This window comes from Pyrus communis, chromosome 9 (assembly GCF_041283825.1).
Source record: "Pyrus communis isolate YQ-2024b chromosome 9, ASM4128382v1, whole genome shotgun sequence".
Classification (NCBI taxonomy): Eukaryota; Viridiplantae; Streptophyta; class Magnoliopsida; order Rosales; family Rosaceae; genus Pyrus; species Pyrus communis.
Window position 1 is genome coordinate 12260709 of NC_142573.1, and position 134871 is coordinate 12395579.

Consider the following 134871-nt stretch of genomic DNA (forward strand, 5'->3'; position numbering starts at 1 on the left):
CTGAGGATCAAATGCCTGCTTCCAAACAGAAAATGTCAGAATGAACAAACACGAATAATATGTCACAATATGCAAATACTTCTTCCAAATGAAGGCCTTTTACCAGTAGATCAAAAACTAAAGGTCCAGAAAACACCATTAATCACATCCATCAACTATCAGAAACAATGGTTGGACAATGAAATTGCAAAGCTGACCCTAATCTTATACCTATACAAACAACAAAGGAGACACTAGTCTGACCAGTGTACTCACCGAAAAACCTTGTAACTCTGGTGGATCTTGCTGCTGTGAGTCAGAAGGTGCATAGGATGAACAGTTGTCTTGAACCAAACCAATATCTGCATAATTGCCCAAATTCTGAGGACTCGAAGTCTCTTTATTCTCAGGCAACTGATGTTCAGCAACTGCACCTGATGCAGGGGAATCAGATCCAGAACTTCTAACTTGGTGATCTAATAAATCCACCGGATTGATGCCAGAAGCCTCATCACTGCAAGACTCTGCAGCTGATACTGACAAACTGTACAATAGAATCATTTATAAGTCAAACATGCATAGGATGCCAACAGATGTTAACTGCAAACAAATTTCTCAAAACCTACATGGACAGGTCACGGCAAAGTTAACTCATCATTTGCTATAATTAGATAACACCTACCTTGCTGTAGCTTCCCTGTTCGACTCCTCTGAAGCTCCCACTTGATATCCATTAACTATGTTCCCTGTTGAATCAGGCTCTGTCCCCAAGCTTCCAAACGTTAACTGAAAACGATCACTGTCTGGGACCCTAATACTATGTGCTATGACAACGTTACAGTTATCATATATATTTACTAGTGCGAGCTTATCTTGCAATTTAGCCGCTTCTGACTCTGAAACCTGAGGATCACCAGAAGCAGGTGAAACAGATTTTGTTGGTGTTCCAATGACTCCAAGACTATTAGAACTTGCCTTCTGGCTTGACTTAGGTTTCCACTCCTTATTAGGCAGGGAAGCTGCACCCGGAAACATGATTAATACTCTTGCAACACGTCCATTAAGACATGACTCAAAGGCTTCAAAAGTGAAGACAAACCTTTCAAACAAAAGCACAAAGATTTTTATTTTTTTTTTTTTTTTTTTTTAAGAAATTTTATTGCACAGAGCAATAAAAATACAAGGGTGGACAAGAAGTCCAACAACAACAACAAAACTCCACAAAACCAACTAACAGCAGCATTCCAATTCCGTCTAATTTCTGATAAAGAAAAATATCTAAATGTTAAACCAAAAAAATTAAATAGATCTTGTTTAATTTATTCAATGCTGACAATAGCTACTGTTGATATTTTATGACATCTTACAGATGTTTTCCGCTTTGGCAAAGGAAAAAGTTAATATTCACACCACCAAATAAAATTTAAACCAAATATAGGTTAATGGTGAGGTTTTCTGACACGAACAAACATTTTATGCTTTAATTCTGTTATTATAGTTTTCATATGTAGACGAATTCATGTCAAGAGGAATGAATTTAAAGTCCATAATTAAAGCAAGTATTACCTTTCTGATGTCCCACAGGTGGTTGGTGTGGCCTGACATTGTGCTGATTACTTAACAACGGTCTGCTGCCCGACATGCTAGGTATCACAGATTCAGAAGTTTGGCTCACTTGATCAGTTTTAGAGATTCCAGTAAAAGGTCGAAATGACTCGGTAGAATCCTCTTTTCCCAAAAGTGAATTTGAGACAGAAGTCACAGATCTACTTGGAGCAGATGACTTGGAGTTGTCAGAAGCTTGTCTCCTAACACCAACTTCCCGTTTAATAGCACCAACAGAAGCAGCTGGTCTGGAATCAGGAGATGGCACATGAACAGGATCTGTGGAAGATGAATACACCCCAACAACAGAGTTGCTCGATATCACCATTGGAGAGTGCGGTTGGGAATTGTTTGGCTTCCCTCCTTGCCCCCGTGAAGCTACATTTGGAAGAGTAACTCGCTTCTCCACTGATGTCTCTTTTCTAACAGTACCAGTCGAATTAGCACCACTGCTTCTAATTTGAGTTTGCCCATTCAATCCATGAGACGAATTTTGTCTGCTAAATGGCCTTTGACTATTTGAACTTCCTGTTGGGCTGAAAGCCCATTAAAACCATCATCATAAGTTAATGCAGTAATAACACAGAAAATACAAATACATATTTTTTAACACTATGGACAAATAAAAGCAGGAAAATTTGTATAAATACCAAAAGTCCTAAATACAAATAACCCCTGAAACTAAGGGTCTTCAGAAACAGCAACTCAAATGTTACAAACAAAACTCAGTCTCCTCTAGGTTTATTATACAACAACTAGCCTCTTGCCACACGCGTAAAACTCAGTCTCCTCTAGGTTTATTATACAACAACTAGCCTCTTGCCACACGCATACGCGTGTGGCAATTGGCCTTTTTATATTAGATTATGTCTTTTAATTTTATTTTTTTAAATAACTATTTTATATTTTTATTAAAAATTATTCATAAAAAAAAATGAAGCAAAACCATGAAACCGCCCACTAACATGGGAGTTTTTTTTTAATTAAAGTTTTAAATTTAAATTTCATTCAAAATTAAAATGTGGTGAATTACTTTAAATTCTTATGGTTCAATTGTAATTTTAAGAATTCTTGAAGGACAATTTTTGGTATTTTGAATGTTTCGCCTTTTAATCCTTCTCACTTTATATATATAGAAGATAAATTGTGATATTCTATGGCAAGGCATTGACATATAGCCAAGAATAATATGTAGCTACACACATAAAGACACACACGATAATAAGGATAGAGAACATACCCCTTTCCAGAATTATTTGACGCTTGCTCATCGGTGGAAGTTGTACATTTTGGTGAAGCAGGCTTCATTTCTTTATTGACATTACCGTTAATTCGGTTGTCTCTCACAACACGGAATTCCCTGCTGATTTTTGTACCTAGGAAGAGTCTATCATTAGCTAGTAATTCAAAGGAATATTACAGAGGGTAAAGTATCCAGAAACACGAAAACACTGCGGCAAACTTCTTTGGAAACAGAAGTTGCAAAAGGCTATTTAAATGAAAATGACAGTACAACATGGCCATACAAAGCCATGATCAGTAGATTTAGGCCTGGGAGATTGATGGTTTTGGTCTTTTATTGGACATTTACCCACAACATTGTTACCATGTACCAAAATAATCATCTTCCATTTCTAAATTACCTTTGTTAATTTGGCAACACTTCTATCATAAAAACCACAAAACTATATAATTTACCTAACTCTCAACCACTGCTTTATTTTCAGTAGCTTTTATATTATATTACCAAAACGCTAGTTCAATGGGTTCTATTAGAAGCTATTTTCAGAATCTTTTTAATATGATAGTATATTAACAAAACAGCGGCCAGGTTGACAAAAGACATAGTCTTGCCCTTGTCATTGACTTGAAACCAAAATCAGTTTCAGATTGGCCCTCTAATTGCCTTTCAACCTCCAGGCCTAAATATCCAATTTGCACCATCACGCAAGTGCCTAAAGTAGCATTTCAAATGCTTTTCCCTGAAAGACAAACTTGCAACAACTCCTTGAGGTGCAGCAAGGATTACAAAGTTGGACTTTATAGCAATCGTTATAGCAGGTTCTTCATTATATCAATCGTTGAATAGGAGAAAGCACAATAGTTCTCCACATTTTGTTAGTTTACCTTCTTTTCCTGGTGATATCTTTGAATATGTTAGCCTGAGATTGTCATAATGTATTACATTCACCGGCCGAGGATATCATTCATTAGTTTCAAAGCTACTAAGTTTTCTGACCACTCACCACTGCTCCCAGGAAGGAACAGTACCTCTTTTACTAGTCTATTTTCAATCGTATTGTCGAATTATGACTTGAAGCTATCAAAAGGCACATGAAACTTATTTCCCTTCAATGTTATGAGATGGGTTGTTTCAAGGGAGGGATGGAAGATTTCTCACGTAGGTGGTTTGGTTGGAGGAGAGAGGTAGAAGCAGTGGAAGAAGTTTTCAGGATTAGTGTTATTTTTGGTACTTTTAATCGTATAAATTGATTACAAATTTAAAACATTTTAATTGATGTGGATGACCACCTCAACTGCCACATAAGGTGGTAATAGTATTGCGGTACAAGTAGGTGGTAAGAAGTAGCATTTCCCCCATCCCTTAACTTTGGTAAAAAAGAAGCATAAACCCAAGAGAAATATTCCCCGAGGTTCCTAAATCTAGATACTGATTTCCATGTAAAGGGCCTTTTATGTCACATTGGTTAAATCACACTGTTTCAAAGCATATACCACTCGTCTATAACGCATCCATTTTCAAAAATACTTAAATATACAATAAAAGTGATGCAGTGGTTAACAAGACAAATATCCTAATATAGCATATTAGCAAATCAAGCAACCAATACAACAAACTCCCACTACCCTCAACGACAACTTTTCTCAATCAACAATGAAGCATAAGCCTACATATATCTTTTTCAATGCAATCAGAGCAGTTAACACTAAGAAGGAATAATGTATTGATCAGAGCCAATTCAAAAACCTCTATTTCTTTTATGATTTCAACTAGGCATGTGAATAAAGAGAGCTAGTTGAAAAAAGACACTAACTAATAATCATGAGGCTTTGTTTACAGTAAATAACCAAAAATAAAATAAAATATGCCAGAAGAAGAATTAAAAAGCTTGTAATAAATCACGACATAAATGAATTACCAGTTGAACCGCCACGAGCATAACCTCCTCTTCTAACATTACGATCAGAAAATGTATTGCGAGATGAGGGACGATCAGAAAATGTATTGTGAGATGAAGGGCGATCAGAAAATGTATTGTGAGATGAAGGACGATCAGAAGTTGTATTCTGAGAAAAGGGATGATCAGAAGTTGTATTCTGAGAAGAGGGATGATCAGAGGATGTATTTGGTTTGGGTCCTTGGCCTGCACTCTCAAAATGTCTCCTTGCATCCGCAGGAACCTTGTGCCCATTACTCTAAAGCCACAAGTACAGTAAACCAGTAAAACTTTTGCTTTGCAATAGGTTCCCTTTAGGACTATTTGAATCAACATAAAAAAATAATACGATTATGGTAATTAAAAATAAAAACTTAGTGAGTCCTGCAAAACCATGACTATCTCCCAAACAACTAACCAATAAAAAATAATAATAACAGTTTCACAATGTGGTCATTTGAAAGTGGTTATAATGCCTTCAAGTTTGACATAAGTCAACTAATAAGCTTAATTAGGAGAACCACCAATTCTTGATGAAATGAAACACATGACATAGAATTATTCCGCAGTGCATTAATTGATTGCCAAAGACCTTTTATATCTCACTAGACTAAATGATAGCAGTATTCTTTTCCTTGGGAGGCATTCATTTGGCAAAAAAATAAAAACCTTGGTAACAGCATAATGTTAATTACTGCTTTTCCAGGGATCACTTCGCCAAAAAGATCATGAATTTGATTAGTCAAACGAGCCAGTAGATTAGCGGTACACTAACGTATGCCTATCACTATTAAGTATTGACTGATGAATTGTATAGTACAGGAAGCCACAACTCAACAGTATTTAACCATGTATCTTTACACCAGTTCTGAAAAGAGTTAAGATCTTCATGCAGAACGTAAATTCTGCATATCAACTACTGTTCCCGTAGTCTTACGTGTACCATGCTAAAATATATAAAGCTAAAGGTGAGAAAATGAAACCACAAGAAAAATGAAACCACAAGAAAAATGAACAGTAACTCAAAGCCAACCAAAACTTACATTAGAGGATACCTCCTTCCTTTTGTCTCTTTTTCTCTTCACAACATGAAATGGGTCTGGGTAAAACCAAACGAAAATATTCAAACTAAGAAACTGAACCAGTATATGAAAAATGCAAGATAATGGTATTACACAATCAACAATGAGAAATTGTGTTGATAGGTCTCAAGAAAATAAAGCAAATACGATTCCTCTAATACAGCTTCAAAAGTTCAACGGAAGCATGTAATAAGTACATATGTGAAAATATAGCTTAAAAAGAAACTACTAACAGAAGGAGATACACAAAAAAGAGGTCACCAAAAATCAAAACTCTCAATCTAGCGACTCCCAAAAGTTTAACTAGTTAGAGGTACTAGTACAACGAGGTAATAATCGCCGAGGCAACCGTAAATACTACTTTAATACAATCGAACTTGGTTTACCACTGACTGTCACTAAACTCACCCGAAAACAAGTTCAATCAATTAGCTCATAAATGAAGTAAAGGCAGAATTTTTACAATGGCAAAACCTCAATAACAAAAGCACAAGTGCCACATTCCACAAAACAACCCTAAAATCAATAACTAGAATAACCAAACCCAACAAGTATTACACCGAACAACGGACTCAATAAGCAGGAAAGTAACCCCAATCGAAAAACAGAATTTCATTACCCAAAACAGAAGAGCAAATAGAAAATTACTACACAGAGCAATAGTACCACAGATCTAGGCAAAACAGAGTCAAAAGCAGAGACCTTGGTTGAGCAATTTCTGGGCAGTTTCATTAGGATCCATGTCGGTTTCTTTGAGAGCCCAATAGATATCAATATCCGAGTAATTACCCACTATTTCTTTGATTGATTGAATCGTTTTTCTCACTCCTGCTGAGATTATCTGAGTCCCACCTTCGATTCGCGACCCGGCGACCATCTCTCACTCTACCTCCGTCCCGAATTCAAAATTTCAAAAAAAAAAAAACAAAGGAAAAACGGAAAACCCAAATACTGTACGACAGATATACGGTCTAGGGCAACATATATGGCGGAATCAAAACCCTAATCCGATGAGAGAAATATGCGAGAGGGTTTTGAAATCGTTTTACCACTCAAAGAGTTGTCAGGGGCAAAATCCTGAAATTCTGAGAATTGGGGGAATTATCTGCCCTTGGTGTTTGTGTTATTATGCGGGACTGCCGCTGTACGTAGAGGTGATTTGGGATTTAAACCCTAGTTTTCTTTCTAAAGTTCACCAGTGCCCCAGTGAGAACCAATTTTGAAACCTTTTTTCCACGTTGATAACTATTTGTTTTTAATTTTTATTTCGTTATCAAATTGAAATTTTGTTTCGTAATTACTTTTTATTTTATGTTTTTTTAAATAAAATTTCAATACTAATTAAAAAAATTAGAGGCATTCAATGATCATTTTGTTTTTAATTTTCAGACAAAACTCCAAAATTCAATGGCTATATTTTGAAAATTTAATCAATTTTATTTTGTTTTTTGAAAACTAAAAGTAGGACAAAATAGTATTTCAGTCTCCACTTACTTAAAAATAGAAGGTAATTACCAAATAAGAATCCAAATTTCAGTTTTCAAAAAATAAAAATTAAAAACTAAATAGTTATTAGAGACCCCTTATTCACTATTATTGCTGGGCTTTTTCCAATTAAACACCTCAAAAGGCCAACTACACCAAAAAACATTATTTTGGGCCTTACGCTAAATCCAGGTACTGCCTACAGTGATCTTTGCCCAATTCACTTTAGGGCCTTAGGCCCAGTTGATATCATTCTAAATCTGAGGCAAAAAAAAAGATACAAGAACATGTAACTTTGAGAAAACAACATTGTCTTTCAGATGAAGAAACTGAAACCAGTTTACAGTAAGAGTCTGATGAAAAGTATATGCCTTTATAGATCAAATTTCATTCCCCGTAAACATTTTTCGTCACCCCCATTTTTTGCACCCTTTCACCGAATTCCCACGAATAACCAATAACATTATCCATCCGTAAAAGAAAAAAGAAATTCCACAGTTCACATAGATATATTTAACTGAAGTCATGTAACTTGGGTCATAGTTGATAAACGAAAGCTTTGTTGATGAGATTGCGCCTATGAACATACTGCTGTTTAATAGATGAGCCACCACCTCGAAGCTGTGCTAACTTCTAAGTCATAAGTACTGCTCTTGGATCCTGGCCCTGTTCTCTTCCCACCACAATCTTGCATGCATTTCGCCAAACTTTTCTCGGCTGCATAAGAGAAGGATGCCGGAAATGAATTTATATTCAAGCCAATTTGATCATATATGTTACTGTAATAATGAATTTAAATTGTTTAACCATCCACAATATAGAAACCAAATTACCTGAATCGGACACGTCTAAGCTCCCTAGCTCCACCTGGCAATGCTCTGATAGTGATGTACACTCCCGGTTCATCCTGTTCAACCCATTCGGTCTCCATATCACTGGCGTTGCTAATTGAAAACTCTCCTGAGCGATCTGCCTCTGAACTAGTCCTTACAGAACCATCTATAGATGATGTCTCAGTTTTCACCCCACTGATGCTGGAAAGTTTAGGTGTTGAAGCTAGACCACTGGTTTCACAGTACTGACGTGATTGCATATGATGCTGGTCAAGTGAATCTGATGAAGAGTACCCCATACCTATTGGCCGGTGGAAGTTGCGGGGTAGGCGCTCTTTGCTCAATGGGGGAGTCATAGGACTGTCCCTAGCAGATTCGACCTTTGAGCTCTGCAATTGGGGGAGAGGAAGAAAAAGGTATTTCTTAACATTAGAAATGCATACCATCAACAATAGAAGGTGATTCTAGTTGCGCCCTTTATACAATTTGTAGAAACCAATGCATCCAATCATTCAATGGATAACCACAGTTGAGGTTTAAGATAGCAAGTAAATACAAGTAAACTTAGAGAGAAGCAACACGGGGAGGTAGCCAACATATTCTGAATAAAATTAGACGATCTGAAATTCAACAGAGAACAAATGAATTTGTAAATTTGTCCATATTATGACTTTGACAGGTAATGGAAAGTCTCAATCTCATACCCAGATTATGACAGATGGAGTTCTGCAGGTGACTGTTTGGTAACAATAATGAATAACTCCTAAAGGAAATTTATTTGACCCTTACTTACCTTAGGTCGCCAACAAGAAAGTATTTGCATAATGCATTGGGGGTAAGCTCACCTCGTCTTCAGATCTAGGCGGGGTTGGAAGGGGGACTGCTTGATGATTGAACCTTTGGACATTGTATAATTCCATGACCTTGTCATAATTCTCTGCCCACCACCTTTGAGCTTGCCATTTGTTAAATAACTCACGGCTGATTAAGTTTACAACACAGTCATTAGTAGATTTAGTCTCTGAATCAAGCTATCATAACATGATCGACAACAAGATAAACAAGTAACAACAAAGTTACCGCTAAACCCGGCAATAGGTTAGTGTTTCAGTGAAGAGATTACAGGATGAACAAGAATTCATTCAAGAAAACAGAACTCTGCGAAGCACCAAGTCCTGCTAATTATGACTGTGCAACAAGACTTGTAATGCTTTCAACAGGCAACTGGGACTACTCTTTTGTTGATTTATAACTCTCTTTTTTATATGTGGTGATCTATAACTCTTACTTATGGCCTAACAACCAGTTAATATAATAGCATATTGTCAAAATGTAAGTTTATCCCCCATAGCAATGGTACTGACAAATATCCTAACATCATGGCTTCAAAAATCTTCAATCAAATTCCGTAAGAGGGGATATTATTGTTTCTTCTATATTATTTTCCAGTTATATTTCTGGTTAAAAGTGAGATATCTAAGACCCGTTTAGAGTGTGTCATAGTTTCAAAGGCTAAATAATCAAGTCTTCGTCTCCTTTGACACCACATCCAACACTCAAGTTAGTAACGGAATATCTAGAGAATGGACTACTAATACGTGGGTGAAGTCACTGAATACTAGTAGGCAAGTGAAGTCACCAAAAGAAGAGAGGCGTCACTAGGTCAGTGTTGATAGGGTGGACCCGACAAGGCCATCAAGTTTCGGGAACATAGTAGAATGTTATGATCCTAATAATGAAATAATTAAATCTCTGACTGTTTGACACCTCAAGCCTGTGAAGACTAATGGTTGGTTCTTAGCATAGGACCACCTACCACACAAAAGATTGTGAGAAAATAACAGTTCACATGCTATTTAACTGCTACACCCTCCCAATCAAACTATATTGTTAAAGTCCAAACACAAAGGACAATGTCACAATACTTCAACCCCAATCAACAATCCGACCCTTAAAACAACTAATCAAACACGAATGAATCAGAAACTATATGCTTCCAGATCAAGAATAAACAGAAAAATATCAACACACAAAGTGACAAAGACACAGTTGTTCAAAAGCAATAGCATGTGATCACACATTCATCACACTCCACTGAAATTCAGATTCTGAAAGTACCTGAATCGAATACGTTTGAGATCATTTCCTCCTTGGGGCAAAGAAACAAAAGTGATGATCACACCAGGTTCCACTTGTGCCACCCATTCTTTAGGCTCATCTTCCTCCACTAACACAACGGACTCCGTCCTTCCACTCACTGATGCCGGCGTCCCTTCCCCACTCGAAAGCGCCTTTAGTCTACTGTCCATCTCCTTCCCCCATAGCCTCGGGGTCGAATTGGATCTCCCCGTCCGCCTGTACGAGCCATGGAAACTCGCCGACTCCGAGTTGGCATCGGAGTCGGCATAGTTTTGGTGACGGTTGTCAGTGCAGGACCGTGAACAGGGCTTGCAGTTTTTGTAGGCTCCCGAGGCCTTCAATGCCATATCCTTGATCTGCAAAAACACAACTGTTCCATTGAACACGCAGGAAAACAAAATCTGGGTTTTCCTTATTCCATTGATTTGTTCCCAAAACTGTGAAGTTTCAGCTGAATTAAATCTTTCACACCACCACTGTTCCATCTAACAAGACTGAGAACGGAGAACAAAACATTACCCGCTGTTTGGTTCCCGAGAAAATGAAGGGAGAATCAGAGAAAACAGGTTCTGGGTCTGTCATTTTCACAGGTACCATTCCCTCATTCCACCTAAAAGGCCAATTAGCATACACCGAACTCCTGTTTTTTCTCTCTACATTTTCTCGGGTACCAAACAGAATCTCTCAAAAAACGCATCAGTTACGAATCTTACGATTGGTTACCTGGGCAGTGAGGGCCTTGATGGCTTGCTTGGTCCTGGGAGTCCCGGCGACAGCGTCGTCGTCGTCGTCTTGGTGGTGGAGAGATCCATTGTTGAGCTGCTTGGAGCAGGGTATACACTTCAGCATCACCGATTCCCGAACGCAAAATTGAACGAGATTTCAGATCAGAGCGTCTCCGCCAGTTGTGGCGAAGCTAGTCCCCGCTTAGCAATCACAGTCACAGCCAGCCCAGTAAGCTGAAGATCTCGTTCTCAGAGAACCTCGACATGGAAAATGGTAAATGGGGTCCGGTGGGTACACTCACAGAGAGACAGACAGATAGAGAGAGGAGAGAGGGGCTCGTCAGGTCAGGTGACCGTTAATGAAGGTAAAACGCCAAGCCAACTAGCCAAGGGTCATGTTCGTAACTTTGTGGCTATTTGCAAGGGCGTCTTGGATCCGAATGACATTTAAACCTAAATCGGCTCCTTTGGAAAGTTTTTTTAAAATATTAGGAATCGTTTTTGGTGAAAATGGTTTTAAATTTTAAAATTATTTTAATTGTTTTATGAAAAAAAATAGATTAGATATATGCTTTTTGCAGGAATGTTGTTTCAAGATCTACTTAAAAAAAATTTAAAAAAAATATCTATTTGAATTTTTACTAAATATTAATTTCAAAAATATTTTTATTAAAAACACTTTCAATCATTTTAAAAACATTTTCAAACGAGCATTTACCAATTGACCTGTGCAACAAAAACCTCATTCTCATTTATATTTCTTTGGGGTTTTTCCCTAAAAACAAATAGACAATAAAATAAAACAAATCCCAGTTAAGACTAATTTATCCATTGTCACTCTCTCTCTCTCTTTGAGTTTGCTTGATGCTGGGGCCAAGGGGCTCGTGGGGGACATTGAGATTTGGGCACTTGCAAATTGCAAAAATAGTGGTGGGACACTGTGACTGGGGCATATAAAATAATTATAATTTTTTGTTTTAACAAATGATATTATTTACATTAAGAGACGAGATAACACGTGAATTTTTAAATTCACTTTCGACGAGAAATAAATCTAAAACTTCTTATTTACAAATGATAAGAAACATTATTAGATCGTAATACTATATGCTATGAAATAAATATAATTAAATGTATTTATTAACGAGAGTGAATGGATGTGGGCCACCATCTGGGAGTGTGTGGGTCAGCGTCATGCGAAGGGCACCAGGGAGGCAGCGCCACCCTAAAAAGGTGGAAACCAGAAGCTAGTGCAGTGACATTACACTGTTCTCGTATCTTGTGTGTTAGCGTGTGCGTGTGTCACTCCTTTTGGTTTTTGACATTCGTTCAACTTTTTCATTTTTTTTGTCATATAAAAGTTAGAGACGTTGTAATTAACCCTTCAAAAAAAATAATCGTAAGCGTGTAAGTAAACAATTACTCATGTAGAAGATAAAGTATGGGAGATTTTCAAGATGTTCAAAACAAGAGAGTTACATTAGGTGTTACTATATAATTAGTAAAATATTTGTGTTAAAAGAATAATAAAATAAAATTTCTCATTACTTATATAATAACAAGTGATGTATCATCTATATTCTAGGCATAATAAAAAAAATTCTCGAGAAGTAGGGTTAGGTGTGATGTGATTCGAGTCAGGTTGGAGCCTGACTTGATCTGTAATTGGTTGTACAATTGTTTGGTTAGTTGATCGTTAACAAATTCAAACTTATAGTGATTTTCACACTTGTATTTTTCCTCTATGAACGTCACTTTTCTTTTTCAACCGTTCAATTGAATAAGTTAGAAGAAAAAGAGATAAGTACAAAAAGAGAAAACTAAAGCATGAAATGACAATCAAAAGAAATAAAGAAAAAAGTTGGATCTTATAGATTTCAAGTCATAGACTCGTTCCAATAGAGAAAGGAAGGTTTAAAGAATAATATCGAATCAGTTTACTTCAAAACCTTTGTTTATAAATTTATACTCTAAATTTGCTTAAGCATTAAGACACGCATGAGAACTCCTCCCAAAATGTCACAAGGTAAGACTTGAACATGCGTATTTCCAAAAAATATTTTCGTTTGCTTGTATACGTCTTGATCATTTGTTAAATTGCACGTTTTTTTTAAACTCTAACATCTTATACATGTACTTTTCCGGTTTAATACAATTTATTTAGACATATTTTTCAAGTAATACACTTTAAATATGTATTTTTAACATATTATTGAAAAAAAATATATTAAAATGAATTTAAAAATGTCAAATTCTAGTCTTTTTAACAAAGTTGCCTAATGATATATGCATTTTTTACGTATTATACTTGTTTTGTATTTTACTAATTATGTTCTCAAATAAGAAAGTCTTAACCTCACACGTGATATTGTAGTTGTAAATTGTAATATGTGGGTTATGACTGAATCTTGGCTAAATTATTTGCAAGGATTCTCTCTGTGTTCGTCTATATAAGCGTGCTGCGTATTGACCAGCCCAAATTCAAATTTGCTTTTGTCCTTTGCAATGATCTTTGGTCGCTAGCTTCCATTTCAACGCTTTTTATTTTTTTGATGTCTATATTTTGTAGACTGCATCATGTGGTGGTTGATGGGTAAACTTCTTCTTTAAATCATTAAAAATACAATTCCAAACAACCAACACATCATGTGTTTTATAAAATATGATCTAAAAGATTGGCCTCCTTAGCAGTGACGAAGCCAGGAATTGTCGAGTGGAGGAACGGAAGTTTGTGAGTCTTGGAGTTTTGCACTTTGATTTTTCGAGTGCGAAGTACCCTTATTGGACTAAGTGGAATCCTACATGGACATTTGAACTTACTTCGTATTTGGTCTCCTTTCTTGCCATAATCTTATGGTATTCGTCACCACAAACATGTGAGTTCAAGCATAACAGAATTTAGAGTTGAAACAAAAAAACTTATGCAAAAGAATGTTAAGGAGATCGACTCACTTGACACTTGTAGTCCTTGCTTCTTACCATTAACATTGTAGTTTTGGGCACACAAGAACTTTAAAAATATAATAACTATTTGTATGTCTCGCCCTCCCTCATCCTCTCCACTACCCGAATTAGGAAGAACTCAGAAGCCAGAAAAAGAGCCTCTAAACTACCATTCACAACCTTATTTCCTTGCCCAGATGCTTTATCTTTCTTGACCATCTCTTTTTTTTTTTTTTTTTTTTTGTTAGAAATTCTACAATTAAAATGGAATTTTAATTGTTAAAACTACAAAATAGAGTCTCATCTACAAAATCTGCAGAAGTTGGTCCATCCATGGCAGCCCATTCCCCATTCAATATCTCCTTATGTGTAGCTATGTGTACACTAGGGACGAGTCGTCCCTTGCTATTTAGTTTTTTAATTTATTCTTTTCGAAACGAAACGACGTGGTTTACCCATTTTCTTTTAAATTTTTTGTTTTTTTCCTCAGCCAAAAGGATGTCGTTTGGCATGGGTTTTTTTAAAGAAAATAATAATAATAAAAAAATTATACCGCAGCAGCCTCGCTGCAGAAAAGCAACGTAGCACCTGAGCACCAAATCAACAAGACCAGAGGAGAGGGGTGGAAACTTGAGTTGTAGGAAGGATCTCCGACGAGCGAAGGGCGACCGCCGCTCCTTGCCCCTATGTGGCTTCGCTAGTGGCTCTTAGCATCTTCATTTCATCAATACACCAATTTTGAGTGCAAAGTATAAAAGATTACTACATTTTGTCTCTTAAAGGTTGGATGTTATATTAAAAATGAGCTACGAGATTTTAATTTTAAGTGTGGAGATAGAAGGAGGTATACAACTAGTTGCATGTTATAATTCACCCAACCCAATATGGGAAGGTTGGTATGGTGAAGGGGCCAGGAGTCAGGAGTCAGTGGATGGTTTCTTTCAAACACATGAGCATAAAAACGAGTTTCTCAGTTGCCACACCATCAATTTAAAAACCTGACCTAATGGGTAAACAAAATGTTTAGTAGTGAAATGAGATTTTATTCTGGAGCGTGATTGGTTTCTAAGATTGCTTCTGGCTCTAGGCTTTTTATTAGTTAGTCTCAGTAAAGCGCAATGCTAAAACACCATGGTGTAAATTGACTAAATTAAACCTTGTGCTGGTTTTTTTTTTTTTTAAACACCCTCGAACCTTGAGTGCAAAATATAATTTATCAACAATCACGTTGTATTATTTATAAAGTTTAATCTAAAAAATTAGTCTCTCTAATATTGCCATGTACATAACACACAAATCATTGGCGGTATTGATTAAGTGTCACATCCCGGGCGAGTGACGAAGCCAACACAGCTTGATTCGGAGTCCTAATAGACATTCTGAATCAAAATGTGTCATTAAACCACCACGCTATATTATTTTTAAAATTTCATCTAAATAAATAGTCTCTCTAACATTACCATATATACAACACACAAATAATTGACGGTATTGATTAGGCCACATGTAGGATGAACAAAAATCGTGGGAATCGGGAAAGCTTAGCTATGATATTGTTTGTAGCCTTGGACTGGGAGAACGACACGACTGCTTTGCTCACAATATTCTATATGCAGGTGGTTAACTCAAGATTCACAGTTAAAATATCATGCATACTATAGGAATAGAGAAGTATGATTGTTAAACGTGGACAACTATGTGTATTTGCATTAAAGGAATAGAGAAGTATGATTGTTCAACTTGGAGAATTTTTTTTTAAGAATCGTGAAGAAGTTGAGATTGCATCCTCAAATTAACTGGCAATTTGAAAGTAATTTAACGACTTATAAGCATAACAAGGTACTTTTATTTTTCCGATGTGAAATTCATATAAACTCTTAACACATTATTTACGCTCGATAAATTTTCAAGTCTAACTTCCAACAATCAGAGAGATGGGCTGAAGATCCACTTCCAACAATATCGATATCGTCCCCAACTTGGTAATTACCGCATGCACAATCGTCAGATGTGAGGTTTTATCATAAAAGGCATCAATATTAGTTGAAGTGGAGTTATGATATTTAAACTCTTCTTTATTTATTTCTCTAGCCGATGTGGGATTACAACAGGAACATCTACGGCCATCACACACGAAATAACTTATTACGATACTATGAAAAAGTTAACAAATTGGCAATATAAAAAGTACTCCGACATTCATCTCACATGCAAAAAAAATTCATAACCGGCAAACATTTGTGGAGTAGATGCATAGAGACCTATCAAAGTCTATGGCACTTAGTGCAGATAAAGCTCCATGATTTGTGTTACGCTTTTCTTTAGGGTGACAACAAACCAAACCAAATGTGCTTCCTTTTTAGATTCTCATTTTCTTAGAGTATAATGTGTAGTTTTCCAACTAAGTCTATGGTTAGAGCACCTTTCTGCCTCCTTGCATACTAAGTTTTGGATTTTGTTCGAATGGGAGAGATAATTATATCGTGCAGGGGCCTATAACTTTTCCTTTTCGTGTTTGTGCTTTGTGGTGGGTAGCACTTTTTTGCACATTTAAATTATGAAACTTTCATATGCTTTGCTTGCATTGCGTGAGATGAGATCATAGTGTACATAAAAGGCTGCCCTTATGTCGTGCATAGAATGACATACCGAGTTTCTCACTCATCATGCCTGTCACCGTGTGTAATCTCTTTGTGCAGCAATGTCGGACAATGAGTTCGGCCGTGAATTTCATGAATCCGTGTTCACAACAAATATGTCGAAATTCTTCTTAATTATGTCATTCAAATTGTCAAATGAGCATGACATCTTACTTAAGGCCTCGACATTGTCGCAGCCTAATCCTTAGAGCACAGAAATGTTGCTCTTTTATGACCGAAATGTCACAGGTTCAAATTGTGGAAACACCATTTTTACAAAAATAAGGTAAGACTTTGTATGATAGATGTTCCCTCCTTTGCCCGACCCTTGCAAAGCGGAGAGCCTTGTTGAGTTAAGTTCGCTTTTTTTTACCAATACCAATGACCCCTTACAAATCAAACGTGGGGTTCCAAACACCCTGCCTTAGTGGTAATACAAAACCTAGTCCTAAAAAGCAAAAGAACAAGTGCTTTTAGCTTTTGCATTCACAAACTCTAATTTACCATAAAGAAGCCCAGCAGAGGGCTTTCTAGTTTGTAGCATTCGTTTCTTTTTCGCGCCACTTCCAAATTACTACTGTAACCAATAAAAAACTTCATCATCCAACACAATTTTTAATATATCCGAAACACAAATCAACACATTGCGTATCATAATACAAGTAGAGAAATAATATATAATTTTAGTGTCTCTCCACTTGTATTGTAACATGTGGTGCACTGGCTTTTGTTCCAGGTAGAAAATCTCTCTCTCTATTCTAATACAAGTAACAATGTTTGTTTTGCATGATTTAATTTATAAGTGTGGGTCAAGCAACAGAAAGTCTCTAATGCTGGATTAATCTTGTGGAATAGATGCGAGATATGAGTGATCGGCTGACAAACTGTATTTTCTCTGGCGCGTAAAAAACCCGGGCAAAACATACTTTTTAAGCTATATCAATGAAGCATGTGCCACAACATAGAACCAAATTCGAGATTCACAATGGTTGAATGGAGGTCCAGCTATAGTGGTATATACTAGTTAGTGGTATGAATTTTACGCAAAATCTAATTTTTGTAAAGATTCATTATGTTGTCATGTGCAAGATCTAACCGTTGACTTTTTGGACCGCTTAAGGGTAAGTACGATAGAAGAAAAATTAAATAGCATGATACTCTTGAATCTGGATGGCCAATATTTGATCAATTCCTCAACCAATGTGAAGGTAATCCAGTGTCTTCAGAAAATGATGATTGGGCCAATCCACTAAAGAGCCCAGAGTGTGAAAGTGGATTAGATATAGTGTCCAATCTATGGTGATCACGGCCCATCCATTGAAAGCCCAAAGTAAGTTCAGTTTCTTACTTCGCAATAAAATGTGTTTTGCATTCATCATCGGAAAGAGATCCTCTCCAGATATCTTCCTCCTAATCCATCAAGTTCAGGATCCGGGTCTTTAAAATTTGATCCAACAGCTAAGGTTATTATAACTTTTAAAGTGGGCTCCTGTTTGTAGCCGTTGGATTAAATTGTAACGGCCTGGATCCCCTAACTTGGTAGATTAGGAGGAAGGGATCCGAAGAGAATCCATTTTAAAAGGAGGACAACTAGTGGCAAGCTACGATTATTCACTCATTCTTGGCCGGGAGCGGTTATGGGGATTTCATTCTACCAGTGGCCACAGTAAAGCAAACTCACCAGCTCGGAGCATCGAACTCGAGACCTTCCACATTTTTTGTTTATTGAGGAGCCACAGTCCGCGCCCTTACCACTAGATCATTTGATGTGGTTCATTTATGTTATTTCACTCTTTAATTTTGAAAAAGTAGCTTATAAGGAAGTTGTGGAATTACTAGTTGCTACAAATGGTGGGTAAAAGAGCTACTCTAATTTTTGGAGTAAAACTCAAATTTTAGGTTCTAAACTTATCTTAACTTGCTCAAACCTTTAGAGCAAATATGAGTTAAAACTTAAAACTCATTTATGGGGTAAATTTAGCCAAGAATTCCCCCTGGGTTAGTGGGACTGACCCACCATATATGTATATTTTTTTTAGTTTTATATTTATAAATTCATTGAATCCAACGGTTAAGATTAATTTGATCAAATCCAACGGTTAAAAAAAATCTAATGGTCCAAATTTAAATTCAACGGCTAAAGTAATTAAAAAAAAAATGATTTTATGTGTTTCATATTCTTTCGTAGTGTTCCACGAGTTTCATGGTGTCGGTTTAGTGATTTTTCAATAGTAAATATTTTTAGGTTAAAATGTTCATAAAATTAAATTGGGATAGTCTACATAATTTTTTATTTTTTAAAAAGTTACTTTAAGAAAAAATTATTCTAAATTCATTATTTAATAATCTTAGACTAAAAATTTAACCCATAAGGGTTGGAGAAGAAAAACTGTTTTTAGGTTAAAACTTAAATTTTCTGAGTTAAAAATTTTAAGTTTTAAACCAAGAATTGAAAATGGTCTAAACAAGAATAAACAACGATTCCAATTTTGCGTCATTTTCAAAAAGTGTCACATTCATGTGAGTTTGAAGGAATGGACTTTCAGGTAAGACTACTAGTTGTTTGATTAAAAACCATGTAAAAAATTATGGAACACATGTTCATATATGCAAATTAATGCCTACATTTTATCACCGCATTGTTCATCCCTAACTCATTATTTTTTATTTTTTCAATGCTAATGAATAACGATATTGGTGGAGGGAGAAATTGAACGACGAGAGCAGCAAGCTTTAACTACAAGATAATTGCTTTAGACCATCTCCGCCCAAAAGTTGTAGACGACTTTTAAATCGAAAGTGTGGAGAGTTTGTCTCTAAAAAGAGATTATATCCTAGTTAGTAAATAGGGTTGGCTACTTGTAACCCTCGAAATGGCCACATTTAGCTCTCCAACAAAGCTTTTATTGGAGTCCATGTAGGCTTGTATCTATTTTTTCTCAATCTTTCTTTCTCTAAAGGGAAGTGTTTTTGACACTTCAAAAATCTCATTCTACACTCCTCACAGGTGTATTTTTCTTTCTAAATATAGAAAGTTTGGAGTGTAGATTGAGAATTTTGGAATGTCAATAACAATTCCCTCTCTAAATACAATAAACTATTATGGCATAGTCATGTACTACTAGAGACAAAAATTTATAACCGAAACTACACATTAAAAAAAAAAAAAAAATGACAACGAATATATAGTCTACCACGCTCTTTAAACCCTCTCCAACCAAAGGTGGCCTTAACTACATGAGCTACAAGACTCTCACTAACTCTGGGTACCTTTGCAAAAAGGTCAAGATGCAAAGCAGTACTTCTTTGGGTTGATATTTTGGGATTTGGATCCTCTCCTGAGCTAATGGAGATGATCCTCTATTGGATTTTCATCCAATGGCTACAAACAGGGAAGTCCCTTTAAAGTTATAATAATTGTAGCCGTTAAATAAAAATCCTACGGTCCACAATGATGGGTTAGGAAGATCCTCTCCATTAGCTCACGAAAGGATCCAAATCCGATATTTTGATCTTTTATTACTTGGCATTTTTGTTTCAAGGGCTCACACATTATCCACGCGGGATGAGGATGTCAGACTTTCTTAGTGTAGGACTAATTTGGTATGAACAATGTGGCGAGTTCTTGCTGCTCATGTCCCTGCAGGGGACACTTGGTGAGAGGCTGTGAAAATTGGATGTTGGATATCATCACACCAGCCTTTTGTCACCATTTTTTTTGTTACAATTTGTAAATCGAGATACTATTCGATGTGGCCAATTCTCTGTCGCAGTTGCATACAATTTTTTTTTCTTCTATTAATTCATGACTGTTGTATATGAGATTTGAATTTAGGATCTCTTCCAACAAAGTGAAATTTATGTGCCACTAAATTAAGCAGTTGTTGCCGAATTGCATATAGAACTTCTCTTAAAACACTTTAATAGCGTGTTCACGTATCTGGAATGGAGGTAGAAAAAAGGGAATCAAATTCTTGCGTGGGTGATTTTGGCGTTTACCAAATTTTGGGAATGCAAAATATTAGTGGGCTCCACCCAAAATCAAGAATCAAACCCTTGATATTCTTGGAATTGAATTACCGACTTAGACGAGGTATTTGAATTCCGAAAGAAATTTTTGACCAAAACTACCTTTTCAGATTCAACCCCTTTCCATCTGCCTCCCGCGATTCAACACCCAAAGTGCACCCATCCCCACCCATGAACCAACACATACCACCACATCACCTCCCAAACTGCCAATACCCATCACCAACCCACCCCAAAAATTCTACCCAACAAACCCAATCCAAACCTGAGAGAGAGAGAGAGAGAGAGAGAGAGAGAGAGAGAGAGAGAGAGAGAGAGATGCTAAGGGAGGTTGATGCGTTGGGAGTAGCAAGAGTTGGCGTTTGGGGATGGTCGGAGAAACAAATTGAGGAGGATGTAGAGGGAGAGTATAGAGGGTTCTGATGGAGCCATGGAGGTTCCAGAAACTCACCTTGTTTTTTATTTTCTGTTGAGTTTTTACTCTTTAAAAAATAAAAAGAATTCAAGTTCTATTAAAAATAAACATATGAGGGTTAAAATTTTAAGTAAATTAAAACATATATACTAGTGTAAAATTGTTTTAAAAAATTTAAAATTTGCCTACTATAAATTAAGGATATTTTAGTAAACATACAAATTTTTATTCTGATTCAAGTGAATTAGTAAACAGTTTATATCATTCCAACTCCGATTCCAGAACATTATAGTAAACAATTTTGATAGGAATTCGATTATGACATCTTCTCATTTCCATTCCTCTTCAATTCAATTCATTTCGTTCTGATTATGGATTAGTAAACGAGCCATAAAACCAACAATCTTAAGCTGGGTTAGAAAGAAAATGCGTGCAAGAGCGGATTTAGTCACCAAACTATTAATTTGTCTCTTGGGTTATGAAATGCCTCAAAAACCTTACATCTTGCTTGAGAAAATTCTGGTAACATAAGGGCCGCGACAGATGTCTTTCACGTTTACACCAAATTTTTGAGCCAAATCTTGATTAAAAATTTAAAATAAATACTAGGGATGGAAGTAAAGATATAAGTTTAATTGGTATATCTATTTATTTTCTAGCAGCATGCTTCACTTTTATGCCTTCCTTTCCTTGGTATTTTTGAAACTGCAATGTATCACGAAAGTAAAAATGAAGAATTTAGAGATTGACAAACTCTGTTTCCTTACTTTTTTTTTTTTTTATCAAGAGTTACATCATTACTTTCTCCGACGCATGTAAATTTCTAGGCTTCTAACATTAGTGGTAAAATACTTATTTTCTCAACACTCGTTAATTTTTTGAAAAATGCTGAAGAGACTCTTTTAAAAGTGGAATTCTTAATAGACTCTCTGTTATCTTAAGTTTTTTGCATAATATTTTATGATATTGACACGGGAATTAACGTTACACTGTGAGGTGGTAGAGAGTCCATGAAGAGTCTCACTTTGAGAGAGTTTCCTTAACAGTTTTCTAATTTTTGTACTACCACCGTTTCACCTAAAAAAGATTTGTCTCTTTATCTCTATTAATTAATGAAACTCTCTTTGTCAACCAAAAGAGGGTGAAAAGACAACTTAGTCTTCTATCACAGAAAAAAAAATGATGGGTAATAATGTAATTTCATAAGTCCAAATTTTACTGTTTTTTATTAAAACCTGCCTACAAATGATGTTAAAATATCTCTAATATTTAAAATTAGAAAATTAAAAAAATAAAAAATAAAAAACAAAAACCTCTCTCTCTCTCATTTTCTAAAAAAATGTGATCATACACATAAGGGATTTTTTTTTTCCGTATTTTTCATTACACTCATGTCCAATTCTCTTCTCTAGAACTCGAATTGTTTGTAATAATTTATTGGGTTAGTTTTGGGTAATCTAAACCCCTTACGTCAAAAGGTTGCCAAGTTGTCAGAAAGTTATGGACTAGGAGCGATGAAGTCCATTTATTTATCATAGACCCGACCACAGGGGAAAACTAACACTTTCCTACGCACGCATTGTACAGCGGTATTTTCGTTTCTATTTCATCACACCACCTTCAAAATATCGAGCTCTTGTATTTCTTCTTCCTCCTCTCGCTTGCGATCACGCCGAGACCGACCGACCGACCGACCCACCCACCCACCCACCATCTCTCTCTCTCCCTCCGCCGCTCTTTCTCTCTCTAAGCAGGCTCGTGATTCGGGCTCCGGTACCATCTTCGCGCTTTCGAAACCCTAAGGGAGCCCTAATTTGAACAAACCCTAACGCACTGGGTTCGGCGCCTCCCAGCATCTTCTCCTCCAGCTTGGAAGCAGCCTCGGAGTAATTATAGGCTTGATTAAGTTTATTAAGGTAAGGATCGTATTTTCTAATTTCGCATCCCAAATAGCATTTTTGTTGTATTTTATATTGCGTTTGGTTGTCGAGAAACCGGAGGAATATGGAAGAAGATGAGAGAAAATTTCTTGTATTGCGACTTAATTATGTTTAGTTACAGTAAATTTTGGGTTTTTGCTCGATGAAAATTCCAAGATTAGAGCTTGTTGTATTGCCTGTCATGTTCTTACCGTCTCTACACTCAATGACATAGCTAATGAATCAAATTATTGATGTGTTGCGTTGCGTCAAATCGGTTCCTTTGTGGTGCCAAAAAATTCGAAAACATAGAAAGACTTTTATTCCTATTTGCGCTCCGTCAGATTAGTAATTTGCACACTTCCCCGCCTTGTTGGAAGCTTAAATATGAAAAGGATTAAATATGGAAGCTTAAATGTTGGTGTTGTTGGAACATAGTTTTGCCTGGAAATTTAGAGATTGTTGCCGGTAGTTTGCGGGTAGAGATTTGTTTATTAAAGCGTGCACAAGTTGAGAATTTTCTGAGACGTATCAGTAATGGTAATTTGTTCAATTTAATGCTGCATCCTTGGTGTGCGTTAGTTTAAAGAAAAATAAATGTGTGTATTTTAGTTTATTTGGTTGTTGGTTTTATGTTGCATGCCGGTGATTGTTTGTGCATGCAGATGTCTGTATTTGAGTGTGTGCATGCTGATCTGATTGTCGCCGTATGCGCTTGAGTAATAACATTTCTTTTCATTTTCCACGAAGAGCAATGCACATGGGACTGTCTGTATATATGTGCGCTAATCTTCATATAGCATCCTTGCTTCTTGCTTCCTGTATTTAAATATCTACATTCCCTTTAGCACCGTGTTTACTTTTTGGAAGATATACCACTCATCTGATATCCTTTATAATAACAATATGATTTAATCATCTTTCGATTTCTTTTTAATAGATCAGAGGCTGCTACTGAGGATGAATGCACAACAAGCTCCCCATCATAAATCTTCTGCTAATGGTTTTGGCCGTCGAAGAGGTGAGAGAGAAGGGGGGCCTAAAGTCGAGAATAAGTCAAAGTCTGGAGCAGAAAACCACAGCAGATTAACAAGTACTGGTGAAATTTATATATAAAATTTTTTCTTGATATTATGTTGACTTGCCCATTAACTTTATATGTGCTGAAACAGGCAGCAAATCTGGGAACTCTAAGAGTCCTTCACGTGATCGATTAGTATATATGACCACATGTCTTATTGGGCATAATGTGGAAGTCCAGGTGAAAAATGGATCTGTATACTATGGAATATTTCATGCAACAAACGCTGAAAAAGACTTTGGTATGCTCATTTGCTTTTGGTTTTTATTTACAGTTTTTGTTTGTCTTCCTGTTTGTATTGATTGCGGTTGTCTTATGAGACTATCATTTACATTAGCATCTGTTTTGGATCATTTGGATATCATGAATTTGTCACTAGTGCTCTAAATCGGTGTTTGGCCTTTTTAATTTTTTCTGTGCAATTAAGTGCACCCATCAACATTCATTGACGGTCACTTTGCGCTATTTCTTTTACACTAACATAAGTTTTATTTTGGTGAGAGGTAATGTATTCATCACCAGTGTTATAATCAGATTTTGTATAACATCAATAGTGTTGCCAAATGCCATTAGTTTTGCACAGCTCCATGCAGTTTTATATGTGGTTGTTTGCATTTGCCAACATTATTTTACCTGTCACTTTCAGGAATCATCTTGAAAATGGCACGAATGATAAAGGATGGTTTAGTATGCGGACAAAAGTCTATGACAGAGTCAGTAAGCATGGCTCCGTCAAAGACTTTAATTATACCTGCCAAAGAACTTGTACAAGTTATCGCAAAGGTTCTGCTTCATTTCTTATTGCTATTCGCTGACCCAAGTAAATTATTCTTAATAGCTTTAAGAATCTCAGATTACCATCATTTGTTCTGCCGAGTTTTCAAGGGGTTGAAATTTTCTTTTCTTTTTGTGGTTTTGGGAGGAGTAGAAGGAAAAAAAAAAAGGGGGGGGTTTATGGGGGCGGACGGGCAGGTATATGATGGCCGTCTTTTTCTTCTTAATTTGATTCACTTGCTCAGGCACGTAGTTATTGTCTATAAAAGTAATAACAAGCAGTAAGATGTTGACATAGAATAAGCAGCTATTTCTATATTTTGTTTCTCTGGTCTCCCTTGATCTAATTGTATTTTTAAATGAATGATGACAGGATGTCTCAATAACAAGGGATGGATTGTTAAATGAGGTTCAGCATGAAAAACATCAGGAACTTATGATAGATTCCTTTATATCACAATCCCGCCGCGGTGAGTTGGAGAGAGAGCTGGAACCGTGGGTGCCTGATGAAGATGATCCACAACGTCCTGAATTGGAAAATATATTTGATGGACAATGGAATAGGTTGTTATAGTAATTTTCTTTCCCTAAATATCTGGGTAACTGTTCTACTGGTCAGATGGCCTCTACTTGAATATGTGCCATCTGGAACACTATTAAATATACTAGGGACCTGACTTTTATTTTCTAAACATTACTATTTCAGGTTTCATGTTAAACTGTCATGTTCTGCTTTAACTATCTAAGATTATAATTCTATAATCCTATCTGGTTTATTCTTGTTAAGTTTTCTTGTCAAGGTGCTTTGAGTAACATTGTGGTCTCTTGAGTTGTCATTTCTTTGGAGTTATTACCAGCAAATGAACCTTAAAATGTTATTAACTTAATTTAAAGGCAGGTGCTCTTGTTGATTGATTAAAATATCTGGTGGTGGAATCCAGTCATTGGAGATAACAATCTCTGTGAGGGATAGCATTATTTGTAATGTAGGCCTTTCATTTTACATGTTTTGAAGAGATGATGCTTTCTCTGCCTGCATGATGTTGAACTTCTTTGACAGGGTCGGTCCTTAAGGGGCCATATCCCTCTGCTTTTGTATGTTGCCGAAATTCTTCATACGATGTAGTTTACTGAAAAAGGGGATGACGTCGGAGAAAGGTGGACCAAGATTCCAATCAATTCACTAGTTACAGTTAGCTGTATGGTTCTAATACATGCCTTAATGGTATCAAAATATTGCTTGAGGCGATGCAAGTTAGACATGGATTTAGGGAATGTAATGGCCTTAGAGTAATATGGGATTAGAGGATTTTTTTAAGCCAAATTTCAGTGGTTGCCTTTTGGCTTATTGGTTGTTTCTGGAATTTAATTGACCTGTGCTCAACTCTCTAAGAATTCATGTTAATTAATGTTTGCTTGTATTTTCTCTTATAAAGAAATATTATGTTGATCAACATTTTCCTTATATTCTTTTCCTTTCAGGAAATGGGATCAATTTGAAACAAATGAAACATTATTTGGGGTAAAAAGCACATTTGACGCGGACCTTTACACAACTAAACTTGCGAAAGGCCCTCAAACAAAAGAGTTGGAAAGGGAAGCTTTAAGAATAGCAAGAGAAATTGAGGGTGAGGATACACCTGATCTGCATATGGCAGAGGTGAGGCTTTGTTGGATAATTTTGTACTTTTGAAAATTCATTTGATGTCGAGGTCCCTTATGTTTTGCATGTTGATTTGTTGATACAGGAAAGAGGCATTCACCTCCATGTGGATATTGATGAGGAGACAAGATTCTCCTCTGTTTATCGGGGGGAAGTAGTTGATGATAGTGGATATGATGAAGATGAGGACATTTTGTTGGATACACATAATACCGAAACCTTTGGAGATTCTACTGGTTCTTTAAGGAAGAGTTCAATGGACTGGACCACTGGAAAAAGCAACAATAGGGCGCCATCAAGCTCTTCATTTGTGGTAGTTCCCTCACTAATCTTATGCATAATATAGTCAGCATATTTAGCTCTGGGGGCATTAGTTTCTGACCTATTTACGGATTATTTTGTTGAACTTGATGTGCCATCCAGTTGGAATTTTTCACATGCGCTGTAAATAAAGTGTTTTGTTACAGTAGGGGGTCTACTCATGTTCTCTTTCATTCCGTTTTTCTTTACTTCCAATTGTCATGAGAAAGTAGGTATATTCTTATCTTTTCCTGTTCATAAATGGAGACCAAATATTTTTCACCCTCTAGTTCTTCCTGGTTATTGTAAATCTGAACAAATTCATTATTTTGAGCATTCTTAGTTGTTCCATTTGTTTGTAAGCAACTGAGAATCTATTTTGACAAGCATGAGTAAGCTCTCCCTGATTATAATCCCCTCATAGTTTACTTTTAACTCATTAGTTTGGTCCAAAGTTTGATACGACTTTGGGGATTGTGAGTTGATTTTCTCTTTTGTGCTTATTTGTGAGTTTTATGACGTGCTTTGATAACAAGTTCCTGATTAAATGCTGACAATATATGTTTTAATTTTTATGCAGGATTACTCACAATCTTCTGAGTCAAATGTTGCCCCAGATTTATGTCGCTCTGGATCCTATGACCATGCTAGACATCTGGCGTCAGAAACACTTTTCAAGAGCTTCCCCAGTACAGATGGTGAAAGCAGGTCTTTTATTTCTTTTCCAACTCTAAATAATAATTGCAAATAAGTTTTATTGTGATTACACAAATTTTTTTTTTCATTAAACAATGTGCTATATTATTCAGTGAACATGGCGAGGTGGATAGTGCTGCTGGGTCTGTTGTAAAGGTGAAGGTGAGTGAGAGTTCCTTATTTGTGATGTTCACAATCTTGTATAATTATTTGTGATTCACTGCCATTGGCCTCTAAAGTTATTGCTTATGTTCTATGTTATTGTCAATGCAGCTAGCTGAAGACAATCAAACATCAAAACCAGACGGTGAGTGCCATATTTTATCTTTCTGTTTACTTTACCCTACATTATTTGTTTCTTGGTTTCTTGGACTTAATAGGGTAGTTACTATTAGATGTGGGTTTAGTAGTAACGGCAAAGCTTGTCCTATCTTGTTCCCTCTCTTCCCATATGAATGAGAAGCTTGTTTTATTGCCATTTTAGCATTATTTTAATATTTGTCTTTACAGTAGTTGTGAAGTTATATTGTTGATTATGGGATGTAGATTCACAGCCATCATTGAATGGGAAGGAAGATGCGTTTGAGAAAGGTGGTTTATCCTCCAGTGCCACCTCTTATGCTCCTGGTCAGGCTTCATCAAAAGGTCATGAGAAGACGGGTTATAGTGACCCAGTGACTGGCAAATCACATGTTCAAACACAGACAGTAAATTCTCATGGACGACCTGGTAGTTCTGCATCTTCCAATTCGGAATTCCCAGCTGCTGCCTCAGTTTCTGGTGGACCTGGTTTATCACCAAGCTCATCTCTGGGTTCGTTGTCCTCTGAAAAGTCAACATTGAATCCCCATGCGAAGGTGTTGACTGATATACTTTTATGTTTTCCGTGAACACACGTTTAACACAAACTCAGACATAAATGCAATCTTATCTTTGAATATGCCTGAAGTTCCAACAATTATCACTATCATAGATATGCTTCCATGCTACTAGGTACTTTTGTCTAGTGGATAGCTGATGCATCCAGCTCTTCTTTTTGCTTTCTCCTCTCTTACCTTAAATATTGTTATCAGGAATTCAAACTCAATCCGCATGCAAAGAGTTTTGTTCCATCTCAAGCGCCTGTTAGGCCTCCATCCCCAGCGTCTGATGGCTCCTTCTATTTTCCAACTAATGCACCTGCTGTACCACATATGCCAGGCATGCCTGTTGGCATTGGAGTAAGCACTAAAACATATTCTTTTGCCTTTTCTCCCCGACTTTTAGGTTCTCACGTAGATGTTGGCCCATAAGAGGCAACTGTCAATTCAACTGTTTATTTTTCATTTTTCCAGATAATAAATGTTTGTTGTGATACCGCTGTAGACCGAAATATTGGTTTATCATGACTGAAGACACTGTTGCTCACATAAGCCTTTATATGGAATGCAAATACCATCTACCATCAGCTCAAAAATTAGACCGCATTTTCTAATGTAATGATTCAAATTATTTGGAAGTTATAGTTAGTTCCCAATGTTCTTGAGTTCTTATTGTTTTTTTATTTTTCAAACTTGTGCTCTTTTTTAAAGAGATTACATGAATATATGGATTACAATTTATTGTTTTGTTGCATTGGAGGGAAATGAACCGTGGACTTATCTTAATCGTAATCCATTACCCCACGCTCCCTCATCACTTGCTGTATAGATCATGATGAAAGCGCACCTCTTTTATCCAGCACTTTTAGGATGATTTTGCGACTTTGAATTCACTTTATGTTTTTTTGTTTTGTTTAGTAAATGATTTCAGCTCATTTTTCATTAATGCCCTTGATATTTGTAGGTTGGGCCCTCTTTCGGACACCAACCCGTTATGTTTAATCCACAGCAAGGACCCCAACCCTATTTTCATCCAAATGGGCCCCAGGTGTGATTCTTTTAATTTATTTTTCGGGGTTGTGAAATTTCGTTTACATTACATTAATAACAGCACAATGCTAATTCATGCTATTAATTACATATATTCATTTAATTGCAGTATGGGCAACAGATGCTTCTTGGCCATCCTAGGCTAGTATACATGCCAAACTACCAACCTGTAAGCAATTTCATGATGTTCTGAAATTACGTATCTTGATCGATCTAGAATTTCTCTTTAATTATCATTTCAGTCACTCCAATATAATGAACAAAGGGAAAGAAATTATAACTTTAGTTGCATGCGTGAAAGTTCTTCCTATAACTTCTCTTTGGAGTCCATTGGAGGATATATAGTCGATGAGATTTTCATTTATTTCTTTTTGCGTCAAACTGGGTATGAAGATGTTCATGTATTCTGTTTTGGATTTGTCATACAGGAAATGCCGTACAAAGGACGAGATTATTAGCCATTGGTTGGGCGAACTCATTGTGGTTGTTTTGGTCTGCCGCACCTAAAGAATAACTCCTTGGAGACTTGTTGGAACAATTTTTTGAAGGAGCAGAGTCCTCCAGTCCAAAAAGGTCCTATACAGTTCTTGAATCTTGTGTGTGCAAGGGAAAGTTTATTCGTTCCCGATATACCATCGTGTCCTGCGCTTTAACCCGTACAATTTGATTCTGGATTTTCTCAAACTTCGTACAGCACATCCTTGTTGTCACTTGTTTTTCTTTTAATTTATGCAAACATTTATATTTTGTGGAGCTTCTAGTCTGTGTTAATGTCTCAAATGTTGGACTGGGTGGGTCGTTTATTTGGTTGATGCGTTATTTGATGCACAAATGTCGTGTTTTATACACAAAAGGGTCGGAATAATTGGAGCAATCAGATTGGTTTCAAATAAACCAATCTGATCGCGATGAATTAGTGAACAACTTACGTGAAATTTGTATCTTGAGAAGCCAGAATCAGTGGATCCCCTTCGTTTTCCTTGTGTGCTTTGATTTGAAGATTGAATGAGTGGTCCTCGTGTTCTTGAACAATGCTGAAATGAGCTTTTTGTTTTTATACAATAAGTTGGTGAGTTAGACTAAGTTATACAATGTGCTAGCAATAATTGGTAGCAAATTATTCATTCAGAAAAGTCGAACTTAAGACTTTTCTATTACAAGTGGAGAGAAAAAAATAGTAAGACCGTAATATAGTGGCCGAGAAACTAGCTCTTTAACAACTCGAATTAATGTTTGTGAATTTGAAGGGTGCGGATTTAGTTCTTGCGAGTGTTATCTTTCTTGTTTGTTGAACGTGGGTCTCTTGTGATTGAGGAACTGTATTAGTTTTTATGATGAGTTTATAATTATGAAATTGTGGTGTTTTTTTTTGTTGGCATGTGTTACTTTAGGTTATGTTTGACATGTATGTCATATTCTATATTCGTCATCATTATTTCTTAATATTTTGTTTATCACCGAAATAGAGTTTATCTACTAAAAACCTAACAAGGTGAACGAAAATAAAATGATATATTGGCCGACATTATGGCTAGACCTGTCAATGAAAATAATCATGTTTGTCGTGTTCGTGTTAAATCGTTATTTTAACAATTAATCTGATAACGATTCAACCGTTAAGCTTTTACTCAAAACGTGTTATTTTTATATCAAGTTAATGAGTTGAGGAAAAATCGTGAGACGTGACTATGACCGCTGATATTGTCGTAGTCATACGATGTATTCAACCTAGAACGGTTCGAAATTATATGGCACAGACAGAACAACAGTATCCCTTTTTTTTTTTTTTTTTTTTTATTAAGGCTTGACTTTCTAACATCTTATTCAATAGTGAAATCCGAATAATTGAGGTTTTACTAAATTCAGGTTGAGAAAGATCCAACAGGATGCTCATTGGATTCTCTTTGTGAAAATTTTTGTGATGTGTGAATCTTATCTATTCATCGTGCATCGTGCGGTTATAAATTATTTTAAATATTTTTATTTAAAAATAAACATAAACAGTACCTGAGAAAAACTGACCGCACGATGTATGATGAACGAACACGATTCATGAATTTCCAGAATTCTCACCAAAAGAATCCGGAAATGATCCGGACTCGAGAAAGATAAACATGCGACGGTGATGATTAGTTGTCTAAATGACAGATGGCCCGATAACCCTTAAATATTAAAACGAATTTGTTTGACAAATATTTCTCTTTTGTTTATTATTTTGGTTTACAATATTTTATCTTGTTTGTTTTATGCAGATTCCCTAGCATTTTTTATTAAATTAATGTTCTATTGTTCATCACTAAGTATTATAGTTAGGGAAATTCTTTTACCCTTATAAGCGAAAACATCTTAAATTTAAATTTTGTAAATAATGATTTAATATCAATTTATTCCCTTACCTTTCATTTAGCGTAATTGTATCGTTGTATAAAGAAATGTGTTTCTATCATTCAAAATTTTGTTCTCGTCTCTTTTGTATTTTGTATGTAGAGAGCAATGTTTGGACAAGTTATGTAATGAAATTGTCAGGCTAAGTAAGTACTAAATCGAGTTAAGAGGTTTGTAGCTCAAGTTGACAAAGATCTTTCTCCCTTACACTTTTCGAGTTTGAATCACTCCTCAAATATCTCTTGTATCAAACCATGTTCACTTTATATATAGTATAATTAATTCTCCTACAACGAAGGAGGAAAAGGTAAACTAATTAATAAATAACAAAATGACAATCATGGCCTTGGTAATTGACTTTTGACAAAACGATAATAATTTATGCTAAATTTATCTAAACAATGAAAAAGGAGGGAGTCCGAATCCAGAGCGTAGTGGGTTGAAGATAAAAGTTATGTCCATATTACACATTAGATGGGAATTTCAATCACTAAAAAAGGATATATAACAAAAAATTAAAATACATATGGCGATTTTTGCCATTTCCTCCTTTTTCTTCCCAATTCTCATAATAAAACTAGATTAAATTTATTTAATATAAGGGTCTAATTGTAAAAGACTCACTTTAAATGGTTAAGAGCATTTTGTCTTGCACTTAAAGTCTGTAGTTGGAACCACCCATTGCAATTTAAAATGAACATATGGATATATGTTCCATGAAAGGGGATAGGCTCTAATATACATGCACATTGTGAGGCATGTAGTTCCTCTAATATTCTTTATTTTTATGAAATTAGTTTTGCACTCTAGTCTTTTGCATTTCATTAAGTGCTAATTAAAGTGTAGTGTGACTAGATAACAATTCAAATGTTAGATTTAGATATTTTTGAAGAGGCAAGAGAAGTAGAATTCAGAGATATGTTGTCAATCTCTTCTTGTAATTAGATGAAAATACTCGTAAATGTCACTCGTGCAAATCTTTTTTAATGACTAGATAAAAATTCAAGGAATAAAAAAACAAAAAAATTATTTAAATGCTCAATTTTTTCATGAAAAAATTATTATTAGTATTAAACCGTTGATGAAATAGTTTAGATTGAATCATATACACCAGAGTATATTAGAAAATCCAGTTGAACCATGCCCTCGGATAACCAAAAAATTACAAGCCAAAAAAAGTTAAAAACAATCATGAGATGTATGTAATGAAGTTAATTAGTGAAACACTTGGAGCTTTTGGAAAGCTATATGAGTTGTTTTATCAAGGATAATATTCCTTAATTACAAAATTAAACTAAGACTTGACATCGATTAAACTTGGTTTAATAATGGAAGCCTTGGTAGATGACAATATGTGTTTTGTTTTGCGATCATGTGAAATGCAGCCACTTTATCCTTATCTTTTGGTTAAGTGCTTTAGCTTTTAATCACTTTTCTTTAAAGGTGATGGAAAAAAATAACTCAAAAATTGCTCAACTCTCTTTCCAAGCGCGTATCAATGTCTTTGTGAAATTTTTGTGTAAGCAAGTTTAGGAGTTGGAAGTCTCGCATCTTCATAGATGAAAATGAACTATTAACCTTTATTCAGTTTCTATAATTCTATGAAACTTCATGATTTAACGAAATCATGATCACTTATCGTTTGATTTTAATTTAGGCTTAAATATTAAAATAGTTTATGTGTTTTAGGGCCCGTTTGGATGTGTTTTTGAAATGACTGAAAATGTTTTTGGTGAAAATGTTTTTAAAACCAATCATTAATAAAGATGCAAGGAAATCCTTGAAAAAACACTTAAAGTGATTCTCGTAGAAATCACTTAAAGTGCTTTTAAAACTCAAAAATATTTTATCTAAAAACACTTTCAGTCTTTTTAAAAGCACATTCAAACGATCCCTTAGTCATTGGGTCAATTTAGTACCTATGTTTTCAATTTGGCTGATTTGATCCTTATGTTTATCTCCGTTAGCCAATTAAGGACATTTCCATCTAATTTCTGTAAAAAAATTTGTACTTTTATAAATAAGAATTTATAGAAGTATAAATTTATTTTAAATCAAAATATTTAAAAGGAAATCAAAAGAAAAATTATTCTCCTCCAACTCTTTGACCTCCTCCTTAACATTACCCCCTCTCCTTTTTATGTCACAACCTTAATCGTTTTTCAGATTGGAAGTTATATTTCTTAAATATGTTATTTCTCATTAATTTGTATTTTTTTTGTAAAGAGAAAGGGTAATTATTTCTCATATGATTTTTCTTATGAATCTTTTAAAAGAGATTGAATGAAATGTCCTTAATTGGTTAACAGAGACAAACACAAGGACTAAATTAGCCAAATTGAAAACATGGAGACTAAATTGGCCATATGATTAGAACACATGGACCATTTTGACATTTAACCCTTTAATTTAATTATGAAACGAGCCTCGAGTTTTGTATTATTGAGTTCAGAGTATGAGGCTCGGAGTTTCAAGTCTTGAATTGATTGAAACGAGCTTCGATATCTGGATTACGAAGATCTAATTTAAGAATGCCATAGAACTAGAACTATTTTTAAAATGATTTTCAAGAAAATATCACGTGCTAATAAAGGTTTTTCCCTAGAGAAAAAATATACTTACGATTTTGCCCCTCATATGATGATTCATTACCACCATTCTCACGTCCTAAGATTATTGAGAAAATGTTCCCAATTCCGTAACACAGGACATGGTAGATTTAGCCTAGGAAACATGTCATACAAAGACGGCAATGGATTTCTGACAATATGAGGAAGATATGACCGTTGGATGGTGTGGACAACAAACGGCTCCTTGATAGCCGGAGCACTCGGACAGTCGGACAGCCGAAGAAAATCCAGCCGTTGACCAGGAATCTGGTCTACATTTTACGCGCACCAGCAGCGCGTGCGAAAAGCAGCTGCAGATCCAACCAAGGGTGGCTAGTCGCTGCCTGGCCACGTGGTGAATGTCTACGTTTTGATGTATTATGTTTTTATTTATTTATTTAGAACAATTGAGTAGGTCGATAATTATTTTTATATCACCCCGGTGTATTTAGACATTTAATTTTCAACGTAGCTTAAATATGTTGTCCCAAACCTTTCACAACCTGTAGTTTTGAGCTCGATTCGTAGACACTCGACTCACATTGTAGACATATAAATTTGAGTTCTACATTTACAAGTCTAATTGCGAGTATCGTCTTGATTCTTTTAAGTATAATTCCTTTGTCTATCTCTAATCCAAAACGAAAATGTCAAAAAGTATAAAGTCATATTTAACTCTAAATGTGCTGCTATAAGTTATATTATCTCCAATTCATGTAGAGTTAATTTGATTTTTAACTTTTATGCATCACAATGTGATTAAGTAATTTTATAGTTAAATATAACTTTTGTAGCTTCTACAATTAAGGGTCCTACTTTTAACTATAGATTTATCCAAAGTTAAATATGATTTTGTATATAGTGACATATATGACTCCTACTTTTCTTACGCATTGGAGAGGTATTAAGTCAATTTAGGGTTAAATATAACTTTTAGCTACAAAACTAATAGCCTTACACCACTATAAAAACGATTTCTATGTATATCTAAAGAGAATTATTATTGGCACTTTAAAAATTTAATCGTGTTTTCCAAACTTATTATGATTAAAATGAAAAATAATCTTACAAGAGGTGGACAATTAAATTTTGACATGGAACCAAATGTACGAGAGGGTTTTCAGTGTACTTAAGCATAGGGCAAAATACACATGTCATTATACAATTAGACAAAATGAATCTGGTCTACATTTCACGAGCACCAACGGTGCGTGGGAAAAGCAAATGCAGATCCAACCAAGGGTGGCTACTAGCTAATCATCTGCATGGCCAAGTAGTTAATGTCTACGTATTCATGTATTTTTTTATTTTTTTTAATTGATTTATTTTGAGCATTTGAGTAGGTCGATAATTATTTTCTTATCACCCGGGTTTATTTAGATATTTACTTTTCAACATAGCCTAAACATGTTATCCCAAACCTTTCACAATCCCGAAATTTTGAGCTCGATTCCTAGACACTCAACTCACATACTACGGTTGAAAAATATGAGTTCCACATTTACAAGTCTAATAGTTGATTTTAATATACGAATTTCGTGTTGATTCTTCTAAGTATTGGCATACCCTAATCTGGAATATCCAATAGGATTCCGAATCGAGCTGTGTTGGGCGACACTTGAAAGGTGACGAAACCATAAAGTATGGTGATGTGGAAAATATGGTTAAATTTAAACCTAAAAGTGCCTAAGGGCCAGAGTGCACTGTGATCGGGAACGAGCCCGTTTCACACTCAACGTCAGAGCATAAGTAAAGTACAATAGTGTGGGTAAGGATCATACCCTCAGAGGTAACCACCTATACTGAGATTCGTCACAAATCCTCGTCGATACGAACATCCAACAGCTAAAACCTGGAAGGGCATAAAAACAAGGGTGAGTGGGCTTTTCGATTTTCTATATATACGTATATATGTTTCCCATTTTTCCGAGAAATGGTTTTAAGTGGAATTTCATCTAAAATGCCATGTCATGGTTACTTTACATTTTAGCCTATGCATTAATATAGCTTTGCATAATGTTGCATGATGCTACGGAGCCCAGGTAAGCTACATGTGAGTACATTATGATGTTAGTGGTTGTGATGTATATGGATATGCCTGGATGCAATTGGTACTCATTATCCTGCATCCCAGTGTTAGTGCTCCGCCCGAGGTCAGGGCTAGCCTTCACGTGATCGTTCACCTTCCGCACTCGTGTGAGTTCCTAGAAACAAAGCTGTGAGAGCGTGGTCGAGGCCTAAAGCGGACAATATCGTGCTACGGTAGAATCGAGCCCGGTATATGGTGAGGGCCCGGGCTGGGATGTGACAAGTATAGTTCTTTTGGCTTTCTCTAATCCAAAACGGAAAAATCAGAAAGTTATATAATCATATTTGACTCTAAATGCGGTGGTGTAACTTATAATATCTCCAATGCAGGTAGAGTTAATTTTATTTTTTTTAACTTTTATGCATCACAAAATGATTAAGTAATTTTATAGTTAAATATAGCTTTTTTGTATCTTCTAAAGTTAAAGGGTCCTACTTTTAACTGTAGATTTATCTAAAGTCCGACATGATTTTGTATACACAGCGTCACATATGACTCCTACTTTTTTGACGCATTGGAGAGGTATTAAGTCAGTTTAGAGTTAATTGTAACTTTTAACTACAAAACTAATAGCCTTACACTTGTATAAAAACGATCCTATATATATAGAGAGAGTTATTATTGACTTTTAAAAATTTAATTGTCCAATCCAAATTAATATAATTAAAAAGAAAAATAATCTTACAAGAAGTAGACAATTAAATTTTGAAGGATAACCATATGTACGAGAAAATTTTCAGTGTTATTGGACACAGGGCGGAATATATATGTCATTATACAATTGGACGAAATGATGCCTACTATTCATTCAAATGGCATATGAACTATGTGGTCTGTTGGTTGGAAATGTCAGCATTGTTCGGACACTTGAAAAAAATCATTTCCGCAAATTGTATAATAACATGTGGTATTCGTCCTGTGCTTAGTCGTACAAAAAAAATCTTTCTGCATGTAGAATGACTTATCGTCAACTTAGAACATTTCCAAATGAGATGTCAAATCCTAGGTGGAGATACTGTGCATATTTGACATAGAAAATCATTTTAACTGAAGTGTTGTTTGCTGACTGGATTTGAAGCATTTGTGAATAGAGTCAAATTTGACATTAACGTTAAATTCATTTATAATAATTTTAATGGTAGATCCCTTACTCTACTAACATTTCAACCAATAAAAATTTTGTTTTAATAATTAATTTTTTTGAAATAAATACAATCATTTAAAGCTCTATATTAATTAGCAAAATAACATTTGACAATTCGATTGAAGAAGTATAAAATTTGACGTAAAACTTCAAAATGCTACTTCAATCAATTGTAATTTGAAAGTTATAATTTAACGTTTTATTTGGAGAGGGTCTTAGGTCAACACCCCATTCACCTATTTCCAACTCGAATTTGATAGTACCAATTTCCAACTCGAATTTGATAGTACCAATTTCCAACATACCAATATTATTGATTAGCTGAACACTAATTTAAAAAAAAAAAAATTTTGAAATGTCATTTTCAAAACAAGAAAAACACTAGCACCAGCAGAAGACGACAAAAAGCAGCGACCTGCTAAGGAAACAGACGAAGTACCAAACCACAAAAAATATATTATCCAAACAATAAAGAAACCTTTAAGGCAATAAATTATTATTACAAGTTTAATTAATTAATGGACACGTGGAACAATTTTACTTTATTTCAGAGGAGAAGTGGGGGAGGGATGGGGGGAGAGAGAGAGAGGAGAGAGAGAGGGAGAGGGAGAGAGCAGGGAAGTGAGGATGGTGGGAAGGTGGTGTGAAAGAAGAGAGAGATTGAATTTGTGAGTGCGTTTAATGCAAGGAAATTTGTCGTTTAAGGCGACGAAGAAAGATGGAGCCTTTGCACCAAATAAGCCGATCCAATTGAGAGTAAGTTTTTGAGTAGAGAGAGAGAGAGAGAGAGGGAGGGAGAGAGAGTTCTGTGGGTTAAAGGAAGGAAAAGAAGAAGAAGGCATGCAGAATTCAAAGCTTACAGCAAAACCCATTTATTAGTTTCCAATCACCTTCACCATACTTAATCTCAAAGGTGTTTCCTTTTCACTCACTCTTTCACTCTTTCTGCTGTAAATTTCATGCCTTTTGTAGTTTCTTGAAATGGGTTTGTTTTATTTTCCTTTATTTTGTCTGAACTTCTTTTTACAATTTATTATGTTTCTGTTTTTTTTTTTTTTTTTTTTTTTTTTTCATAACAAAATAAAAGGGAATTCCAATGGTAAATTTTACTGTATGGTAGTAAGTCTCTGGTTTGGTTGCATGTGGAGATTAAGATGGTGAGGTTGATCTTGTAGTGGTTTTATTGGGTTGAGGTGATTGATTTCTTATTTGGGTAACACTTATCTTTTAAATCTTTTTTCTTTTGATAATTATTTTGGGCAATAATTTTAGTCATGTTTTGCTGATTTTAGACTTATTCCTGTTCTTGGATATATAAAAAAAAAGGTTTAAACAATTCCTGTTCTGGGTTTAATTGTTTCCAATTTGAGGATGGGATGTTCAAAAAATCATGGAACTCAACATTTTCGGCCCGGCCTTTTCCATCTTTGTGGTGCTTTTCATTTCATAGTTAATGGAATTGTGTGATTGGATTATTTAATTTATAGAATCAACAGAAGTCTGATTAAGTAGTGATTTGATTGCCGCATGTATTTTGAGTTTCTGTGTTGATCCGAATTAGTACTGTGGTTTAGAAATATTCATACACCGCAGAATCAGTAGGCGTGATAACTATTTGGCCCTTGTAGCGAGTTCTAATTGATGAACTGAGGTTTTCCTAGCTGATATGCAATGCTGAGGATCAGTTGGTTTGAAACTAGATGATGAATGTGACTACAGTGGTCCAGGGCGTTGCCTTTCCCTATACGTTTATATCGTCCCCTAGATAATTTTCCTCTATTTCCATTCATGATTCTTACTGGAGTTTTATATCCGGCACTTAGGATCGTGGACACTTTTAGTTGGTGCATTCTGTGTAATAATATGTGCTGCATCAATTCTTGTCGGTGTGCCCCTTTTGGTACAGTGAAAGTGATATGTCTTTAGTTATGCATATGCTTACTATCAGTACCTTTGTTCACTCAAGTAGTTTTATGTTGTCCTTCGTTCCTCTTGAATTGATTTCATTATAGTTTGTTCAGTGCGTATGAAGTAAAATAGTTACTAAAGTTTGGTGCTGTTCTTTTTTATTTGGGCAGCATTTCGACTGGTTGCACTTCTTGGTTGCTGATGAGTCGGTGATTTAAGTGAACCTTCAGGTTTTTCTATTGAACATATTTGAAGATCTATAAAGTTTCAACGCCATATTTTTGTAGACGAGCCTGAATAGTTGTTTTAGAAAATGCAGAATTTGGATAAGAAAAACTCTGGTTTTGGTTCTGCCCAACAAACATTTCCATTCGTTGTTGGATCTTCATCATGGGAGAATTCTACTGAGACACATGTCCAACACTCATCTTCCTCCAATAGCTTAATCTTGAACATGGGTGTGCCACTACATAATTATCATAACAGCAAGCAATCTCGAATTAACTTTCAAGATCAGGATTCATCCTCAACTCTGTCGACAGGTCAATCTCTCTCTGAAGTTGATAGTATGAAAGAAGGCAACCCCTGTGGGCAAGGCATAGTTTCAGCACAATCAGGTTGATGTATTCGTTTGTCGCCCCATATTTTCGTTCCCTTGTTTCTTTCACCTTCAATTGATGTTTCAACGGACCTTTTTGCTTCTTAATTCTGCATGTTGGCGTTATTCTATCAATGTTTGTTTTTATTCTCTAATAAGAAACAAAATATCTGTAAAAGGAAAAATTGATTTTAAGTTACCACTTGGAGTAATGTTCGTCAATTATGATTTGGACGGTTGGACAACACTAGTAGGCCTTCGCTACGGTCAGGAATTGCACATGCCTCTTACCCATGATTGGTCGTTGCACTCCTCGTTATAAGTTAATATTATGCTCCTTATCAATTTGCCAAAACTTGTATACATCTCCCTTTGCATACCACAATACCACTAGGAGAACTTCCCCTATTAAGTATTTGGTTCTTCACATTGATTTCTTTGTTACCAGGCCAGATCCGTATATCTAATTTGGGTTTACCCTTGTTCTTGGTACAGGATATAATGAAACACAAGGGAAGCCTGTTGGGGCCCACATGAAATCACTATCACCAATGGAAAATCAGAGCTTTATCTTCCCTTCACAAATTGATTTTAACCGTTCAATTGTAAGTTTTACCCGCCTGTGTTTTTTCTGGTCACAATGGATGTGGGAATCTTATAATTTTCTGGTTACTAATTCAGGGTCATATTCCTTTCCACTATGCTGAGCCATACTTTGGAAGCTTACTGGCTACTACTTGTGGGCCACAAGCTACGGTAAGTGCTTCAAAGTAAATACCAATAGGTCCTCTTTTCTCAGGTGTTTTTGTTTTGCCAACTTAATTATAGCAGTAGAGCCCCTTGAGGTTGGTTGGTTTGTAGAACCTGCTAATCCTGTGAGTAGTGACATAAGGCTTGTTTATTTCTTTCAATGTGATTGCACAATATGATGAACACTAAATGGTGCTTTTAGCATTGTACTATTTATTTAAGGTAACTAATAGAAGTAATCACAAGGGGCGTGCCTTTAACCGGAAAGCACATATAATAGATTACTTCAATTTTTCAAGAGCTTTCCAATTATGCTGCAGATGCTATAACTGTAGGTTCTGTTAACCAACTTTGAGGATAAATTAATAATTAACTCTTCTTTCACTATGACCAATGCAACCTCAATACTGCCAAAATGAACACAAAAGACACTTTGGAATGTTATGTTCGACAATGTTCGTGCACATTGCACTTCAAACTCTTGTTTCTCTTTTCACAGTGAGTTGGCTATATATGTCTTTTTTTGGGTAGGAGAACTGATCCATATAAACTCATCAGAAATGTTATTGAGGGTTGGACCTATACAATCTTTTTAGGCTTTAGCCATGTAGCATCTTGTCGTGCAAATTGTTTAAAGCCAACGTAACAGCTAGTTTGATATTCTTAAGGTGGGGTTCCAATGTATCTTATAAATTTCGGGATTCTGTGTTTCTCTTTATCTCCTTTGCTCTTATTCTTTATTCTGATCTCTTTATCAAAGTTTCCTCTTGCTTACCTGTTAACCCTAGAATACATCTTTATGAAGTTGAACCTTCAAGGCATAGATGCAAAAAATAAGTGGGGTTAATCTTGAAGATATATTCTTGTGAGGGTCAAAATACAAAAGTTATAAGATATAATATACAATTTAGTGGTTTTGATATAGATTCTGATTCTTTTTTTTCTTTAGTGTCAAACCATGACTTGAAGTTCTATAAAATACACCACTTGTGGCTGTTTTTGCATAAGAATGTTCCTCTTTTGTTGCGATATTATGAGGTATTTACCATTTCAATGTCTCCAGATTCATCATCCTCAGGTGGTGGGGATAACTCCTGGTAGGGTTCCCTTGCCTCTTGATCTTACAGAAGATGAACCTATTTATGTAAACGCGAAACAGTACCGTGCAATTCTCCGGAGGAGGCAATTTCGTTCTAAGCTTGAAGCTCAGAACAAACTCGTCAAAGTTCGTAAGGTGTGGGAAGGTTTGAAATTGATTTGTAAATGCCCGTCTCTGATTTTTGCCATGGAGTTTTGTACTTTTTTTTTCACAGGTTTTGCTAAGGAAGACCTTTCTGAAATATGTGCAGCCGTATCTTCATGAATCTCGGCATGTTCATGCATTGAAGAGGGCTAGAGGAACTGGTGGGCGCTTTCTTAACGTGAAGAAGGTCCAAGATTCCAAGCCAAATACTACACACCTCAGAGTGAATGCTTCAGGCACTGCTCAGCTACATTTGATCGGAAATATGTCAGAATCTGAAGTTCACGAACCTGACAACTATAGAGATGGTGCTTCCACTACCTCTTGCTATGAAGTCACAAGCACTTCCAACAGTGATGACGTATTTCCGCGGCAAGATTTGAGGCTCTCTTCCTACCCCTCTCACATTGGTGGGACCATGCAAGTTCCTTTTGTTGATGTGCGTGGCGGTGGGAACCAGCACCATCATTCCATCCTCCGGTGAACAATCATCATAGCAGTCTGTGTTCAGGGTTCTGTTGGAGAACACAGCTGCTACCGTTCCCTCGGGAAGTCATCCTTGGCTCAGTTGAAGTTTCCTTTCGAATTCCTTCGGCATTGTTAAAGTTACCTTTCTAATTCCTTTTGGAAGTCATTCTCGGCTTTAATTCCTTTGGGAAGTCATCCTCGGCTCAGTTTCCTTTCCTGGTGTTCCTCTATCGTCATTGTTAACCCTTACATCCTGCAGTTAACCTTAATCCGTCTATTTCCCATTTAGTTTTCGGGCAAATACAAAGCATGCGGGATGAAGTATGATTAAATTGGTACACATGGTTGGCGAAAAGAACATAATTCTCTTGTGTGTGATGAATAATCTGCGTATTTGTGCAGACAGCTGACCTTTGGCTTTGAAGGTCTTCTGCATTTTATGAAAAATAAAGTGTGTGTGCATTGACCTGTTGGTTTTAGAAGTTCTGTTGAAAGAGCATACAAGTTTGTAAATTTGTGTTCTCTTTTCTATCCATCTTTTGGCCAAAACCAAGGGTTTTCTATTAAATTACCAATACAAATAGTAAAAGCACACCCAGTTTTACTTTCTTGATCACTACTATAGATCTCTTGCCCTTCCGTGTACTGGTTGCGGCCGCCGTTATGGTCAACCAGAAACACAATACCAAGTTAAGGGAACTTGTAGTTCAAGTAGTTAAAAGCGTTTATGGAAAACCAAGTTATGATCTTGCCGTGGTCAAATTTGGTCATGGAAAGTAAATATTGTGGACTCATTGCACTATCATGACTTTTTGAAAATGCAAGTGCAATGAATTTGGGACCAAAAGAAAAAACAACCTAAGCTACACTGACAAAATTGTTCTATGTATAAGTTCAGGCTTTTATTTTCTTTAGTGCTTTTTTTTTTTTTTTGAACAAACGATAGTTTAGATTTTAACCCAGAAACAATTTTTGTGCTCAAACCCTTCTGACCTAAAATTTTAGGCCCAGATTATTAAAGAATGAATTTAGGCTTTTTTTTTTCCTTTTCTTTTAAAAAAAATATGTAGACTATCCTAAATTAATTTTATGAACATTTTAACCTAAAAATATTTAAATTCCGATAAATATTGAAAAATCACTAAATCGACACATGAAACACTATGGAAGAATATGAAACACATGATAGAGATGTATAAACACAAGGTACATGAAACACACAAGACACAAAACACATATAAGGCACATACAAAACACATGATAAAGATGTATAACACACCAAACATGTGAAACGCATGACACACACAAAACACATACCAAATACATACAAAACACATGAAACGCATGAAACACAAACCTACACACATGAAACGCAAACCTTCAATCATCCTCTATATAAACATAGGTTGAATATCTAACCATCACACAACATATTCACCAATCATCCAACTTTCATAGTGTTTTTGTTTCCTCAACATCACACAACATATTCACCAATCACAACTTATGTGGAGCTCCTTCCACTAGCCATAGTGTTTTTGAGTTAAATAATTTTTTTTAATTATTTTAGCCGTTGGATTTAAATTTGGGCCGTTAGATATATATATATATATATATATATATATATATTACCGTTAGATTTGATTATATTCGATCTCAGCTATTAGATTCAATAAATATATAAATATATAAATATAAAAATAAAAAATAAAAAATTGAATGTAGGTCGTTGGATCAACCAACGGCCCAGTTGATTTAAGCCGTTGGATCATAAAACTAGCCATTACGGCTCATTAATATCGGACACAAGTGGCCGACATGCCCAAGTGGGTGGGGCCATGCCGTTGGCTGAGCTTGGCGCGTCGCTCGCGTGGGCGCATCTGTTAGAGGTGTTTGCCTTTCATGTGCCCACTTCCACTCTCATTGGTGGGCCCCACATGTTTCTTTGGCCTATTTCTTGGCCGGAATTTGGCCTTCTTTTCGGTTTTAGCACTTAACTTCAAATTAGAACTAGGATTGGAATGGAATTTTTTTTGGGGGGGGGGGGGGGGTGGGGTGGGGGCGGGGAGGGAATAGAAAGAAAATTATAGGACTTACTCCAAGGGTTGGAGTTGGTCTAAGGGGAAGGGGTGAGCATAGTCTCACAATGGACTAGTAATAATGTGGTTTTCTTAAAGATTTAAATTCTTTGTTTTGCATATTCGTCCCTACATTTTGAAGTTGGTGTATTGAATTTTTATTTTATTTATTTATTTATTTAATTTTTTTTAAGTATGGGTTATTTCGAAAACTTAACATTTCAGCAATAGGTTGATGAAAACTTCATTTTTGACAGAGGTCAATGGAAATAATTTTCATCTTCAATTAAGGTGGCTTATAGCTCCACTTAGGCCATCTTCAACCGAGGGCTGGCTACATAGCTCGTTTTAGCCATTTGGGCCTCCAAGATATTAATATTTTAATAAACAGTACATGACCATATTTGCCTCCATCTCCAACTGAGGGCCAAATGGCCATATGACTCGTTTTAGCCCTGTTACAAAAAGCCATCTCCAACCAAGGACCATAGAGCCAAACCTAATTTATTATTTAAATTTAATGTTATTTAATGTTGTTTCATGTTACTTAATTTAATTTAATGTTGTATAATGGCTTAGGAAGTTATAGGAAAAAAATAAAATTTAAAAAAAATATGAAACAAGTTTTGTAAAATAGAAGTTATAGGAAGTAATGGAAAAAAATAGAATTTAAAAATAGAAGTTATATGAAAAAAATTTTCTAAATAAAAAAAAAATTATAAAAAAAAAAATTACAAAATAACTGCTAGCTGATGTCAGCTAGCCGTTGCATTTGAAATTTTGGCCTAGCATTCCTGTATATTCCTGTCGGTTATATCCGACAAGAATGCTCACATTTCGGGCCAACCCTTTGGCACTTTTAGATTTTGTGAGACCCACGAGCCATCTGGCCTAGCCCTCGGTTGGAGACGATTTTCGAGCGTTTTTCAACCCTCTCACTTTCTGGACCCTTTGGTTGGAGATGGTCTTACTTAAGAGCATTCAGCCTTGTACTTGAGATCTAGAATTCGATTCCCTCTCTCTCGAATATCACTTGAGATTGATAAATTTTCTCTTCGCTGATTGAGCTCTCATTGAAGCAGAAAATAATATTTTGACCGCAATCACAATATTCTTTTGTATATACATAGACAAATAAGTAAATGATCATTTGGACTAACTAGTCGTAACTTTATAATTTGCTGGTGTAGATCCTAAGTACAAATTTAGAGCCAACATCATTTGACCCGCCCATTATAGTAGATCATCATGGTCGGTCACCACTCACTGTTTTCATATCTAAGTTGTGATTCCATTTCATTTCTCGCATTTGTATCAATTTAGTGTCATATCATATGCCAATTTCATTACTTGTTTGGTATTAGTATCCAGATTTGTACGAGTTTTATCATCGGTTCATGTTCCAAATCTAATTTTTGTTCAAGATAATATTTTGGGTAAATTACATTTTACTTTTTTAGATTTCGATGCAATTACAACCTTATACAACATTTTAAAAACATTTCAATCTCATACATTAAGTATTATTATTATTTTTTTAATTTCATACCACCATTAAAAGATCTATTAAGTTAACTGTTAAGTGATGACGTGACAAATATGAGATCTCCATTTGTACTAACGTGGATGCCATATTTGTGCTGCGTACCCAAAATCCCCTTCATCTTCCCCACCCGAGCCCACCCCCTTCTCCCATCCACCATCACCCAACCTTTCCCCCATTAATCACTCCGTAGCGCCAAAAATCTGGTGTACTTCTGCGACCTTGGCAATCCCCTACCCCCAAAATTCTTGAAATTGCTAACTTTCCCCGATATCTTGTCCATTCCGGACATGAGCATATGAGTCGAATTCCCAATCTCAGCCCTCAAACTGTCCCTCTCCTTCACCGCCTCCTCGAATTGGTTCGCAATCTCCTCCCATGCTGTAAGACGAAGGGGAATTTGGGTATTTTAATTTATTTTTTTATGTTTTTTATCTTTTACTTTTCTTTAATTCATTATTTTAATATTTTAAATTTTTTATTAAATGTTTAGCGACGTGGCATAAATGTAGCAATCACGTCAGTACAAATGAGAATCCTATATTTGCCAACGTCATCACTTAACGGTTAACTTAACAAATTTTTTAACGGTTGTATAAAATTGAAAAAAAATAATAATACTAAATGTATGATATTGAAATGTTTTAAAGATGTTGTATGAGGTTATAATTACACCGAAACCTGAGGGGGTAAAATATAATTTACCCTACTATTTTGGTTCTGATTCAAGTTTCTCTTTTAGCATCAATTGCAACTACATCTTAATTTAGTGATACTGTCTTCCAAACTTTAAAATAAGTTCGAGGTTGAAATCTTATTCATTAAAGCAAGTTCAAATTTCAAATTTGAAAACACAAAGACCAAATTGTAAATAATAGTGACACAAACGAGTGAAAATGAAGTTTTTAACCCTAAAGGATGTAACTGCAAATATCAAGCACTAAAGTTGAAATTAACACAAACTCTAGGCCCAAAATTGCAATTCCTCTCGCGTTAACACTATTGGCAAACTCTCCCTCTCTCTCATAAGTTTTTGACTTGGTTTTTCTGAGAGAGAGAGAAAAAGAGAGGGAGAGAGAGAGAGAGAGAGAGCAATGAAGGGAGCTGATGCCGCGCTCTACAACCCTCGAACGGTCGAGGAGGTTTTCAGAGATTTCAAGGGCCGTAGAACTGGAATGATCAAGGCTCTCACTTCAGGTAATTTCGTCTTTGTCTTTAACTTTGCTTCGAATCTTTCATTTTTTTTTTTTTTTTGAACTTTTTAAGTTACTAATTGAAGTTGTATTGGTTTTGGAGGAAACCCAGAAGGGAAATTGGTGTTTTTTTCACTGATTAGTGAGATTATTTGATTTGGGATTTGGAAATTAGTCTTCTGTTTCGTCGTCTCCTTGTTTTTTTCTGTTGACTTGACCAGTGGGTTTAAAAAATGGATATTTTTCTACTGTGTTTAGCTTCTGTGTTTGGTTTGAGAATAAATCCAGAAAACTAAATGGAAGTAAATTTTGAATATTTACATTTAATGTAGTTTTGGGTTTGGATTAATTTGTTTTGTTTCAAATTAGAATTTGAGTGATAGGGAATTCTCACTTCCCCCCTTCTGAATAGGGTTTAGCTCATTTCTCAAATTCTGTTCAGTTTCCAAGAAAATCGAGGAAATGAAAGGATAGAAGATTGATGAATTCACTGAATTGAGTGCTTTAAGTTCATTTATGGTTGAAGTTATTCCCTTTGCTTTCATTTCTGCTATGTGCTTTTAGGTTTCAAGCTCATTGAGGATGGTAAAATCAATTATTTTGATTTTGGAATTCTACTTTGTTTTTCGGCTTTAGTGCTTGAGAGAAGCTAAAATGTGATTTCATGTATGCTTTTAGTTCGTATTTTACGTTTTCTCCTCTTAACACATTTGTCTCTACAGTGTATTTAGTGTTTTTTGTATTGGGAGTGAAGAGAGGGATACTGGAAGAATATGTTTCTGAATTTGACGTTTTACTTTGCCTTGTAAAGGGGAAAAATGTTTAGCTTCTGTGAGAAAGCAGATAACGGATTAGAAACTAAGGTTTGAAAAAACGGGTGATATTGCACAATATATCTCTTGTTGCGGAGTGGTTTTTGTGATGTAGCGCAAATATATAACGAGATTTCTCTTTTGCCTGCACCAACCCCGAATTCTGTGGACTATATATTTCAAAACAGCCAGATATGGCCAGTATTTTCGATTCTGAACCGAGATCTACTATTGGCCGACGCCATTTATGGCAATTCTTCAAGAACCAGAGTTGTGGTGGGGTCACAGTCAAGGGTTATGGTTGGTGGTAGGTGTGGGGTTGTGGGGTGGAGGTGGAAGGCTGGTCGTGTAGACGCAGGTTGGGGTGGGGGTGGAAGATAGCCAGGTAGTTGCGATTGGTGGGAGGAGTTGCTGGGATGTGTGGGAAGGAGGAGTTGCTGGGATGTGTGGGAAGGAGAAGTTGCGGGAAATGGTTCTAGGAAAAGAAGATGAGATTATTTTATGAAGTTTTTAAATTGATTAATAATGGATTTGGATATTTTATAATGATTATTCTGACTTTTTACATTGTTAAATATTTAAACCTGTTCTATTGGATAGTTTAAATTTGATAAAAAAATGAGTTGAGATTGTATTTGCACCAAACTTGAGGGTGCAAATTGTAACTTATCTTAAATTATATATATTTTTTGGTGCAAGTTTATTATATGTTTATTCAATACTAATTTGCGCTATGCAAGTCTTGAATAGCTTACACGAAACCACTACATAGCGTGAGATTGCATAGGGAAACCTCCCACACTACGCTTTACGCTGGAAGCTTTCTTAACTGGAGCATTTATTTGTTCCTTAATTTGTTGGAGGATGACTTCGCCTTTAAGGGCTTCAATAAAGAACTCATGAACCAAAGTGAATGAATATTTTTTGTTTGTTTTTATTTATAGAAATGAACCTCTATTTGGAAGTGAAGAAACATAGGGATACAAAAACCAAAATGTGAGAAACTAGATTTGAGTACTATCGTATCAGATGAACATCTTGTGATTTGTTGAATGGAGAGCCATGACAAAAGAAAATCCTGTTTTGCATGAGTTTTGTTTGTTTTGAATTATGTAATTTTTTTTCATCGTAATGGACCATTACAGTTTTATGTTTTAAAGGATTTTGAAAATTTTGTTGGACCTGTAGTAGTTTGCATTAAGAACTTTGTTTTTTTTTGTTTGACTGTAGATTGATTTATATGATTTCGATTCCTTGTTGCAGATGTTGAAAAATTCTTTCAGATGTGTGATCCTGGTAAGTTTTCTATGCTTTATAAATTTATAGCATAAATGTGGCATCTATTTAACATGTGAGCTATGTATGAACTGTTCCTTTGTTTCTTGGAGTTGTAAATGGATATCTGTAACAAATTTGGAACTTAACTAGGTTGTCATTACATCTTTCCCGTTACTCTCAGGAATCTATTGTATTGGTCATCTAATTAGCTGTTTGCAACAAAGCTCTACATGGAAACCTTTGTTCAAACAAGTTAATGGAGTTGCTCAATGCTCAGGCTGTTACTCATTGGAAAAAGTTCAACTGAGTTTAGCATATTGCAGGAACATTTTTGGTCAATAATTTGAATTTTGGAATATACGATTGATTCATGTTGTTCCATTCTAATAGGTAAATAATGTCTAAAGGGAAACAGCTAATTAAAGATTTTAGAGAGAATTAGGAAGAAACTCCTTTCTTTTCTTTGTGTGCACGTATATATACAATGTACATGCTGTGCTTTGTCCAAGGGATCGATTCAATTGAAATTTGTGACAAGCATGCTTGTGTTGTGTTATGAGTTATATTTAATTTTCTTAAGAGCTGTAGTCCAAGGAGAATTAACTGCCGTTTACAGTGTTTTAAATATGTTGCATCCTGGACAAGGCTTTTGTGATATAGAGATGGCAGTGATGATTATTTTTGTTATGATATAGCGTTCCTGTAATTTTTGTCGGTCTCTGTGCATTATTGTTTTAATGGTTTTGTATGGTTTCCATGAATCACTGGTATTTCGTTGCCTTGCACTGTTGTACCTTCAGATATGTTCAAGGCCTTGTGAAATTTGGTCTGTGATACTTTATGTTCAGATTTTTTTTGGAAATTAAAGCCGTATTTAATTGGGTTTCCTCATCAATTATCATTTTTGGTTGTTACTTCCTATTTGTGGCTATGTTTATGCTGTCTGTTTCAACCATCTTTATGAAATATTTTCTACTTACAGAGAAGGAGAATCTTTCCTTATATGGATATCCTAGTGAGCAGTGGGAAGTCAACCTACCTGCTGAAGAAGTGCCTCCAGAGCTGCCAGAGCCTGCACTGGGTATCAACTTTGCACGAGATGGTATGGCAGAAAAAGACTGGCTATCTTTGGTTGCTGTTCATAGTGATGCCTGGCTAGTTTCTGTTGCGTTCTACTTTGGTGCCAGATTTGGGTTCGATAAGGCTGACAGGTAAGTTGCAACCACTCTGTATACAATTTCTCTTGATCAGACGCTGCATGATTGTGAATAAAGTTCATTTTTTGTTTGTTAATGTTTTTTTCTGGTAGAAGTATTGATAGATAAACATCGGTGTATCTTTTTTAGTGCATTGAACGCTAAATTGGTAGTTTTCAGTTAAATTTATTTATTTATTATTTTTTTGTTTGGTTGACGGTGGCTGCTTATAACTAATAAGTATTAGTCATGTGATAAATAATAATCTAGGTACACAACCAAACTCCTTATGTTTGCTTTAACTTTTTGTTTTTGTTTTTTGTTTTTTTGTCAAAGTTGATTCTTTTCAATGCTTTTTTGTGGTTCTGAGCTTCTATTCAATGTATTGTATCTTGGTTTTCGCTGCAGGAAGCGACTTTTTAATATGATTAATGAACTGCCAACTATATTTGAAGTTGTGACTGGTACAGCCAAAAAACAAGTAAAGGAGAGGTCATCTTCAAATCATGGCAGCAACAAATCCAAGTCAAGCTCCAAAGCGGTAAAAAGTTACATTCCATGTGTACTTCTGTTTCAAGAAAATTACATATAATGGGTGCTATATTTACGTGGAGTTTAGATTTATGGCTACTGTCTATATGTTGGCGTGCCCCTTAGGGTAGGTCACGTTAACTGTGTGATCAGTGGCGTGATCAGTCACCGTGGTTTTCATATGAGATGATGATGTAGTTTATGTAATTGGCCTTTTTTTTAGATTCTCCGTTGTCACACTTTAAGCATAGTTAACGGACATGAAACAATTATATTATTTATTTTTGTGGCAAACAAGCAGCGAGGATCAGAATTGCATGGAAGACATTCAGAAGTAGTGCAGCCAAAGGACGAAGATGAGGGCTTGGACGAAGAGGAGGAAGATGAACGTGAAGAGACATGTGGGGCATGTGGTGGAGGAGGACCGTCCTCACTGGACGAACCCTGGATTTTCTGTGATTTTTGTGAGACGTGGTTCCACATGAAGTGCGTGAAGATGACCCCCGCAAGGGCAAAACAGATTAAGCAGTACAAATGCCCTTCATGCAGCAACAAGAGAGCCCGGCCTGATTAATTTTAAACGCTCCCGATGGTTTTATTCTCGAAAATCCGATCTGTTTTAAGACTATTTGTTGTAACGCTGCTGTCATAGTTTGCTGCTACTGGCTCCCTTCCTAAACGTGCTTTCCATTCCAGGCTACTACTTTAGCGATAGATTTTTGATTTGTTTGTTGCTATGAAACATTTGTCACTCTTTTCATATATTTATCCAAGTAATTTTAGTGTTTTGAATACTTTATTTACATCACTTACTGCATTACGTTACGTCGCAAGTGTGTTATTAATCCACATGTAGTACGGAATCGAGGGGAGCATCACGTCCTGATGTGATTCTCAGCAAGTCCGGTGTATGGAGGATTTTCATGGCAAAGATACACAGATCCTTTGCCAATGATCGACACTTCTAAGTTTTTCCTTGTATGACGTTATACTATTGACATGAGGCGTTATGGAGGCGTTATGATGTCAATGTACCCGTACTTGCTCTTGTAGTGTATGGCCTTGGATGTGGTTATAGTGTGAGAAGAGACTATGAATGCTTCAATATGGTAATACATTACTTCAGAAAAATTGTTGGCTGGAATGGAGTGTTAAAAGCAATCATAATTTCTTCACTGTTAATCTTTTGGTAAGATACAATAATACACCGACACACAAACAATGGACTAATGTTAAAGACATCTTTCGTTACCTTAAGAGTAAGACAGATCTGTGCATGTTCTATCCCTACGGATCCTCAAGTGATGCAGCAACTCCTTTGGTTCTTGAGTTGATTCTTGCCTTGTTGGTTATGCCAACGCAGGTTACTTATCTGACCCGCACAAAGTGTGCTCACAAACGGATTACGTCTTTATCGTTGGAGGCACTGTAATATCTTGGAGGTCAACCAAAAATACCTTAGTTGCCGCTTCGTCTAACTGAAATACTCGTTTTACATGAAATTACTCGGGAATGCTTCTGGCTAAGAGCAGTTGTGGGCCATATTCAAAGCTCTTGCAATCTTTACCCCGTCGTTGATATCCTCACGACGATCTATGAAGATAACGCAACATACATCAAACAGCTCAAGAACTGTCACATCAAAGGAAACAACACCAAGAACATTATGCTGAAGTTCTTGTCACATCTACAAAATGAGCATTAGAAGATTGAAGTCACGCAAATTCGTTCATAAGACAACCTGGCAGACCTTTTCACCAAATCACTACCGAATGCGATGTTTCAGAAGCTTGTTCAAGTAATAGGTATTCGTAAACTTTCTAAGTTGTAACATTGTTAGTTCTCTTTGGAATTATGTCAAACTTAGGGGGAGTATCCTGAAGTATACTTGCTTGATCTTAATATCTTCTTTTTTCCTACGATTAGGAGCATTTTTTTTTCCTTTGGGTTTTTGCTACCTAACAAGGTTTTGACGAGACACCCACCTTGGGTTGATCATATCTCTGATGATGTCCCATAGACGTTTTATTTGACTTTGTATTTCTCATGTACTTTTCCTTAGATTATGGGTTTTGTCCCTACTTGGGTTTTACCATAGCCATTGGGTTGTTTGTGAGACTTAGTTCCATATGCAAGTTCCTTCTTTGTTGAGACTAGCGTGTTTCCAGAATCAGTGCCGACAAGTCAACTTCCTCAACTCTACATGATGTTGAATCTACTTGAGTATTTACACACTAAAAGGGGAGTGTTATAAATATTGTATTAAAGTGGGGTTATGTAAATCTTAGATTAGATTTTATACTAGTTATTCTTCCATACTAGGACTTGTATTTATTGGTGACTATAAATAAATACACTGCGTAAGAGGAATAACACATGCTGCGCCTCCCCTCTCTCTCTTGTCAAATTAAATAAGCCATAACAAGAAGTCTATTACTTAATAGAGGTGTCGTTACAAACATTTTAATGCCTAAAATATGCTAATAAGCTGTAAACATGGTTGAGAAGTTACAAACATTTTAGGTTTAAGAACACAATGTCATGTTGATGATTATTATGTACCCACATGCTCAAAGACATAATATCAACTTCAAAGAATAAATCAATAATGATTTATTTTGTCTTAAATTTTAGAGAAATGTTTTATTTTGTCTTCAATTTTTATTTGTGACATTGCATAATTTTGAATTTATTGACAATTATTATTGTATGGAGACAAATTTCTTAAGACGAGAACTAGAAAAATTATAACTAATTACAATGTGATATTTATTCCTCTATATAATTGGCCCAAGTTGGGATTGAAATTTTTTATGACTAGATGAAATATTTTGAAAGCAGACCAAAAGAAGGTTATTCCTATATAGATATCATTATAGAGATATTTTATTGTAATATCAAAGAAAGTTTGACAATACTTTCACAAAGAAAAACAACAATCAATGAGCAGAGTTTGACATGGCTTATACGAACTCCATAAATATAAGTATTCAAAATCAAGCAAAGGGTCCCAGTATTCTAAAAATCAGCCTAGGCCGCGTCTAGACACTGAGCGGCGTGGTGATTTTAGGCAAAACGATCACTAAATGCAGGAAGGGGTTAAGGCAATCTAGGTGACCTAGATGGTTCAATTTTTTTTTAATTAAGTAAGTAAGTAAAATTGGGTAACGCGTTGCCTACCCTAAGGAATTTGTTAAATTAAATCAGTTGTTAATATTGTTTTTATATTTGTAATTTGTTAATTTTTCTTACTGAGTTTATTGGCTTTTATTGCATTTTATCTTTATTTTATTCTCAATACAAGTATATACGTAATTTGTAAATATGCATTTATTTATATGATTTAATAATAAAATATATTTATTTAAATCCCGCTTAGACCCCAGCTCATTGCCCAACAAGCATCTAACGTCTTTAAAATCTTGGTCTCAAACCAACGAATCAATCATATTACTCATACTCTACGCATTTTATCAAATCATGTTATATATAGTTACTAGATTCAGGCTACTTCATCCTATATATAGCTCACTCAAACTACCAATAGAATTCTTTACGTAGCATGCAAAACAGATTATGAACATTGTACAAGGATGATGCTATCCACTCCCCTTATGTTAATTTATGTCATTTAATTATTTTCAATTTATCCTATTTGATGACATAAAATTGAAAAAAAAAATGTAAAAAATAAAAAAAGATATGTAATAGCACCCCCTTACATCAAGGCGTCCCAGCCATAATGATGTTTGATTTGTGATATATATAAAACTACCACTTGCCAAAAGCATAAATCTCCAAATGAAATCATAAACCTCAATAACTAGGAAATCCAGCAGCCACGTGGGTCCGCATAACCATTCGAATCCGGATGTTGATTTAAAATTAGGTTACAGGTTAAACCAAGTTGGTCCACGTTTGAAAAGATTCGTCCAAATCCGAATGTTGATATAAACAAGGCTAAAACCAAGTTGGCCGTCTCACTTTCTTTGTGCTCATGTCAAAATCTCTTTCTACTTAGTAATAATAATACGTTTACATTTTACAATGTAAGGAGTCATTTCTTTTTATATTCACGTGATATTACTTCAACATATAATTATTATAATTAGAATTGTTTATTTTCTTTAATTTTGTTCATATTTAATTCTCCAGAAAGAAAAAATTGTTAATTCAAAGAAGCTGCTTAACAATTCATATTGCCGAACAAATAGACAGTTATAATAAGAGTGCAAGGAGTTATTGAGGTTAATGATTAGTCGTCAAATCGTTTGACTCATATAAAAAACTAAGCAATCTCAAAATTCAAGGAGATTTTTTAAAAGTGAACATTAGATGATGATGAAGAGAATGAATGTTTGAATTTTGACGTTTGTTCAGCAAAATAATATCACATCGTTACGTAAAGAGGAATTGCTTGTTAAAAGTAAGAAGTTAAGTAGTGTCTCAAATCAATAAATGTAAAAGTTATGATGAGTCGATAATAATTGTTTAAATTTCACTCTTAATGTATATGTATCGTTGTGCTTAAGTAAAAAGGGATTATAGATACAAGGGTCCACAGATTAGTTAAAACCTTGAATTGTACTCCCCCATGATCCCACATCAATTCAAAAGTTAGGTGTGTAGCCCCATCATTTTATATATTTAGCCTTTATCCAAAACTAAACACATCCAAAATTCCAAAATTAGTGTCTCTACTTTCCTCCACTAACTAGCATGTGCTTTTAATTATTTACAAATATTAAGAAAAGAAAACAGAGATCGCTAGGGGGATATGGTCGAGACATAACATCAATCGAACAATTATTAACATAAGGGTGCGGATTCTGTCCAGAGATCTTCTTCGGATCTTACTATTCAGAATCTAAAGATTAGCAATACAAACCAATCAAATTAAATCCGACGATTCTCATTAACTCATTTCGTTAACCCATCTCACACAAATCAAGGGTTCTGATCTCTCTTAGACAAAACAAAAGCTCGAGTTTCATGGCCGTTAAGCTTCGGAGGATCCAAATTCGCGGATTGGCTCCTACTTTACCTAATCTTCTAATCTCAACCGGAAATAATAACTTCTACTCAATTTTTGAATCCAAGCAATCTTGAAAACACCATACGTATAATTTTTTTTTTTTTAATTTTTTTTATAAGAACGAAGAGATTCAAACTTAGATACGGAGACAAGGGTACTAACCAGCTTAGCCCTAACCAACTTGACTAAGCGTTGAATCTCATAGCATAAATTAAGAGATCAATAAGGCACATTAGCATCCATATTTTCGCTGGTGAACGACACACTATTGATTGAAATAAGATATTTAACGTATACAGGAAAGCCTGCATTGTATTACATTTGATCAACCAAGTGTGCAGGTTAATAATATAAAGGAAAAACAGAAACAACTTAAGATAAAATTAAATAGAATTAGACCTATGATCGATCAAACATCTGTTTCTCTGCTGATTTTATCATGTCAATACCTCTTGATTCTTCGTGGAGAACCGTTTCAGAAACTCGTAGGTAGTGATCATTGTTGTTGCAGAGATTGACATTGAAGCCCAACGCGGCCCCAATCCTCTGTAACAAGCCGTCCACCCACCCTCCTTAACCAGATTCCGAATAGTCTGTCCAATTGTTGGTCCACGGCGCCCGTTTTCCTCCCCATCCAAAACTTGCAGCCTTGTCTTAACCGTATCGAAGGGCATTGTGATCAGGGCTGACATGCCACCCGCCATGGCTGCACTGACTCCCTGAACTGCCATGACTGTTTTCGAACCTGGTGTATATGTGTTGACTCCATTCTCATTGCTCAAATCACCTTTTTTACAAAGGTAATACCCAACTCCATCCCAAACTGTTCTTTGAGCAACAGAGTAAGATGCCCACCAAATTGCACTTGACGGTGCATATGTCACAATCGATAGCCCAAACCCTCTATACAGTCCTCTTGGCCCATCCGTCTTCATGATTTTCCTAAATGCATCGATCCCGTTAACATATTTACAATCAGATGCACTAGGAACTTTGGGATTTGACTTCACACCACCTTGCACCATCAATCTCTGACTCACAACATCAATTGGAGTCCACACAAGCTGTGAAGCCATTGATGCACTCAACCCTGCAGTGGCATTGGCAATGGTGGCAGCAGCGGACTCCGAGAACCCTAACCTAATTGTGGCAGTTCCGACTTTACTCTTAGTGACCTCAAGCGCCGCCATGTAAAGCGCCCGGGCAGGTATTGTACCCATCAAAGATGTCCCAAATCCTCTATACAACGCCCTAATTCCATCATGCCTAACAATCGAAAGAGCGGTCTTGATGCACGGGACTTGGGATTGAGCTACTTGTTGCCGGGTTTTCAACACCACAACAGGGTAAAGAGACGCTGAAACGCCGGAAAACAGCGCGGCGCCAAGGACGAAGAACTTGGATTTATCAAGCATCTGCCAATCAATTTCTGCAGGAATACGAACTTCATGCGCCGATTCTTCCTCGGCGGAGCTCAAATTCATCTTAGCCACCTTCTCTACGACTCAAATTCCCCAAAATTGATCAAACCCAGACCCCAATCACCTCCAAATTTCACCACTCAAATCCCTAATCTCCTCCAATCTCGCACGAAGTTCCTCAGTTTCAACTACAAACCCTGTATGTACACAAATTTACAAATCGAAACCCAAAAAACTAATTTTGCGAGCTTTACAAAGACGAAGCCTTCAAATATGATACAGATTTGATAAATTTCATGACGAAAAAGAGGATCGAATTTCAACGGATCAGGGTTTTTTTCCTCCTGTGAAACCAGGTCTTGGATCGGACAAGAACCGCTCCGAATGCATCCAACATTTTCAGATAAAAAAAGAGCGAAGCTTATCGGAGAACCTTACCGGAAGAGAGATCATCGGTAGCCGGAGAAGCTCGCCGGAGCAAGCTAGGGTTCCGATGGGCACCAAACAGAAGAGGAGAGGCAGTCAGTGAGAGAAAACAGAGAGAAAGAGAAATGGAGAAATAGAGAATTGGTGACCGGTAATATGGCGGGTTTTATTTTAGGCGGAGGGTTAAGAACCGGTAATTTGTGCGATCCTATCCGTTTCAGAAAATGAAAAGAAAAAAAGAAGAAAAACCTATTTTATGAGCGTTGGTGGGTCCCCCTCCCACACTCCCCTAATATTTATTAGCTTAAATTAAAGTTTGGCGGTTAGCTTTTTCTTGAACCTAGATGCTCTCCGAATCTAAAAAATCTAAGTTTAAGAATCAAATAATCTGAATCGTTAAAATTTGATCTAATGACTACAATTATTATAACTTTTAGAATGATCTTTTGTTTGTAGCTGTTGAATCAAATTTCAACGGTCTAGATTATTTGTGAATGAAGTCAGATCCATCACATCACTTTTTCTACCCAACTTTTGACACAAATTTTTATAAAACTTATTTCGTAATATATTTTAACGATCTGAAAGATGAATATTTGCTAATTTATGAATTTATCCAACTAGAAAATGACAATCCATGACCTCATACAGACATACCAAGCAAGGCCTGCGGCTCATAAGGATGATAATGCTCGTCTATCTCATGTCTCTTTATGTAAAAATAGTAGGCGGGATTACAAAACTCTAGTAAGATATGGTCCATGTGTAAGTGTTTTCTTTGGTTAAAAAAAAATGCTAGCCGACAATTTATTTACCACTTGTAGAAGTGTTTTCTTAGGTAAAAAATGCTAGTTGGAGAAGTTTAGCCGTGCTACCACTATGATAGTCTCAGAGTAGGCTATTTACATGTTAGGCTATTCACGTGTTCATCCCAAGGGGCAAAGGCCAAGTATGAGAAGGGCAGCCTAGCTTACTGAATTCGACGCTTCCGTTGTCGAGGAGTTCATCTTATCAGTCGGGGCCATTTTGACAAGGGGACACCCCCACATAATTTTCAATAATACTTTCATATTACACGCTCTCACCATACACCTTATAATTTCTAATTACATTCCGCATTTTTTACATACTTTCTCATAATACCTTCATACAACACACTCTCACCGTACACCTTACATTTTCTAATACACACCACATTTTCTATAAGCACTTCACACTCTTCACACTTATGTGTGCAAATACATAAAGTCATCCAAGGCACCTTCGGTGCAGAATTTTTCTAATTTCTCTATTGGAGTGATTCTAATACAACTTTGGTCTGATGGATGCGAAAGGCCGGAGTGAGTCTGGATCTCTTCTATTCCTCTATCCTTGCATATTGTCCTAAATGCTACCGTCCTACATCACTCAATATCTGGACGATGTGATGCCAACAATTGTTTGTTCCTATTTGCATGTGTTTATCCCATCATATTTCTCCATCACATTATATTTCTCCATCCCTTCAATTGTTTGATCCTATTTGTTCCATGGAAAGAGATGGAACGCTGTGAGTATTCGGCGTCAGTAGATGAGGAATATGATTTTTTCTCAGAAGAGGATGATGCTGGGTTTTGAATTATTAGATCAACCGAAAGGAACTACAATCCGATATTACAGACACCGATCAACATGAATGCCATGCTTGTTGAAGAGTTCAATAAGGCTTTCTCAAGCACCTGCGAAGCACTTCTAACCATGCAATATAAGTGTTTTATGCACAGTGTGTGGATGAGCATTTGAAAGTGAAGCAGGGAGCAGCCCAGAATCATTCTCCTGTTGCTAAAGCATTAGCACTCAACCGCATCTTCGTGGGAGGACTTCCTCCTTCAGTGGACTCTGGTTAATCTCACCACTCTAAGAAACTTTCATACAAAAGGATTTAAGTTGTATGAATTATGAATACTCAAGAATTTACAACGATTTGTTTACATATATGTTTAACTCTATTTCTCTAGATGACGTAATTTTCATATGTTACTTTGTGAAGCATATTCGTTGGGCAAGTTTTTCGAAAAAGAATTTAGGCCGGTGAAAGATGCCATAGTCATTTTAGCTCAAATGGAGAACAAGATACATTATCAAGGCTTTGGATTTCTCACTTTTAAAGAAGAGAAATCTGTTTCTCTTCTTTAAATAAATATGCCAAGGGTTTAGTACGTGTGTGATCCTCATCATCAACCATATTTTTTAAGAGATATCACTTATAATGCATCTATAAGCATGCCAATATCGTTGAAATCACTAAAACAATGAAAAATATGAACTCTTACCTCATGTTAACATGGGCTTAGTTATATGGGGACAAGGAAGGATGGCCACCCCTTCAGTCGTAAAAAATCGTCACTGAGAGTGAGGATTTCGCCTCTATGGTCCTTTAAACTGTCGTCGAATTCTGCTGCTTCTGTGTTTTATGCTTCACTACTTCTTCTATGTTTTATTCTTAAAATAACTAGACCGAAACGACATTGTTTTGGTCCTAGGATAAAAAAACATAGAACATAGTCGTTAAGGAGGGCTACGGTAAGGCTGTCATTGTTCAAGAGTCTATTAGGTTATTTGACAATATTAACTAATTGGGTGTGCAGAGAAGTTTCAAGTTTTAGAGGCTCTATATAAGGTCATTATGCGTCATAGCCAGTATACGATTACTAAGAGGTATTTTAATGTAATGTTGAGTGAGGAATAGAGATCAATAGGCACACTTATAAATCATATGAGTCACTCAGTCATACCTACAAGGTGTTTGACGAAACACCTCACTTAACTGTCTCTCTCTCTCAAATGACACGCTTTGTAGCTATTGTAGAGATAATCGATGGGAAGATACCTTGTATAACATGTTATCTAAGTCAAGAGGCAATAATGAAAAGTCTTATAATTTCACCATTCCTATTACCTTGAAGGTGTGTGCGAGGTTAAGGCACTCACATTATGTGGGGTGCTAGTAAAAAAAGCCCTTTTAAAAAAAAAAAAATTCTTCAAGATTTATAATTGGTGCATTAATTGGACCCACCCAATAAAATAATTGATAGCACCTATGAAATACTATTGTTGAATTTCACTGTTCAATTTTTGGTACTTCGTATTTTCGGGAAATTGTTATTATTTTTCGTAATTTTAGAATCTTAGTTGACTAGTTACAAAGTTTGATTTCATGTAATTAGTCATTAAGGGTCGGTAGACCTTTTGGAATCACACCAAGTATGTTTAGATAGAGCTCGACATCACGAACATGTAGGCAAAAGTCGGTTGAGAAATGGAGTTGTAACAAGCGTTTTACGAGGCACTAAACTTAAGGGCAAAATGGTCATTTAATCCTCTTTTAATGGATGGTCCTGCCTGGTTAATTTGCATCGGGGGACAATACTATTATATAGGTGCATGCTTATGGCTTTGCCTGGTTAATCCCGATTGTGGACTATATGCATTTTAGGGGTGACTCTGCCTGGTTAATCCTTGGGGATTATATGCATTTTAGGGGTGACTTTGCCTGGTTAATCCACATTGGGGGTCACTACCTCTCTAGTTGGTTACATTATTTTCATAGATAGTTTCGCCTAATTAATCCTCATTGGGGAACCACACTATTGGAGGCATGCCTACCAATACACATTCTAGGACTACGCCTGGTTAATCCGCATTGGGGATCACTACCTACTCAGTTACTTACTTCCATAGGTGGTTATGTCTGGTTAATCTGCATTGGGGGACCATACACATTCTAGGGTGACTCTGCCTAGTTAATCTACATTGGCGGGTCACTGCCTACTTGGTCAAATTATGTTATACGTGGTCCTGCCTGGTTAATCAGCATTCTAGAGATGGATTCTGTTGAGTGGTCTGAAACCTTAACTTTGTTAGATTCCGTTGAGTGGTCTGAACCTTATCTTCGTCAGATTCCGTTGAGTGGTCCGAAATTCCTTTCCTATTTCAGTTTCGTTAAGAGATCCAGAACCATAGATTATTGTGCATAGAAGTTGCTTAAGTTTATGTTTGTGTTTGTAACTTAGGGTTACAATGTTATTGCTTTGGATTTCAGATAAGGAAATATGACAAACTTTATGGAGGTTGTCTTTCTTAAAATTAGTGAAGTGATAATTGATCTTGTCAGTTAATTAATGTAGTTAAATGTTAATATGATGCATCTTTGATTCATGGAATCGATTACTTGTTGTGAATGTGAAACTGTGGTTGGAAAACATTGTGAGATGTGAAAAACAAAATGACAGTCTTAGTTATTATATGGTTCGTTAAGTAGTATAAAATCTAGTGAGTCTTGCTCGTAAAGTCCATTGAGTGATTTTGGAACCTTTGTTTTTCGGCTGTAAGTTTATGAGAAATGTCGGAGTTTAACAAAAAGGTGAACTATGGATGGTTTGATTTTGTGATAGGATACATAGACAGTCTAACACAAAGATTAGATGCAGCCATAAAGTAAACGAAAAGATACTATGCTATTGGACTATAGGTTGTTACTGCTACTTCACTTTGTGAGACTACTGAATTGGTTTACAAGTGCTTATATATGTATATTATTGAAGTACGGAATCTAATTGATTGTTGGTACTTGTCTGCTACGTCTCGACATCATGTGTTGATTCTGGATGTATCTCAAGGTCGGAGCATGATAACATCTTTTCTCATATGTCAAATTTGACAGCAAAAAGTTCATGTCTATCCACGTAGAATTGAGACATCGATTGAAGTTTCTCCATCTTTGAAATTGCATGACATTCTACTTGAGATTTGACTTGGGAGGAGCTTTTTAGAAAGAAAAAAGTTATTTAAATCATACTTTCTTTTTGGGTGAAATTCAAATTATATTTTCTAATTTAAGGAGTATGATAAACATTGCCATGAAATTCAAATCATAAGGAGTATGATAACATTTGTATTAATTTCTGCAAAATGTAGTTAGATTTTTTTTCTTTCTTTTAAACCTTCCCCATTTAAAACGATAATCTCCCGAGTCCCGAGTCCCGAGTCCCGAGTCCTGACCCAGTTATATAAAACAAACCAACCAGCCATCGAAGCCCCCACTCCCATTTCCACACATACTCTCTCTCACATTCTTCAACAATGGCATCTTCCTCTCTCTTCCAATCTCCCCCTCTCTCCCTCAAACCCCAAAACCCCGCTTCCCGCCACCCTCCAACCAAACCCCATTTCGCCACCACCATCAAATGCGTCTCCACCTCCACCCCTCCTCCCTCCTCCTCCTCCGAGCACCCTCACCACAACATTCGCGACGAGGCTCGCCGCCACAACACCACCCACTCCCACCACTTCTCCGCCCGTTACGTTCCCTTCAACGCCGACCCATCTTCCGCCGCCGCCGCCGAGTCCTACTCCCTCGACGAGATCGTCTACCGATCCAACTCCGGCGGCCTCCTTGACGTCCAGCACGACATGGCCGCCCTCAAAAACTACGACGGCAAGTACTGGCGCGACCTCTTCGACTCCCGTGTCGGCAAGACCACCTGGCCCTACGGCTCCGGCGTTTGGAGCAAGAAGGAGTGGGTCCTACCCGAGATCGACAGCGACGACATTGTCTCCGCTTTTGAAGGTAACTCCAATCTCTTCTGGGCTGAGCGTTATGGCAAACAGATTCTGGCCATGAACGATTTGTGGGTCAAACACTGTGGAAACAGCCACACTGGAAGTTTTAAGGACTTGGGTATGACTGTTTTGGTCAGCCAAGTGAACCGGCTGAGGAAAATGAACCGCCCAGTGGTCGGCGTGGGCTGTGCCTCCACTGGAGACACATCCGCCGCCTTATCAGCCTACTGCGCCGCAGCTGGGATACCATCGATTGTGTTTCTACCAGCGAATCGGATATCTCTGGCTCAGCTGGTTCAGCCCATTGCCAATGGGGCCTTTGTGCTGAGCATTGATACTGATTTCGATGGGTGTATGCAGTTGATTCGAGAAGTCACAGCGGAGCTGCCGATTTATTTGGCTAATTCTTTGAACAGTTTGAGATTAGAGGGTCAGAAAACCGCTGCAATTGAGATTTTACAGCAGTTTGATTGGGAAGTGCCGGATTGGGTCATAGTTCCGGGGGGAAATTTGGGTAACATATATGCTTTCTACAAGGGATTTCATATGTGCAAAGAGTTGGGACTAGTCGATAGGATTCCTAGGCTCGTTTGTGCCCAAGCTGCAAATGCGAACCCGCTGTACTTGCATTACAAGTCAGGGTGGGATCAAGAGTTCAAGCCCGTGAAAGCGAACACCACGTTTGCATCCGCAATTCAAATAGGCGATCCTGTTTCGATAGACAGAGCCGTGTATGCGCTGAAGAAGTCGAATGGGATTGTGGAGGAAGCCACTGAGCAGGAGTTGATGGATGCCATGGCTCAAGCAGACTCCACTGGCATGTTCATATGCCCTCACACTGGTGTGGCATTGGCTGCATTGATTAAGCTTCGGAACCAAGGGATCATAGGCACTAACGACCGGACTGTGGTGGTGAGCACGGCTCACGGGCTGAAATTCACGCAGTCGAAGATTGATTATCATTCAAATGATATCAAGGATTTGGCTTGCAAGTATGCTAACCCGCCGGTGCAAGTGAAGGCGGATTTTGGGTCTGTGATGGATGTTTTGAAGAAGTACTTGTTGAGCAAGGCGCCGAAGAATTAGTTGCTGAGTGTGATCTGCTCAAGTAATCATGTAGTCTTATGTTATTGTTATTTGGTTAATAGGAATTGGTTGAGTCTTTGTGTTCACTTTTTTTGTTCGGTTCCTCAACGGTTTTAGGTTGAGCAACTATTTTGGTGTGTTTGGTTGGCCCCCGTTTTGCTTTGTGTATTTGTTTTGGGCCTTGGTTGTAAGTTTTTGTTGTTGCAATAAATGTTTGACCATGTTTTGGCATGGTGTTTTTCAAAAAAAAGAAAAAAAAAAAAGAAAAAAAACAAGAAGAAGAGAGAGTCTCAGAGAGTTGATTTTAAACGAAGGGTGAACGAAATCTAATGGTTAATAATTCCATTAATAAATAAATAAATAAACATTTTTTTGCTGTGTCTCAATGGTTGTAAGTCAGTTGGGGAGATAAATAAATAAATATATATCTATATATTATGTTATATATAAATGTTATATGGATTATTTAGAGAGATGCTAGACCCACCTCGTTATCTTATTTCTCCACCCACTATTATTCCTAAAATAACACACACACATATACATATACATACTAGCTGATGAGCATACACTCTGTGTGTGTGTGAACAATTTCATTTTATTTATTTATTAAGGAGTGTGATTAGTTTTTAAAATTTTAAAAAGAGTATGAAAAAAATATTGTGGGACAATTTATCTTAATAAATGCATATTTTATCTTAATATTACATAATTACTGTTTTGTCCTCCTTATGTAAATATTGTGTATAAAAAATGAGGGCAAAATAGGGAAAAGGGGCAAAAGATACAAAATTACTATTTTGCCCTCTTTATGTAAGTATTGTGTATCAAAAGTGAGGGCAAAATTGGAAAAAAAGTGGCAAAATTTTGACAAGGAGGGTACTCTTAATAATTGTATATATATATATATAATTATAACTTATCTCTTAAAAAAAGAATATAAACAAATAATATTACTCTCTTCTAAAAGCCAGCAGAAATAAAAAACCGGAGTCTTCCAATCTTCAGCCTGATGTACACCTGTTGTTCACCATGGGAAGGGAAAAATCGGAGTCTTCCATTTGCTTCCAAAACTCTGGAGCTCTCTCTCGAACCCGAACCCTTGGCCTCCGCAAATGTGGCCTACCTATGTTCTGGTGGTGTGTAATCTGATCAACCTTGAGCTGCCAACCACTTGGAAAATGCTAAATTTAGATTGAGCCGTTTATAAGATGGTTTACCTATTATCTTGTAATTTCTTAGACCCCTTGTAGGTTGTAAGCAATCCAATAAAAACAGGTTTGGTCAGGATTGAAAATCGAGCTTACTCAAGAAAACCATATCTAAGAATACGCATATGAAACGTGAAACAAATTGCACCCTACCCTATTACTAATCAGAATAATGTACGCAAAAGTTAAATATAAAATCATAGCAATAAAGGTATGAAAATTCAAATAAAAAACCACAGAGCTATGCAAATTCAATTGTACGATGGCGACAAATTAAAATTACTCACACATAAAATTATTCTTCTACATCTTTGATGGAAACATAATCCTCTACTTCTACCATAGAAACGTCATCTTCTAAGGTCATTCTTTTTGTTTTCTCTGAATGAAAGGAGATGAGAATGAGAAGTTAGGGTTTAAAAGAGACAAATCGTCTAAATAGAACGTGAGAGTTATCTAACCCAAACTTTTCTTTTTTCACAAAAAAAAAAAAAAAAACACAAAACAGGATAACTAAGATCCTTATTAGTCATTTTACAAATAGATAAATTTGTAATTAAAAAATTCATTAAAAAGTGAATGGAAAGATAAATTAAGGTGGGAATAACAACTCTTATTATTTAAATAATGGCTTTTTTCCTTAGACTATCATATTATATACAAGAAGACAATAATGTCCGTCACTTTAGCCCATTCATGACAAGGAGTTGGCTGAAAGGGAAAATGATTTTCTCTGGATCCTAGATCCGGAAGATCAATCAATTATGTTCGTTTATTGTATATTATACTATCAATTTTCTTTTGGTACTATTTATATTTAATTTTAAATTTTGAATGATTTCTGATCATACATCTACGATGAAGGAATATTATTAATTGATTATTCGGATTCCACAAAGAGGATCAGCACAGCAAGTACCTGTCATTATCGGCCGGATTCAAGACAAATGCAAGGAAACGTGTACTGAACGTTTTTCTCCGATCACCACTCGAAGTATATCTCCAACTCCTCCCTTGGTAAACACTTCACTTCACTACGCACTGAGATGGAGCAGAAGCAAAGCATTCAAGGATTCAAGGGCCACGCAAGGTTGCCAAACTTTGCAATTCCGAAACGCTACGACCTTCATCTCAAGCTTGATCTCTCGTCAGCATGCGCCTTCTCCGGCGTTGTGGAGATTCACGTTAGCATAGTCGAGGAGACCAAGTTTCTTCTCTTGAACGCTCTTGAACTTGATGTTCATGAAGTTCTGTTCACCAGCTCTCATGGCCAAGTAACTAATTCTTGATCGACAATGATCTGATTTTATTGGATTTTCGTTTTGTTGGGTTTTTTAGTATCTTCATTTGCAGCTTTACCGCCCGTGTGATGTTGTTTTGGACGGTGATGATGAATCTCTTGTTCTGGTGTTTGATCAAGCACTTGGTGTTGGTGAAGGAGTTTTGGGGATTGAGTTTTCTGCAGTCCTTAACGCGCACTTGAAAGGGTTCTATAAATGGTAAGAAAATTTAAATCAGTTGTAGATAACTTATAAGAACTTTTCATTGTCACCAAACAAGGATTTTAATGAAGAATCTGACACTTTTCCCAGCACTTATATGGATGGAGGAGAGAAGAAGAATATGGCCGTTACTCAATTCGAACCTGTGGATGCACGGCGGTGCTTTCCTTGTTGGGACGAACCTGCCCTCAAGGTACGCATAAATTCCCTGATAAAACAGTCACATATATATTTTGCTTAAACCCGAAAACTCTTCTTTGTTGTTTTGAGTCAGGCCACCTTCAAGATAGCAGTAGATGTACCGCCGGAGCTGACAGCTTTGTCCAATATGCCAATTATCAATGAGAAGCTTGATGCAAATGTTAAGACTGTTTATTTTGAGGAATCTCCTATCATGTCAACTTATTTAGTGGCTGTTGTTGTTGGCGTATTCGATTATATTGAAGACACAACATCCGATGGTATGCAAAGGCGAAGACATTGTTCGATTATGCAACAGAATTCGTTTTAGAGATTACTAAAATTTCGTCTGCAGGGGTACTGGTTCGTGCATATTGCCCTGTTGGGAAGAGTGACAAAGGAGAGTTTGCTCTAAATGTTGCTGTTAAGACGCTCGATCTTTTCTCCAAGTAAGTTTTGTATTATTTTTTTTTCTGTTTTTCTGTTGTGCTAATTTTATTTAACCTTGTGATCGTTACATCTAGATACTTTTCAACGCCGTACCCTCTCCCCAAACTCGATATGGTTGCAGTTCCTGAATTTTCTGGTGGGGCAATGGAGAATTATGGTTTGATCACGTACCGTGAAAATGAACTGCTTTACGATCCTTTGCATTCCACAACAGCAAGGAAGCAGACAGTAAGTCTAATTTCTAGTTCTGCTTTAAGCTTTGTCTCACTTTTGCAGTTGTAAAATGCTCCTCTGAAAAGTCTGATGAAATATCTGTAACCCTTTTCTTATTCTGTTAGATGGCAATTGTTGTAGCGCACGAAGTAGCACATCAGTGGTTTGGCAACCTGGTGACAATGGAATGGTGGTCCGATTTGTGGCTTAATGAGGGTTTTGCGACATGGGTAATTTCCGGCCATTCAGCTCTCTATACCTTTCCAACATGATGGCATTACACCAGAGATAATTATCTGATTTTTGTGTGCCTGTTTGTTCTTATATTTCCAGGTAAGTTATATGGCCACAGATATTTTATTTCCCGAGTGGAAAATATGGGCTCAATTTCTTCAACAAACTACTGGCGGCCTAGTTAAGGATGCACTGGAGCAGTCACATCCAATTCAGGTAAACATCATTTGATACTATTGCTCAGGTGAAAACTGCTTAATCAGAGATATGGCGGTCGTTACAAAAGTATAAACAATAATGTGGTTAGAGTTTGTGAAAAATGCACTGGACTCCGTCAAGTGAAGTTCAAACATGTGTGTCAATGTATATGGAGCAGGAGGAACCAAGGAAGTCAATGAGCAATGATATCAGCTACAGAACATGCTCGCTCAAGGACCAAAATCAATATACATTTTAACAATTCAGATTTTTGTGTTGGGGGGGGGGGGTGGTTGTGGGGGGTGGAGCTATCACGTAAACTGCTCTATGCAGCATATTTATCTGCTGGTTGGCATAATTTCAGGTGGAGATAGGACATGCTCGCTCAATTCTTGAAGTCTTTGATGATATCAGCTATAAAAAGGGATCTGCTGTTATCCGAATGCTGCAGGTTTATCTCGGGGATGACATATTCCAGGTACGAAATTGATGTCCCCCCAGTGAGATTACCTTTCATACTGTACCCCAAGTTTTCACAGTGAATACCATATGCAGAAGTACTCTTCTTAATCTTATCACCAAATGCACCGCTTGAAATTAAGCCTTGCAATCCTAGATGGTTTTCTGCAATTCCATGCGCAATCCAAATCCCAGTACCAAAGAATTTTGTTCTCTCAAGATAAAAATAAACATATGAAAACTACAATATATAGTGTTTTGAACAAGAAGGACTGAAGGGCAAAGACAAGAAATGGAATAGTTCTTGTTATGAAGACATTCTAGTTTGCAGTTCATTGTCAATTTACTCTCTGCAATCAGCGAATTTGTTAACATATTTCAGTTTGTTTATGTACTGTGGCGCTTCATTATCCAATCAGAAATCATTAAGTTCCTACATGAAAAGATATTCTGGCAAAAATGCGAAGACAGAAGATTTATGGAGTGTTCTTTCGGAGGAATCTGGTGTCAAAGTCAGTGAAATGATGGATGGTTGGACAAAGAAAAAAGGATATCCTGTTATCTCAGTAAAATCCAAAGAGAATATTTTGGAATTTGAGCAGGTACTACTAATACTCAACGCCAAAATCATGTTATCTGCAGAAATCTAATGAAGTTTTTGTTTTGCAGACACAGTTCCTGTCATCCGGTTTGCATGGTGGTGGGAAATGGATCGTTCCAATAACTTTTTCTGTTGGTTCGTATGAGAGGCGCGAGAATTTCCTTTTGGAAACAAAGTCCAGAGAATTGAACATATCAGATCTTGTCGATTCCTCTGATAATGATTTAAAGAATAAAGAGAAATATGATGAACAACTGTGGATCAAGGTTAACATCGAGCAGAGCGGTTTCTATAGGATCAATTATGAAGATAAGCTTGCAGCTCGGCTTAGGAAGGCTATTAAGCATAAGAGCTTAGAAGCAACAGACAAATTCGGTGTGTTCCATTTATCACTTTCAGATTGTTTTTATTATGTGGCTTCGTTTTTCAGATTGTTTACTTGATTTTGGGCCATTATAAACCACTCATAATTCAACGATATATAACTCCAAGTCTCATATTTCAGGCATTCTGGACGATGCATATGCTCTTTGTGAAGCTTGTGAACAATCACTTTCATCTTTGCTTTCCTTGATGGATGCATACAGAAAAGAAGAAGAGTATATTGTCGTAACAAAATTGATAGATGTAAGCACATAAACTTTTGTCTTGGTGAATATCAGTAGCACCACCAACTATTTATCGTGGCACTACCTTTTGCGTTGTATATGCAACTGCAGGTTTGTTATAATGTCGTTAATATTTCAAGTGAGGCCATCCCAGATTCGGCAAATGAGTTGAAAAAGTTTTTCGTTAGTCTCCTCCTGTTTCCAGCAGAGTAAGAACACTCATTATTAGTATGGGAATACATTTTTTTCCTTTTACCTTATTGAATGAGTTGTACTTTGGCCTGCGATTGTGATTCCGATACCAATAAAATTGGTTTCTCTCTCTTTTTTCCTTTCCTAAAAGGAACATTGTATGTTGTGATGTTTTGCAGTCTCCTCGCGATCATGCAGTAATACTTTACTTAGGATTGCAAAGAAGAGTTTAACGCTAACATAATATATTTGAATGTATTCATACAGAAAACTTGGTTGGGATTCAGTACCAGGAGAGAGTCACTTCAGTGCACGTCTGAGAGCAGAAATCTTGCAAGCTTTGGTTACGTTTGGCCATGACAAAACTCAAAAAGAAGCATTAGACCGATTTCAGACATTATTGAACGATAGAAACACTCCACTTCTTTCAGCTGATACGAGAGGGGTAATAAATCTTACCATGTGTATCGCTTCCTCATCCTTATTAAGTTTCAAAGCTTACAGGCAGAAGTGTGAACACTGTCCTGCAGGCTGCTTACATTGCCGTGATGAGGAATGCTAGCAGCTCCAATAGAGAAGGTTTTGAGTCCCTGCTAAATGTTTACAGAGAAGCAAATACAGTGCAAGAGAAGGAAAGGATTCTACGTAAGATTGAAATGCGTTTCATTTTCTGGCATTCTCCTATTTTCCGTCTATTGTCTAAGCGAAAGTAACTTGGAATCTTTCCTTTACAATTTAACCCTGTACAGGTTTTTTTGCATCTTCTCCAGACCCAGATACGGTTGTGGAGGTTCTGAACTTTTTTTTATCCGAAGAGGTATTTATTCGCAGTACTAAATTGTGGTCTACAGCAGCTGCACTTCCATTGCCAGTTTACACCTACTTCATCTCAAATTTTATTTTCAGGTTCGAGATCAAGACATTATATATGGACTTTTTGGTATAAGTTTAGAATCCTGCAAAACAGCGTGGAAGTGGTTAAAGGTACGGGTTCCATTAATTCTCGGAAACACGATTTAGGTGAACATGGAATCGGTATAATTGGCATTGTGAAAGTCACATGGAATTGGAGAGTTGAACTTTTTTTGGTTATGAATGCAGGAGAATTGGGACCTGATCCTGACCAAATATGGCGCTGGGATGTTGCTCACCCATTTCGTAAGAGACATTGTGACACCGGTAAGTAGAATGATTTCTGTCCTTAAAACTGGTAGGCAATTATGCCTTGTAGAACACGGTACACTTGCTGCTTTTAACGACCGCTTTGTGTTACTTATCAAATCTTCGTTGACAGCTTTGCAGCAACGAAAAGGCTGATGAGGTCGAAGAATTTTTCGCTAGCAGGGCGCATCCTGCAATTTCCTTGACTTTGGAGCAAAGCATTGCGCAAGTCCGAATCAAGGCGAGGTGGGTTGAACACACGAGGCAGGAGCAATCCCTTGAAGGGCAAGTCAGAGAACTAGCAGGCGAGAAATGATTGTTTGTCACTTGTGTAATTTGTATCTTAAATATGTCAAATTGGAAACATTTCTTTTGATCAGATATTGGTACAACTTGTTTAACAATAATATGCACTGCTTGAGAATTTAATTGCCTTTAAAGTTGCTAACTCGTTAGCAACCACTGTTCTAAAATTCGCGCCTAGCACTGCTTAGGCTCTAGGCGGCCGACCATCGCCATGATTAAACTCCAAGCGTTCGAAAATTAAGAAAGAGTGCATAAACCTACCTAGGTGCCTACCTACCTGCTTAGGCATGTGTCTAGGTCGTAACTTTTACTTAGAAACAATAACTTTCATTTTAAATTTTATTTTTTTAATGAATTATAAAAGACTGGAATACTTAGATAAACACTCATTAATCATTATATGTTTGTTCCTCATGTTTTCAATATGCTCTAATACTTTATAATCTATGTGTCATTCTGTTTTCCAATTTATCTATCACAATACAACTATGTATTTGTTTTAGGGAATTATTAGTGGCATTTCAAAAATCTCATTTTTGCACTCTAAACTTTCTATAATTAGAAAGAAAAATACATTTAAGGAGTGTATGAGATTTGTGGAGTGCTAATAACAGTTCCTTTGTTTTATAAGCTGACATTTATTTATGTGTTTATATAATAAATCAAATTAGAATTTAAAAAACCGCCTAGGCCCCGCTTAGATGTGTAGGCACTAGGCTCGACTTCTTAGACGCCTAGGCGCTAGGCCCTTACTTGCAGCTCGACTAGCTCCTTGCACCTTTTACAACCTTGTTAGCAACTAGCACAATGGAAGATGCATTGAGGGGCAGGGGGGTCAGCTGACCCTTCGAACTTCGGTGAATGTCTATAGATACCTTGGGTGCTACCCTTTTGAAGATTAGAATTGGCTTCATACATGCCCTCTAACTATTTGATAAAATGTTTGAAAGAAGAGTGAATGAAATGTTGATCTCAATGAATAACAAAGCATCATCATTCTTGGACAAACATATTAATGGGATGCAATGATATCAAACATTGTAAGTGTTTAAGATAAGAGTGTTTCTTTGTTAAGCATTCATATGGAAGCAACCTTGGAATATGTTAGTAGTCTTCGCAAATGAGGCATTAACAAGTGTGCAGTATGCCTTTCCAAATGACTTCAGGCCTACCAAGACTCGATGAAATGGTGATATGGATGCTATTTCTCCCCCCCCCCCCTAATATTATTTCCTAGATCTGTCACTGACTAGCACTATAGTCTAGTGATATTTTTTTCTACTTGTAAGTGTGAAGTCTTGAATCCGACTCTCAAGAATGATTAATTCAATACCAAATTATAGTAACCCATTTTGTGGTTAACCCAAATCCTCACCTCCAATATCGTTGTATAAAAAAAAAAAATGTCAACTTGGTATGTAATACCTTGAACAGGTTCCTCTTTTTTGGGTCAAGACTAAGATATTGCAATCAAACCAAAAAACAAAAGATTTTGTTGTTGAATTTCTAAGTTTCTTTCACTTGTAGCTTACTACTTTTATATAATTATATATACATATAAAAATAATATACATACGTATGTACATATAGGTGCAACTTGCTATGCATGCATTTGTTGACCAATGTTCTCTAGAACAAAATATGTGTCTAATTTCGGTGGTAATTTTTCTTGCTTTAAAAACCACAATTTGCATTGTTTCTTTTTTAAAAAGCAAGAAAATTATACTGAAAACTTGGAAATAGATGACTTATAGCCGCCCTCCCTACAAACCACCTCTGCAAGTTACCATCTTCGTCATTGACATCAAATCTGTACATCAATAGCATATTCATAGTGCATATGCTTGAACATTTCTTACATCAAATCGGTACATCAATAGCATATTCATAGTGCATATGCTTGAACATTTCTTAGTGTACTTAATTTTATATTTAAAACCCGCAAAATTGTTGTAGAATGCGGTATCACGTGGTATAACCAGTGTTACAGTATGAATTTGATATTTTTTTATTATATAAATTTGTCGTCTGTTATGTATAACACGTAAACTGGTTATCGTATTCAATAATGTATACTATTTTTTTCCTAAACTACGCCTCAAATCATGGGAGCGTTAGTCCTCATTCAGAAAGCATCCACAATTAGTTTTGTCATCCAGCTGGAATCCATATGAAGTTTGTTGGTTTCCAATTTCCAAATTCCAAATTCCATTAGTTCTACGAGTTTAAACTATTACGAAGTATAGTAGATCGAGCACAATATGTCGAATTCAACTTAGAGAAAATACGTGGCCCGATTTGAATTCGACATATTGTGCCCCCGAGCAATTGCCCGATTTACCTGCATGGACGGATGCAGCATATGCCTACTCGGGGCAATTGCTCCCAATCAACTTCTTTTGCGATGAAAAATGGCTCCAACTAAAAATATAAATTATCCTTTTATGTTCTATACTTTTTCTACTCTTTCACCCTTTCTAGTCATGTAACCTTTTTCATTAACATTCTAAACACCAGTATGCAAAACATGTACATAGTTAGATAATAAGTTCATAACATTGAATCGAATTTCAATTTTTAATTTCATCATTTAAAATTGCCCCCACAAAAAAACGTTTTTGGCTCCATCCATGCACACCTGCATCCACCAATAAACAGATGGATTTGGATCTCATCTGGATTTAATTTGTGAAGATCCTAGCGATCCTCACATTTTATCCGTTCATTGTATATCGTGCGACTAGAAATCATTTGAATTTTTTTATAAATTAAACACAAATAGTACCTAACGAAAACTGACCTGACGATATACAGTGAACAGACAGGATGTGAGGATTCTCACAAAGAGGATCCGAAAAAGATCCTCATCCAAAAAGACGTAATTAGCTCTTAATTACTTGATCTATGCGGCACATAAACTTAATAGTTTTTAAGATCAACAATACCCTATTGTATGCAAGTTTTTCTCAAAATTAAGAATCAATATTTGTATCTAATTAGATGAGGTTGGCAACTTCGGAGTTACAAACTTACAGGCATGCACGTACACGACAAAACCACACAAATTGAAATTGTATGGGAAACAGCGAATTAATTCAGAAAAAAAAAATAGTATAAAAATTGGTATCAAATCTTGAATCCCATTAAAATTCTGGCAATTACATGGAATCCAAATTCCAATACTCACACACACACCCTGATCTGATGAACAACGCACTCCACTTAGTCCCCTACTATGTATTAATTAAGAAAATTAAATAAAAGAAAATTTCTAACCACCAACCATTAAAAATAAATAAATAAATCCTATACACCTCTGTATAATTCCTCAATGTATATGTCAGAAAAAAAAACTCATAAACAACTCAAATCAACATTTCTATCTCTACAATCCTCAACCACAACGTCTTCGGCCAATTTCACATTGTTTTGTATTTTAACTTTCTCACACGTTCGTAAGTAACGTCTATAGATGATTGGTTTAGATTACTGCTACACCACAGTATACTTAACCAATTCCAACTTGTATGTATTTTAACTTTTCCGCATGACTATAGATAATTAGTTTAGGTTATCGGCATACCACATCACCGTGACATCCCAATTGCATGCAATCAGTTTTAGTAACTTGGGCCTTCTTCTCCTTCACTTGAATGTGGGCCTAGATTGGACCTTGCCCTCACAGAATTCATCTTCTCCAACTTCAAACCAGCTCTGAACCTTGCAATGAAGGTATCAGCTTTGGTGTTTACGTCCGGGCTCGGACAGAACATAGCTTTCGTCGGCGACTCTCCGCTCTCCAGTGGAGTTCTACTAGCAGCTTCCGTGGTCGGTGATGGAACTGAATCCTGATCACTATCGTCCAAATCCGGCGAGCCGCTGCGTGAACTGCCGTTGCTTTTGATCATAATAAAGTCCCCGTGCACCTTGTATTTCGTAACCGGCATTCTAAATGGCGGTAGCGGCGGCGGCGGTGGTATTCCAATCAATGGCGACTCCCCACCACTGTTACCATTTTCATCATCCGCATTGCTGAACCTACTAACCTTGACTGGCTGTGGTGATTTTTGGGTCGTCGTCGTGGGCCAAACTTGGGCTTTGGTTTTCGATAAACGCGCGGTGGAAGTGATCCGCTGCAGCGGCGGTGGCGATGGCGGTTGTGGAATTGAGTGAATAATTTTCTTGGGTTTGTTGGATTTCTTTGAAGAAAACAAGTTGTGAAAAACAGAAGGCGGCGGTAGCGGTGGCGGAGGAGGAGGCGGTGAGGGCGCCGGAAGTAAGGACAAAGGAGCCAAAGAAGCAGAAGCGAGGAGAGTCTCAAAATTTTCGACGCTCTTTTGTCTCTGCTTCTTCTTATTCCTCCTTAATGACGTGATCAAGAATTCTTTAGTGGTAGCAACTCCCTTCTTCTTCGAATATTTCCCGGCTGACGTTTTCTTGTTCTCAACCTCCTTCGACATCCACAGCGGTGGTGATGGTGGAGGTAACGGCGGAGCAGGCGGTGGGGGCAAATTTTTCTTCACTTCCAAATTGTCACTAGCATTCGATTTTTCTCTCTCTCCAATAGCCTGGTACGTCCTCTTTGTCTTGCGCGGCAGCAGAGGAGGGGGCGGAGATTGTGTCCGCGGTGGAGATGGCGGCTGAGGATCGGATTGATTAGCCGGAATTTGTGCGTGTGAAGAACTAACTTGCTCTGTACGGATCACAAAAGTGTCCACTGGTATGTTCTTGGTCCGTGGTACACGTCCTACTTGTTCTTGTGCTAGAAACTGTGCCGGTTCTTCATGCCACGACCGGTGACGGCGGTGGGCCTGATGCTGCTGATCTGAATCCGAAATCCGATAACCGGCCACATGGGTATCGTCGTAGGATCGCCACCGTTCATCCCTAACCACATTCCACGAAGATTCCTGTTGGCGTAGATCCGGGTACGAGCTGCTGGTCCTCACTCGTCTGTTCATCGTACTAGCACCAGTGGTTTCACTATAGGCCATCCGATCGGAATACTGATCGTACCACTGACGTGGGGTTGATGGGTTTAACTTCTCAAATTTTTGTGAAGAAGAAGCATCGTACGACATGGGACTGCTAACGTTGTTGTCGTTGCCGATGCCTCTGCTCAGAAATCCGCAAACAATTGCGAAGAGTACGAGGACGAGATTGAGAGAATCCCAACTTTTTTTCACCAAATGCGGTCTGAAAATTTGAGAAGTGAAGGACAAAATTGATGGGATTATGAAGAAAATAAACACAACAGCTACAGCAAGCAAGGCGAAAATGAAAGCGCCGGAGCTGAAGAAGACAGACGAGGAGGAGCGGCCGAGACGGCGGCGATGGTTAGATTGCCGGAAAGAGTCGGCGGCTTGGAGCCAAAAGGGCGGCGACACGTTTTCCTCTTCATCCATTGTGTTTAGGGGTGGGAAACTTTTGCTTTTGTTTTGGCTTTTGGTTTTTGCTTGTGCTTTTGCTTATATAAGGGGTAGAACCAGAAGGAAAGCACATTGATATAGAGTGTCGTGTTGCACTGTTGGCTGTCATTTGACAGCTAAATGAGTGTTAGATGATGATTAAAAATTTGAGAGTAAACCATGTGCTTTTAGGCATTTTTCTTTCAAATTGGTCATGGTCATACTCATACAATCCGCGTATGACAATCATATTCACATATATAATTCTATTTTAATGAAACCTACACAAAAAAACAGGCGTGTACTAATTTGTACGCTTTAGTTGTTGAAGCTGAGAAGTTTTCAGTCTAGCGTTTACGCGATGGTATTACTAATCAATTGATATTCTAAATTATAAGATGTGTATCTATATATAAATAGTATCCATCATGTTTATAAAGTATCGATCATGTTGTTCATTTATGTTTTAACACGTTAGTTAGTAACATCGCGTAGCTAAGGTCAGATGAACCCTCCCCCCCCCCCTTCATAAAAAAAAAAAAAAAAAGGAGTTTTAACGAAACATTTCTGGTACTGTTAACTTTTAACAAAAAAAATCACATTTTTACCTTTCCCTGGACTATTCACTACACCTTTATTTGTTATTTTTCATTAAAACCAAAGTTTTTTTGGACGTAACTACCGTCCTCATCCATTTGCATGCGTTGCTACGGCCATTTGTCAATAGACTCACTCTTCATATGTCGGCATATGTTGACATGCCTTTCAAAATCTATTGACATCAATCGACATACTTGCTTGGAAATTGTTAACATTTGCTAACAGCGTTTGTAATATTTCTTGGAAAAATGACCTCATGCCCACCAAGCGCTTTATTAAATAGCTCATTGGAAAATTTGCATGCTATTTTGTCCATTATTTTGAGCGATGCGTGCTATTTTAATAGCTCATTGGAAAAAAGGAGTTTTAACGAAACATTTCTGGTACTGTTAATTTTTAACAAAAAAAACCACATTTTTACCTTTCCCTGGACTATTCACTGCACCTTTATTTGTTATTTTTCATTAAAACTAAAGTTTTTTTGGACGTAACTACCATCCTCATCCATTTGCATGCGTTGCTACGGCCATTTGTCAATAGACTCACTCTTCATATGTCGGCATATGTTGACATGCCTTTCAAAATCTATTGACATCAATCGACATACTTGCTTGGAAACTGTTAACATTTGCTAACAGCGTTCGCAATATTTCTTAGAAAAATGACCTCATGCCCACCAAGCGCTTTATAAAATGGCTCATTGAAAAATTTGCATGCTATTTTGTCCATAATATTTTGTGCGATGCATGCTATTTTACTGAGCCCCCTCCCCCTCCAAATCCCCAAAAATAATTTTTCCTAAATTTGCCACTGGTGTAAACCGTCACACAAAAGAATGTCATTGGTGCCATTTGCTTCATCTTTCTTTTTTCTTTTCTAAAAACATAAAAACGTTCAAAAAAAATCCTCGCCGAATCTTTAAATCATACATATTAAAATTGACTCCAGGTATGACTTCTTTAAAAACAATTACAAAATCAAGAGTGAAGTGCCGATTTAGTCTCTAAACTATCACCTTAGTGAAAATTAGGTCCTTGAATTATTTTTTCGGTAAAATAAGTCCCTAAATTCATTAAAAATTGCTAATTTCATCCCTACTAATATTCAAAGCTATTTTATCTAATTTTTTGTCCACTTAAGTCACTTGACACATTTTAGGATGTAATATCGTTCTTTTCTCGTCTATAAGCCCTTAACATTTTATATAGGTTGTGAATCTAACGTCTAATTTACCCCTCCAAAGTTAACTCCATACACTATTTCTTTAAGTAAAATTACCAATCTACCCTTCAGTGTGTATCACATACAAATAACATGACTTAAATTGACGAAAAATTGAATATAGTAGCTTCAAATATAATATTAGGGATGTAATTGGCATATTTTTATAATTTAATGACTGCTTTTTTTGAAAAATTAGTTTGGGGATTTAATTTTCACTCAGGTGATAATTCAAAAACTAAATTGACAATTCACCCCAAAATCAAATACAAGATGATAATACTTATGTCATAAGTTTGCGAAAGTGTCTATTGTCATGTTTGCTTCCTTAAAAGTACGTCGAAACCAAATATTAGAGTTTTGTCTCAATAAATACCATATATTTTGAATAATGAACGCTCACCATTTTACATGTGCTTATTGCAATTTAGTATAGGAGGTATCCCACCACATAATAATGGCAAACTAATCCCTTTTTATGCAGTCAGGTGTCACATGAGGCGTCAACGTATTTTTTGGCTCAAAGTTAAATAATATGTCAAAACATAGCCAGTGACATCAAAAAATACATGTGTGAGAGTACGAGCTCGAATTAACCGTTCCAAACATTTATTTGCTTCTCACTAGACCGACCCGTTGGGGTTAAAATTAAAATTTCCATATATTTTGTTTAGTCTCTTAAAGGGTATAAATAGTCTATCACGGTTTGGGTGCCACAAAAGGCGAACAAAATTACATGAAATGAAATCCTAGTATTCTTTCAGGCCAAAGTCATTCATATAATTTGGAATGTTTTTGTGTCGTTAAATTCAATTATTTGTTAGGGTTTTTATTTTTGTTTTTGGGAAATTACTTTTGTTGGAATAATTTGAATCCTATAAATAAAAAGGAGGTGTCCCTCCCATGGGCCCACCCCAATCCAGTTTGCAAGAAATACAGCTTGTGCACGTTGTAAGCTTGTGCTTTCAAACGCTGTCAGGAATCCGGATGGCATTCAACGCTCCTATACCGCGGACATAAATAAAGGTCCTATTTGGTTAGATACATTCGCGTCCACCATTTCAGAGTACTACCTAGGTACAATTTTTACTTCTCGAACATCTTTTTCAATTTTTAGCTTCAGATTGAATGAATGAAAAATTTTTAGCTTCAGATTGTTGCTTATGCATAACAAATTTCAATTAATCACTCAAGTTCGACTCCCTCGCTTTGATAAAAAAATATATATATAAGAAAAGAGAAACTTTGGAAATTTATTTGCAAGGATTTTATTTGAAACCCCGAAGTATGATATACTCCAAGGCACTTTAGAATTTTTGTTGTTTGCAAAGGAAGGAAAGAACAAATTGGGGTCCCTCCAAAGAAAGGCCTATTGTGTCAGCTTAGTAACTTTGGTTGCAACTTGCTAAATGGTCCATCTTCAATTGGTGCTCCATTTTTGTTAAATTGTGTTTTAGATAATTCATTTTTTAATAAATGTTTTTTTAGTCAAAATTGTCCTTGAAATTTGCATAACTCATCACTTTAATCCTTGAAGTTTGAAATTAATAGAAGTGGTTCATAAGTTTGTTCATCATCAATCATTTTGGTCATTCCATGAAAAATTATATTAAATAAATACCAAAATGACAAAAATATCCTCAATTTAATTAACAATGGGCCAAATGATTTGACAAAAATTGAGGGTATTTTTGTCATGTTTATTTAATGGAGATTTTTCATGGAATGACCAAAATAATTGATAGTAGACAAACTCAGAGATTACTTCTATTGATTTCAAATCTCAGGGTTCAAAGTGAGGAGTTGTACAAATCTCAGAAATCATTTTAGCTAAAAAACCTTCAATAAATCAAAGTTGTCCCTAAAATATAACTGGATTTTATATAACTTCTGATACATGAAATTCTCAAATGGAGATTGTTGGTTCTGACTTAATTATCTCTCTTAAGTATGCAGATTGTTTTGTTTTGTGCGTATATTCTTACCTAGTTGGTTGGATAGAAGAAAAATGTTTATCACTATTTTGAGCAACACCGGTGGCAATGGCAATTTATTTAATAAGCTTTGGGGACAGTTGCCAACCAGTGCCGCGTGGGTGACTCCAAGCCATTGATGCAATCAGACTCACAATTATTTTTAATGGCCAACTTGCTTCTATGGCTCGGAGTCACCTATGCATACGTAGATGCAAGCAACTTTCCTAAGCATTTTCATTTATTTATAGCATTGGTAAAAGATCGGCAATCCACGTGGCAGAGAGTCCGTTCCCCTCCACTTGTATTATGAGACATGAAGTACTGGCTTGTGTACCGAGTACTTGAATTTTTTTTTTATTTTTATCCCGTGATGGCAAACTAGGCAGATTGTTTGCCCTCTTGTTACCGTGCCCTTCCCATCCCCTTCTATTTGTGCAGTCACGGTTATACCACGTCAACATTTTATATTCTTATTATTTTTTGTCTTATTATCTCTATTAAAAAATCAATATAAAATGTTGACGTGATTTAACCGTGAACGCATAAATAGTAATGGAAAGGGCACGGTAACAGGAGGGCAGACAATCTGGCTCCGATGGCAAAGGACTTAAAAGTGGTCTTGATATTTGCCCATCCAAGAAAGAAAAAGGTGTTAAATCGACCAAGAATCATATTAAATGTATGAATGGGGTACAAGTGAAGTTAGTGGTTTAGGAAAAGGGGTTAGGTATAATGACAAATTAGGGAAAGATGCTAGAGAGGTACAAGGAAAGCCTACACTGAGCCCAACAAGCAACAAAGCAGTGAAATGGATAAGGAGAAAGACACTAGAACCGGGTTCAAGTGTCACCCCAACGCCTGCCACCAAAGATCAAGGGGGGCAATGTAAGCCATCTTTATTGAGTACATGAACCAACGAAGATGGAGGTCTACTAACCCAGCACATCTCCGTACTACTTCGTGACGCCGAAATATCCACTGCCATATTGGTTGATCTTGGAACCCAAAACCAGTGACAGTCCTGAAAGGACTCCCCTAACCTTTTAACAACCGTTAAGGTAAGCATCAAAGAAGTTGCTACTACTTTGATGAGATTTTACTTTACCATTTAATAGTATGAATAATTTGGAAAGAAAAACCACTGATATAGTGCAAACCCTATCAAAGAGGAGTACACCTCTAAGTGCATTAGAATCAACCGAAATCTTGACCTAACCTAATGTTCCACCATCCATCGTCACACGGACGATAGGGCGAACAAAAGAAGCATCATTTCCGCAGCAGATCTCGTCCTAAATGACGGTATAAGAATGCTCCAACACACAGAAGGATATCATATTAATAGCGCGTACCAAGAGGCAGACCGCCCCTTCTCTATATATACTGATATACAAGTCTCGTCTGCCCTTGTAATATTTCATAAGCCCCTAGAATAGAGTGTGCTTCTAACTAGCTAGTTCTTAAACATGGATCAAACCTGATTGCATCCTCTAGCACTTGATCTTGAGTTGATTCACTGATGCATGCAAGATGATAATTTGCGTGTAATTTGTAAACGTGCTACCTTTCTACAATGTTTTCTGTACACAGATTTCCTGCTATATACACAGTATCTATTTTGCACACTGTTACAGAGAAATCTCAAACTGTTTCAGGTATCAGTAGGCGAACATACCGTGGTGCCAACATTTTCCTTTCTTGTGTCTGATGTGATTACAGGAACAACGCTTGAGCTAACCATCACCGACATAGGGATTTTTCTATGAAGCCTGCATAAGCTAGTGAAACAAAGCCTTGATAACAAAGACAGCAATCGTTATTAGCACTGCCACTGTACATATCAAAGCCTGCAAAAAGCACAACATTTCTGATCAATGAAAGATGATAAAGGCCACAAATCCATCATCACAACTAACTGAAATTATGTACAAACACAAATCTATACTTTATTCAATATTTTCCTAAAGTTAACAACTACAACATGGTTACTACCCAAAAAAGAAGAAAATGTTCGGTTCCTAAGGCATGCTTCTCATAGAATGTGGTGCTGTTAAATGGAGGATTCTCATAAGATCTCCCAATGTGTCCTAGTGTTCTGACTAGTAAGTGGTAAGTAGTGGAGGACGTGAATAACCAAAAGAGCTGCTTTATCACACTGAAATCAAAACTAACCAAAACATTGTAACAGAAGCTTTTAATTAGCAAGAAATAACAGAGGTTCAAGAATGCAAGGTCTAATAACTGAAATCCATACACAACTAAATCAGAATTAACCCATTTTACCTGCACCCGTTTCTATTTGTAGCGTTATTTTTACTCATTACAACCCATTCCCAAAACAAAATCAGAATTAACCCATTTTACCCGCACCCGTTTCTAAAGTTTTTACCTGTTAAAATTTATGAAATAGTTGAGAGAAGAAGAAAATAAATAGGGTTAGAGAGGAGAATGGAATTAAATTTCTTATATAAATAAGGCTAAAATGATCACTGAGCTGTTTAATTTTTTAGCATAAAACTTACTGCTACTGCCGATGCTTCAAGTCCAATTCGTTCCCTTGGGTCTTTCTGATAATGCTTCGCAAAGTAAAGAAATGCAGCATAGTACCACATCACTGGAAATACAAATCCAAGCAGAAGGCTGATAGAAAAAAGTGCATCCATTAGTGTATGTGTAGGGGTGGGAGGTGGACTGTAGAGGGAGAGAGAATAGCCAAGAATACTCACGAAAACCATCCAATTCCACAGCCAAAGCAAGGAAGGCGTTTGTCAAACATTCCCAATTTCGGGTCCTCTTGATCACCGATGAGAGCATAGTCACCATTTCTATGGTTCACTACATCTGTTGAGATCCCTGTGCTCACCCAACCACTTTCATAAGGTAATCCAATAACATATTATGAAAAAATTTAACAAAAAGGAGATAATTAATAAATTAAACGCACAGCTTGTATAAGCTTAACCACCAATGATAAAAGTGGGAAAATGACTTCTGCATTGGCATAACAGATTTCAAATGTGCCCCAGATGTTAAGGACTTTTACTAGTCCTTCAGAAATCAATTTTACTCAGTGGCATGTGATGTGTAAAGCAGACTTGTCAGTTACAAAGGACTAACAATAGGTATGGAGGTCTCACTAGACTAAACATGTTCTGGATCATTGATTTAATAAAAAACTACTCATTAAGTAGCATCCCACATGTGCATGAAAAACGAAGTAAGAGCAAGTACTAATTCTTATCATAAAACCATAAGAAATTACAGTAACAATAATAAATGAGGTTGGTCATTGCATGTGCAAACATAATTTTTTGGCATATAATGCAGCATTGTGCAACCCCGCATTTTTCTGCTACAGACATTCATAGGGTCCCATTTTATATGGAAAAATAATTAAAAATACAATGCAGAAGAAATTGCATACTCTGATCCATGTGCCTGAAAGACAGTCACCTTCAGTTCTGCTCTCTGTCTTGAAAGTAACTGTATTTTTATATAAGAAAATAAGCTGTTATGCAAAAAATTTATTCTGTTAAACAACTGACGATAGGTTAAACCTTGACGAATGAAGATGTGCAAGTGAGAAAAATAAAATCAAAAACCATTTTCCTGTGCACAGCATTGGTTAAGTAATTAAGTTAATAAGATATAAACTGCATGAGACACTCAAATGAATATGAAAAGGGAACAAAACCTAACATACCAGCGAATGGATAGTCCCACAAAGAGAATATAGTTATTTAACAGGTCAAGACTTGAAAGACTTATTCGCCACACCACCATATGATTGCACTAGTTTGATAATTCACCTCATGTGAAACATATCATTTCATTACTAGATAATCTTAACTACTCAAGAGTGGCCGCAATACTCGATACAGAAACCATAGACATCTATCAATTATGCAGTATTTTCTCCTAAGAGTGTTACCGGTTCCAGTTCATACCGAAACCTGAAAACACTATAAAAAATTCACCAGGAAGGAAAATGCCCTCCGTATGAAAGACACAAATAAATGGCCTTCCCAGATTCTCAGTAGTGCATCCTAAAAGGATAATATCAAGAACAATCACTCTGGATGCCTAACTAACTAGATAATAGTGGCAGAAGGGAAATTATCATCCTGCACATATTTTGCATCATTTGATTTCAAGGCCTACTAGCCATATTGCAGTGGTGGAGTAAATTCATCGCCATCTTTGACTTAACAAAGAATTTGTAAATTTCCATCATATTGCCACTCTAATATGAACCCGGTCACATTTGACCAACCAGCATTCATGCAACCCTACATTCTTAATGACATTTGCATTTCCCAGAGGTAAAAGACGTTTCGGACAAACAGAACCCTAGTAATAATATGGTAGATGCTTACAAATAGACTTTTTCATGCAAACTCTTCTACTTTTGTTTGAATCTACATGCAATATGCCAAAATGAAATTCAAAAGCGAGTTGAATTTAATCGTGTCTTCTCCAGAAGTGCCAGAGAAATGGTGATTTAAGATGGAAACTAGCAAACCTCGTGAAAGATGTTGTCGTTTTCCTTCGTTTAATTTGCTCCAAGTAAAAGACATGAAAATATCAATCAAAAGGAAGGGGGAATTGTTGTTGTATAGAACAACCCAAGCAAAGATAATAACTTTCGAATCAATCCAAGTATATTAGCAAGGCGTATGTACTCAATAGAAGGAAACTAATTGAAAGCAAACCCGCAGTTCTTCTAACTTTATTCTTTGGCCTAAACATAATTTGTGGGCAACCACCCCACAAAACCCTTCCTTAATCAAAATTTGGCCTAAACATAATTTGAATGGCACTGCAAATCCCAATATATGATAACCAAAATAACAGTTAGCAACTTCGGTGAGGCGTTTTATGAAAATTAAGACCAAAATCAATCAAGAATTCCGAAACCCAACAAAACCCATGTTAGAGCAGAGGATTTTAATGTGGAATAATTACTCTAAACACATAAATTTTTGCCAAGACTATCAAAAAACTGAAACAATCCAACCATAAAGTGATAGAAATCAACCCAACTCGAAAACTCCAATTCTCACCAAGAAAAAAGAGCCAAACAAATACAGTGGATTTTAGAGAGAGAGAGAGAAAGTGAGGAAATCTTTACCTCTGAAGAAACAGTAACGGAGAGCTGAAATCAGCAGAAAGCAGCTTCCGTGGAGAATAAATGGGTTTTGCAAAAGCAGCGGCTGATGAAATGGATAAATGGGTTTTTTTTCTTACAAGAATTTGCCTTAATTGCTCTCTCTCTCTCTCTCTTTTCAAAGGTGAGGACGTTTCTCCATTAACGAAGAAATCAACAGGAAGATAGAGAAAGAAAGCCTCACATCGACTCCCTGTTTCTTTACGTTTTTACAATTTTTTAAGCAAAGAAAATAAAAGATAAGGAATTTTATTATTTGATTTAGAGGAAATTGCATTGGTTTCAACTTTAATTTAATTGGAACAAATGTCTTTCAACTAAAAATTTTTCATATTGATTTTTTAACTCATCAAAACGTGTAACTATGATATTTTTCATTAACTTCATTAAATTTCTGTCAGAATGAGTCACGTGCCACACACGTGAGACTGAATCAAGAGGTAAGTATGAAAACCGAAATGAGAAAAATTGTAGTAATGATCCCTCAATTTTAACCCAATTAGAGACATTCTCCATCAACTTTGATCTAATTGGAGCAATGATTCTTCAACTTTAATTCAATTGTAACAATGGTCATTCCAACATAAGTTTTTTTTACGGAATTCTGATGAAGTAGAAAAAAACGACCATAATTTTAACCCAAGTTTCTATATCAATTTGGGAACCATTAGATAAATTGAGTTAAAATTAAAGGATCATTGTTATAATTTTCTTTTTGATTAATCAGAGGTGAGCTGCTGAACGGCATGTCGTGTTATTATCGGTATAGTATCATATTAACGGAAAAGAAATGAAGGGCAACAAAGTTGATATGGCCGAGTTGGTCTAAGGCGCCAGATTAAGGTTCTGGTCCGAAAGGGCGTGGGTTCAAATCCCACTGTCAACAAATTTTTTTTTATTTTCTCGTTTACTTTTGTCAAATCAACAAATAATTCTTTACTTTATATTGACTCTAAAGTTTGTAATCATTATAGTAATCTAATTTCTTAGGTTTAGAATTATTATTTCATATTGGCTTTGAACTATACCACTTTAACAAGAATATTATATTGAAAAAATTACGTAAAACTATTTCAATTATTAGGTCGGTCACAATTTCATATTTCATCTTTAAAAAATTTTAATATCATACTTCATTTACGAATTTTTTACAATTTCATAGCTTATATCAGTTTTTTGTCAACTTAAATAGTGATGTGGTTTGAGATAGAGCCTACTTCCTATTAAAAAATTAATAACATATTAAAAAACCAAAAAAAGAAGTTTTTTTTTTTTTTTTGCATGGGGGACCCACCCCCAAACACAAAACTAACCAGATCCCACCCATCTTGTCTTCTCTGAGCCAATCACCACCGCCACTCTCCCTTCGACCTCCCCTGCTGCTTCTCCGGCTTTGCTAACCACCTTCAGCTGTCACTCACCCACCTCACCCGCACCACGCCATCGCTCTACTCCCTCCCTCCCTCCTTCCTCATATCGTTTGACGATCTGAAACCGTCGTCGTCCCAACTATCCTACCCCCCATTATTCCCAGAACCACCTCCCTTGCCGTTTCCATCGCCGCCGCCTTGGGCCAAATGCGGCTTCTTTTTCCCAAACCCTAGGGCCTCCTTCACGACGGGTGGGTCCCTCCTTAGGAACGCCATAGCTGGCGAGGAAGGCGTTGAGCTGCTCATTGCCGGAGCACTCTAAGCACATGAAGACGCCGTACGAAACGGAAGCCCACTAAGGGTTCTTTTGGGAGCAATCCACGCAGGTCTTGTTCCCTGACTGCAATTGCAGGTCCTGGAGCCGTTGAGATGCTGCCATTTTTTCCTCTAAGTCTGATCCGAGTCCGATCTGAATCGGATTGTACGAAAATCCGGATCAAAATTTGTCAAATTTAAAATCGAAAAAAAAATAAATAAATAATTGGGGAATGAATTGAGGTTGGGAGGTGGGAGGAATGAATTGTGCAGGCGGTAACGCACTATTGGGACCCGGATGTGCTGGCGGAGGTGAGCTGCAGGTTGGGGGAGGCGATGGTGGGGTTGAATTTGAAGGATGAGAAGGTGGAGAGGTTTGTGAATCAGTCTGAGTGATGGAGTTAAGGGACTGTTTGGGTGGATTGGTGGGTTTAAGGGACTATTTGGATGGGTTGTAGGCGTGGAAATGGAGGAAGAACGGGCGGCAATGGGGTGGTGAAGGATGGGAGCGGGGAAGAAGGGGTGGGTGGGATCTGGGTTTGGGTTTGGGGAAGACGGAAGGGGGAAGAATGGGTGAGGGGATAAGGGGTGGGTACCCTATGCAAAAAAAAAAAAAAAAAAAAAATCATTTTTTTATTTTTTAATATTTTATTAATTTTTTAATAGAGAATGAATTCCGTCTCAAACCACGTCACTATTAACAGAAAAATTGACAGAATGTATGAAATTGTAAAAAATTCGTAGATGAGGTATGACATTGAAATTTTTTAAAGATAAGGTATGAAGCTGTGATTGATTCAATAGTTAAGTTAGTTTTATGTAATTTACCCAAGAATATTTATACAAGCTATTATTGTCTAAAAATCTTTGTGAGGATCCTAGAGATCTTTAAATCATGTCCGTTTATCATATATCGTGTGCCAGTTTTTGTTAAGTACTATTTATATTTAATTTTAAATAAAAGTATTTAAAATAATTTCTGACTATACAATGTACGATGAACGAACACGATTTGAAGATTTCCGGAATCTTCACAAAGAAGATTCGGAGAGTATCCTCATTCATTGTCTAAAGCTTTCTATGTATATTTTATCTCGTACAGTTTTATAAAGAATAAGTGCAAGATGATAGTTTTGTGTATGTTTGCTTTTGCTAAATTGGATGAGTCATCAATGCAGGTTGCGCCTCTGATAATCTCTTACCTTGTTGTTCAAGACGTGTTAATAATAAAAATACTATTATATTTTCTTTTGCACCACAATATTAAGTAAACATGTCAGTTAACTCCAAACTCCTTTTCTCCCCCATAAGCCAACTAAATGAACCATTATATTACTATGAAATGATATGATGTAAACAATAATTTATCCTTATATAATGACGTGTCATTTTTTCACCGTAGTTATAATTAAAAATGTTCATTTTTTTTTATCATCATTGTCTAAAAGTCAACTCTAAAAATTTGAATAAATTGCATATTTTCCCTCAAGTTTTGGTACATTTACAACATCATGCAACATCTTTAAACATTTCAATACCATATATTTAGTTATTATTTCATTTCAATGTCATACAACTGTTAGAAAATTTGTTAAGTTAGCCGTTAAGTGATAACATGGTAACAATGGTTCCACATTTGTGTTGACGTGTTTGCTAACTTTTGCCATAAATCTGTCTCAAATTCTATTAGATTCTTCGTTATCTACCTATTTGAACGTCACGAGCCCCACAATGAGAGAGAGAGAGGTGCAATGACGATGGGGAAGGGGGTGCCTGCGGGCCTGTAGGTGATGAAGATATAGTTTTAGATTTTTTTTATTTACGTAGTATTTCAATCTGCAAGCCAGACAATTAAACAAATTTCGGAATTCGTTGAAATTTTTGCAGGTGGGTGAGAACTTCAAACAGATGATATCTCAAATATAGCAATAACCCGTCAATGCACCAACCGGCCATCTGAAAATCAGATCTGACAAACCACCGCACTCCGCCATGGTGAACAAGGGTAGGTGTGAGATTTGACTAAAGTCGTGGCTCGCTCTCCTTTTTCTCTTAACGGATTTGTCCATTCTTTCATCCTATTTACCATTTGAGGGAGAAGACAAGTCTATTGAGAGAAGGAGGAGGGTGAGCTGCGAGTTTGGTGAAATCTCATACTTGCCATGGCGAATTGCGGTGGTTTGTCAGATCTGATTTTCAAATGGCCGGTTGGTACAACGATGGGTTACTGCTAGATCTGACATTGCATCTGTGTGAAGGAGTCCAACTATTAAGCGAGATATTTTTGGTTTGTAATTTTGTTTAAGGAGCATTTTTGTTCATTATCTTAAACTTTGGTGTATGCTCATCATACATCAAAATCCAATAAGCTATCACGTGTCATTTCAGTTAATTTTAGTTAATTTTTATTCAAAATTGAAAAAAGTAATATTTAATGTAAAAATTAACTAGAGTTAAGTAAAATAACACATAACAAATAATTAGGTGCATTGTAAGCATACACCATAGTTATAATGGTGAGCAAAAATGCTGTGTATAATTTAAGTAGATGGTTTTTCTAACATCATATGTTAATATATTGGCTTTTCTAATATCATATGTTAATATATGAAGTACGAATTTGTTACCTGAACTAAAGTTGAGGTAGTAACTAATTACTGAAAAAAATTACCCAAACTATTGACAGTATGGACAGTACAGTATGGACAGTGACAGTATGGACAGTACAGTATGGACAGTATGGAAGGGAATATTGCACGTGAAAAGGAATGTTGTATATTCCTTGACAGCTAGACACCACATGGTTTGCTGCTTATTTTTCTCTAGTTGCTGCATCATGGACAGCAAGCACAACACCCTGTATTGCATTTGTTTATTGCATGCGTATGTGTGCATGAGTGTATGTAAAATGTGTATAAACCATGCTGCCGTTGCAGCAGTTTAATAAGAAAACAACAACAAGTTGAAACCAAAACTTCAAGATGGTATCAGAGCAGGAACCATAGGGTCCTGCCTCTGTTGTTTATCCTTCTAGCTTGTTCTTCTTCCTCTGTTCATCATTTGTTGTGATGGCAGAAGATATCTCATTTAGTTCTGAGGTTACAAGTTCCTCAACCCTAACACCAGCCAACATGATACACGGGGAGAGCAACCCACGACTGTGCTCCGTGTTGTTGAATGAGTTCAACTACTTGCCATGGTCACGAGCTATATCTCTTGCTCTAGGAGGAAGATCGAAACTAGGGTACGTAAATGGAACCATCAAGCCTCCAGATTCTTCCTCAGCTACCTTTGATGCATGGCACTCAAATGACCAGCTTGTTATGTCCTGGATACTTAACTCGATGGAGCCCAAGTTGTCCGAGATCTTCAGCTACTCAGATTCTTCACACATCTTATGGGAATCGATCAAGGAAATGTACGGCAGTCAACACAATGCTGCCCGTGTGTTTGAACTGAAGAAAAGCCTCGCTGGACTTAAGCAAGGTAATCAAACTTTCATTCAGCATCTTGGAAGCATGAAATCTATGTGGAATGAACTTGATCTATACCGTCCACACACCACTGAATCCGTTGCACTCTTGAAAAGGGCTGATGAAGATAAAGTGTTCCAACTATTGGCAAGCTTGGGAGTTGAGTATGAAGACTTGCGTAGCCACTTACTAATGACTCCTGAGCTACCATCGTTCGTCAACGTGTGTCATGCAGTCCAAAGAGAGGAAACTCGAAGGAAAGTAATGCATGTTGAGCCCCGGTCTAGCCCAGAAGCTAGGGCTTTCACCAGTAACCACAACTTCACTAGTGAAAGGCTTTTTAATGGAAAGAAAGCTGACTGGAAATGCACATACTGCAACACCAAGGGGCACGTACGGGAAAAATGCTGGATTTTACACCCTGAGTTAAAACCTAAGTTTAACAAGGAAGGAAAAATGATCAGGGATGGGAAAGGGTTTGCGCCTAAAGCCTTCCAATCTTTGAGCTGTCCATCTAAAGAGATGTCAAACTTCACCTCAAGCCCTATCTCCCTGATCAATGAGTTTGCCGCCTTTCTTCAAAAGAAGAGTGATATCGCTGAGGGTAACAATGTCACCACGGAAAATTCCACAGAAATGCTTGGAAAATTTGCTGGTTTTTTTGGCAAATTCAAACACCACTACATTCGGCAATATCCCAGGTATCATTTGTGCACTTTCCACGGCTCTCAATCTCACACATGATTTTTGGATTGTAGACTCAGGTGCCACTGACCATATAACCAACAACCAAGCTTGTCTACATGAGTTTCAAAAATTACTTAATCCTACTCATGTGTCTGTAGCGAATGGGAAAGGGGAACCAGTCCTAGGAAAAGGAAAAATTAAATTGATGGGGAGTGATGTAGAGTCTACGGCACTATATGTACCCTCATTTCCATTTCAGCTTCTGTCTATAGGAAACATCACACATACTTTGAACTGTCTTGCTATTTTTTCTCCTCACACAGTTGTGTTTCAGGATCGAGTCACTCAGAAGAAGATTGGTGAGGGTTTTTTCTTAAATGGTCTGTACTACATCTCAAAGGAGTTCAATCAAATTAAGGAACCCATTGCCACCCTAAGCCATGTCCAGAAGCATCAACTTTGGCACCAACGCCTCGCTCATCCCTCCGAACCAGTAATGTCTAAATTATTTCCAAATTATTGTACCAACACACATGAGTGTGAGATCTGTCAAATGTCAAAAGCCACTAGGCTACCTTTTGTACCCTCTAAATCTAGAACCAGTAAACTCTTTGAAGTTGTACACTCAGATATTTGGGGACCTTCCCGTGTTGAGTCATTTGATGGGTACAAGTATTTTGTTACATTCATAGATGACTATTCTAGGGTTACCTGGTTATATCTCTTAAAGTCTAAAAGTGAATTTTTTACAGCTTTTCAAGACTTTCATAAGCTAATAACCAACCAATTCTCCTCAAAAATATATACCTTACGGTCAGATAATGGCACCGAGTATACCTCCAATAATCTGTCAAACTACTTGAGCAGTCATGGTATCTTGCATCAAACTAGTTGTGTGGGTACACCACAACAAAATGGTGTTGCCGAATGCAAGAATAGGGATTTATTGGAGAAAACTAGGTCTCTTATGTTTCAGATGCAAGTTCCCAAGAGATTCTGGTCCCAAGCACTCCTCACTGCAGCCTATATCATTAACAGACTTCCCACTCGTGTCCTGAATTCCAAATCACCTTTTGAAGTTATGAAGGGAAGAACTGTTGATTTAACTCATTTCAGGATTTTTGGATGCACTTGTTATGTTCACGTTCAAGCAAATCATCGTGATAAACTCGAACCTCGAGCTATCAAGTGTGTGTTTATGGGGTACTCGAGTTCTCAAAAGGGATACAAATGTTATAACCCACACACTGGGAAGCTGGTTGTCTCTAGGGATGTACGGTTTGATGAACTCGTTCCTTTCTTCAACAATCACTCCCCGAATAGTTCTCAGGGGGAGAGTCTAATGGATATTTTTCCACTACCAACTCTTGCTGAAATCCATACAGACACCCCCCATACCACCCTATAAGTGATTCCCCAGTTGATGAGATGGTCAGTGAAGATATACCTCGTGCCCCAGCACCAGTTGTTGCCACACAACCAATTGTAGCAGCACCAAAAAGGAACCCAACTCGCGATCGCAATCCTGCTCTACGGCTACAAGAGTACATCACTTACAGTGCAAGGCATCCCATTTCTGAAGCTCTTACTTATCACAAACTGTCAGCATCTCATGCATCCTTCCTAAGTCAGGTGACAAATAATGTTGAGCCTAAAAACTTTCAAGAAGCAGTATGTATACCCGTGTGGAGAGAAGCCATGCATAATGAGCTCAAAGCACTGAACGAAAATCAAACCTGGAGTGTGGTAGACCTTCCCAAAGGGAAGAAAGCCGTAGGGAGTAGATGGATTTACAAGACCAAATTCAATTCCAATGGTACCATTGAAAGACACAAGGCACGATTGGTTGCACGGGGGTTCACTCAAACCTACGGTATTGATTACAAGGAGACTTTTGCTCCCGTCGCCAAAATGAACACAGTAAGGGTGTTGTTATCAGTAGCAGTCAACCACGACTGGCCCTTGTTTCAAATGGATGTTAAAAACGCATTTCTTCACAGTGAGCTTCAAGAAGAGGTGTACATGAAGCTACCTCCAGGACACCCTCAAGAACAAGAACCTACCAAAGTCTGCAAGCTTCATAAAGCTATATATGGACTTAAACAGTCTCCTCGAGTTTGGTACGCCAAACTGAGCTCCGTTCTTGAAGTGGCAGGGTTCAAAAGGAGTCATGCTGACTCCTCTCTCTTTGTTCGAAGTGGTGTCCAAAGGAAGCTCATAGTTCTTATATATGTTGACGACCTTATCATCACGGGGGACAACATGGATGAACTCGAGGCTCTTAAAAGGTCGCTTCACCAACAGTTTGCCATTAAAGACTTGGGAACCTTGAAATATTTTCTGGGAATTGAGATGGCTACCTCTTCCAAGGGTTTATTCTTGAATCAAAGGAGGTATGTTCTTGACCTTCTTAAAGAAGCACATATGGTCAACTGCAAACCTGCTCGCACCCCACTTGCTAGCAAACTTCAATTGGATGCTCCAGGTAAACCCCTATCAAATCCTAATGTGTATCAACGCATGGTTGGGAAACTCATTTACCTCACTATCACAAGGCCTGATATTGCTTACTCCGTTAGCCTTATCAGTCAGTTTATGCATTCTCCTACATTGGTTCATTGGGAAAATGTCAAGAGAATACTCCGATATCTCAAGGGTTCGATCGGTAGAGGCATACTCATGCAGAAAAATGAGTCTAATAACATTCTGGCCTATACCGATGCTGACTGGGCTGGTAATTCCCTTGATCGAAAATCCACCACAGGTTTTTGTACCTTTGTAGGTGGAAACCTTGTCACCTGGAAAAGTAAAAAACAAACAGTGGTTGCATGGTCCAGTGCTGAAGCTGAATATCGGGCCATGGCAGCAACAGCTTCTGAACTCATCTGGTTGAAGAGTCTCCTTCTTGATCTTGGCTTCACCAGCAAGGAACCCATGTCCTTATTCTGTGACAACCAGGCTGCAATGCATATTGCATCCAATCCTGTCTTCCATGAACGGACTAAACACATTGAAGTTGACTGCCACTTCATCCGCACTCAAGTTCAATCCAAAGTCATCGAAACTGTGTACACTAGAAGTCATGATCAACTTGCGGACCTTTTCACGAAAGCTCTCGATTTTACACAGTTCAACGGTTATTGTTCAAGCTTGGATCAATCAACCCCCTTGATCCAGCTTGAGGGGGAGTATTGACAGTATGGACAGTGACAGTATGGACAGTACAGTATGGACAGTATGGAAGGGAATATTGCACTTGAAAAGAAATGTTGTATATTCCTTGACAGCTAGACACCACATGGTTTGCTGCTTATTTTTCTCTAGTTGCTGCATCATGGACAGCAAGCACAACACCCTGTATTGCATTTGTTTATTGCATGCGTATGTGTGCATGCGTGTATGTAAAATGTGTATAAACCATGCTGCCGTTGCAGCAGTTTAATAAGAAAACAACAACAAGTTGAAACCAAAACTTCAAGACAAACCCTCTCTTATAAACCCGTAAAACTGTCCAAACCACGACTTGCCCTCCCCCCAACTCTTCCGTCTCAGAACAGTGTCCAAGTCTGCAATTAACCTCAGCCACCCAGCAGCCACCTCCAAAGCTAACGGAGCTCCCCCTCTCTGAACCGATGGAATCCGACGCAGAAGACACCAAGTCTCAATTGACCCAAAACCAAGACCCATCGACACCAAAGCACAAACACAAGAAGAGGAAGACGAAGAAAACCGCCGTCCCAACCATTCCAACATTCCAAGCCGCCGTCCAAGTTTTCCCGGAACACCCAGAAAAAACCCCACCTATAGTGGCCCATTTCTCATCTGGGTTCGACCCCACCAAGAACCCAGACCCTAATTCGATCAAAATCGGACTCTTTCGGAACGCCAACCGAACCAAACGAGTGGAGCTTGTGGTGCACCCGGATGGGACCAATGTCGATTTTGTTGGAACTAGCTATACTGGTGCGGCCACCAGTGACCAGTACTGCAATTATGCACTTGGTGTTCTAGATAAGGCCACCCGGACTTTGAAGATTACGCCCCTTGTTTCTAACAAGGTAATTGCTTTGGGACTGTTCGTTTTTGTGGGGTTTATTTCCGGCAGCTAGTCAATTTTAATAGTTTGTTTCGTCATTGTTTTCGTTTCATTTGTTTGATTTGGGTGATGTATTGGTGTAATGATGTATTGCTTTAAAAGCATTGGCACGAAGTTTACATTTGTATTGTGTTTGTTTCTCCGGTGTTGCTTTTGTTTTTGCTGTGGGTTGGATTTGGTGAAGTAAGTTGCTGACTTTATTATTGTTTTGAGTAGAACATGCATGCTTATTGGATTTTATACTGGATGCTCTTTTAAATTTAAACTGTGGTTATCAAAATTGAAAAGAGTTGATTTGAAATCTCGGGTACAGTTCATACTTGTTATATATGTTTATATGAAATCTCATATTTACGCTCTGGTCCAATGGAATAAGGTGAGCGCGTGTGCGTATGTTTATCATTGCTTCTGCTTTCCAAGGAATGCTGATAAGCTTACTTGGGATGTGAATTTTCAGATATTTAGATTAGAACCAAAAGTTAGAGGGTATAACTACTCTGATAAGGAACCTGCAAGTTCAGCAATTGGAGAACTTACTGCACAAGAGAAGGCAGAGAAGCAGATGCAGCTACATAATCTATATGGAACAAAGAAGTCTATTAGGGAGGTAAGACGCTATTCGTTATTCATTTGTTTATTTATTTTTGAGCTTATATGTAAGGCATCATCACTAACATTTTCTGCAGTCATATGTCTTGTCTGAGCGTGTCTGTTAAAATTTGAAATTTAGGCAGGTAAAAGGGAAGTGTGGGGTGTGGGGTGTGCGGTGTGTGTGTTTTTGGATGTGTGGTGGAATCCTTGAATATAGTAAGAAAACATTAGAACTTGTCCTTGAATCTTGTAAGAATACATTTGAGTTTGTGCACATGTACATAACTAACATATAAGTCGCTTAATGATTCTAATAGTTCATCAAATTCATTTCGGCTTTATTCTTCAAAAAATTTGTTTTCAAAAGTTAATGCATTATGCGGTAACCAATCTGCTTGTTTTGAAAAAACATATAGAACAACAATAAAAAAAGCCTTGTCTCACTAAGTGGGGTCGGCTGTATGGATCCTAGAATGCTACTGTACTCGGTTTTGTGCCAAGTCTTTAGCTCCAAGTACTCCATGACTTTTCTTAAAATCTCTTTCCAAATCTTCCTAGGTATTCTTCTATTCCTTTCCTTTTCCCTTGAACCTCTATCTTACAATTGCTTTTTCTAATCGGTGCATCTGTAGATCTTCGTTTCATATTTCCAAACCACCTTAACCGATTATCATCTTATCTTCAATTGTGGCCACTCATACTTTACCTCAGGTCCTCGTTCTTAATCCTGTTCTTTCTTGTGTGCTCACTCATCTAGCGAAGCATTCTCATCTCTGCTACATTTATTTTTTGCATGTATTGATACCTGATAGCCCAACATTCCGTGCTGTAAGGCATTGATGGCCTATTGCCTTCCTATAATGTTTTCCCATGAGATTTAGTGGCATACGACGGTCGCACAACACACCCAATACACTCTTCCACTTCATCCATACAACTTATATTCTATGGTTGAGATCTTCAAATCTATAAAAATCATGTGAACATCCTTTTCCATATCTCTATATCATTCCATCGTTGCCTCCGTAGTCGAGCGCCCTGGCATGAACGAAGACCCATTTCTCTTGCCTGAGTTTCTGCTCAATTACTCTCTCCCAAAGCTTCATTGTATGACTCGTTAACTCAATACCCCTATGAATCAATTAACATGAAATATTTAAATAACTACTGTTTGAGAAAACATATGAAATATTAGAATAACTACGGCTTTTGCTGCATATGTATGAGCAATGTTTTTATATGTGTTAAGTTCCCACATTACTGAGTGTTTTCACTGCCTTGTGATTTTTTTATATTTCAATAAGGGATAGCTTCCTTGCGATGTTAAAGGCCACTAGCCAGTATTGAGGTTTATACATAAAAGATCAAGGGTTGAAGAGGAATGAAAAAGAATTCTATATAACGACTAGAAACAACCATTGGGTAGCTATAATGTTGGCGAGGGTGTGCCTCTCTCATTCATTTAATTCATTCCTTTTATCAAAAGTAGAAAATGTTGATGCTTAAGTTCAGCAAAGCATGGTAGAGGTAGTAGCTTGGGCTATGTATGGCTCGAGATACTTGCAAGTTGCAAGTTGCAACTGAGAGTGTCTGGGAATTTCCAACACTATTATCAAGTTGAATATAATATCTTTTTCAAAAGCATAGCATGTTAATTGAATTTTCTATGATATTGCAGAGTAAGAAAATGCAGTCCTTGAAGCAAGCAGACGGTCCTGATTCTCTAAAGGATTTGGATGCCAAAATGAAACAGATTGTGGTAAACAAGGAGGCTCTTGAAAGCGCTGAAACCCAAAGCTCTCGCCATATCCCACCATTTAATGAATCTGCCACCACTCCACAGGAGGCTTATCCACTAGACAAGATCATCATCACAGGAGAGTGGGATGATGTCCAAGATATTTATAATAAACTGCAAGGTGGAAATGATGTTAAATGGGATGCTTACCCAAATTTTGTGCTCAATAGAATCCAGAAATTGAAGGATATTCGGGTAAGAATGCAAAAATTATGTTGTTCCTTCTTTTCTCACTTCATTTCATGGTGAGAAAACGGAATAATAATCTTCATTGACGCGTTTTCTATGCTTGTAGGTTGAGGAGGAGAAGTTTAAGCTTGCTTGCATATGCACATACATTACACATCTTATAAAGTTCAAAGATCAGTATACCATGGATGGTGTTTCCTCCGCGAAGGGCCACAGAATCCCAAGCAATCTACGCAACAAATTCCTTAACATGTTTGATCCGGCGGCAGGTTCAAGAAGGCAAACCCTATCAAGAGAGAAGACGAATCTCCTCATTAGTTATGTCTTGGTGCTCACTCTTCATGTGGACGAGTTCCAGACAGAGTTGACAGATATAGCAAAGGATCTGAGAATGGGTGAAGCAAATGTGAAGGACCATTACGAGAACTTGGGTTGCAAGTTAACTAAAAAAAAGGGAAAACCAGTCGCGACCCTTCCTGTCCCTCTAAAATTTCCACAAGAGCAGCGGAGGCGGAAGAAGGGCAAGAGATGATTTTCTTCGTTGTATCTGTGTTCTTTCGTTTCTACTGCACACTTTGATTTCACTGTGCTTGTCTGGCAGCAATTTTACAAAGTTTGGCCTTTTGTTTTTATGGCAAGACATTAATTATTGAATCCTATTGCAGTGTGCTCCTTTAGGCGTGATAGTTAAATGGAGCAATGGTCTTGAACTAAATCTCAAATTATCAGAGTATTATCCAGAATTTTATTACAACGTGGAGCAATGGTTTTTTTGTTTCCATCCATTATCATGTGCATCAATGGTCTTTTTGGTTGTGTCCATTTCTTGTCACTTTGAACCCTTTATTTTGTATCCAATTTCTGACGGTTGTACTCAAAAGGAAAAGACCATTACTCATGAGTAATGGTCTTGAACTAAAATCTCAAATTATTTGTGAGTATTATCCTGAATGTATTAGAATGTGCAGCATGGTTTTTTAGGTTTCCATCCAAAGTACAATAATGGTCTTTTTGGTTTCCGTCCATTTCTTGTCACTTTAAACCCTTTATTTTGTATCCAATTTGTGACGGTTGTACTCAAAGGGAACTCCATGTTGTGACAAATTCATAAACTAATAATAGTGGTATTTTTTATTTTTTATTTTTACTTGTAAGTGAGATGTCTTAGGTTCGATTTTTGGCAAAGGTGAATTTGAACCACATTATTGCTAGCTCATTGTGAGGCTTAGCTCACTCTCTCACCTCTTTATTGGAGATAATATCATTTGTTAAAAAAAAAAAAAAAATTCAGAAACTATTAAACTTTTATTTCAAAGACCAGAGCTCCAATGACCAAATTCTAGGGACTAATGCATATTGTCTTTGATGTAACCAGGAGTCAAATGATTGGATTGGCATAGACTAGTAAGACAACTCACTTCATTGTGGATTCATAACTCATTCAGGTCAGTCCTGTCTGTCTCACTCAAGTCCATTTTAATTGATCACCGCTTATCTCAGGCAGCCCACCAAATGGAGCCTAAGTGACGAGGGAGAGTTAATAATTTAAAATTAAGATAGGTCCATGGAGGCAATCTATCTCTTACGAAGATCGATGGAAATATATAGAGATACGAAAAAAGGATTTGCACATGGTCTTTATAGATTTGGAAAAAGCGTATGATAGGGTCCCAAGAGACATTCATTGAATGATTTTAGAAAAGAGAAGAGTACGAGTAGCATATATTTAAGCTTAAAGGATATGTATGATGGAGTAAGAACTGCCATAAGAACGCATGAAGGACAAGCCGAAAGCTTCCCCATAATTGTAGGGTTACATCAAGGCTCATCTTTAAGTCCTTACCTTTTTGCATTGGTAATGGATGAGTTAACGAGACATATTTAAAATGATATTCTTTGGTGTATGCTTTTCACAGACGATATAGTGTTGATATATGAAACTCAGGAAGGAGTAAATGCGAAACTTAACCTTTGGAGAGAAGTGTTGGAATCTAAAGGTCTTCGCCTAAGTCGGTCAAAGACAAAGTATATGGAGTGCAAGTTCAGTGTGAACGGAGATACTCAAATGAGTTAGGGGTAATGATTGGAGATTAGGAAGTACCAAAGAGTGACCGCTTTCGTTACCTAGGATCTATCTTGCAAAAGAACAAAGAGTTGGATGGAGACCTCAATTATAGAATACAAGCTGGATAGATGAAGTGGAAGAGTGCATCAGGCGTGTTATATGACCACTGTATGCCACTAAAGCTCAAGGGAAATTTTTATGGGACAGCAATAAGGACAACAATACTTTATGGCATGAAATGTTGGGCGGTGAAGCATCAACACTTACATAAAATGGATGTAGCGAAGATGAGAATGCTTTGTTGGATGTGTGGACACACGAGAAAGGAATGAGGATATCTGAGGTAAAGCAGGAGTAGCCGAAATTGAAGAAAAGATGAGAGAAAATCGATTACAGTGGTTTAGACTTGTAAAATGAAGGCCTATTGTCACTCCAATTACAAGATACGATTACGGGACATGGTTCAGGGCCGAAAGGGGTAGAGAAAGACCTAGGAAGACTTTAAAAGAGACTCTAAGAAAAGACTTAGAGTACTTGGATCTAGCAGAAGACATGACACAGAACCCAGCGCAATGACGTTCTAGAATTCATACAACCGATCCCACGTTGTGGGAAAAGACTTTGTTGTTGTATAGATCCATAATTTGTTATATAAAAAAAATATAGGTCCAAAATTGGATTACCCTAAAAGAAAGGGCAGAGGCCACAGAACAGAGAAATCCGAAAACGTACACAAAATACAAACGAGTTACGAGTGGCTCTCCATCTAAAGCCGAAGTAACCTCATTTTCATACAATCGGTATCTAGAACTTCGGCACAAACAAGAAAAAACACATAGCATTGCATTACAGTTTCTGCAGTACATAGTAAACACAGATTTTTATGCTTGTACACACATTGAGCCGACGAGAAAACGAACGAACCACGCTCTTTAAATATTTTTCAGATAGTAAGGAGACAGCCAAAACCATCCGATGCGGGTGAATAGTTCCCCTCCAAATTTTAGGATTTGCTCTTGAACTTCCTTTGAGCTTTCAAGTCCACCACCACCACAGAGATGTTGTCCTTGCTTCCCTTCTGGAGGGCAAGGGTTGAAAGGTAGGCAGCAGCTTCCCCAGCTGCAGGATCAACTCCTGTTCCCCTTTCCGCAAGAGGTGTAGCCCCGTTCTTTCTGTGCCATAGCAGAATGCGTTTTCGAGCCACATCACAAGCTTCCTCATTCGTCATAACATCCCATAGACCATCACTAGCTAAGATAAGGCATTCGTCATCTCTAGCTCGAGGGACAACCATGACTTCTGGTTCTGGAATTATCCACGGTTTCAAATATCTATCCCCTGTAGATTGATAAGAAGAGTAAAACGATGTTAAGCTCCTTATTGAGTTTAACATATAGATGGGAAATGCTAATAAAAAACTGTAATCCATTTGTTCTGACAAGACTAGACAAGCAACTGAATGTTCATACATACTGCGAACACTCATGGTAAATCGTTACATTATTTTAAGAGTCACTTGTTTCCAAGGATGGGGGCGCAAGGAAAAAGTGGTCAAACTGCTTTGTCATGGTCTCATAGCCAAACACTCGAACTGCTCGCTAAATGCGCATTAAAAGCTCTTGAGCTAGTGGGAGGAAATGTTCATAGTTAGTCGTACGGGCAGGTTGCCCCACTGCTGCGTTCTGTTAGCAGACAACTAACACAAACCTCCTCAACAAATCTCATAACAGAAGTAATTAAAAGAGTGGAAACGTGAAAGAACTTTGTATTTTATCTTTTCGAGTGGACAAATATGAGAAAAGTCAACAGTATCAAGGTAAGTATAGACGTACCAATGGACCTTGACATTGCAAGAACTCCAAAAACACGGTGCCCATTCCACTGTATTACCTTGCCACCAGATGCCTCAATCCTTTCATATTCGTCTTCTCTGTTTGGCTGGGAACGATAATGAAAATGAAAATGTATAAAAATAATAGGAGATTGGTTTCTACAAAGAGAGAAAGTTTCAGTACTAAACATGTAATTGTGTACACCATAAACACATGCTTACTTTATGATCGACTGATAATGGTATCGCTTGTTTGCCACGACATAGAACTGCTCTTGAATCACCACAATTTGCAACTATAATATGGGATGACGAAACTAATGCAACCACAGCTGTAGACCCAACAGTTTCCGGGGCAATAGGCTCAAAACTAACTTCAGAAGCATCTGCATTGCTTTCAATGATGCCTCTGCTTACTTTTCCTCCAATCTCATCATCAACCCTTTGAAAACAATTAGTGAATGCTTTCTCCCAATGCAACTGCTGAGTTTCTTCCGTAATCCCATCACCAGAGTCATCCTTAATGACTCCAAGCTCTTCGGCCAAAGCCAAATGGAGCCGCTCACTACAAAAGTTAGCAACCTGCATGAGGAGACAGAACTCAAATCATTTTCCACCAAGGAAACAAGCCATATTCTTGTACTCTGTTGCGGATATGCAAGAAAACATTCATGAAATAATCTGAACACTGGAAAAAGATCAAACAAATAGACGTAAAGAATCATGTGGTGCCACCACAATGCTATTTAATTTAGCTTACAGTTACAGTTTGTTAATTACCAATATTTCAGCACAAAACAATGTGAAATTGTTCAATGGTACAATATAAAATCAGAATAAAATATTTCCTAAAACAGCATGTTGCATCAGAATATACCTTAACTTGAATGAATTAAATAAATATACAGAGAAGGCATGTACCTGAGAGCCGCCGTGGCCATCATAAATGCCAAAAAAGTGACTGGTTAGGTGGGTCAAACTTTGGCTCATTCCATTATACACTTGATTACCGACAAGCATTTTGATTGGAATATTGATACAACAAGGAACAGCAGCAAATGCATCTTCCATTTCTGGTCGTCTTCCACAAATTGATACAGAACCCCAGAGGGGAATACAGTTGAGCTCAAAAACACTCCGGTTGCCTGCTTTACTGACAATCTTCTCACTATTTGCGTGGATAAGTACCATAGAGGTTGATAATTCAGATTTATCTGATAACTCAGAAGCAGGGCTTACTGCTGCAACAACCCCAGAAGCCATATTCCCAACAGCCGATTCTACCAAGACAATAGCTTTTGCAACAATCTTCCCTTCACTAATTTTTCCAATCTCCACATCATCTGGCAAGCTTATCGCAGACCCCATCTCTAACTTCAGCAATTCCTCACTAACAATTCCATTAGTATCATATCTAGAGGCTAAGATTTGCACTTCCTCACTTTCTTGAACCATGACATTATTAGCAACAGAAGTGTTTCCACCATCATCGTCTCGTGATGGCACGGGAACCACACTAACTTTGCTTTCAATATCATCGGAACTTCCTTTACTGCAAGCGACTGACTCTAAAGGAACCACCTTAGAGGAATCTGAAGACAAGTTTCCCGAGTCTGTTACAAGCTTTAGCCATGTGAACTCCACATTGGCTCCAATTCCGGCACTATCACATATAGCATTACCTAAACTAAGAGTCACTGCAACTGCTGGAGACATGTCTTCCATCAATCTCCTTATCTTTGTAACATTTGACATTTACCTTCAATCAACCGGGGTAAATTTCTAGCAACGAACCAGAGGTAAGTTCTTAATTCGGTCAATATCCCCACTTCCGCAAATTATACTACTGATCCACCCACCAATTCTCTCAAATGAGCAGAATACAATGGGGTAATCAGATCTCGTGGGAAACAATGGATCTATAACCTCTACAAGTGACTAAAACTTTATGATTTAACTGGTGAATCGAGTTTCTTATATAGGGTTCTTAGCTCACCAAACTCTTCCTTCTGGCAGAAAATCAGCCACATAAAAGCAAAACCCTATCCTAACCACCAACCTTTAGATATACACATAAGCACATGAAAACCACTGCAATCTCACCTTTTTCTATAAATCCAACAAGAGAAAGCAAAAGGGTTCATGAGAAACAACCTAGGAAAAAGAAAACTAACCCTACAAGATCACATGAAAACCAGACAAAGGTGAAACCTTTTTTTACACGTAACTTGGGCATTCCTGGATCTCAGACAGCTCAGCCTTATCTAAAAATTTTGAGGTTGTCTGCTTTACATTTCTTCTTCTCCTCCTCCTCCTCCTTCTTCCAGGACACACAGGCAACCCCAAATCATCAAGAACCATCACAACAGATTCTACAGAGACATAACATTATCTGGGTTTGCTAATAATACATGATCTTAATCGGTTCCTAACCAAAATTAACAAAAAATCGAAAAAAAAAATACTGGGTTCTTACCAGCTGAAGCTGATGAGACTTCAAATAATTCAGAGAAAGATGGTCAGTGACTGAGGATTGAAGAACCGTGTTCTTTCCCTCAGCTAAATTTGTTCTTTCTCTCTGGTTCTTGGGGCATCGGAGGGCTGACTCGGAAAGGATCCAATTCCGTTGTGGAAAATGCTTTTTGCTTTTTACCAACGCACTCCAAATGGTGACACGTATAATGTTACATCAAACAGGGCGATGACGATTGCTGAGAGGTGAGGACACTGCTGACGCGATGACAACTGCCCACATTGGACTTTTCGTTCTGTACTTCGGTGAACGACACGTGTCCGTGGACATGAAAACGACAGTTTGATTAGGGGAATTCAGATCCCCTCGCGATCTTGCACTCTGAATCCAACGGATCGAAATGCCCGGACTGTTCGTACGAGGGAAGGAGATATCCGGATTCTTAATTTGTGCGAAGTGAGTCAAGGGTGACACTAGGATTTAAATGAGCGTTTCAAATTTCTTGATCTGACTTTGAATTGTAAGATTCAGAAAGGATCTTCATTCATATTATGGGGCCAATAATGTCTGTCTACCTCAATCATTCATGTTACATTTGGTCGGAAGATTTTTTCAAGCACCCGATATTCAAGTGACACTAAATATTTTGATATATAAAAAATAACATATTTTTTCGTGTCCATCTACTTAATTTTTTTATGCTTGAATTTTTTCTTCACTTGGTCGTTGTTGGTAGCTAAATAAAATTTGCTGCAAGGTTAAAGCCATCTCTAATTTTGAAATTAACTACTATTAGAAAAAAAAAAATGATAGCAACTTTGTCATTTAAACTTTGTTTTGCTATTTTTTTCAATTATTTTTTAAATTTAGAAATGTTTTTTAATGATCATTTTTTTTTGTATTTTTGTATTTACATAAAAGAAAAACAACTGATGGCAAGTCATGGTCAGTGACGGATCCATAATTTTAAACTCGGAGGGTCCCATTAATAAAGGTCAAAAAATTTATAGACAAAAACAATATTGAAAAGTTAAATATAATACATTTTATTCAAAAATCATAGCAAAACAACATTACAAGCTATAAAATCCTAATTTAAATGTCCACGACGAGATTTCATAGTCTGAAAATGTTCCATGACAGCTTTATTACCAATATATGAAAAAACATCTTTCTCCATGTAAACAACTAAGTTGTCACTCAACCATTGATCTCCCATTTTATTGTGAAGTTGACCCTTAATGATATTTATAGCAGAAAATGCCCTCTTCACTGAAGCGATTCCAACCGGTAAAACCAAAGCCAACTGAACATGCAAATATACATATGCAAATGTTTGATGCAACCCTTTCTCCACCATTTTCTTAGCAAGATCTCTCAAGATTATTAAAATCAATGTCACATTCATATTTTCTTGAGCTCGAACAACCTGAACAAATAGATAGTGCTATTGGCTTTGGCTTGAAAAATCTCTCCATATTTCTTATTTCTAAACTACACATTTAACAAAAAAAAACACAAAACATATACCAATTAACCATATCAATAATAGACTAAAAAATCTCCATCAATACCTATTATAATTTATTTGAGATTAGATTAGAATACCAAAAAACTTACTTGAATTTTGAACAAATAGTGGTGGCTTGGAGATTTGAAATAAGTGGAGGTATGATATTGGAGTAATAAAAATTATAATATGTGATTAGGTGGGATTTAGAATTTTAGGATTTTGAAATCCAGGGGATTGGGGATTGAAATTTGGGTGAATATGTCAAAGCTGGACGTTGGGGGAAGCAGATGAGTGGGAAATGATGGGATCGTGGGGACGGATGTGGGTTGGGATTTGAAACAATGTGGACAAATGACAGCATTTTGTCCATTGTTAAAATTTTTTTTTTATTAAAAAGAATTAAAACAATTAGCCAAAACACTATCGTTTTCGGCCAATTGTTAAAAAGGGTCATATTTTCTTTCTTTTTCGAGAAGAAGACGCCACTGCAACTTGCAACCTGCACAACACAGACCTCGTGTTCGAGTACGAGGGGTCCCTAGAAAATTTCTAGCAGCTGTGTAGGGTCGCTGAGGGGTCCTCGAACCTTCTCAGGTCCCTCTGTAGATTTACTACTGGTCACGGTTATCCACCTCTTTCGAGCTCGGAAAAACTATAAGAAATGTTTTTTGATGATCTGAGTGGTCACTTTTTTAGGTCACAATTTAAACATAAAAAAAAAAAAAAAAAATTCCAAACATAATCTATTAACGGTTCGATTAATGTTGCCCTAAATTCAATTTTTAACTAAATAATATGGTTCATCTATTTATTAGATAATCGAAGATCGATTAATGACTAAACGATTTTGGATTGATGATTAAACAATTTTGGATGTAGTCATCCTTAATGACTTTCTATTTATTTATTTATTTTTTAAATAGATGGTTTAGATCATTGTGCAAACAAATAGGTTGCTAGCATTTCCATTAGAAAAAATGCAAAATCGAAAATATGCGATTGAGATTTGAGATATGAATTTGTTAAACCCCAAAAATTATTATCGAAGAAGACAAATGTTTGGAAAAATATGTTGTGTTTATTTATCGAAAAGGTTTTCATATGAAGGTAGTGGGCGTCATTACGAGTCATTACAACTTGTAGAATGTTTCAGATTATTTTTCAAAACTCAAAGAATTTTTAGGATTTGGATCCTCTTCTGAGCCTAAGGAGAAGATTTTCCTGACCAAGACACATGGGCCGTTGGATAAATCCAACGGCTACAAATAAGAGGATTCCTTTAAAGTTATAATAATTATAGTCGTTGGATAAAAATCCAACAACCCACGTATTTTGGTAAGAAGAATCCTCTTCTTGAGCTCAGGAGAGGATCCAAATCCGAAATTTTAGGTTAATTTTCATGCAGGGTGACAGCCAAGGTGGGGTTGACTGGCCACGTGACAGCAGGTGGGACAACCAGCGAGTAGGTGTTAATGGTAGTGTCATTCTACCATGTCAACACATGCAGTGGTATAAATGGGATCAAAGAAAAGGTGAAGGAGAGAAATTAGAATTCTTTTTATCGCTTGACACATGGCAAGCTGCCATTGGACCTTAAATCAAAAGGGAATTGAAACGGGGGACGGCATGGAGATAGGATCCTCGCCGGATCATCTTTGTGAGGATCCAGGCGAGGATTTAGAGATCTTTTAATTCTGTCCGTACATAATGCGGTCAGTTTTCGTCAGATACTATTTGGACATTAAAAGACATTTGTATGGAAGATATGAGTTGTACCACTTATGAATTTTGATGAATTGTATCTTGGCTTGAAAGTTGGATTTAATTTTCTGGAAAAACAGGTCTTTATACTGGAGGTGGATTGTCTGCCCTCCCATTTCCATACTCTCCCCATGCTCTCCTATGATGTGTGGTTACGGTTAAACCACGTCAACATTTTATATTAATTTTTTATAGAAATAATAAAACGAAAAGTAATGGGAATGTAAAATGTAGACGTGACTTAACCATGACCATACAAATAGGAAGGCATGGGGAGAGTATGGAAATGGGAGAGCAACAATCCACCGCCCCTTATACCAGTGACCTAAATGGAAAAAAAAAAAAAGTTTCTGTTCATGGGTCATTTTGTAATTATCAGAAAGTTAAGGGACCAAAGTGTAAATGCACAAAAGTTCAGGGGTATTTTGTAAACTCGGAAACTGTTTAGGACAAGAGTATAGGTACCAATTAGTGGACACCAAATTTGGATTACGAGAAAAGTATTGGACCCTAATTATAATAAGGAATATAACCGAGTTACTATATGAGGATTATATAGTAACCGTTTGTATTGTTATTGAACTAGGAACTCCAGTCACTCAACAAAAGGACATTGAGACACTGTGACGGTGACGTGGATCCTTATATATGTATATTATTTGGCTTCATACACATTGTTATGTGGTCTATGTTAATTGGTGCAATTGTATGACTATTTGATAACATGATTCAAATGCTTAAGTGTTTGGCTTTGGTTAATATTTCTGGAAGAATATTATTTGTTTGAAATGTCATTTGAATATTGTTTCATAATTATCATGAACGATAACTGTGAGTCTGTAACATGCATTGTGGACTCGTTGAGAAAGTATTAGTGGAATTGAATAACTATGATCATTACATGATCATTTGTTGGAGTCCCAATTTGAGAAAGTATGAGATTTATGGAAATATGAAACTAAAAGTAGTTGAGTCCGCTCTCAGGGCACCAAAATCTATGTCTAGCCTAAAGTGCACGAAATAAAGGAGTGAAACCCTTTCGGTTAGAGTCTGATAAAACAATCTATCCGGGTTTCGGATTTGGGACTGAGAGTTTGACAATATGACTAATGAAAGGAAATGGGATTATCTGTTAACTAGATTAACAAAATAGAATGAAGAGGAAACATTACATTCATGCATCATCATTGCTTTCTCAGTGCTAAATGCATTGTGGTTATTGCCCTAATGAGCTACTAGTTCACCCCTCATGAATTATTTGACAAGTGTTGAATTAGAAATTTGAAAAAGTAGTCGACTTTCATGGGGAGTATAGAGGACTTTTGGAATGTAAGTTAGAGTGCGACTGTATTGTTCTGTAACGTTCTAATGTAAATATAAGAAATAATTAATTTTTTTCTTATTATTTTCACTTTTATTCGTGCACCGAGCGCATAATTATTTATTCCACCGATCTCGAATCTGGGGCGTGACAGAATAGGCAGTCAAAAGTGACAACTAAGATTGGAGCTAATTAGTTGCTAATTAAGAACATCAAAGGGCCACAACATATGGTGCCTTGGTTCAAATGAAACAGATTCTGCTTTAGTTCTTCGGTTTTGAAATGTTACCGAAACACCTTTGGAGTTAGAATTGGGCAAAAACTACTTGAAAACAACCCCACCCACAAGGCCACAACCTTTTCAATGGCGGTCAGGCCGCGAAGTTATCCTTGCACCTAAGGTCACGTATATGTTTGAGTTTTCACGTTGCGAACGTGATGCAAATGTGGCGGTCATACTGTTACATTATTTATTATAGCGAACGATAGAGTGAATTGGTAACGTCATCCGAAAAAATTACTCTAACAATGTCTAATCAAATTCAAATATTCAAAATTTCTAAAAAAATAAAGGAAACAATTTGTAGTCAATACCAAACTCTAATTATTTTTACGAATTCAAATTTGCAGTCGCTAGATTTCAGTTGTACCTATATATTCTAGAAGTGGTGATCTGTGAGAACAAACAACCTAGGCTGGCTACTGCAACTTCTAACTGATTGCTTGAATGCTAGAAAGAGAGGAGGAAATTGTTTGAGTCTGTTAATCAAGGTTGGTTTTCCCATGTCATGTATTTAATCATCAAAATTTAGTACAACACATACAACCACACACCACTTTTTTCATTTTTCTTTCTTCTCCGTGGTAGCGGCGGTGGTGCTCGGCTTTTGATGGCACTTTTCAGACAATCATCAGTGGCCGGGGACCCCGGCTCCACCGTGGTCGCCATTGACAGAGACAAGAACAGCCAATTGGCAGTCAAATGGGCAGTTGATTATCTTTTGAGCAATAGGACCTCTCATTGCATCCTCATTCACGTTCGAAACCGCAGCTTGCATCCTCGTAGGTATCCGTCTCTTCATCACCATCATCATAACCATAAACACTAATAATTATCACCACCATAATTAACAATTATTGATGTGATCACCATCAAAAACATTATATGATGATCAATTGGGATGTCAATCATGGTTGCATCCATATTTTTATGTTTTTCTTTGACAAAAACAATATTCTATTTTAAACCTTTCTAATCTATGGAGAAGGGGATTCTAACTCTCATGCAAGGGGACTGGTACGCTGCTTTGGTTAACTAACCTAACATATATCTGCACCCTTTTTTTTTTTTTTTGGTTCAAATAGAAGATTATGTCTTCTGACTCTTGCAAAGTACGGGTAAGGCTGCGCACTATAGTTGTTCCCCTTGATTCTCATAAAGTGAAGAGTCTTGGTGGCTTGGGATCGTCCTTTTAGAAGATTATGTCTTAACCCCATTAGCACAAATAATTAACCTTGTGTTAGAAATTTTTGTCATTGATTAATTTGTTGTTAACATGTATTGGCGGTATTAATAAATCATTATTTACCTAGTCATGTCATGGAATATGTAACCTTCACATTGTGTATGTGTTTGAGATATGTGTTCTTGGTTTTGCAGAGGATGTTGGTTTAGTTTCCAAAGATGGTCGCCCGCCAACTGAAGACGAGCTGCAACAGTTCTTTCTTCCCTACCGAGGATTCTGCGCACGAAAAGGGGTTAGTGATTAATATCATTTGATTTCCATAAGCTAAAAATCCTCTAAAATCTAATTCACTTGAGTAATGTTGCATGTAGCTCACCAGGAACACTTAACCTGAATTTGTTCTTTAACTAGTCTTTACTCCTTATGCGTGCCCTGGTTTTTCAATTTCTCTTATGAGCCTAATACAGTGGCGTCGGTGTGCCCAAAATTCGTAAACTGGGTCTGTGCATATATGAATGGCTAAATAACTACAACTTGCCAAATATTCACTTGGATTATTGGATATTATGTCATAGATTAAGATCAGTTTACTTGGTTGTCAGTTATTGATGGCAATGAGTTTTTCAGATTGTAGCCAAGGAAGTGATCCTCCATGACATCGATGTTCCAAGTGCGCTCATTCATTATATTGTCAGCAACTCCATATGCAATATTGTTGTTGGCGCTTCCAGTCGCAATGCTATAACAAGGTGATCTCTCTCTCTTTGAGGCCTTTGTAGTTGAGATGTTATGTATTTTTTTTTCTAACTAGAGTGGTATGTCTTTCATGTAGAAAATTTAAGAATTTAGATGTGCCTACTTGCTTACTCAAATCTGTACCAGAAACCTGTGTGGTATATGTCATATCGAAAGGAAGAATTCAGACTTCACGGTCAGCAAGCAGACCTCAAACACCGAGGAGTAGTGCAGTTACACCGAGAAGTAGTGCAGTTACTCCCAAGAAAAGTTCTCTACAGTTACAGCTTTTCAACCATACTCATGGCGTGTCAGACTTCGAAGATGTCATCAGGTATATAATCTCGATTTTGCAGCTGCATTCTTTTCTTGCTGGATAAGTAAAATAATTGGGTCTTTACTGTATAATGATCCTTGCTAAAATTTATCAATGAAACAAGAAATAAGTTTTTCCTACATTGCAGAAAACATTTTAGTGACGGGAGCTCAAACAGTGCTAGCTCTGACAGAGTATCTTTGGATAAGAGCACCGAGTTTAAGCAGTTAATGCCACCAACGGCGTATAGGCCTGGCAGCACAACAAATTCACCAACACAGTCAGTTGCAAGCTTCACGTCAGAAACTTCGTCTCATCGGAATTCTGCATCAGGTTGCAGTGATCTCTCAGGGCCGTTTAGTTTCCAATCAAATGGTTCAGATAATGAAGGTTCTGGTAACTCTTCCAACTCGCAAACCCCAGTAAGTTCAACGTATAAAGAACAGATAAAAGTGAATACTGACAATTACTTGCATCACAATCCATGTCCATTTCTATGGTTTGAACTTATATAGATAACTGAAACTCATGTTGCATAACTTACAGTCTGGCTTGGATGCCGAAATGAGGAGATTAAGGGTCGAACTGAAGCAAACCATGGACATGTATACTTCAGCTTGCAAAGAAGCTACTACAGCTAAACAGAAGGTAAGACATTGAAAGATAGTTATATTTTCCAATGATCTGGAAAGCAGTTTATTCCATTTCAAACCCGAAATTTTGTATTTTTTTGTCCAGGCGTGGGAGATGCAAAAATGGAGGACGTCAGAAGAGCGCAAGTTGGAGGAAGCCAAGCTAGCGGAAGAGGCTGCGCTGGCAATGGCAGATATGGAAAGGCAGAAGAGCAAAGCTGCAACGGAAGCAGCACGGATGGCACAAAGGCTAGCAGATCTGGAAACACAGAAGAGAAAAATTGCAGAAAGGAAAGCGAAGCAGGAAGCTGAAGAGAGCAGGACAGCTATAGATGCTTTGGTGAACAATCAAGTTCGGTACAGAAGATACACCATTGAAGAGATTGAAATTGCAACAGATTACTTTAACAATTCAAACAAAATTGGAGAAGGTGGATATGGACCAGTTTATAGAGCGATTCTTGATCACACTCCTGTTGCCATCAAGGTCTTGAGGCCGGACATATCACAGGGGCAGAGGCAATTCCAACAAGAGGTAAAACTATCTTCTTTGTTCAATTTTCTAACTTAAAGCATGAAAATAAGTTTATACTTTGATTTGAGTGAGTAGAAGATTGCGAAATGGAAAAGCTCTCATGTATCATTTGTCCAAAACTTCATTTTCAATATCTATTTTTTAATGTAGGTTGAGGTTTTGAGCCGTATTAGGCATCCACACATGGTTATCCTAGTAGGCGCCTGCCCCGAGTATGGATGCCTTGTTTACGAGTACATGGAAAATGGAAGCTTAGAAGACCGCCTCTTCTGCAAGAACAACACTCCTCCAATCTCATGGGCAATTCGTTTCAAAATATCTGCTGAAATTGCCACTGCCCTCCTTTTCCTTCACCAAACAAAACCCGAGCCTCTGGTGCATCGTGACCTCAAGCCAGGAAACATTCTCGTAAACCGAAACTACGTAAGCAAGATTGCGGATGTAGGCTTGGCTAGGCTAGTTCCACCATCTATAGCTGATAGCGTCACTCAATACCGGATGACAGCAGCAGCTGGTACATTTTGTTACATTGACCCGGAGTATCAACAAACAGGAATGTTGGGTGTGAAATCGGACATATATTCTTTAGGAGTAATGCTATTGCAGATCATTACCGCAAGGCCTGCAATGGGTTTATCCCACCAAGTTGAGAAGGCTATCGAGAAAGGTACATTTTCTCAGATGCTTGATCCTGCAGTGACAAATTGGCCAGTTGAAGAGGCTTTATCATTTGCAAAACTAGCTTTGAAGTGTTGTGAGCTGAGGAAGAAAGATAGACCAGATCTCAGTACAGTCATCTTGCCTGAGCTGAACCGGCTGAGAGATCTCGGGATGAAGAATGAAGCGACTGAAGTTTCTTGTGGACATTATTCATACACGGGGTCACTTCCACCGATGGTATCAACATCAACTCAGAGTCAGGTTAGTCATAGCTAGTTTTAGTTATTCAGCTTCTTATAGTGGAAATAATAAATTCAAAACTTCCTTCAAATTAAGGATACTTAGATACATTTCTAAAATATAATACACTTCAGTTGTAATTTTTATTATGTATAATATCAGGATGGAATGAGAGAAAATGCTAATGTCGAAATGGAAATTCAACGTAGATCAATGTAAAGAAGAGGTGGCTGCTGCTGCGGTTGGAGTCTATGACGAAAGTGTGGAGCTTCAAGAATAGTTTTCGAAAAGGCAGTTGTTCTTCATCATCATCAATGGGAAGACATGTCGGAAAGTTAAGCAAGAAGCAAGTGGAGGGTTGTTGGACGTTTGTAAGTAATTGCTCTTCTGTGACTCCTACTCCTTTGAGGAGGTCCAACTCATTTTCACAGTGATAATTTTGGATTCTTCATTCTTCTTCATGCCCTTGTCGAAGACATTTCACACGTTCACAGTTGTACGTGTTCATCAATTTAGCTTATATGCACAAGTGATTTTTACTTATTGTCGGATCCATTGGTCATATCGTTGGGAAGTTGGTTTTTATAATGGAGAAAAAACACTCGAAAGAAAAAGTCGTATATGTAAACATAATTTGAAACTTGGAGATCATTGATCTATATGTAGAAAACGAGAAACGCAATACACAATACTGAAGCTCTTATGATAATTTGATTAGCCCAACCGACGTGAGAGGCTAGGACAAGGAAGGATTAGGATAGGTCCACGGTTCGATTCCTTCAACATAATCTGAAGAAAAAATTAATGCAGTTTTCGTGCATGGTATAAACCACCACAACAATAACGAGAACTGGAGCTGTGCTCCTCCACTGTCCTTCAAAAACTCGATCTTGATCTTCTCGAGCGTGACTGCAGCATCTTGGATATTAATCCCTTTATTTTCTTCTGGGGATTCTGCACCACAAGCTAGAGCTTAACTCAAAATGGAGGATAAAACAATTCCTCTTCGTCAAGAAATCATGAACTTCTTTTGTCCCGAGTAACCTGCAATCCACAATATCGACAATTGCATCCGGAAATAACGAACTTGCAACCCATTACTTTGAATTCAGTTCCCCAACAAAAATCTCATCAGTTGACTTCCTATTTGTGAATGCCTCCATCTGTACAATGCCGAAACTATACACATCCCATCTCGTCGAAACAATACCTTCCATTCTAAACTCTGCAAGTTATACCTGTGAGTTTTGGCTATCACGACAAGGAAACTATAACTTTGCCTTTTTTCATAACTAAGGACAACATATATAAATTTTTTTTTTTTTTACACTAGCAAGAGTACATTACCTGGAGCCATATACCTAATTGTGGCTAGGGGTCATAGTTCAGGTCATAGAATCGCATTTGCCCCAAAAGTTTTGCAATGCTGTAATGAGCAACATTTGCCACAATATTATTGTCTAGGATTATGTTGCTCGGCTTCACATCACATTGGACAATAGGTATGGAGTAACCATGATGAAGGTATTCCAACACCGATGCAACATCTATCATTATATTCAACCTCTCTAGGATGCTCAAAGAATGCTTCTGAGAATGCAGCCGCTTCTCAAGGCTCCCATTGGGCATGCATTGCAGTACCAAGACATTAAAATCAACTTCGCTGCAACAACTGACGGTCTTGATAAGATTTCGATGACGAATATTGTGTAGCATTTTACATTCACAATCAAAACTCTTGAAAGCCCCTTCAATCTGTAAATTGAAGACTTTCACAGCAACATATGTTCCATCTGAACGTGTTCCTGTAGGAGTTTGAGATCATTTTGTCCCACATTGGGCAACAATATTTTTTCACTAGCCTTTATATAGGCTTATTCCTTCTTCTTAGTAATTAGAACTTGGACCATTTAGAAATGGATTGAAGACTTGGGCCTTATGGTTGTGTGGATTAGGCTTGAATATAATATAGCCTAAATACAATTAATATTAATTAATTAAGACAAGGGCCCTTGGAATTTAAAATTAATCAGATTCATTAATTTTAATTTTTGGATTAAGTTTTTTAATTAATTTATTAATTAAAAAACGTTCTGATTAAAAGACACAACTATTAGAAAGATTTGTGTACTTTCAAATACACTGAACATGTATTTGAAAGGGTGTGAAACAACCTATATATTTACAATCACAGTATCCAAGTGAGATTATCTTTTTTTCCTCTTTTTCTTCCGTACGAAATTTCTAGAGAGTAAGCACACAAAGCAAATTCGCTACAATTCTAGAATCCAGTGCGGGTTGTAGAATTAGGTAGTTGAATCCTGGTCGAGCAGACGTTGTAGAACCACAAGCACAAGAGTGGGACGAAAATATTGTTTGAAGGACATAGCTTTTACGCTAGCCTCTACTATTGTATTTCATTCTTATATTAGTTTCTGTATTTATTGTATAATTTCATTCTACACTTCAAGTATTTTTGGTTAATAAAATATTAGAATTTCAAGTTCTGTTTATTTCTGTTATTTTTTGTTTATTTTTAAATTGTTCTCCAACAGTTCCTTTATATACGGAGCCAAAGCCCCCACTGCCAAGTAAGTTGCTTTCATCGAATCTGTTTTTCGCCCTAACAAGTTCCAAATATGAAACTCTTTGCCCTTGTAGTTGAGGAAATAACATGGCAGTCTCTATCGCAATTTCCACGTTCCTTTTACAGTATAAAAATCAACGTAGTATTGCTGATATGATCCTTATTATAATATATATAGCTTTCCTTGAATTTGGTTTACTACTTTTGTATGGCGGAACATGGAGTCGAGCTGCAGCACATAGTCCACCATTTGAAACAAAATGATTCAGCAGAGAAGGTTTCGGAACGTCCATCGTTTGGAATTTCTCCTTGGTTTGTTGAATGACAAATCCAAATACCTGAGATGCAAGATATCTTCTAAAGATTTGGAATTAGTCCAGATAAATTGGATCGAGGTAAATTCAAGACTTGCAAGCTTGGCAATTTGCTAAATGAACTAGAAATAAGGCTTTGTAGTTTATTATCTGCCAAGAGGAGCAACCAGATCTTGAAGATCCGCAATTGTGGTCGGTATAATACCCAGATAAATGATTGTTTGATAAAAATTTGACGGCTTTTTAGCCAAAAAGGTCTCTGACATTTGCGTAACTCATCATTTTGGTTTCTGAGATTTGAAATCAATAGAAGTGATCCTTAAGATTATCAACCATCAATCATTTTGGTTATTCTGTGAAACATTATATTAAATAATGATCAAAATAACAAAAATACCCTCAGTTCAATGAACAATAGGCCAAAATGAGTTGACAAAAATTGAGGGTATTTTTGTCATTTTATTATCATTTAATGGACATTTTTCATGGAATGACCAAAATGACTGATGATGGACAATCCCAAGGATCAATTCTATCACGAACCAAAATAAGGAGTTATGGAAATCTCAATGACCATTATGGTTAAAAAGCCAAATTTGACCATGAAAAAAGGAAATGGATCCTCTCCGAATCCATTTCCACCTAGTCCGGGATCCAGGCAATTCAAATTTGATCCAACGGCTACAATTATTATCACTTTTAAATGGGCCCCTGTTTGTAGCCATTAGATCAAATTTGAATGGTTCAGGTCCCGAACTAGATGGATTAGATAAAAATGGGTCTGAAGAGCATCTATTTCCTTGAAAAAAAAACTAGTTTTTACTATGTATATATAAGTGACATGACCCAAATAATATGATTTGCATATTGTTTTTTACCTTGTCTCAATATTGGTAGTTACAGTGGTTCGTAAAGCAATTTGCCAATCTAGAATCCTAGTTTCCTTCTCTTTTGTACACAACTTCCAGCCTTCTTTATGTCTTATACGTGTAGTGAGAAGGTGTTGGTGTGAAAAGAATCAATCTTAACATAGTAGAAATCGTTGTCCGTTTGAACAAAAGAAAATCAACTTTTGTAACTAGCGTTACCATTGCTGCTTGACACAGTTTTAAACTCTACAGTGGCAGAGTTAGAAACCGAAACTAAGAGGGGCTTCTTATCCATATGAAATAAATTGAACAAAAATAATATAACTAATGGGAGAAAAAAGGTTTAATTTTTTTTTTTTTTTGTAGTGGAATGAAAAATTTAATCAAAAGAGAGTAATGAAGTTACAAATTTTTATTTTTATTTTTTTATAGATAATTATATCATAAGCATTGAACTTCTTTTTAAGTTACTACATTGAGGTTGCACAAAAATTAATAATCATGACTCAAAACTGCAGCTATGAAAGCTGTCTTTCAAGATAAATTCTTCCTCTATTCCATATATGTGTGATTCTGTTGTAAAACAATACTCTATCATGCAAAATAGTGAACTAAATAAAGAAGGCTAGTTGATATAAGACTTTGGTTTCATAATAATACTATTGTACGGTAAAAAACATTTTTTTTGTCAATTAGAGAAACACAATAAATCTTTTGAGCAAAAGCACATAAATCGAAGATGCAGTGTATACAACCAAAAACACACAAACAAAAACTCCGCCACTAAAACTTTATTATGCAAATGGTGATGTTATTGGAATCTAAAAATCTCATTGTGTGTCACTCAATATTACGGTCTAGTGGTATTTCTCTTTAAGTGAGAGGTCTTAGGTTCGATTCTCGTCAAATGCGAATTTGAATAACATTCTTCTAATCTATTGGGAGGCTAAACATGCCTCTTCCTCTTAATGTCTATAATATTGTTTGTACCAAAAAAAAAAAAATTATTCTCATGTGCAGAATTATATATTTAGAAAGAAACTCCATTTATGAGGAAGCAATGCAAAAAGAAAGAAAAAAAAAAATTGAGGACCAAAGTGGAACAACGACTAAAATAATGGGAAAATGTGTAATAAACTCTATTTATGCGAAACAAATAAAGAGGTTTTAACTCCCCAATAATTAGGTCCCTGATAAAAACGAATTTTGTTGTAAAATTAGTGGGATGAATGCCCACTGGCATTTGGGATAAGATGAGAAGACTTTAGAATAGTAAATTAATAGTGGAGGTGTGATATTGTCAAAAGGAGCAATGATTGTCCTTATTTGCATATCACGGATGTGGCTCTATAAATAGATTACTCTGTGTGTTATCAAAATACACATTGCGTAAGAAAGAACTAAAGAAATAATATTAGTATCTCTCCCTCCCTCTCTTTATCTTTTGTGTAATAGTTACTAAAGTTATAATGTGATATTTTGCACCTAATTCGTTTATGTCCCTAGCAAATGTTATTTATCTAACTTTTACCTATTTATAACAAATTTAAGAATATCGTTGATATTTTTCAAGAATCTTCTTCTTTTTTCTCGCATTCCAATTTCCACCATGACGCCACCACATCACTGACCTCGTCGATTCTCTCTCTCTTGGTGTCGTCATGTAACATCTACAACTCTTGGCATTGACACTTAACAGAGTCACCCCAACTTAACCAATCTTTTCACTGACTTGCAAAATCTCTTTCTAGATCGATTTAATTTCTAGAGGTATGTATTATTGTTGTCCGATGCCATTGCAAATCTACAAAATTGAACATGACACATGACTTTTGAATAGTAGTATTCATCTTCTTTTTAAGGTTACTAAATCAATTAAAACAGCTGAATCCACATAATAAAATCGGTCTCTATAGAATTTACATTAAGAATAGAGAAAATAATATTTAATAAACAACTAATTGAATCACATTATTGCTAACCCATCATGTGACTAAGCCCACCATCTCTTAGTATAGATAATATTGTTTGTTTAAAAAAAAAAACAATCATTTGACAACTAATTTAATCACATTATTATCCACGTGTGAATAACTTTTTTTAACTGGCATTACACACCTCTTAAGATGTTTTGAACATGTTTACAAATAGAGAAAATAATATTTAATGAACAATTGGTTGAATCACATTATTGCTAGCCTATTGTGATGTACTAATTTAAAAAAAAAAAATTATTAAAAAAACACCGTTAAAATGATGAAAATATCCTTACCTCATTTGATGCATTATTTTGAGTTGCTTTTGAAGTTTTTTGTTTGAGGGGCATTTTTGTCTAAATCTTTTTGTTGAAGCTTGTGACACCAAAAACCCCACACCTAATCCCGGTTTTTTTTTTTCAAAAAATGGAGATCCCTTTGCATAAAAGGCCTAAATATAGTATATGTTTTGCATCAACTTATATGCATCTTCAATAATAATTGTTAAAATGATTGAACATTGTAAATGCTATGAGAATGGCAGATTGAATATTTCGTATCTCTCATTGTTGTACAATATATACACCACAAGTCAACTAATATACCCTACATTAAAAGTTAGGAAACAATGACCCATATTTAGTGGGATTTGACTCAAACCTATTCAGGTAATTATAATACAAGATATTTACATATAATACCGTATAATATTTCCTAATATTCCCCTTCAAGTTGGAGAGTGAATATTATGAAGTCCTAACTTGTCACGTAGTGTCACAAAGTGATCTTTCCCCAAGGCCTTAGTAAATAAATCTGCTAACTGGAAACATGTAGGTATATGTGAAGGACTAATCATTTCAGCTGCAGTTTTTCTCGAACAATTTGACAATCAATTTCAACATGTTTCGTTCGCTCATGAAAAACGGGATTAGCTGCAATATATAGGGCGGCTTGATTGTCGCAAAATAATCGTGTGGGAGTCTTGTGCAGAACTTTCAAATCTTGCAATATATAGTGCAACCAAGTCAATTCTAAGTATGTGTTTGCCATAGCTCGATATTCGGCTTCTGTAGATGATCGAGAAACATTGTCTTGTTTCTTGGATTTCCATGAGATGAGAGAATTTCCAAGAAAAACACAATACCATGTAACTGACCTTCTAGTGGCACGACAACCTCCCTAATTGGAGTCACAAAAGGCCTTTAACTCAAGATTATTCGAGGCAGGGAATAACAAGCCTTGACCAGGAGTGCCTTTGATGTACTTGAGAATTCGTAAAGTTGCATTCCCAATGAGGTTTGCAAGGCTCAAGCATAAATTGACTCAATGTGCGAACTGAAAAGACTATGTCAGGCCTTGTGACAATAAGATAAATCAATCGTCTGACTAGTCTTCTATACTTGGTGGGATCATCTAAAAATGCTCCGTCAGTGGGAGTGAGTTTCAAATTTTGTTCCATTGGAAACTTGTCTGGACGTGCCCCCGTAAGTCCAGAATCCTGCAAAATATCTTGTGCATATTTTATTTGAGATATGAAAATGCCTTTCTTAGAACGAGAGAATTCAATACCCAAAAGTATTTTAAATCACTAAGGTGTGGAAGTGTGTGAGAATAAATGTTTTGAGTTGTTTCATTTCTTGAAGATCATTTCCTGTAAGAAGTATGTCATCTACATAGATAAGGACAACAGTGAATGAAGTACCTTGAGCCTTTGTAAAAAGAGAATAATCAGCTTTTGATTGTTCATAGACAGCTTTCTGAACGGTATCTGAAAAAGTGGAAAACCAATTTCTAGAAGCCTAATTGAGTCTATAGAGAGATTTGTTGAGCTGACACACAATGTTCTCCATCTGTCGGCGAAGACCAGGAGGAGGTTCCATTAATACAACCTCATGCAAATCACCATGTAAAAAGGCATTTTGAATCTGTAATTGATGGATGAACCAATGACAGGCAGCAGCGACCGTAAGGAGACAGCGAAGAGTGGTGAGTTTGGCTGTAGGAGAAAAAGTTTCCTGGTAGTCGATGCCCTCAACTTGATTATATCCTTTTGCAACAAGACGAGCCTTGTATCGTTCAATGGTACCATCAGACTTCTATTTGATTTATAAACCCATTTCATCTAATGGGTTTGTGACCAGCAGGCAGGGGAACCATGTTTCAGGTATTATTGTGTTATAAAGCCTCAATTCAGCATGCATAGCCTATCACCAATTAGGATCAAGGATAACTTAAACATATGAAGTGGGTTTGGTGGGACCTATAATGTCATCTAGAAAAGCACAGTGGGTAGTAGAAAGGCGTGACTATGAAAGAAAATTATAAAGAGGATACCGAGTACCTGAGGAAGGACGAGTTTGCGAAGGAGAATGACTGAGTTGGTTAGTCACGTGATAGTCTTTATGCCAAATTGGAGGTTTCTTAAGACGATGAGACTGTCGTGGGGGTGGAAAGGATGATGTGGCGACATGAGGAGAATTGTCTGATGGGATGGAAACTGAAGGGTAGGTAGGTTCGGTGTGGGTAGGGAGATAGTCTGATGAGAGGGTAGAAAAGTGATGTAGGGGTGAATGATGACTAATGGAGGGTGAGGTCTAGTGGAAAATGGGATGGCTAGAGGTGGCAGACTTGAGAAACTTGACAGGAGATGGGCATCCGTAGCAACAACGACATGTAATAAAGTCCGTCACGTTGCTTACCCGATTCAATCATCTTCCCTGTAGCCAAGTCCTGCAAGACACAACAGGTGAGAAACAAAATGGCACAATAGTTTAGATAATTAGTGACTTGGCTAGCAGACATGAGATTTAAGTGAAAAGAATGGACACACAAAACAATATCTAATGTGATATCAGGAATTGAAAAGTATGGTGCCGGAGGAAGTGATTGTGGCCGAAGAGCCAGTGGGTAATTTAACAGTAGATATTGGTGAAGGTTCGATTTTATTGAAAAGTGAGGAGTCTGAGGTGATGTGATTGGTGGCACTGCTATCCAAAATCCAAGGCTTTGTAAATATGGAATTAACAGAAGCAATATTAAAAAGGGACAGACCTGTAGCATTTGCATAAGCATTGTTATTACCAGGAGCATGGTTTAAATTTATCATGGATATACAACTTGGGTTAACTGTTGAAGCTGTTCTGCTGAAAGTCTTTGCAAAGCATTTGATTGAGACATGTGTGGTTGAAAGGGGGCAACCGATGTATTGGTAACAAGATTAGAGCTATGTGTTGCGTTGGCTGCAAGAGGGGAGGACGTAGCAGCTGCATTTGCATTAGGAAAGGCAGCACGTGAATTGCTGCTATGGGACCCATAGGAGTGTGACTTGTTGATGTGTTTCTTGTCTTGGTTTCCCCCATAACCAGAGCCTTTGGTCCCATTTTTTATTTGACATCTGTCTTCAGTGTGGCCTCTTTTGTCACAAAACTTGCAATACTATTTTTGAGTCCTATAATTTTCAATTGTGTGCCCATCTTTATCACAATATTCGCAGTGAAGATTTTTGAAACTGTCAGAGGACTGGTTTGATCGACTTTGAACTGCAGCAGAAATTGAGAAATTTTCGGTTGATCCCGATGTCATTTGTTGTTATGTTTCATCTTGAATGACAAGTGAATGCGCTTGACGAACTTTAGGCAATGGTGTCATCATAAGGATATTACTGCGAACTCCATTATAGACATCGTTGAGACCCATAGGAATTTGCATCATCCAATCTTCTTCTATTTTCTTATTATGTGCCTTTGTCTAATCACAGATAAGAAGAGGCCGATGTGTCTCTAATTCTTCCCAAAGGCCTTTAAGTTTTGTAAAATAAGCCGAGACCGTCATGGAGCATTGTGAGAAAGATGCGATTGACTTCTAAATTTGATAGATTGTTGGTGCATTCTTCTGTGAAAATTGATCTTTGAAATCTTCCCACACCTTTTGGGCGCTTTTGGCATGAACAACTTCTTAGATAAAGGGAGACTTTGGATGCGATCCCTAGCTATGAATATTCTTTGACTGAAACCTTGTTGGTTTTCAATTTTTGATCGAAGTCCCTGAAATTAATGTGATAATTATTTCTATGTATGTTACTATATTTTTTAAATTAAAATTTTAAATTTATAGTTGTTTATATTAATGAGATTTTAAATAAAAAATCATAATTTGTGGGATTAAAAATATTAAAATATAAATATACTATTGTGTGTGTGTGTGTGTGTGTGTGTGTGTGTGTGTGTGTGTGTGTGTGTGTAAACATGGGTACATTCATCAATATTAACCAAAAAATTATTGTACCAAAACATGGGTACATTCTTCAAAATCACCAAAAAAGAAAGAAAAGATATTAGGCTTAATAATATTAGTAAATTTCTTTAATTAAACTTGACATGGATACATTCTCAAATCAAAGAAAAAAGAATGTACCCATATAAGTTTAAAAATAGATTAGAAAAAAAATTGAATAGATTTTATATAAAAAAAAATGGTGTGTATATATATATATATATTTTTTGTTTTTGTTTGAAAGACTGGAAAATGCATTACCAGGGCCGAAGCCAAAGAAACAGGAAGCCCACAGAGAAGGGGCAACATAGGGAAAAACAAACATAAAGCAGAAGATGAGGGTATAGAAACATCAGATGTTGCACCAATAATAAGGCGTCGCCCCCTCCACTACAGAGAGAACAGAAAAATTATGGAGGGCAAGGAAGCCCATCTTTGTTCAGTACATGAACCTACGAAGATGCAAGAGTATTAAAACAAGTTAACCCGCACATCTCCGTATTGCTTCTCGATGCCAAAAAGTGCGCCGTCATATTGGCCGATCTCGGAACCCAAGACCAGGGGCAAACTTGGAAGGATTCCACAGTCTGCAAAATCTTTGCCTGGATGGGAAAATCCTCCCAACTTCCAAGAGAAGAAGCTTTCTCCAAATTTGATATATGTTCCTTAGAATTAGACTCCACAATTACCTTGTCCAACCCCAACAAAACAGCCACCTCACAGCCCATAAGAATCGCATAAGCCTCAACTGCATCAATGTTCGCTGCCATAATCTCCGTTCTCTTAGTAGCCACGAATCGGTCCTCATGGTTTCTTATAACAACTCCAGCATATCCCCTTTTAGAGACTTAAGCCCAACTCGCATCCACATTCAATTTCGAGAAATGGGTACTCGGAAGAGACCAACGAGCCAAAGGGGAAACAATCGGCTAAGCTGTCTGGACAAAACCTAACGTCTCACGAGAGGCCTCCAAAAAAGTTCCAACTGAGTTTCAAATAGACAAAATGAGTTGCTGTGGTGATAGAGTCCATTGATTGAAAATATAGTCACACCTAGCCTTCCAAATATGCCAGCAAGTAAAAGCCGCAAATTACAAAAGGTGATTAATGACGTCCTTGGACCCCAGCTGAGCCTCGATAATGGAAGAAAGCCAAGCAGCCAAAGATGTAGTGTTGGCCTGGTTCACTCTGTAGCTTAAAAGACCTCCAAACCAAATAGGTTTAACCCACAGGCACAATAGGAGCAAATGTTCCATAGATTCATTATGATCATGGCAAATAGGGCATAAGGGTGAGAGGGAGCAGTGACGTTTGAACAACACATCCATAGTGGCAAGGGCACGATGTAAAACCCTCCACATAAAATTTTGAATCTTCGGAGGGGTCACCAACTTCCAAATAGCCTTCCAAACATGAGTAGGGGTTGAAGATGACGAGGAAGTTGCACGTCCAGCAGAAGGCGTCGAGTAGGCTTTCTTTCAGTGGTAGCTAGACCGAACCTTATAAGTCTCATTTCTATTGCACAGCCAGACAAGCCGATCCGCTAGTAAATGATCACCGATATAAGTATTCAGGATAACATTATAATCCTGAGGTGAAATGAAAGGCTTTAGGAAATCAATGTCCCAAGTTCCCGATGTATCACTAATAAGAGTACCCACTCGCATATTCCTTGACATCGGTGCATCAGAAATCTGCGTAGGATGTTCCCCAGGAATAGATGGGATACACTTGTCCTGCCACAATCTAACATTTCTGCCATTCATTATTTGCCAATGCGCTCCCTGCAAAAGAACAGCTCGACCAACAAGAAGACTCGACCAGCCCCAGAAAGCTTGACCCCCGCGTCTGGGTTCAAGGAAAGAAAATGTGGGAAATATCGAGCCTTGAAGACTTGCGCCCATAACAAATTTGGATCCTGGATAATTTGCCAGCATTGTTTAGCAAGCAAGGCATCATTGAAATCTCGCAAGCATCTAAACCCCATTCCCCCAGCCTGCTTTGGGAGCCCCAACAAATCCTGAGAAACCCAAGGGATATGCTTCTCCCCACCTTTCTGACCCCACCAAAAGTCAGCAATTAATGAGTCAATTTCCAAACATAAAGTAGATAGAAATTTAAAGACATTTATAGGGTAAGCAGGAATGGCTTGAAGCACATCCTTTATTGATAGGAGCATATTTATGCGCCTTAGTTTGCTTGTTTTCTTGCATTTATGTTGCTAGTACTTAGTAATTTTAGTACTTTAAGCTATTTTCGTATGTTTGTAGGTCCAAAGGGCTAAAGGAGCAATAAAGTGCATTTTGGAGTAGTTTGGGGCATTAATTGGATTGCATATGCTTAAAGCCAAGTAGATGGACCAAATTGAAGACCAAAGGAGGCTAGGAATAAATAAAGGGATGAAGAAATGAAAATGAAGAACAAAGAGTTCACACCCATCACCTAACACTCCCCTTTGCTGTGCACATGCACCACTAATTCAGCCACATTCCACATGCATAACCAACCTCGTGTCACTCCCATTCTTTCCCAACAAATAATTCAATCACATGCACCCATCATCATGCACTTCCCAAGCCGTGACACTCATCATCATCCAACCTAAATCACATGCATTCCCACATGCATTTCCCATTTCATAATCATTAACACCTTGCAGCCACATGCATTTCCAACCTAATCACTCACCCACACAATCTGCCATCATTCACACAAACACCATCATTGCCGTGCATCCCATTCCATCTCCCATTTCAGATTGCATTCTATTCATTCCAGCCAAGCCACATGCATTCCCTTTAATTAATTCAACCTAGCTTTAATTCACATGCAAACACATTCATTCCAGCCATGCACATTTAATCATTCATTCCCATCAATGCCGTGAGTTCCCATCCCATTTCCAGATTTCCACAACTTGTCCTAGCTGTTTTGCACATGCATTCCCTTCATAAATCAGCCACATGCATTCCCTTTTGCATTTCCAGCTTTCCACCAAGTTCCTAGCTGTCATGTTCCCTCTTTTTCACCTATAAATAAGCATCCATTGCAGCCACAAAACACTCACTCTTCCATATTCAGAAAATCATCTCTCATACACATTCATTCACGCCAGAAATTCATTCCCTCTCTCTAACACTGCCATACTTCACCATTCTTCATATTTTTTGCCCAAAAACACTCCTTGCCTTCCCCTACATCCATCCCTACCCTAAACACATCATTCTACATCATCCATAACCCCCAAAACTCACCAAAACCCCTTGTGCTGCAGCAACTAGAGGAGAAGAGGCCTAAACGTTCATATAATTCAAGATTGAGTTGTTGGGATTTTTAGGTGTTCTTCGTTCTTGTTTTCAATGTTTACTTTGTTATTACTCTCTAAGTTTGTTGTAACCATGGACATATGTTGGTTATGATTTGATTTACTCCAGTTATGAATTCATGAACTTTAGATGTGGTTTACTTTTCTGTTTTGATTAAGAACTTGTTTATGTATGTGGGTTGAGGGTCGACACTTAATTTGCATGCCTAAACTTGATGCTAGGATATAAGGGAATTTCACCTAATCGTTATGAACTTATATTCATGAGTAGTAAAAATCGCTAGTCACGATTGTGTTTAGTAAACCCTAGGCTGGATTAACATGCGTATTCCATAGTTATGAATGCCTAGTCGATGTTTATGATTTCCGTTGAACTTAATGATCTTTGTTGAATGTCTTTATCATGCGTATTCCATAGTTAGGGACTTTGATTAGGAATAATTTGGTTGTAATGCGTATCCCATTCAATCCAATGAATCTAGGGAAATCTGAAAGTTAATTTAAGCGGACCTAATTAACTTGGAGCCTTGTCATTCATCGTTTGTTGAAGTCATAACTGGGAATCAAATTATATGCATATGTTCATGTGTGGATAAGGAACCCTCTAACTAGTTTCTCATCATTCTATTTCATCAATTTTGTTTTTACAATCTGTTTTAATTAGAATCTGTGCATTTAGGTTAATTTCGTCCAAAACTCAATCCCCCTTTACTTTATTGTCCAATTTAGTTAGAAAGTGTCTTAGTTTATGTTTCTAAGTGTTTTGATTCAATTTATTACACAAATTCGTCCAAATTCACCAAAGTGCTCAAAACTGTCCAGAAAGTGTTTTTAAGGCAGTTTTGAGTGTTTTGGGTGATGTTTGAGTCTTTTGGTTTGTTTTAGTGTTTTAAGCGTTTAGTTTCGCATTCTTTGAGTCTAGCTTAGTGTTTTAAACTTTATTTTACGTTTTTGAGTCAATTTCACATTGATTAGCATCCCTAGTTAATCCCCGGTCTAGAACGATCCCTATTTGCTCATATACTACAATTGTCATCCATAGGGTTTAATTTGTGTGTCAAGTTAATTTTCACATCAAATTTTGGCGCCGTTGCCGGGGATTAGCAAAATTGCTAATCCCTTGTGTTTTTGCCGTATGTTTTTAGTGTAATTTACCTAGTTTTCTTATTTTGTTTTGTTTTCTTGGTTTAGGTACTAGTGCATGACGTGGAGTTCTCAAACTGTGCATGCACATATCTTGGACTTTAACGACGATTTTGAACGTGATTTGAGAAGAAAGAGGAGGCATCCCGAACCTAGTGAACCTAGTTCAAGTTCAGAGGCCGAATCTGAGTTTGAAAGTGTGGAAGAAGAAGTTATGGCAGCGGACAATTGGACCATTAAAGAGCTTTCGGCCTCGGGGTTGGCCAATGCCGCACCATTATGCATTCAATACCCCGCGGCTGCCCAAGGCAAGACCGATGAATTCGAGTTGAAGTCAAGCTTGTTGCACCACATTCCGAAGTACCATGGGCTGTCCATGGAAGATCCAAACAAGCATTTGAAGGAGTTTGAAGTTGTATGCTCAAGCATGACACCCATTAACGTTGATGGGAATATTATGAAGATGAAAGCTTTTCCATTATCTCTTGTGGAAAAGGCTAAGGATTGGCTTTATGAATTGGCACCCGGGACCGTTACTTCTTGGGAGAGCATGAAGAGAGCGTTCTTGGAGAAGTTCTTCCCTACTTCAAGAGTCATTCTCTTGAGGAAGAAAATTAGCGGAATCCAACAAAGTCAAGGAGAATCTTTTCCGGCATACTACAAGCGTTTTAAAGCCCTTGTTGCATCATGTCCTCAACATCAAATGAAGGAGGAGCTTCTCCTTCAATATTTCTATGAGGGCCTTCTTCCCATTGAAAGGCAAATGCTCGATGCTTCGGCGGGAGGTGCATTGGTGGACAAAACTCCTATGGCAGCCAAGACCCTAATTGCAAACCGTGCTCTAAATGCACAACAATATGAAGGACTTGGGCAAAGGGACCCCCCACGGCAACAAGTGAATGAGGTAAGTTCTCAATCCGACCTTCAAACTCAATTAGCTAATCTTACTTCTCTTGTGTCTCAGATGGCCGAAGGAATGAAGATCCAAAGTCCAATTGTATGTGGCGTATGTTCTATTCAAGGTCATCCTTCGGAAAAGTGCCCTCAATTGATTGAGAATGGTGGGTGGGAGAGTGCAAACGCCATTGGATTTCCAAGCCAAAATCAACCAAGGAATGATCCATATTCCAATACATACAATCCGGGTTGGAGAGACCATCCAAACTTCAAGTGGAGGGAGCCTCAACAACCTCACCAACAAGGAGGTTTTAGACAACAACCCCCGGGGTTCTACACCAAGCCATTCGGCCCCAATCCAAACCAAGCACAACCTGCCCAAAACAATTGGACAATGAAACACTTCTTAAATTACTTACCAATTTGTCTCAGGGGCAAGAGAATCAAACCAAAGCCATGCAAAACCAAGACAAAAGGGTGGATCACTTGGAGAAACAAATTGGGCAGATTGCGGAGTTTGTAGGACAATTCCGAGACAAAGGCAAGCTCCCTAGCTCAACCATTGTCAATCCAAAGGGAGGGTTCGAATCTGCCAAGGCAATCATGTTGAGAAGTGGTAAGGAGGTCGAAACCACCCCAAGGTCGTCCAAAACAAGTCAAGAAGAGGACATGTTGCTGCAAGAAGAGGAGGAACAAGGAATAAAGGCCACGGCAAGGGTGAAAGAAACTTTGCCGCAGCCCCCTATTGTGCCAAAACCGTCCAACACGCCTAAGGTAAGTCCAAACTCGACTTTGTCAAGTTCTATTCCACTAAACGTGCCCTTTCCTGGCAGGTTTAGGCAATCAAAGAAGGAAGAAGCCGAGAAGGACATTCTAGAGACCTTTCGGAAAGTTCAAGTCAATATCCCGCTCCTAGATGCCATAAAGCAAGTGCCCAAATACGCTAAGTTCTTGAAGGAATTGTGCACTACAAGGAAGAGGGCGTCACATAAAGAGGTAGTAAGGGTAAGTGATAACGTTTCCGCTGTTTTACAAAGAAAGTTACCACCAAAGTGCAAAGATCCAGGTAGCTTTACAATCCCTTGTATTATTGGTCAAACTAAGTTCGAACATGCTATGTTAGACTTAGGAGCTTCAATTAACATCATGGCATACTCTATTTATGCTTCAATGAACCTTGGTGAATTGAAAAATGATGGTGTGATTATTCAGTTGGCCGATAGATCTAATGCCTATCCAAAGGGCGTATTGGAAGATGTCTTAGTGCAGGTGAATGATTTGATCTTCCCGGCGGATTTCTATGTCCTTGAAATGGAGGAAACCACCCATGCTCCATCCTTGCCGATTCTTCTTGGGAGGCCATTCATGAAGACGGCCCGAACTAAGATAGACGTGTTTAAAGGCACTTTAACAATGAAATTCGATGGGGAAGTGATTGATTTTAATATTTCTGAAACTATGAGATTTCCAAATGATGATCACTCATGTTTCTCTATTGATATTCTTGATTCTTTGGCGCAGGCACACTTTGATCAATTACATGGCGATGCACTTGAAACGGTCATTACAAATGGCATAGAAATGAAGGATCACATGGATGTCACCATAACAAACCACGACACACAATTGAACACCCATGCCGTGGCCTTTGATGAAGATGTAATTGAGACCGTGGCAGCCCTAGAGTCATTGCCACGGCTCCAAGGTAAGTCCCCTAGTCCAATTTCAATTCCAATTTCAACTAATAAGTTGTTTCCTTCTATAGAACAACCACCTACACTTGAGCTCAAACCGTTGCCAAATCACTTGAAGTATGTGTTTTTGGGCGAGCAAGACACATTGCCCGTCATTATAGCTTCATCACTCACGGCACAAGAGGAGGAGAAGTTGGTGAGGGTTCTCAAAGAGCACAAGACGACCATAGGGTGGACTTTGGCCGACATCAAGGGTATAAGTCCTACCACGTGCATGCATCGAATTCTCATGGAAGAAGGCGCCAAACCATCAAGGGAAGCCCAACGTCGACTCAACCCACCAATGATGGAAGTAGTGAAGAAGGAAATCATCAAATTGCTTGATTGTGGTGTCATCTATCCCATCTCGGATAGTTGTTGGGTTTCACCGGTCCAAGTGGTTCCCAAGAAGTCCGGAGTCACGGTGGTGAAAAATGAAGAAGATGAACTTGTGCCTACACGTATTCAAACCGGTTGGAGGGTGTGCATTGACTATAGGAAGCTAAATGCGGCAACAAGGAAAGATCACTTCCCTTTGCCATTCATCGATCAAATGCTTGAAAGGTTAGCCGGTCATTCTTTTTATTGCTTTCTTGATGGTTATTCGGGATATAATCAAATTGTCATAGCGCCGGATGATCAAGAAAAGACCACCTTTACTTGTCCATTTGGTACTTTTGCATATCGTCGTATGCCGTTTGGTTTATGCAATGCACCGGCCACTTTCCAACGATGCATGGTAAGTATATTCTCCGATTATGTTGAAAAGATAATTGAAGTATTTATGGACGATTTTAGTGTTTTTGGGGACTCATTTGATGATTGCTTGCATAATCTTACTTTAATCTTGAAAAGATGCATGGAAACTAGCCTTGTTTTGAATTGGGAAAAATGTCATTTTATGGTTAAACAAGGCATAGTTTTAGGTCATATAGTCTCTGAAAACGGTATTGAGGTTGATAAGTCGAAAATAGATCTTGTACGTCACTTACCCTCTCCAACTTCGGTTAGAGAGGTTCGTTCTTTTCTTGGCCATGCAGGATTCTATCGTAGGTTTATCAAGGATTTCTCGAAGGTTGCACAACCTCTTTGCCGTCTCCTACAAAAAGACGTGACGTTTGAATTCACCAAGGAGTGCACGGCATCATTCAACCTACTTAAGGAGTTGTTGACCACGTCACCCATCATTGTTCCACCGGATTGGAGCCTACCTTTCGAGCTTATGTGCGATGCTTCCGATTATGCATTAGGAGCTGTTTTGGGGCAAAGGAAGGAAAAGAGGCCGCATGTTATCTATTATGCCTCTCGGACTTTAAATGATGCACAATTGAATTATTCTACCACTGAAAAAGAACTTCTTGCTGTTGTGTTTGCTTTAGATAAATTCCGTTCTTATTTGCTTGGTACTAAAGTTATTATTTATACTGACCATGCAGCATTTAAGTATTTGTTCACCAAGAAGGAGGCCAAACCACGACTCATTCGTTGGATGCTTCTTCTCCAAGAGTTCGATATCGAAATCCGGGACAAGAAGGGAAGTGAAAACGTGGTGGCTGACCACTTGAGCCGTATGGTGCATGAGGAGGATGCTGTGCCTATCATAGAGACATTCCCAGATGAGCAACTGATGTCCGTCAAGATAAGTGAACCGTGGTATGCTGATTTGGTGAATTATTTGGTGTCTAAACATGTTCCTAGTGAATTACTTAAACACCAATGTGATAAATTGAAGAAAGAGGCACGGTTTTATGTGTGGGATGACCCGTATTTATGGAAATATTGCCCTGACCAAGTTATACGTAGGTGTGTGCACGATTATGAGTTTAATGCTATTCTAACCTTTTGTCACACTTATACTTGTGGGGGACACTTTGGCACTCAAAGAACAGCACTTAAGGTGTTAGAATGTGGTTTCTATTGGCCTACCATCTTTAGGGATGCTAGAACATTTTGCATGTCTTGTGATAGATGCCAAAGAACGGGCAATATTGGTCCTAAACAACAAATGCCGCAAACCCCCATTTTTAGTGTTGAAATCTTTGATGTTTGGGGTATTGATTTTATGGGTCCCTTTCCTTCGTCACATAGGTTTCTTTATATATTGCTTGCTGTGGACTATGTGTCGAAATGGGTGGAAGCAAAAGCCACCCGAACTAATGATTCTCGAGTGGTTGCAGATTTTGTGAAAACTAACATTTTTGCAAGGTTTGGAATGCCACGAGTGCTAATCAGTGATGGAGGTTCCCATTTTTGTAATCGAACCATCGAGGCGTTGCTCAAGAAATACAATGTCATGCATAAGGTGGCCACACCTTATCATCCTCAAACAAGCGGGCAAGCCGAGGTTTCGAATAGGGAAATCAAGCAGATTCTTGAGAAGACCGTGGGGTCTATGATAGGAGCATATTTATGCGACTTAAATGTCTTGTTCTCGTACATTTACGTTATGTTTCTTTAGTTATTTTAGTACTTTAAGCTATTTTCGTGTGTTTGTAGGTCCAAAGGGCTAAAGGAGCAAAAAGATGCATTTTGGAGACTTTTGGAGCACTTTTGGGCTAAGGACGGATAGCTTATGCTTGAAGCCAAAGTGTTGGACGAAATTGAAGACCTAATTGGAGCCAAAGTGTTGGAACCTTGTTCTCTTTAGTTTTAGGACATTTAAACCTTTCCTAGTCCCAATCATGCCATGCATAACACACATCCATTCTAACACATTGTCATTGCACATGCATTTCCTTCATTAGTTAACCCACATGCACTTATCACTTATCATCACCACATATCATATCACTTAATCACTTATCACTTATCATCACCACTTAACCACTTATCATATCATAACCACATATCATATCACTTATCACTTATCACTTAACATATCATCCACCTACTTCACCTACAACATCCACCTACTTCACCTACAACATCCACTTCACCTACAACATCCACCTACTTCACCTACAACATCCACCTACTTCACCTACAAATGACATAGCCATATGTTCCCTCCACTACTCCTATAAATACCCTTGCATTCATTCATTCATGGACATCTCATTTTCATACACAACACACCACAAACACATCCCTTTCTCTCTTAGCCGTGAGTCTCCCTTAGAATCCAAAAACCATCTTTCCATTTCCATCAATCCTCACTCCATTCCACACTTCCATTCCCCCAAACCAACTATCCTTAGACCTTATGCTACAA

The 134871-nt window shown here is 37.2% G+C and overlaps 14 protein-coding genes, 1 non-coding gene and 1 pseudogene across 27 annotated transcripts in view; 9 read left to right on the forward strand and 7 right to left on the reverse strand.

Annotated features, from left to right (window-relative positions):
- LOC137739444 (uncharacterized) overlaps positions 1-7060 on the reverse strand; it is an 8830-nt gene extending 1770 nt beyond the window's left edge. Inside the window, exons 1-8 of the mRNA XM_068479013.2 lie at positions 6548-7060; positions 5807-5862; positions 4746-5022; positions 2825-2960; positions 1546-2120; positions 662-998; positions 256-523; positions 1-15 (exon numbers count right to left, since the gene is read on the reverse strand). The exon at positions 1-15 is cut by the window's left edge and continues 75 nt beyond it. Of these exons, the coding sequence (XP_068335114.2) occupies positions 1-15; positions 256-523; positions 662-998; positions 1546-2120; positions 2825-2960; positions 4746-5022; positions 5807-5862; positions 6548-6722 (1839 nt within the window). The 5' untranslated portion in view covers positions 6723-7060. The remainder of the gene's footprint in view (positions 16-255; positions 524-661; positions 999-1545; positions 2121-2824; positions 2961-4745; positions 5023-5806; positions 5863-6547) is intronic.
- A 564-nt stretch (positions 7061-7624) lies between these two features.
- On the reverse strand, positions 7625-11454 carry LOC137740143 (protein Brevis radix-like 3). The gene is made up of 5 exons (XM_068479956.2): positions 11026-11454; positions 10282-10658; positions 9009-9144; positions 8164-8552; positions 7625-8047 (listed from the first exon to the last, which is right to left on the reverse strand). The coding sequence occupies exons 1-5, from the start codon at positions 11149-11151 to the stop codon at positions 7969-7971; spliced, it is 1107 nt and encodes a 368-aa protein (XP_068336057.2). The 5' UTR covers positions 11152-11454; the 3' UTR covers positions 7625-7968.
- Positions 11455-22613: 11159 nt separating this feature from the next.
- Positions 22614-30285, forward strand: LOC137739993 (polyadenylate-binding protein-interacting protein 4). 2 transcript variants are annotated; one of them, XM_068479769.2, is made up of 15 exons: positions 22614-22969; positions 23913-24065; positions 24145-24294; positions 24700-24836; positions 25201-25391; positions 26310-26487; positions 26576-26803; positions 27371-27498; positions 27600-27648; positions 27760-27793; positions 28033-28343; positions 28560-28706; positions 29311-29394; positions 29506-29565; positions 29825-30285. In XM_068479769.2, exons 2-15 carry the CDS (start codon positions 23933-23935, stop codon positions 29852-29854), a joined length of 1860 nt encoding a protein of 619 aa, XP_068335870.2. In that variant the 5' UTR covers positions 22614-22969; positions 23913-23932; the 3' UTR covers positions 29855-30285. The 2 variants fall into 2 exon arrangements, with proteins under 2 accessions (XP_068335870.2, XP_068335871.2); XM_068479770.2 differs by having other exon boundaries at positions 22662-22969; positions 27600-27642.
- Positions 30286-38151: 7866 nt separating this feature from the next.
- Positions 38152-43103, forward strand: LOC137739479 (nuclear transcription factor Y subunit A-3). Of its 3 annotated transcripts, none has more exons than XM_068479056.2 (7): positions 38168-38536; positions 39702-39761; positions 39851-40148; positions 40625-40734; positions 40811-40885; positions 41943-42113; positions 42229-43103. In XM_068479056.2, the coding sequence occupies exons 3-7, from the start codon at positions 39986-39988 to the stop codon at positions 42604-42606; spliced, it is 897 nt and encodes a 298-aa protein (XP_068335157.2). In that variant the 5' UTR covers positions 38168-38536; positions 39702-39761; positions 39851-39985; the 3' UTR covers positions 42607-43103. The 3 variants fall into 3 exon arrangements, with proteins under 3 accessions (XP_068335155.2, XP_068335157.2, XP_068335156.2); XM_068479055.2 differs by having other exon boundaries at positions 38169-38536; positions 39842-40148; XM_068479054.2 differs by having other exon boundaries at positions 38152-38536; positions 39702-40148.
- Positions 43104-47232: 4129 nt separating this feature from the next.
- On the forward strand, positions 47233-52015 carry LOC137739898 (PHD finger protein ALFIN-LIKE 3). 2 transcript variants are annotated; one of them, XM_068479639.2, is made up of 5 exons: positions 47233-47408; positions 49480-49512; positions 50477-50705; positions 51099-51231; positions 51520-52015. In XM_068479639.2, exons 1-5 carry the CDS (start codon positions 47306-47308, stop codon positions 51793-51795), a joined length of 774 nt encoding a protein of 257 aa, XP_068335740.2. In that variant the 5' UTR covers positions 47233-47305; the 3' UTR covers positions 51796-52015. The 2 variants fall into 2 exon arrangements, with proteins under 2 accessions (XP_068335740.2, XP_068335741.2); XM_068479640.2 differs by having other exon boundaries at positions 47234-47408; positions 51523-52015.
- A 4485-nt stretch (positions 52016-56500) lies between these two features.
- LOC137739710 (Mitochondrial substrate carrier family protein) lies at positions 56501-58317 on the reverse strand. The gene has a single exon (XM_068479391.2). The coding sequence runs from the start codon at positions 57738-57740 to the stop codon at positions 56694-56696; it is 1047 nt and encodes a 348-aa protein (XP_068335492.2). The 5' UTR covers positions 57741-58317; the 3' UTR covers positions 56501-56693.
- Positions 58318-63041: 4724 nt separating this feature from the next.
- On the forward strand, positions 63042-64876 carry LOC137740178 (threonine synthase, chloroplastic-like). Its single transcript, XM_068480000.2, has one exon. It carries the CDS (start codon positions 63225-63227, stop codon positions 64788-64790), a length of 1566 nt encoding a protein of 521 aa, XP_068336101.1. The 5' UTR covers positions 63042-63224; the 3' UTR covers positions 64791-64876.
- A 1807-nt stretch (positions 64877-66683) lies between these two features.
- On the forward strand, positions 66684-72223 carry LOC137739840 (aminopeptidase M1). The gene is made up of 19 exons (XM_088700025.1): positions 66684-67275; positions 67355-67500; positions 67594-67696; positions 67778-67964; positions 68039-68132; positions 68208-68361; positions 68472-68576; positions 68680-68796; positions 69143-69256; positions 69657-69839; positions 69907-70213; positions 70344-70465; positions 70558-70655; positions 70906-71083; positions 71169-71283; positions 71388-71455; positions 71545-71622; positions 71740-71817; positions 71933-72223. The coding sequence occupies exons 1-19, from the start codon at positions 67048-67050 to the stop codon at positions 72113-72115; spliced, it is 2658 nt and encodes an 885-aa protein (XP_088556151.1). The 5' UTR covers positions 66684-67047; the 3' UTR covers positions 72116-72223.
- A 3002-nt stretch (positions 72224-75225) lies between these two features.
- On the reverse strand, positions 75226-77565 carry LOC137739841 (uncharacterized). The gene has a single exon (XM_068479563.2). It carries the CDS (start codon positions 77508-77510, stop codon positions 75726-75728), a length of 1785 nt encoding a protein of 594 aa, XP_068335664.2. The 5' UTR covers positions 77511-77565; the 3' UTR covers positions 75226-75725.
- A 5282-nt stretch (positions 77566-82847) lies between these two features.
- Positions 82848-86680, reverse strand: LOC137739858 (large ribosomal subunit protein eL20z). 2 transcript variants are annotated; one of them, XM_088700605.1, is made up of 5 exons: positions 86442-86680; positions 84735-84818; positions 84037-84163; positions 83833-83950; positions 82848-83157 (listed from the first exon to the last, which is right to left on the reverse strand). In XM_088700605.1, the coding sequence occupies exons 2-5, from the start codon at positions 84742-84744 to the stop codon at positions 83089-83091; spliced, it is 324 nt and encodes a 107-aa protein (XP_088556731.1). In that variant the 5' UTR covers positions 84745-84818; positions 86442-86680; the 3' UTR covers positions 82848-83088. The 2 variants fall into 2 exon arrangements, with proteins under 2 accessions (XP_088556731.1, XP_068335685.2); XM_068479584.2 differs by having other exon boundaries at positions 84735-84793; positions 86442-86643.
- A 602-nt stretch (positions 86681-87282) lies between these two features.
- On the forward strand, positions 87283-87363 carry TRNAL-AAG (transfer RNA leucine (anticodon AAG)). The gene has a single exon. It is a non-coding gene; the product is annotated as a tRNA-Leu (tRNA).
- Positions 87364-90900: 3537 nt separating this feature from the next.
- On the forward strand, positions 90901-92423 carry LOC148694269 (uncharacterized). Its single transcript, XM_088700477.1, has one exon. The coding sequence runs from the start codon at positions 91231-91233 to the stop codon at positions 92377-92379; it is 1149 nt and encodes a 382-aa protein (XP_088556603.1). The 5' UTR covers positions 90901-91230; the 3' UTR covers positions 92380-92423.
- Positions 92424-95802: 3379 nt separating this feature from the next.
- On the forward strand, positions 95803-99750 carry LOC137740139 (uncharacterized). Its single transcript, XM_068479952.2, has 4 exons — positions 95803-96380; positions 96876-97025; positions 98688-99002; positions 99103-99750. Exons 1-4 carry the CDS (start codon positions 95955-95957, stop codon positions 99526-99528), a joined length of 1317 nt encoding a protein of 438 aa, XP_068336053.2. The 5' UTR covers positions 95803-95954; the 3' UTR covers positions 99529-99750.
- Positions 99751-101881: 2131 nt separating this feature from the next.
- LOC137740005 (protein phosphatase 2C 16) lies at positions 101882-105885 on the reverse strand. Of its 8 annotated transcripts, none has more exons than XR_015966563.1 (6): positions 105369-105509; positions 105104-105264; positions 103814-105001; positions 103115-103474; positions 102561-102999; positions 101882-102399 (listed from the first exon to the last, which is right to left on the reverse strand). XR_015966563.1 is itself a non-coding variant. In XM_088700017.1 (6 exons), exons 3-6 carry the CDS (start codon positions 104645-104647, stop codon positions 102065-102067), a joined length of 1635 nt encoding a protein of 544 aa, XP_088556143.1. In that variant the 5' UTR covers positions 104648-105001; positions 105104-105264; positions 105369-105566; the 3' UTR covers positions 101882-102064. The 8 variants fall into 8 exon arrangements, 4 of the variants coding, with proteins under 4 accessions (XP_088556143.1, XP_088556146.1, XP_088556144.1 ...); XM_088700017.1 differs by having other exon boundaries at positions 102894-102999; positions 105369-105566; XM_088700020.1 differs by having other exon boundaries at positions 102894-102999; positions 105104-105209; positions 105369-105548.
- Positions 105886-110850: 4965 nt separating this feature from the next.
- Positions 110851-114763, forward strand: LOC137740569 (U-box domain-containing protein 35-like). The gene is made up of 9 exons (XM_088700407.1): positions 110851-111022; positions 111621-111718; positions 112054-112175; positions 112259-112495; positions 112626-112899; positions 113024-113125; positions 113216-113644; positions 113795-114565; positions 114707-114763. Exons 1-9 carry the CDS (start codon positions 110851-110853, stop codon positions 114761-114763), a joined length of 2262 nt encoding a protein of 753 aa, XP_088556533.1.
- Positions 114764-115280: 517 nt separating this feature from the next.
- Positions 115281-125332, reverse strand: LOC148694270 (putative LRR receptor-like serine/threonine-protein kinase At3g47570; annotated as a pseudogene).
- Between the last annotated feature and the right edge of the window lie 9539 nt (positions 125333-134871).

Bases quoted from the DNA above. Each gene is read 5' to 3' on its own strand.
- LOC137740143 (XM_068479956.2), bottom strand. From the start codon at position 11,151: ATGCTGAAGTGTATACCCTGCTCCAAGCAGCTCAACAATGGATCTCTC. The intron at 10,659-11,025 runs GTAACCAATCGT...GTGTTTTTGCAG, and splicing joins TCAAGGCCCTCACTGCCCAG to ATCAAGGATATGGCATTGAA. The intron at 8,553-9,008 runs GTGAGCTTACCC...CCCCAATTGCAG, and splicing joins CGCCTAGATCTGAAGACGAG to AGCTCAAAGGTCGAATCTGC.
- LOC137739993 (XM_068479769.2), top strand. From the start codon at position 23,933: ATGAATGCACAACAAGCTCCCCATCATAAATCTTCTGCTAATGGTTTT. The intron at 27,649-27,759 runs GTGAGTGAGAGT...TTGTCAATGCAG, and splicing joins GGTCTGTTGTAAAGGTGAAG to CTAGCTGAAGACAATCAAAC. The intron at 28,707-29,310 runs GTAAGCACTAAA...TGATATTTGTAG, and splicing joins GCATGCCTGTTGGCATTGGA to GTTGGGCCCTCTTTCGGACA.
- LOC137739479 (XM_068479054.2), top strand. From the start codon at position 39,845: ATGCAGAATTTGGATAAGAAAAACTCTGGTTTTGGTTCTGCCCAACAA. The intron at 40,149-40,624 runs GTTGATGTATTC...TTCTTGGTACAG, and splicing joins CATAGTTTCAGCACAATCAG to GATATAATGAAACACAAGGG. The intron at 40,735-40,810 runs GTAAGTTTTACC...TTACTAATTCAG, and splicing joins TTGATTTTAACCGTTCAATT to GGTCATATTCCTTTCCACTA.
- LOC137739898 (XM_068479639.2), top strand. From the start codon at position 47,306: ATGAAGGGAGCTGATGCCGCGCTCTACAACCCTCGAACGGTCGAGGAG. The intron at 49,513-50,476 runs GTAAGTTTTCTA...TTCTACTTACAG, and splicing joins CTTTCAGATGTGTGATCCTG to AGAAGGAGAATCTTTCCTTA. The intron at 50,706-51,098 runs GTAAGTTGCAAC...TTTTCGCTGCAG, and splicing joins GGGTTCGATAAGGCTGACAG to GAAGCGACTTTTTAATATGA.
- LOC137739710 (XM_068479391.2), bottom strand. From the start codon at position 57,740: ATGAATTTGAGCTCCGCCGAGGAAGAATCGGCGCATGAAGTTCGTATT.
- LOC137740178 (XM_068480000.2), top strand. From the start codon at position 63,225: ATGGCATCTTCCTCTCTCTTCCAATCTCCCCCTCTCTCCCTCAAACCC.
- LOC137739840 (XM_088700025.1), top strand. From the start codon at position 67,048: ATGGAGCAGAAGCAAAGCATTCAAGGATTCAAGGGCCACGCAAGGTTG. The intron at 67,697-67,777 runs GTACGCATAAAT...GTTTTGAGTCAG, and splicing joins GGGACGAACCTGCCCTCAAG to GCCACCTTCAAGATAGCAGT. The intron at 68,133-68,207 runs GTAAGTTTTGTA...CGTTACATCTAG, and splicing joins ACGCTCGATCTTTTCTCCAA to ATACTTTTCAACGCCGTACC.
- LOC137739841 (XM_068479563.2), bottom strand. From the start codon at position 77,510: ATGGATGAAGAGGAAAACGTGTCGCCGCCCTTTTGGCTCCAAGCCGCC.
- LOC137739858 (XM_088700605.1), bottom strand. The intron at 83,951-84,036 runs GTGAGTATTCTT...TTTTTCTATCAG, and splicing joins TGTGGAATTGGATGGTTTTC to CCTTCTGCTTGGATTTGTAT. The intron at 83,158-83,832 runs GTAAGTTTTATG...TGCTTTTTGCAG, and splicing joins TTGAAGCATCGGCAGTAGCA to GCTTTGATATGTACAGTGGC.
- LOC148694269 (XM_088700477.1), top strand. From the start codon at position 91,231: ATGGCAGAAGATATCTCATTTAGTTCTGAGGTTACAAGTTCCTCAACC.
- LOC137740139 (XM_068479952.2), top strand. From the start codon at position 95,955: ATGGAATCCGACGCAGAAGACACCAAGTCTCAATTGACCCAAAACCAA. The intron at 97,026-98,687 runs GTAAGACGCTAT...ATGATATTGCAG, and splicing joins CAAAGAAGTCTATTAGGGAG to AGTAAGAAAATGCAGTCCTT. The intron at 99,003-99,102 runs GTAAGAATGCAA...CTATGCTTGTAG, and splicing joins AGAAATTGAAGGATATTCGG to GTTGAGGAGGAGAAGTTTAA.
- LOC137740005 (XM_068479789.2), bottom strand. From the start codon at position 104,647: ATGTCAAATGTTACAAAGATAAGGAGATTGATGGAAGACATGTCTCCA. The intron at 103,000-103,114 runs GTAAGCATGTGT...TATCGTTCCCAG, and splicing joins CATTATCAGTCGATCATAAA to CCAAACAGAGAAGACGAATA. The intron at 102,400-102,893 runs GTACGTCTATAC...ATCAATCTACAG, and splicing joins TGCAATGTCAAGGTCCATTG to GGGATAGATATTTGAAACCG.
- LOC137740569 (XM_088700407.1), top strand. From the start codon at position 110,851: ATGGCACTTTTCAGACAATCATCAGTGGCCGGGGACCCCGGCTCCACC. The intron at 112,900-113,023 runs GTAAGTTCAACG...CATAACTTACAG, and splicing joins CTTCCAACTCGCAAACCCCA to TCTGGCTTGGATGCCGAAAT. The intron at 113,645-113,794 runs GTAAAACTATCT...TTTTTAATGTAG, and splicing joins AGAGGCAATTCCAACAAGAG to GTTGAGGTTTTGAGCCGTAT.